The sequence below is a fragment of the Lepus europaeus genome, chromosome 18 (assembly GCF_033115175.1).
Source record: "Lepus europaeus isolate LE1 chromosome 18, mLepTim1.pri, whole genome shotgun sequence".
Classification (NCBI taxonomy): Eukaryota; Metazoa; Chordata; class Mammalia; order Lagomorpha; family Leporidae; genus Lepus; species Lepus europaeus.
The window spans coordinates 18,767,670-18,898,354 of record NC_084844.1 but is presented as its reverse complement, the minus strand read 5'-3'; the positions used below and the strand labels follow the sequence as shown (position 1 = coordinate 18,898,354).

The window sequence follows — 130,685 nt, the reverse complement described above, 5'->3', positions numbered from 1 at the left end:
CTTCCCTACCTCCCTCCTTCCCTCCCTTCCTCCCTAGTTTCTCCTTTCCTTTTTCCTTTCGCTTTCTTGCTTTTAAACAGAAAATTTCCTCTAACAGCCCTACCCCTTACATAACCAATTTTTTGGAACCTCAACACAGGATTTAGCACTCTCGCCTGGTGAATTTCGCCTTGTTGGTTTCAACCCAACTTGACAGTCTGTCACCACTGCCTGGGGTCTGTTCCAGCCACCCATTGGGCTGGAGCTCCCCGCCAGCCAGCAGCCGCTGCGGGAAGAGTGGCTTCCCCTGCCCATTCCAGGCACCTGGGCAATGCCAGGCAGCCCAGGGGTGGGAGGGACTCAGGTCTAAATCCTGGTCGCTAAGATTGAGCTCACATTTCTTTTTTGTCTATAAGGACAAATGCCAAATGCTTTGCTGGATCGAGATAAGTTGTCTGGGGCCATCCAAGCGCAATGATGGAGTGGAGGGGATTTGGCTGGTGTTCAACGATCATGGTTTAATCTTTTCTTACAACTAGGCTCCAACCAGGAACCTGTTCCGGAGCTTGCCATGCATGGATGTCAAATTGTCCGTTTCAAAATTTACCACTGAGCCCTTGAGCTAACATCAGACGCTAGTAGCTCCTGTAGGAATCTGTTCTCCAATGGCTTCCCCCAACTTAGCACTTAGCATTTCATTTTTTTAAAAAATATTATTTTATTTATTTGAAAGGCAGAATGATAGGGAGAGAGAGGTGGAGAGAGAGAGAGAGAGAGAGAGAGATCTTCCATCAGTTGGTTCACTTCCCAAGTGGTTGCAATGGCTGGAGCTGGGCCTGGTGGAGCTCCACCTGGGTCTCCCGTGAGTGGCAGGGGTTGGGCAGTCCGTTGCTCCATCCCAGCACTGGAACTGCACCAGGCATAAGCACTGATCGACCACATGAATCAACAGGTCCTGAGAAGGACCCTGTTCACTGCCGCTGGGGCGCCACCTCTCACTCCTCATCCCTTTTCTAACGGAAGGCCCTTCTCCTCGGCCGGGAAGGAGGAACAGCCACAGGGGTCAGGGAGCAAACATGTGCCATGGCCTTCCTGGGCTGAGTGCGGAGCCAGCCTCCCTCTGCCCCGCCTTTTTTTTTTTTTTTTTTTAAAGAGGTATTTATGATTTATTTGAAAGGCAGGGCGGGGGGGAAGGAGAGAGAGAGAATCTTCCATCCACTGGTTCATTTCCTAAATGCCTGCAATGGTTAAGACTGAGTCAGCCTAAATCCAGGAGCTGGGAACTCCATCCGAGTGTCCTGCGTGGGTGGCAGGGATCCAAGCGCTTGAGCCATCGCCCGCTGCCTCCCAGGGCGCGTGCACAGCGGCAGGCCACTGGGACCAGAAGTGAAGCCAGGACTCAAACTCAGGCACTCTGCTACGGGCACAGGTGTTGCAAGCTGTGGCTTGACTGCTGCGCCACACGCCCACGCCTCCACCCCTCCACCCCTCCTTTTAACGCCTTTTGGGTGGGAGGCATGGAGAGCATGGTTTTTCCTAGGTCTCAGGTCATTTTGATGTTTATCTCTCCAACATCATGAAAAAATATTCTGCTTAAAGTTTCCCACGGAGGACCCAGCCTTCCTTCTCTGATGCCTCCCCTAACAGGCACCTCCGTCCCCTCCAGTGGCACCTGCAGGCCCTGCCACTCACTTACTGTCCTGCAACCCCACTGTCTCCTCCCTGACTGCCCAGAGACAGTCAAATGCAGCCTGTGCCCAGACAGGGACCCCTGTGCGCACACTTCCACCAACCCTAGTTCCCTGCCCACTCGTTCCTCTGTCCCCTTCTCCTCCCAGATGTCAAGAAGAAGTGGCTCTCTGGGGACTCTGTCTCTTTATTAGGAAGCAGGAAACGGGGTGGCCCTGCTCCATGGGGAGGGGCAGGGCAGCAGGAGCCCCCCTCCCCCCGAACAGCTCCAGCCCATGGGGGGCGGAGCCAGCAGCAGCAGGAGGACGTTAGCACAGCTGCCCTGTCACTCCTCATCTTCATCTTCTTCCAGAGGCGGCCGATTCCGCTTGAAGAAGCCCACCTGGGGGTGCACAGGGGCCAGTCCGAGCCTCAGTGGGGAGTGCTGCGGACCAGCAGCCGCAAGGCCCCCTGCCTGCCCCAGCACGGAGCACAGACCCCTGCTGGGCTCACAATACGAACTTCCCCCGCTCGGAGCCGGTGCTTGGAGCTTGGTGGGTTCTGGCAGCATTTTTGGTTTTTCTGCCCTGTTTTTTTCTTACACATTGATGTTTGTGTTTCTCTCTGATTCAAGTGCATGGCAACATGTATCTAATCCTTGTGGCCTTCCCGTCTTCCCAGGCAGCAGAGGGGCCGGGAGCAGGTTCTAGAGTGGCCCCTGGGTCTCCGGCCTCACTCAGGGGGGGAAGAACAGAGACACAGGAGGTGCCAGGTTGTGCCGTGTCCTATGTAGCAGTCAGGACCTCCAGAAAGCAGGACTCCTGCCCTGTGGCTCCTCGCAGGGGTGTGTGAGTGTGTGTGTGTGTGTGTGAGCATATGTATGAGGGTGTGTGTATGAGTGTGAGACTGTGAGTGTGTGTGAATGTATGTGTGTGTCTGAAAGTGTGAGTGTGATTATGTGTATCTGAGTCTGTGTGTGTGTGCATGTGTGTGGTGAGTGTGTGTGTGTGTGTGTGTGTGGGAGAGTCTGTGTGGGATCTCAAGGCTGTAGGATTTCAGGTACCTCCCTTCCAGGGGTGTGTGCCCTGGGAGAGCTGCTCTGGAGGACACTGGAATAGTGCCGAGGTGGGCCCCTGGGCCAGATCACCCACGTGGGCCCTGCCCCTCCCTGCCTCCCCGTGTGCCCACCTGGGGCCTCCAGCACTCCCCATGCCTCACCTTCCACATGGCCAGGACCAGGAGGGTAAGCAGCAGGAGGCCGCCCAGGGCGCCAACCAGCACCCACCAGATTGGAACAGGCTTCTCATCCAAGACACGGAGCAGCTGTGTCTGCACCTGCGTGCAAGCCCCGGCTCTCACCAGACCCACACCTGGAGCAGAGCCACCCGCCTGCTGACCAGCCCTCAGCCCCGGGGGGCCCCACTCCCATCCTGGCTGGGCGCTGGCCCAGGAGACACAGTGGGCGCTGCGTCTCCCTCATCCCCCATCCCCACCCTCACCCTCACTCCCACCCCCACCCCCCACTGACCAGAGCTTCCCCGCTGGGCAGGCTGAGCGCGGGCACCGCGTAGGGGAGAGAGGAGACATTGAACCAAGCGTGCGACTGCAGCACAAACTGATCCAGCGGCCTCTGGAGAGGGCGGGGGCGAAAGTCACTCACCCCCCCCCCCCCAACTTGGTGGCAGGAGTCCAAGCCCCTGCCCTCGCGCCACAGGGGAAGCCTCTCCCTTGCTCCCGCCCCCCCACCCCAGCTCGGTGCTCGCCTCCCGGAGGCCCCGCCCCGAGCCCCGCCCACCCGCGTGCTGCCTACCTCGCGGAGGCTGGACAGCCCCAGCAGGGCCAGCACGGTGACCATGGCCCGCTGCCCGCGCGCCATCTCCTGCAGCTCACATCGCACCACGGTGCAGGGCGCCGAGCCACAGCTCTGAGGGGATGCTTCATCAGTCCCGTCCCTCCTGGCCCCTCACCCCCTCGCCCCAAGGAGCCAACACAGGGCAGGCAGGGACCTCGGGCAGCCCCGGCCTCCTGGAGATGGCTGGAGCGAGTGGTTCCTCCCGCAACCCTCAGTACCCGGGGGCTTGGAAACCTCGCTTTGGCCTTTTCCCCCCCTTTTTCTCAATAGAGTGGGAAACTTAAGAAATGCAAGGGTCCCCCAGCCACCAGCGAGGTCCTTTGTGTTCACTTGGCGTGGCCCGCAGAGGCCCACGTCATCGCCCTCCCTCCCCTGCAGAGCCCCGGCGCCCTCTCACTACCAGGACCGGATCCCAAAGCCCCGCGGACGAGGAAGGCTGTGGCTCCGGCAGGTCGGCATGCCTGCGCTCGCGCCGGTGCCCCGGGTGCACGGGAGAGGGGCTGGGAGTGGGCAGCCTCCAGTTCAGCTGGGGAGGCCAAGAAGCAGTCAGTCCCCCTACACACACCAGGTGCCTGGGACCCCGCCCCCAGCTTCCGCTCACCCAGGCGCTCACCTTGAGGGGGTTGGGCGAAGGCTGCGGGGAGCACTGGAGGCCCCCCTGCGGCTCTATGCCCAGGATGTAGAGCAGGTCCGAGGGCCCGGACTGGCCCGGGAGGTGGACGGTCAGGCGGAGACCCCTCACGGTGCCCGGGCCATTGTTGTGGAGCTGGGGTGGTGATGGCCAGGCAGCAGGTGGCTCAGAGCCAGGGCACAGCACCTAGGCCCCTCCCTCCCCAGCTGGGACCCGGCGGGGGCTCCCTACCTCGTAGGTGTGCTCCACTTTGAGGTCCAAGCTGTACTGTTCCTGGTCACCTTCTTCTGCCAGCAGCAGCGAGGCTGGAAAGGAGTTCCTGCAGGTGCCCAAGCCCCCCAGAGGGTGAGTGGTCTCCAGACTGCATCCCCTGGGACACCTAACTGTGCAGCCTTGCCGGCATCTCCCTTGGGCGCCCTCTCTCTTACCCTCGCAGCTCCACTTGAGCAGCAGCGCGGATCGGCACCGCCAGCAGCACAGCCTCGCTGTTGGGGTTCTGGCTGTTCTTGCTGCAGGGGAGGGGTGAGGAGAAGCGGGTCACCCACTCACTGCCCCATGCCTGGGGCGGGCCAGGGAGCGCTGACTGCACCCAGAGCGTGGTGCGCTGAGTCAGCCGGAGAAAGAACTCCTCTAAGGTCCCAGGAGTCAGACGTCAACCTCTGACCCAAGAAAGGAAGGGCGGGCCTGGCCGGAAGGAAGGCGTCTCTGGAAGACCCTTCTGTAGGGAAGGGGCCTGAGGGTCTCTGCACTGGGGCTGGACAGGGGAGGGGGTGGCTAGGTGCGCTCCCCAGAGCCGGGTACCTCCTGATCTGCAGCTGGAGGGATACAGACTCGCCAGCATCCTCCAGGTTCCCCACGCTCACCAGCATCGTGATTCCTATCTGGGAGATGGGGAGGGCCCAAGTCACCGCCCCAAAGCCCGCTCTGGGCAGCCCTGCCCTGAATGCGCTCCCAGTGGCCCCCCTCCCAGCTCGCCCTGTACCCAGGACACACAGCCGCCGGGGGTGTGAGGCCCGGGATTCTAACCCAGGGCTCTCGGACTCCAAAACCTAGCCCTGGACCCGGCTGCGGCCGCGCCCGGGCCGGAAGCCTTACCCGCACCTGCTTCATGGGGTTACCGAGCTCGCACAGCACCACCTTGGTCTCGTTCTCCTTCCTCTGGTTACAGATGAGTCTCTCCAAGCCCTGGGGGGGGGGGGGGGCGGTGCTTAAGCTCCTTTAGAAAGGATGTGTGGGGGGGCACTTGTGTGCCTGGGTGAGCAGGGGCACTGGGGGAGGCCAGGGTGGGATTCTGCTTTGGCGTCACTGTCACACTTTGTTTTTTTAAGTGAATTTTCATTTGGGAAATAATAACCTAAAAATGCATTGCATAGAGACTGACCCCCTTGTTATAAACTACAGCAAAAACCAAAATCAATAGGTGAGGTGCCTTCAAAAAGTTTGTGGGAAAATGGAATGCAAAGGTTACGATTATTTATGCCCAGAAGCATTGGAAACCTGCTGCTAGCTTTTCATACTGCACGTTCTCCATGTGCTTTCTTGCAGTGCCCTTTGTACCTCTGCTAGTGACTGTCAATTTCGGAGGAAAAAGATCGGGCACAGGTTCCAGCTACCATTTGGTTTCTGAGACATTTGGGGGTTTTTCGATAGAGTTCTTGAATTCGTGCCATTAGGGAGTATTCCTCTTCCAAACACCTTGTCTGGCCAAGCACACGGGACATGGGAGCTCTTGCAGTGGGATATGGACAGGGTGGAGGCTCCTGCACGTGCCAGGACCCTGCAGTGCCCTAGGGCTGGGCCTCACCTCCATGGTGCTCACTGCCCGCATGTAGTGGGCCCCCAGGGGCAGGTGCACTGCCAGCTCTGCCTCGTAGGCCCCCTCCCCGTCGTTGGCCGCGACCATCTGCAGCTCCAGCACATTGTCAGCCCCAATCAGGAGAGGGGAGCCCTTCCTGCGGGGGGGGGGGAGGGAGAGGAGTGAAGCCAGGGAGGATGAGAGGCGGCAGGGGGCCGAGAGCCCGGGGAGGGGCAGAGTGGGAGGTCCCCTTACAGGCTGGCCGTGAGGTGAAGCTGGGGCACGCACACGTCATCTTCCCCACACTCCAGGATGATGCGGGTCTAGGGGGGCACATTGAGGGGTGTGGGTAACTGGGCCCCTCTGAGGCTTGGGGGCCACACCAGGGTTAGGAAAACAACAATGGGCTTGGGATTCTTATCAGAGCTTAGGGAATAAGGGACCAGTGCTGTGGCACAGCAGGTGAAGCCACCACTTGGGATGCCGGCACCCCAGATCACAGCGCTGGTTCAAGTCCCCGCTGGTCCACTTCCAATGCAGCTCCCTGCTAATGCCCCGGGGAAGGCAGCAGAAGATGGCCTAAGTGCTTGGTCCCCCCCACCCACATGGGAGACCAGGATGGAGTTCCAGGCTCCTGGCCCACCCTGTTTTCTGTGGCCATTTGGGGGTTGAACCAGTGGATGGAATATCCTTTCTCTCTCTTTCTCTCCCTCTCTCCATCACTCTGCCTTTCAAATAAATAAAGCAAATCTTACAAAAAATATCTGAAGCTGAAAAAGTTTGGAGTTGACCTCAAGGTTTAGGGGATATTGGGATTTTCGCTAGTCTCTCTCTGTATATATCATAAACATAAACATACTCTGCACATACACAAACACTTGAATTATTTGAGAGGCAGAGAGAGAGAGAAACAGGCAGATAGAGCTCCACTGGTTCACTCCCCAAACGCCCACAGCAGCCAGGGCTGGGCCCAGCAAAGCTGAGAATTCAACCTGAGTCTCCCAGGTGGGTGACTTGAGCCACCTTCACTCCCTCCCAGGGTCTGTATTGGCAAAAAGCTGGGATCAGGCACTGGCACTGGGGATTGAGCCCAGGCGCTCGGATATGGGATGCAGGCATCTTAACTGATAAGCCAGATATCGGAGTGACATCAAGGTCTGGGGTACACATCATGATTTGGACACTACCCCAACCCAGGCTTTCTATCAGGGGCCCTGTACCACTCCCACCCGTCCCCACCTGCTCCTGCACATGGGTGTTTCCGTGCAGGACCACGGCAGGGGCCACGCCAGCCTCCTTGGGCTGCAAGGACACGTTGAAGCTGAGCACGATGGGGCTCAGCTTGTCCCGGAAGTCCGCCTCATCCTAGGAGGGAGACAGGAGTCAGGCCATCTTGCTCCCATGCACATCCTGCTGATGACCCCTGGACCCACAGCACCCAGCCCAGTGCCCCAGGTGCACACACCCAGCCCAGCCGAACCCCTGCCTGTGCGTACACGAAGGAAGGCCGTGGTGTTGTGGCAGAGGCGGCTCTGCCTCCCGCCCAGGTCCATGCTCAGGGTGGAGCTCGCCTGCTGAGAGCCCAGCAACAGCACTCGCCGGCCCTGGCGGGGCTTCTGGCGGTCCAGCTGCAGCTCAGCCTGCAGGGCTGCAGGACAAGCAGGCCCGGTCAAGACCGCCTGGCCAGCTGCGGGGGAGCCTGGGCCCTCCTCCCGCCTGCGCCTCCCGAGCCACTCACACAGCCTCTGGGGAATGTTGTGCCCGGTGACCCACACACACATCTGGATGTTGAAGCTGCAAAGACGTGAGTGGGTTCAGGGGCGAGGGCCGGCCCAGGGAACCACAGGTCCCGGCTGCCGCGCGCCCGCGCCTCCTCACCAGCTCACGGGGGTGTTGGTCTGGTGTAGGACACAGTTCTTCACGGCAGGGTTCAGCGAATCTTGCACCAGCAGCTGGACATCAGCCACAACCACCGGCTGGGCTCTAGCGGGACAGAGGGGGGCTTGCCGTTGTGGCCCCTTTGGGGTCAGCTTCCTCCCGCCCCCCGCCCCCAGAGTCAGCGCTCACCTGTACACAACCACCTTGTCGGCCCCATAAGCTCCCACCAGCAGATCTAAACATTGCAAGAGGGGCCGGGATTGGCAGTTAGAGAGGGCATGGGGGCGGCATCTCATCTCCCTTAGGGCTCCGCACACCACCTCCCCTGCCCCGGGAAGTCTGACCTGCTCCCCTCCACCCCAGGCTTCCCAGCCGTACACAGCGGTCAGAGCCCCCAGTGGGGCGGGCGCCAGGTCAGGCCCCGGGCCTCCTGGCTGTCTCTCAGCACTTGCAGCAAAGGCACCTGGGTATCCGTTGTCATCGATGTCTGTGGCACCTCTCAGACAGAAGCCAAAGCCAGAGCCCGCGGGGAAGGGGCTGTCCAGAACCTGGGAGGGATGTGGGTTCAGCCCCTCGCTCTGCCCCAGGTACACCAGCACTTGGCCCTGACCGCTCGGACCCCCGTAGGGTGCGGCCACCGCAACATCTGGAAAGGTAACAGAAAGGCATGGCTGCTTGTTATTCAACCTCCCCCAGGGGCACAGCTTCCTGGGCTCCCTCTCTGGGTCGGCTCCGGAGGACCAAGAGCAGGCTGCCCAGTGTGAGGCCGGAGTTTGCGGTGGGAGAGAGGTTGGTCAGGCAGCACTGTTAGGAAAACAGCATCAGCCTCCACGAACTGCCGAGGAAAAGAGATCAACAAGGTTCCATTTAGTCCTGAACAGGAGGCATTATTCCACTAATTTTAGGTAAAAAGTGTGGGCTCCAGAATATGGAGTAGCTGAAGCTTATTGAATACAGGCCCCCAGCTCCCCCCTGGGGCCCTGCGCTTCCCCCCCGCAGACTCAGGCACACCCCACAGGCTCTCACTCACCTCTGAAAGCGCACCTGTTGTCAGAGCGGCATCTCTGAGAGCTCTTCGTGTCTGACACGAGCGCGTCTTTGATACGTGCCTTGCGCCTGCCTTCCCTTTGCCTCCCGACTTTGTTGACAGCATGTTATGCATGCAGCTCTCTTTGAACTGTCTTCACCGGTTTCTCTGACCTTGCCATAGGCTGAGCCGGCTTGTCCCACTGCCAGCCCTGGGCGAACCCAGCTCGGGGCACCATGAGCCCCTGACCCCAGCGCCCTGGAGGCTGCCCCGCTGTCTGGCCAGGTCCTGCTCACTCCTCCCAGTCTGCTCAGCACCTGTTTCTAGCTTCCTCCATCCTTGCAGCACCTGGCCCTGGGCTTCTCACAGGGGACCGCATCTCTCACTTCTTAAGGGAAGCGGCCCCACCGTGGTGCTGCGAACACGCACCAGCTCCCTTTCTCCCGTTTGTGTTTGACATTGGAACAGGTGTTGCTCTCTTTACCCGGCGCCAGGCTGTGTACCCCCTGCGCATCACAGGACCCTCTTCTGGCTCCGCCCCCTGGCTCCTCTGGCTCCGCCTCCTGGCCCCTCTGGCTCCGCCCATGACTCCTCTGGCTCCACCCCCTGCTCCCCATGGCACATTTTCTCCCATTCAACCCCTTCCATTTTCCTCCACACTTAATTCATCTTTCCTGACTGAAGCTCCTCCTGGCTCCCCCTACCCTCGGGTCAAGCCAAGGCTTTCTGTTGAGGCTGTTAACCCCCCTGCAGCAAGTGGGGGCTCCTCTCTCCTCACCATTGTAGCCATCCCTGTTGAGGTCGCCCAGGGGTGCGATCGCAGAGCCAAACCGCCCGTAGAGCTGCGTGCCGGTCAGCAGGAGGCTGGGTGCGCCCAGCAGGTGGGGGCCTTGCAGCTGCAGGAACAAGTACACGCGCCCCACCTCGGCCAGCTTGCGGTCTGCCTGGCTCGCCATGAACAGGGGAGCGCCCACCAGTAGGTCATGCCTCCTGCGGGCAGAGGGGTGGTCAGCTGGGGCTGGCTAGGGGCAGCTGGGGGCTAGGGCCAAATCTTGCCCACACTGGCTCTCAGCTCCCGGGGCGGTCGTGCCCAAGGCAGGGCTGGCAGAGGTAACTGGGGAACCAACGGGGTAGGGGTGAGGCGTCCCCCTCCTCACCCATCCCCGTTGACGTCAGTGACCGCCACGGAGTGCCCAAAATATGAAGCCATCTGCAAGGAGACAAGGACACCTTCGTTTGTACCTCCCATCCCCCCAGATATTCTGTGGTCTTAGTTTCTTGGCTTCAGCCAGTCCCACCGCGGCCCGGCCCCCACCTGCTCTCCCTGCAGCCGGTGCAGCCTGTAGAAGTGGGAATCCAAAATTTCCACCTGCATGGACAGTGCATGGAGCGCGTCATGTTTGCTCCCCGTGAGAAGGGCAGGAAATGCCTGAGGACTGGGGACACTGATGCCAGTGGTGTGGTGGAGGGCACTCACCGCTCCCATGGTCCAGCTCCAAGTGGGGGCACCGAGGACATACTCTGGGGGAGAGCCAGGCTCAGCGGGTGGGGTCCCTAGAGCCCACTCCCTCCCACCCGCTCCGCGCGCCGCTTCTCCCGGGCTGGGCTCCCAACCCCGCCACTGAGCAGGTGGACTTCTTACCTGTTGTGCTGGGATCCCCGTTGAATTCGCCCACGGCCACCGAGTACCCTGGGGACAAATTAAATCTTAGCAGGAGGGTGCTGGGGGCAAGAGAAGAGGGGACTCAGAGGCCACCCAGTCCGAACCCGGCACTGTGCAGAGCCGTCCAGAGGCGGGGCGCTGTAGGCGCTGCGGAGGCTCCCGAGGGGCAGGATCGGCGGAGGGGGCGGGGGGCGGTGACCCCTGGGGTGCTGGGGCTCCAGATTACCTCGGTAGCCGTCGAAGTACTTTCGGTTGCTGTAGTCGAAGGTGAAGTTCTGATGGGGCACGGTCCACAAGAGGACGCCCGGGCTGTAACTCGAGATGATACTGGCAATTGGAGCCCGGACCAGGAAACCTAGGGCGCGAGGGGCAGGGAGTGTGGGGGCCCAGACGCCAGGGGTCTCGCGGGGCCGTGAGAGGGGCGGAGGCGCACCGACTCGCACGTACCTAAGTAATAATAGCCGCCCGGAGCCCCCAGCACCAGCTCTCCTTCCTGAAAGGGAAGCCCTGGAGGTGAGAAGAGCGCCCGGCTCGTGCACTGCCCCCACCATGCTTTTGCCCCCAACTTGCCTGGGTGATCACGGAGCTGAAGCCCGCTTCGCAGGCGCGTAAGTCTCCTAGGGAAGACGGCTCAGTGAACCCACGGGGGAAGAAGCGAGCCTCGGCGCCTGCAGCACCGCGGGGCAATGCGCAAGCGCGAGGGGGCGGGGACAGGGTAATAAGGAGGCGTGGCTGAAGTCGGAGGGGCGGGACCAGGAGCTGGGCCGACGGTAAGACCAGATTGGAAGCAGGGCTGGCGGAGGTAAGGGGCGGGGCTAAGCAGTCTCGAGTGGGCGGAACCAGATGGAGGGTGGCCCTTACTAAGATACATTTTTTCGTAAACGTGGCTCATGGTGTTGCCACGACAGGGCGAGTACTCCGCGCGCCTCCCGCTAGGCAGATGAGCCACGAAGCAGCCCCCGACCGGCGTCTTCTCGGCCTCCGCTGCCTTTTCCAGGACGTTCCATTGCTGCCAGGGGGCGCAGGCCTGGACAGGGCCACGGGAGAGTGGGGAAGGGTGCGAGGCTCGGGCTGCCCCGTCCCCAGCGCGTCCCCTCCCCGACCGCCCCGTGCCGGTCTCGGGGCGCCCACCACAATGATGTCATTCCAGCTGACGACCGACGCCCCCAGGCCTTGCCGGGCCCTGAAGGTTTGGAAAAGTTGGGAGTTCGTTTTTCGGATCTCGTCGCCTGGAGGGCACACGAAGGGGTGGGGCGTTGAGTTCCATCTGGCCACGAACCTCCCCTTCTCCCTTTCCACCTTTGCGGGGGACTCACTGAGGTTGAAGGACAGTGGGCTGCACTGGCTGCCCTCGGCCTTCCAGGGGCACAGGAACACGCCGCCCGTCTCCTCCTGGCCGCGGCCCAGGGTCAGCGGGGCGCCCACCACGATGGCCACGCTGCGCGGGAAAGCAGGGTGAGCGCGCCGGGGGCCGCGTAGCTGGCGGGCACCGCATCGCTTTCCTACATGGGACCTCACACTTCATTGTGAGGGAGGGAAATCCCGTGCCTAAAGTAACCCAGCGAGTCGGGAGTGAAGCTGGGACTGATCCCACGGTTTGATTTGAACACGGGGTGTTCGGTATCCGTGAGAAAAGTATCGCCTACGCTGTCCGCGTCTCCACCGTCCGACCGCCAACCACCACCAGGGTCTCGCGTGCTCCTGGGAACCAGGTCCCTCCTTGGGAGGGGGTTTGAGTGCTGAGGGAGGCACGCGAAGTGGGGCGGGGATGCGTTGGCGCGGAGGGTCCCGCCGGGGTAGTTTTAACTGAGCTCTGCCACATGTCAATCAGGCAGAACGCCAACCCATGTACTGCACGTATACGGGGCATTTAGCATGGTCCCAGTCCAACACGGAGCAAGTTCATTGTGGAAGAACACTATCTTTTCTTCTGGCACCCAGGATGTGTACTATGTAGTGTCCGTGGGACCACTACTCGTGGAAAGGAGGGGAAAGCAACAGCCACGGGCAGGACCCGCGGTGGAGCTGAGATTCAGACCCAGTGTCAGATGGGGGTCAACACCCCAGGGCTAGGACTCTTCAAAAATCCCGGCTGCTCCACTTCCGATCCAGTTCCCTGCTAACGTGCCTGGGAGGGCAGTGGGGCAATAGTCCAGTCCTTGGGCCCCAGCCACCCACATGAGAGACCAGATGGAGTTCCCAGCTCCTGGCTCAGCCCCAGCCCCAACACTTGCGGCCATTTGGGAAGTGAACCAGCAGATGGAGAATCTCTTTCTGTCTCTCCCTCTCTCTCCTTGTTGGTCTACCTTTCAAGTAAATGTATATCTTTTTCTTTCTTTTTTTTTTCCAAGTAAATATATATTTTTAAAAAGAGTTGAACCAAGAGGGTGGACCCTTACCCCTTGCTCCCCAAACCGTTTTCACTGATCATTGAATGGGGACCACCTCAGGAAGGGGACTTGACTTCCCGGGAAGTGGCTCTCTTCAGTAGAGGAAATCCCCCAAGTGGCTGACACTTGAAGGCCCCATGTCCACTAGGACAAGTAGCCCAGGGTAACACAGGTATAAAAAGGAGGAGCCAGGTAGGCTGGCACTGTGGCATAGTGGGTAAAGCCACTGCCTGCAATGCCAGCATCCCAAATGGGTGTCGGTTTGTCCTGGCTGCTCTACTTCTGATCCAGCTCCCTGCTAATGGCCTGGGAAAAGTATCAGAAGCTGGCCAAAGTGTTTGGGTCCCTGCCACCCACGTGGGAGACCTGGAAGAAGCTCCTGGCTCCTGGCTCAGCCCTGGTCACTGCAGCCACTTTTGGGCAGTGAACCAGTGGATGGAAGATTGTTCTCTCCCCCTCCCTTTCTGTAACTCTTCCAAATAGACAAACAAAAATCTTAAAAAAAGGGGGGGGGGGGGGAGGGCAGGACTCTAACCTTGGTAGTCTGATTCCAAAGCCTGATCAATTCAACCATTAATGATCTATTGCTTCTTTTCAAATTGCTAATAACTGTGATGGGGATAAGAGAAATGGAGCAGAAAAGCAAGGCCGGATAGACACTTTTATAACTGGCAAACCAACTCGGGACATGTGCCCTTTTCTGTATCCCAACAGGACGATCCTCGGGGCAAAGCCAGGCATGCGCTTTTGGCTTCCCTTTGTTTCTGCTGTGGCCTCAACGCCCACCTCCCCACCGGTGTTCCTCCCTCTCACACCTGGGCCAGCTGTCCCCAGCATTCCTGACAAGAGCCCAACCCCAGCAGACGCCAGAAGTCACCTTGTTCAACTGCTCTCATCCACAGGGAACTTGAGAAGTAGTGATGTGCATGTGTGTGGGGTCCTTCTCTCCCCAGCATCGAAATGTCCCCCAGGGCTCACCTTCCATGGCTATCCTTGTAGAAGTCCAGTGAAAACCCAAAGTGGCTGCCATTGGGGCCTGTATAGACGGTGAGCTGCACTGGGTCCAGGTTCAAGGCCCAGGCTGGAGGTCCAGCACCAGGACCCAAGAGCAGCAGGGCCCATTCCAGAAACCAGAAGGCGTGCAGTGGACCCAAGGCTCTGGCCATCTTCCTTCTCCCACAACCTCCTAGGCAGGAATGGGTCAGCTCCTTCGTCTTCCCTCCAGTTCTCACCACAGGAAGTCTTTTCTTATCAAACTGGAACCCAAAGTTAACTTGCTCAACAGTAGGCAAAGGGCTGGCCCTGGACCCGGATGGTGTCTGGCGTTGCCAGGAAGGGGGTGAGGCCATCCTGGGGGTGGAAGCGCATGGCCGAAAGTCACAACTCCTGGCTTTTCCCAGGAGCAGCTGCTCGCCAAGTCCCACCGATCCTGCCTCTCAGCTGTCTCCTGATCCTTCACTCCAGCTCCTCTACCTCCAAGCTAGTCCACGCCATCCTCACGTGGTGCCCGAGAGTCCAGCTATGGACTGACTGTTCCTACAACGCCACAGGTCCACCCCGGCCCGCAGTCCTCCAGCTCCTCCCTCGCCCCATAGAGCTGGCTGCACCGCGGTGGCGCTTTGTAACTCGGCCAGGATGGGGGCAGGAACCCGGAAGCTGCTGCCCCCTGATAAGACCTGAGGTTGCCCTTTTTGGATAAGGCCCTCGCCCATTTCCTCCTCCAGGGCCTTGGGCAGCCTGTCATGCTTATTGGTGCAGAAGCTTCCTCACTCTTCTATCTTGGGCCAAGTCTTTGTGTGGCCACAGCAGTGCAGCCAGTGCTGGTAAAGAGATGGCAAAAGGATCTGGCCTAGCAGGCAAAGCGATGGGCATAGAGTGGTCACCCCAGGGTGTTCTGGCTCACAAGCTCTGAGATTTTTGCACCAGCTATCAGTTGCAGGTGGGTCCTCACCCCTTGCATGATGGAGCTCTCATCCAACCAATCAAAACTTGAGTCTGGTTGGGGTCACTGCCTCTAGGAAGGCTCCCCCAACTCCGCAGACTAGCACCCTGGGCTAATGTCCTCAGGTCTGCTCACTGGACTGTGGAACAGCTCCCTGAGAGCAAGGTTCCTTTCTGCAGCCCCAAGGCCCAGCAGAGAGCCCAGCTGCTGGGCTGAGCGGAGGCGCGCGCTAAGGATGGGAGATGCAAACACAGGGGCAGATGCGTGGAACACAAAGGCAAGGGCATTCCCTGGGCAGGAGGAGTGCCGAGTCTTCCTGGCACTGCAGGTCTTCCCCGAAGTGCACGGAGGGAAGATTCCGGAGGGCCACCAGCGGGAAGAGAGCCCAGCTGCATCCTCCTTTTGGAGTTTCCTGCTCAGCCTCAACTGGTGCCGTACTACCCTGAGCCATTCTGGAGTCACTGAAGCGCCTCCCTTCTCCTACGTCACCATCTCAGCTCAGTTAAAAATATGATCCCTGGGGCCGGTGCTGTGGTGCAGTAGGTTAATCCTCCGCCTGCAGCACCGGCATCCCATATGGGCGCCAGTTCTAGTCCCGGCTGCTCCTCTTCCAATCCAGCTCTCTGCTGTGGCCTGGGAAAGCAGAAGATGGCCCAACTCCTTGGGCCCCTGCACCCGCATGGGAGACTGGGAAGCTCCTGGCTTTGGATCGGCGGAGCTCTGGCCATTGTGGCCATTTGGGGAGTGAAACAACAGAAAGACCTTTCTCTCTGTCTCTACCTCTCACTGTAACTCTACCTCTCGAACAAATAAATCTTTAAAAAAAAAAATTAAAAAAAAAAAAAAAAGTATGATCCCTTAAGGCTAAAAGCTTCTTGGACTTCAGTCTGGGCCTTCTTCGCTGATGAATTCCCAGTGCCAAGTTCATGGTAGACATGTAATACATTTGCTAACAAGCTTGGCCTAGTCCTCTACTTAGTGTCAACTAAGTGGCTACTGTATTACTGGTGTATCCCGTGAAGCCCCATATGAACTGATGTAACTACTTACTCTAAAACACTCAGTAGGTGAGATAAAGATGACCATGAAGGGTTCTCAGCAAACTCAGAACAGAGGGAGTTAAGACGTGCACACACAGAAACACAGCAGAGGGACAGTGAAGCATGCCTTACAGTAGATGCAGGCCGTGAACATCTATCCATGGATCCACCTAACAATCCTATGAAGTGGGTACCATGTTTTGTGTTTACTTTATAAACACAAAAACTGTGGCACAAGAGTTTCAGGTAAATTGCAAAACAAGATTCAAACACAGGCTGTACTTGAACCCACGTTCACGTTCTGTTTTGCCAGACCAAGAAGGAGTCTTAGGCATAGGGAATGACATAGGCGGAGAGCACCAAAAACCCCACAGAGGTAAATTATGAGAACAGTGGCTGATTCAGCACAGGGCCCTTTCAGGCGGAGACAGGGTACAGCAGTGCAAAGGAAGGTTGGGGTCAAAACCCTGGATGTTCTTGAGTGCCACATTCAGGAACTTGATGGGGAATCAGAGAACAAAAGAATCCGTGAGCATCCGTGCTCCAATCTGGAAGACGGCACCGGATGCCCGTGTTCAGTGACTGCAGCTCTCTGGGTTGAAGTTGGTGAGGCTGCACTTGGGACTCGGAGACAAGAAGAGAACGCCAAGATTAGAGGGAGGTGCCAAAGATAATTAGAAACTTCGGTGCCCAGCTGGTTGCTTCCCAACCCAAACTGGGAAACACAGGTGGAGGGGCCCAGATCTGGGACAAGAGAGAAGCTGACTTCCCACCTCAAGTTGGGTTCACCTCCCTTTGAGTGGCAAAGGAGTGCTGACACACAGCTACTAATTTTCACAGTCCAACAGCCAGACCCCTAGAATTCTTCAATGAATTCATAGTTCTGCTAATGTTTCACTCAGCAATTAATGAGCCTCTACGATGTGCACTGGTCATGTGGAGGCTGCAGACATTGTAAATAATTAATGCTTCCTTGCCAAATCCTGAGGCGTAATCCTCAGCTAATATTCTACTTTGTACCTGGCTTCCTTAGACGGATGATCCTAACGTTCACTTTAACTAGACGGATGATCCTAATGTTCAGTATATACTAGACGGATGATCCTAACGTTCACTCTATCCTAGACGGATGACCCCAACATTCACTCTATACTAGACGGGTGATCCTAACGTTCACTCTATACTAGACGGGTGACCCTAACGTTCACTCTATCCTAGACGGGTGACCCTAACGTTCAGTATATATTAGACGGATGACCCTAACGTTCACTATATATTCAACTCTATGTAAGACACCCTAAGGGGTATAAAGCAGCACAAGCAGCAGGCTGAGCGCTCAGAGCTCACAATTTCACTGGCAAGCAGTGAATGCAAAATGAACTACATGGCCTGTGAAGTCCGTAAACGTACGTGGACCACGAAATCAGATCCCGGTCCCTAACGGCCCTCAAGGCTGAAGAGGGACGCTTCCGCGGCTCAAGCTGAGGCGGCTGAGGCCTTGTCAAAGCAAAGCAGCTGCCCCTAACTTCACGCAGCACTGCTGCACAGGCCAGTCTGCCTCTTTCTCGTCACCTTCGGCGCTCTCAGAAAACCACTTTCATTTTCTAACATCTTTTCTTTCCGGGCAGAGACTTTGTTATTTTAGGAAAACAGGCAGATCTGAGCACTCACTGCTAGGTTCACGTTGAATAGCTTCTCTTTAGTGGCAGGGTGAACACAGCTGCACCAGGGTAGAAGAGATACTGCACAACTCCTTGAACAAAGAGAAGAAACTGATTTGTCACTACACGGTAGCTTTCCATGCTAGATTTCCCCCTGTATCTTTTGTAATTTTTTTGATATGGAAGAGTGGGGGTCTTTACCTTCTAACAATTAAGGCACAGGTGCCCAGACACTGCAGTAACATTAAAGGGCTGAGGACAGTAATTAAACCTGGTATACAGAACTACACTCAAAGGGCAAAGGTCAGGTAGATGACTCATGTAATATCACTGCCCTCAAACTAATCCAAAATCCTAAAAATTGAAGCCAGAAATTCCAAACCCATTTAGCACCTACATGCCACATAGTCTACTACAGATTTATATATAAATTTATATATAAAATATATATTTTATATATAATGGGGAACTTATATAATTTATTTATATGTAATGGGGAAAAAAAAGGATCTAGAAGAAAATTCTTATGGGAAAGGCTCCAAGACATCTAGGGATGACAGAAACCTAACTACTGTTACTTCTCCCCAATATACATCTTTCCCCTTTTCTTGGGCAGTCTGAGCTTTCAGAATTGTAATTCCAAACATCTCAAACCAGTTCACAAAAATCCATTCCTTGACCACTTCAAACAAGATGTTATTTGTGGAATGGGCATTTAGCCTAGGGGTTGAGACGTCTGTGTTCCACACTAGAATGTGGGTTTGATTCTGAACTCCTGCTCCTGTGGTTCCCTGCGAATGCAGACTCTGGGAGGCAGCTGTGGTAGCTCAAGTAAGTGGTTTCTGCCACCCATGTGGGAAACCTGGGTTGAGTTCCTGGCTCCTGACTTTAGCCCTGGCCCATCCTGGGGAGTAAACCAGCAAATGGGAGCTGTCTCTGCCCCACACCATAAAAGGTATTCTTAACCCACAGCTCCAACCCCTCCCACCTTGAGTGGATGGGCAACAATCATGACAGACTCTAAGTTTCCACAAATCATTGGTTTATTAGAAAGTTCCTTTCCCTCATTTTACAGCATATATATCTCTATCGTAGGTGATAAAGTTAAATACAATCTGTTATACTTGTAAGTAAGGATAGGTTATTTTGTTTGTTTTTTAAATCACTATTCTCAAAGTTAAAGAAAACTGCCCCCAGGAAGGCAGAGAGGCGGCCAGAGTACGGCTCAATCTACAAGCTAATGGGAAGCAGCATGGAAATGTTAATACTGTATTATTTAAATATTTACATGGGCTAAAAGAAAAGAAAATGAGTCCCTTCACTTCAAACAGATGATTTCATTTTCCCAGTGCTAGTTATCCAAAAAGTGATGCTTCTGAATCATACATGGAGCACCGAACAGGTAGGAGGCAGCGCAGTCCAGAGCCTTGTTTGCTCATAGACTCTAAACTTTTTTTTTTTTTTTTTTTTTTTCAATTTTGGGAATTTGAGAAGAAAGGCAGGAACACAGAGCCTTGGCCCAGGTAAGTCTGTCGCTTGTCCTGTCAGTTGACCCCAAGCCAATTCTAGCCACAGGAATACGTGGGGAAATGCCCAAGAGGGAAGCATCAGCTACACCAGAGGCTACGGGAACTGCCACACAAGCAACTCTGCATCAGCGTTAGTCAGGGCTGAAGTGGGATGGAAGGCAAGAAGAGGGGGTGAGGGGTGAGGGGCTCAGATGGTAATTCCTCTTGTCAAAGTCATGGGAGAAAAGAAGAAAAAAAAAAAAAAAAAAAAGGAAGCTTTACTGCTCAAATTGAGCTAGGCAGAAGGCATGGAACTATGAAGCAAAAGAATCTTAAGTCTCTGTAAATGTGCTCATCTCCCAACAAAGGAGCTCCGCCAGCCCCCAAGCTACTTCAGTTTCTGGCCAACCCAAAAGGCACATGAAAAAAAGTCAGAGGGGGCTAAGTACTAGGAAGGCAAATGGAGCGCCTGAACAAGGTGCCAGGGTAACTTAGGAACCTTCCCAGCCTCACTCAATCTCTTCCTCCTCCTCTGTGGGGTCCGCCTGTCTCTCGATACAGCACGAGGGAGACTGTCCCAACCGAACACCCTCTCACACTCCCAGCTGAATGCTGACCGTCAGTTCAAAATCCCAGGACTGAGGACACCACTTACTTACTAGAAGACTTAACATTTTGCCCTAGCAAAAAGTTTTAGCATTTTTATAGTTCATAACTTCAAAAAATACATGAGCTTGATAAAATATACATGCTTAGTCATTTTTGCATCTAGCAGAAAACAAATACTTTATTTTTGTTTTCATTTTATAACCTTTAAAGTTTCTTAATTCAACTAGGGCAAACATATTTACACAAAGCCACCAGAACAAGGATCACTTAAAGAGCTGAATGTAAAAAATATTATTGCAGTATACTACAAATATGGAACCTTTTTTATATGAGCTACAAAAAGCAGCATTTACGTTTATAGAGTTCAGTGCAATTTTTACATTAAAAATCCTATAAATTAAGAAGGAAACATCAACACAACAGAAGAAAATATACCCTTCAGACACGCGCGCTCCTCTCTCAGGAAGCACACGGGTGACTGTTCCGCACAGCTTCTATTCATGATAGGATCTTCTTTTCTGGGATGTGCAGATGCCTCTTCTGGGATGAGGGACATGAGGACAACAGTGCCCAATGTGTGGCTCTGTTTTGTGGGATGTGGACTGACTGCAGCCTGAGTTGCATCTGGTTCTAGGACAGACTCCCTTTCCACCTCACCTGGGACAACGTGAGGTCTCCAAGGGCCGGTCAAAGACACTGCCTGACGGGGTGGTGCTCTCACCGCCAGAGGGACAGCGTGGTCTTCCTTGTGGCACTGAGAAAGCAAGACCAGATGGACCCATGACAAGTGCTTTGGTGACAACCCACCAGAGAAAAAGGAGGGATAATGTTTTTAAAATTTATAGGAGGGAAGAGTAGAGAATAAAGAGTAGAGGGAGGAGGGGACTGTCTAAACTTGACAGTCTGGAGATGCCGCAGAGGGATGGGTAGCGCTTACGGGTGTTCCCTTGCTTAGAAACACAGGAGAGTGAGGGACAAATAGGAAGGAGGAAAGGAAAAAAATTTCCCTGATAGTAAACTCAAAGCAAACCTCAAATCTAAACCCATCCCTGCAAGCCAAAACTCGATTCTTTGGCTCTCAGACACTGCCCATTCCAGCTTCTACTTGCTGGTATTAATGGCTCAACACCCCCAGAGGAAGATTTACCAATCACCTTCCCTAGCCTTCCCTAGGCTCCCACCCTTCACCTCATGTGCCATGGCTGGGGGGGTGTTGCAGGTCTTGACCTGAGAAGATGGGGTGAAGTAGTGGGTGAAGGTGGAGGGCAGTGGCAGCTGCCGCAGCAGGCCGTGGGGCAAGCAGCGTTGGGTAGAGGGCAGCATGTGGGACAGGGTGGAAGGTGAAGGGCCCAGGATGGATGGCGGAGGCAGGAATGATGTGGATGGGATGGCTAGCGAGAAAGGTAGCAGGGTGGCCAGGGATGATTGAGTGAGTGAGGTGGGACAAGGAAATGGGGGTCAGGTGGGGTTGGGGAATATGATGCACTTGGGCAAGTGGCTGGGGATGCGGGTGGGGGTGAATGCCAATGGCGGCAGCAGCTGCTGCAGCATGATGCTGTAGGATGGCGTGCTGAACAGTCGTGATGGAGGTGGCTGAGGCGGTGGCTGGCTGCTGAATGTGGATCGGCTGCAGGGCTGGTGTGGCCGGGGCCAGGGCCGCTGAGGCGGGAAAGGCCTTCACTTGCTTGGCCAGAAGCTGCTGCTGGATGTGCTGCTGGGCGGCCTGCTGGAGCTTGCTGTACTTCTCCATCTCCTCAGGAGTGAAGGTGATGGGCTGACTCTCCAGGGGGGCCAACGACGCATCCTCAGGCCCGTCTGTTGACTCGATACTAGGTTCCCCGCTGGGAAGGGTGTAACCAGGTAAGTGGTCAAGGTCTGGCGCTATAGGCAGCAAGCTGGATTCCACAGGGCCTGGGTGACTACTGCTATCCAGGGCCTCGAGGGCGTCCCCGTCACTGGGGTCAGGGAGGTAGTTATGGGAAATGGCTGGGTTCCCAGGGTAGCAGTCAGAGTGTGGCGGGGTACCGAGCAGAGCCACAGGGTGATCAGCAGTAGCTTCTTCTGACTTTGGCTCTTCTTGGGGTTGGTCTGATAAGGGACCAGCTGCTTCCTCTGAGGGGAACTGATGCCCAAATGCGGCATCACTATTCCCTGGGGGCCCTTCTTCTGTCTCTGACTGTTCTTGCTCTTCCCCCCTTTCCGAGCCAGCCTCTTCACATTTCTTGTTGGGCTTTCGGTTAGCTGGGAGCTTCCCTATCAGTGGGAGGACAGGCTTACTGCCAAGAGATGGGGGGAGTTTGGGTCCAAAGTAGCCCTGAGGGGGGTCCTTGAGCTTCAGCCCAGCTTTATTAGGGGGGACCGGCACCTCCTCACTCACACTGGGCTTCCTCTCCACTCTCCTTGACTGGATCTTCTCCAGAAGCAGTTTGGCAGTGACAGAATTCTTGTCTTCAGGGCTACAGTCACTTTCTGATCCCCTTCCTGGGTCAGTGTTGCTGTTCTGAGAGGGGGGGCCTGTCCCTTTACTGTCATCTCTGCCATCATCTTTCTTCCCAGGAGCTTCTCCTCGGCCTGATCGGAAATAGTGGGGGGACTGGGAACGGTAGATCTTAGAGCGAATGAAGTCCCGACGCCCAGAACGCCTCTCCTCAGGGCTCTCGTGACCCCACGATCCCTTTCTGGAGCCTGATCTCTGTGAAGGGCTCCTGGTGCTGCGGCTGCGGTCCCGGCTATAGCTCCGGCTCCGCTGCCAGCTATGGGCTGTAGTGCTGCGGCTTCTCCGCTTGCTCCGACTGCGACTACAACTGCTGCTGCGGCTGCGGCCCCGGGATCTCGAGCGCTCCCGGGTATGACTCCGAGACCGGCTTCGGGATTGGCTGCAACTGAGGCTATAGTCATCAGAGGATGAATATTTATGTCGCTTGGACCGGTGCTTGGAGCTGGCATAGTCTGAGTCATCCGAGTCATGGGAGCGCTTGGAGTGCCTTCGTGATCGGTCACTATAGTCACTATAGCTGTCATCAGAGTAACTGCGCTGTCTACTGTAGCAGCTCTGGTCGGAAGAGGCATCTGAGCTACTGGAGTAGGAACGTCGAGAGGAACGGTGTGACGAATGGTGCCGGCCAGATCGGGAGCAGCTGCGGGAATGTTCACTGCCCGAATCCTCCTCCTCTTCCTCCTCCTCACTGTACTGGGACGGAGACTTCTGGTGCAGCCGGTGTGATGAAGCATTATCACTATCCTCATCTCCACTACTGGGTCGGCTCCGATGGCTAGACCGGCTGCTCCGTTTGGGGCCAGCTCTTCGCTGGCAGGATGAAGCTGGAGGTTCACCTTTGTGTTTCCTTCCACCATGATCCTGGGAGCTGCTACCACCTGCACCGTCATCCTTCTTGCCACTGCTCCCTTCTTCAGCCGGGAGGGCTCTCCGCTGGGAATCATCTTGCGCTCGCCGCCGTCTTCTTGGCGGTGCAGGGCTGCCACTCCCAGGGGGTTCTGGTTTGGGTCCTCGCTCAGAATCTGCTGTGGCTGATGACTTATTCTTCTTTCGTTTTCGCTTCTTGCGCTTCTTAGACTTCTCCCCAGACTCTGCCTTAGAGCTTTTCTCTTCTGCATCAGTCTTATGTTTCCGTTTGTGTTTGCTCGATTTTTTGTGCTTCTTTTTCTTTTTGTGTCGGTGAGACTTCCCAGATCGTTCTTTCTTGCTGGGAAGGCTCCTCGCTGTGTCTTCTGGCTCGGACCCATGGCTGCCCCCAGGCTCCTGCTTACTCAGGCTGCTACAGGCAGATCCGGATACAGGTGCATCCATTCTGCCTCCCGAGGAATGCAGCACATTCTCGCACCCTTCCCTGCTTTTATTTGGCTCACCAGGATCCAGACCTTCCAGATGGTCCTTTGAGGAGCCTCCACTATCCTTTGGTTTTTCTGTCCCTTTAGCTCTGGTATCTTTGTTCCGTGAAAGTTTAAAGTCAAAGTACAAAGGGTTACAGCTGTATGAGATGGATGGCTCCGCCTTGGTGAAAATCAGTAGTTCTGACGGCCACTGGAGGGCAGTGCTTTCATCTTTGCTCAACACAGGGAAGAAGGGACCAGTGGGATGCTTGGGCCCCTCCTGGCTTTCCTTCCCTGCTGGGGTGGCCTGAGCGGTTTCTTTAGAAGGGTTAGACTCACATAGTTGGTTCTCTGAAGTCTTCCGACTCTGACTCTCCCCACTCTGCTCACTCATATCACTTCCCGAGGCCATCTTTGCCTCCACTTTGCTCCCGGGCTCTGAGGGGGCAGTTGCACCGACTTCCTTCGGCTGCTCGGAGACTTCGCTAACTGTCTTTTCTGCTCCTTGGCTGGCTGCCACCTTGACGCAGCCTTTAGGCTTGGGAGAACTACTTTTTTTGCTCTCCAGGGAATTCTTTGGGCGTGGACTATTTTCACCTTCCATTTGCTCACTGGCTCTCATAAACAGTAGGAAGGGAAAATTAGGTTTCACTTTGCAGTGTGCTGGGGGGATGTAGTGGTAATACTCTGGCTCTGTAGCCCCGGCTCCTTCTTCCCGCTTCATTTTTTTTAACTTGGATAACGTTGAGGCTAGGGATCCCCCATCCTGAGGCTCTTCATCCTCTTTCTTACCATCAAGATTACTGCTGCCGTCAGAGTCTCCCACCTTCTGCGGCCCTTGGTCAGGACCCTTGTCATCTGCTTTTGCTCCATCTTCAGAGGTCCCTTCCTCTGCGTGGTCCTTGAAAACGGATGCTATTGATTCCAGTTTGACAGGAGCCTTCTTGGCAAAAGAAAATGACACTCCTAATTTTTGCAGTGGGGTCCCCAGATTATTCTTAATGCCAAAGCTGATGCCTTGGGAGGCTAACCCAGGAGCCTGTGCTAGTCCAGTGGTGCTAGTGATTTGCACGGCAGTGAAAGGGCCTCCTTTATCGGTGGAGAATTCAGATCCAGGGCCACAGGCAGCAGTGGTACTAGTGGCACTGTTTGCAGCCGAATCATCCTTATCATCATCTCCTCCTTCTTCATCTACAGCCACTGTGGTGGGTCTGAACATGGGCCCACTTCCAGGTGCACTACATAATGGTTTAGAAAAGTGAAAAACAAAAAAGGTTCATGAGTACATTTCCTATCTCTTAGTTTCTACTATTCATTAGGGTGGTTACTAACGGACAGAACTTTCTTGGTAGAGGCTAGAAAAAGTCTTAATCTGAAAACCTAGCCAGTTATTGTTGTTTCTTCTTAAGCTGCTTAAACTACAAAAAGTAAAGTGTATCTCACAACTCAAACACCTCTTCACCACCATCGGGGGTAGTCTACCTTCAACTCTTTCCATCTGATTTCTTTTTATGTGTTTGAAAGGCAGAGGGACAGAGAGAGACAGACAGAAAGATCTTCCATCCACTGGTTCACACCCCAAATGCCCACAATGGTCAGGGTTGGGCCAAGTTGAAGCCAGGATCCTACAGCTGTATCTGGGTCTTCCAAGTTCTAAGTACTGGGATCCAGGTACTTTAGTGATCATCTACCATCGGCCCTGGATGTCCAGTAGCAGGAAGCTGGAATGGAAGTGGAACAGTGAGGATTCATATCTGGCCCTCCAATATGGGATACAGGTGTCCCAAGCAGTGGCTTAACCCACTGATTCCCATCCCCTAATTTCATTTCTTACTTTATCATCCTATCCAGCAGTATGCTATCAAAGTAAGGCTTTCCATCTGTTCACAGAGGTTATATTTCATTCAGCTAGAGAAAAAAATTAAATTTCCCATGTGCTTTCAAATTTCTTTTTTAAAAAAATAAGCTGTTTTTTAATAAGCTGTTTTAAATGTCAAAACCTCTCTGTGCTACTCTATGGCAACCTGTGGTCAGTATGTCTGTCTTAGAAACTAAAAGTCTGGGCTAGCGCCGGTGCTCACTAGGCTAATCCTCTGCCTTACGGCGCCGGCACACCGGGTTCTAGTCCCGGTTGCCCCCTTCCAGGCCAGCTCTCTGCTGTGGCCAGGGAGTGCAGTGGAGGATGGCCCAAGTCCTTGGGCCCTGCACCCCATGGGAGACCAGGATAAGCACCTGGCTCCTGCCATCGGATCAGCGTGGTGCGCCGGCCGCAGCGCGCCTACTGCGGCGGCCATTGGAGGGTAAACCAACGGCAAAAGGAAGACCTTTCTCACTGTCCACTCTGCCTGTCCAAAAAAAAAAAAAAAAAAGAAAGAAATTAAAAGTCTGGGCTGGCATTGCGGGTAATGGGTAAACCTATTGCCTGCAATGCTAGCATCCTATATGGGTGCAGGTTTGAGACCTGGCTGCTCCACTTCCAATCTAGCTCCTTGCTAATGTGCCTGGAAAAGCAGTAGAAGATGGCCCAAGTACTTGGGCCCCTACAACTCATATGGGAAACCCAGATGGAGTTCTAGGCTCCTGACTTCAGCCTGGCCCAGTCCTGGCTGTTGCAGTCATTTGGGGAGTGAACCAGTAGGCGGAAGATTTCTTTCTCTGTCTCTCCTTCTCTCTCTGTAATTCTGTCTTTCAAATAAGGAAATAAATAAGGGACCGGCTCTGTGGCACAGCAGGTTGAAGCCGCAGCCTGCAGCACTGGCATCCCATAGAGGCTCTGGTTTGAGTCCCGGCTGCTCCACTTCTGATATAGCTCCCTTCTAATGCACCTGGGAAAGCAGTGGAGGATGGTTCAAGTTCAAGTCCTTGGATTCTGCACCCACAAAGGAGACCTGAAGGAGGCTCCTGGCTTCTGGCTTCAGACTGGCTCAGCTCCAGCCATAGTAGCCATTTGGGAAGCGAACCAGTAGATAGAAGACCTCTCTCTCTGTCTCTATCTCTCTCTGTAATTCTGTCTTTCAAATAAACAAAATAGGCCGGCGCCGTGGCTTAACAGGCTAATCTTCCGCCTTGCGGCGCCGGCACACTGGGTTCTAGTCCTGGTTGGGGCGCCGGATTCTATCCCGGTTGCCCCTCTTCCAGGCCAGCTCTCTGCTATGGCCCGGGAAGGCAGTGGAGGATGGCCCAAGTCCTTTGGCCCTGCACCTGCATGGGAGACCAGGAGAAGCACCTGGCTCCTGGCTTCGGTCAGCGAGATGCGCCGGCTGCAGCAGCCATTGGAGGGTGAACCAACGGCAAAAAGGAAGAAGACCTTTCTCTCTGTCTCTCTTCTCTCTCACTATCCACTCTGCCTGTCCAAACAAACAAACAAACAAACAAAATAAATCTTCACAAAAAACCCTATTTATAAAAAAAAAAAGCTACTTGATTAGCTCAGTTAAAAAAAAAAAGAAATAAAATAAATAATATTAAAGAAAGTAAAGAAAAATTGCCTATCTTATCTGAAATATTTAGTGTGTGGACTATATTTAATGTGTGGACTATACAAGTTATCTATCTGAATGAAGCTCTTGTTATCTGAACCCAACCTACCAGCTGTCCTCAACTCAGGGACCAAACATGTTCAGATAATATGGTATCTCTTGGTATTGGAATTGCTGCCATTGGAAGGTAGGAACCTAATAGATCTGAATAGCAAGACATACCTACATTGCTTTATAAAGTATACCTGACAGCAAAAACTCAAAGGAAATTTCAAAATCTTTTTTTTAAAAAATTTATTTAATTAATTAATTTTTTTATTTTTTGACAGGCAGAGTGGATAGTGAGAGAGAGGGAGACAGAGAGAAAGGTCTTCCTTTGCCGTTGGTTCACCCTCCAATGGCTGCTGCAGCTGGTGTGTTGCGGCCAGCGCACCGCGCTGATCCGAAGGCAGGAGCCAGGTGCTTCTCCTGGTCTCCCATGGGGTGCATGGCCCAAGGACTCGGTCCATCCTCCACTGCACTCCCTGGCCAAGGCAGAGAGCTGGCCTGGAAGAGGGGCAACCGGGACAGAATCCGGCGCCCCGACCGGGACTAGAACCCGGTGTGCCAGTGCCGCAAGGCAGAAGATTAGCCTGTTGAGCCATGGCGCCGGCCCGAAATTTCAAAATCTTAAACCCTTCAAATAGAATTAAAAAAAGGGGGGGGGGGAGTATTTATTCTGAACTTTTGCTCAGTCTTTGCCATGTTACTTCAATAGCATTTACCATGGGGTCATGCCTTCCTTCTAGGATAAAGGAATAACTGATGGTGGATCAAAAATCTTTTCGTCTCCTGTGATTACTTGGTCATCTTTAAACTGTTCACATACAAAACTGAGAACAAGAGTCATTTCTTGTATTAAAAAAATGTATTAAAATATGTCCTAAACTAGAAAGTGGGCTGGTGTACATATTTTGAGAAAACAACCTTGTAGTATGGCCAGGAGGAATGAGCTGACTATATAGAAGGTTGCCGGGGCCAGCACTGTGGCCAAATATTGGGTCTCCAGACTCTAATAACTGCTGAGAAATTCAGCCCTAGGTGGGGTAAATTCCACCTAAAGCTAAATATTAGTGAAAAAATTGATAATAAATGAAAACCATGATGGAGCATTAAAAAGAACATTCAAGAAACCAGCATGAAAATAAATGGAATGCTGTAGATTTTCAAGTATTTAATATTAACTATATAATACTTAAAAGGCAGTTATAACACCTGAAGCTGTGCTTCAGTACCTTTACGTTATAAATGCTGGGGTTGGTGCTGTGGCATAGTGGGAAAAGCCACTGCCTGCAGTGCTGGCACTCCATATGGGTGCCGGTTCGAGTACCAGCTGTTCCACTTCCGATCCAGCTCTCTGCTATTGCCTGGGAAAGCAATAGAAGATGGCTCAAGTCCATGGGCCCCTGCACCCACCTGGGAAGACGTGGAGGAAGCTCCTGGCTCCTGGCTTCAGACTGGCGCAGCTCTAGCCATTGCGGCCAACTGGGGAGTGAACCAGCAGATGGAAGACCTCTCTCTCTCTCTCTGCCTCTCCTTCTCTCTCTGTGTAACTCTGACTTTCAAATAATTTTTTTTTTTTTGAAGTAGAATGCTTTGCTTTTCTATATAAAATGAATGTTGGAGAATGGGAATACCAGTAATAGTAGTCTCACTTACTGATATATTGAGGCAACCTTGACAGGCTAGACACACTTTTAAGCACTTCTGATGTAATAACTGAATCATTCCCCACAACTGTAAGAAGTAAATTATCATTCCCATCTTACAGAGAAGGAAGCAGAGCAACTGACAGCTAAGACACAACTTAACAAAATTACAGACTGTAAAGAGGGTCTGGCTTCAAAAGTGCATACATTTAATCACTATATTAGGGGTCGACCCTGTGACTTAGTGGGCAAAGCCACCACCTGCAGTCCTAGCATCCCATATGGGCGGCAGTTTGAGTCCTGGCTGTTCCACTTCCGATCCAGCTCTCTGCTATGGCCTGGGAAAGCAGTAGAAGATGACCCAAGTGCTTGGGCTCCTGCACCCACATGGGAGAACTAAAGGGAGCTCCTGGCTCTTAGGTTTTGTAATGGTCCAGCTCTAGCTGTTGTGGCCATTCAGGGAGTGAACCACAGGATGGAAGACACCTCTCTCTCTCTCTCTTGATGGAAGACATCTCTCTCTCTCTCTCTCTGCCTCTGCCTCTCTGTAACTTTGCCTTTCAAATAAATAAATAAATCTTAAAAAAAAATCACTATATTAGACTGCAAGTATAGATATGCTTTTCGTTTAAAAGAAAAATTTATTAAAAATATTAAGGCTTTGCTGGTGCCGTGGCTCAATAGGCTAATCCTCCGCCTGCGGTGCCGGCACCCCGGGTTCTAGTCCTGGTCGGGGAGCCGGATTCTGTCCCGGTTGCTCCTCTTCCAGTCCAGCTCTCTGCTGTGGCCCGGGAGTGCAGTGGAGGATGGCCCAAGTGCTTGGGCCCTGCACCCACATGGGAGACCAGGAAAAGCACCTGGCTCCTGGCTTTGGATCAGTGCAGTGTGCCGGCCGCAGCGCACCGTCCACAGCGGCCATTGGGGGGTGAACCAATGGAAAAGGAAGACCTCTCTCTCTCTCTCTCTCTCTTTCTCTCTCCCACTGTCCACTCTGTCTGTCAAAAATAAATAAATGAACAAAAATTTTAAAAAATATTAAGGCTTATAATTCTTCTTTTTTTTTTTTTTTTTTTTTTTAAAAGATTTCTTTATTTGAGAGACAGAGTGTTAGAGAGGCAGAGGCAGAGAGAGAAGTCTTCCATCTGCTGGTTCATTCCCCAAATGGCTGCAATGGTCGGATTTGGGCTGATCTAAAGCCAGGAGCCAGGAGCTTCCTCCGGGTCTCCCACATGGGTGCAGAGGCCCAAAGACCTGGGCCATCTTCTACTGCTTTCCCAGGCCACAGCAGAGAGCTCGATCAGAAGTGGAGCAGGGACCGGCACTGTGGCACAGCAGGTAAGGCTGCCGCCTGCAGTGCCGGCATCCAATATAGGTTCAAGTCCCGGCTGTTTTACTTTCAATCCAGCTCTCTGCTATGGCCAGGGAAAGCAGCAGAAGATGGTCCAAGTCCTTGGTCTCCTGCACCCGAGTGGGAGACCCAGAAGAAGCTCTTGTCTTCGGATCAGCTCAGTTCCGGCCATTGCGGCCATTTGGGGAGTGAACCAGCGGATGAAGGACCTCTCTCTCTCTCTCTGCCTTTCCTTCTCTCTCTGTTAAACTCTGACTTTCAAATAAATAGATAAATCTTTTTTTTTTTTTTAAGGAAAAGATTTTATTTATTTATTTGAGAGGTAGAGTTACAGTGTGAGGGAGAGAGAGAGAAAGGTCCTCCATCCGCTGGTTCACTCCCCAAATGGCCGCAATGGCCAGAACTGAGCTGATCCGAAGGCAGGAGCCAGGAGTCTCCCATGCGGGTGCAGGGGCCCAAGCACTTGGGCCATCCTCCACTGCTTTCCCAGGCCACAGCAGAGAGCTGGGTCAGGAGTGGAGCAGCCGAGACTAGAACCAGCACCCACATGGGATGCTGGTGCCACAGGCGGAGGATTAACCCACCGCGCCACAGTGCCGGCTCCAATAGATAAATCTTAAAAAAAAAAAAAAAAAAAAAGGAAGTGGAGCAGCCGGGACTTGGACCTGCACCCCCTATCGGAAGCTGGCACTGCAGGTGGCGGCTTCAACCACTACGCCACAGCACCGGACCCAAGGCTTATAATTCCTAAATCTTAAATCTGTAACTTTAAGACCTTAAGGATCATATTGATCTGTAAAAGCCTCTAAGAGAAAATACCCTCACCATTCAGCTTGTTTTCTTTGCTCTGCCAGTTCGTGCAGTCTCCGAAGGGCCTTTTCTTGTTTCTTCTCATCCTTGCGGGATCTTGAGGAGACATTTCGGGCAAACTCTCTCTGTTTGAGATCTTTTAATCTCTGGGGTAACAAAAAGAAAGGAAGAGAGGGTGGGTGATTTAGGTTACTTGGGGATCTGAAAGTAAAGACTTTAGAATATTTATCCTCTACCAATGGTTATTGTACTAGTGGACACATTTCTACATTCTCTTACAGAAACTGAAAACACAATGGCTGATTACTTTGGGTAACACTTGGGAGTATCTGCATTTCTAATTAGGACAGCTGCTTTATTAGGCAAAATAAAATGATTTCAGAAGCAACAAGCAAATCTGAGAACACTAGGAAGAAAGAAAAGGGACTATTTAATCACCTGCACTTCCAAGATGCAAAACTAGACAAACAGACCATGAGATAAACTGTAATAACACAGGCCAAAGAGAACAGAAAGGGGTTAAGCTAGTACAGAAAATCACCCAACTGAAACATCTTAAAAAGCAATGTACAGCTTACATGGGGAGGTTATCTGAATCAGATCAAATAGAAAACATACTCTCATTTCACCATAAAAGAGGTGTTCTTTTTCAGCATGAACAGAAGTTTCCTGTAACTGTTAAACAAACCCAACAGAGGCCTTCCAATGTCTGACCACTTTCATTTGGTCAGTCTGCTGAAATCAGAGAGTAATATGTTTAGTTTCTCACTCATTAATGGCCCTGAGTGCTAGATTACAATGCCGAGGATGAGAGGGGAGAATAGAGACAAGCTGAAGATGTTATTTAAAATTCAGGTAACAGAATGGGTCTTTTATTCTTAGAAGTTACTGTGTAATTTTCTTAAAACAAAAGAAATAACAACGAAAAAAGAAAAATGCCATGACACACTGGTGACCAAGTCCAGACTTATCTATCTGTGGTGAAGACAGAAATAAAATTTTCAACACACCAGATAATATAAAAAGCAAATAAAACAAAACATATATATTAGCCTATGATTTCACAACAGCATTGGGAAAAGGAATTTGACCCAATATAAAGTGGACATTGCTTTGTGGAAAGGCATGGCGTTCAACAGACAGAGGAATTTTCTTACCTAGTATTTATGAACTGCATTTTGAATCTCTTTGAACTGGGAGGGGGGAAGGGTGGAAAGACACACACACAAAAAGATATACAGCTAAAGACACTAGTAGAAAAACTCACTCTTGTGATCTGGGCTCCCAAATTAGAAGGATTTGCTTTCAATACATCAGCTGAAAATGTCACATCACAAAGGAAAAAAAAGTAAAAAATAAAACAAGAGTGGAAGAGAAAAAAAAAATAAAGCAAGCATTACTACACAAGCTCTCTTAGTGAATCTGTAAACTGTTTTACTGAACAATCAGAGACAAAGCCATCAACTCTAAAAGGGCTGGGAGAAGGGAAGCACCTGTACAACACATACATGTGTACATACACACAGACCGACATGTAACCCCACCTGGATAAACGGAACTATCTATACAGCTTCCAGAAAAAAGGCAGCAAACTGTGGAAAAAGACTACTGCTATCTAAAAGCAGGTTTTGTTTAACATTTACCTTTGTTTTGGGGAAGTTCACGAAACCAACAGCTGGCAAAACTGTTATTGAGGCTAGCAGTCCAAAACTAAACATTTTTATGAAACCACTTCAAGATGGAGGACTAACTATTTTAAGTAAAATAGGAATTTCAATTTCCTCCTGAGGGGAATGGGGCAGACAGTCCTATTGTATGATTATTCTAGACTACAAACCTAGTTTTTTCTTCCCCAAATACTTAACAGGCTCTCTGGCCAAGATTTAAATATACTGTGTGTTTTTCTCTATTTGCCATCTTCTCCCTAGCCACTTGGTAAGCCTGGAAAAGTCCCCTATGCCCAGAAATTTCCTCTCCTCTTACAAATATTTCATCACTTTTATGAGGCATTACTCAAACTATAGGACACTGTCCAAAAGAGCAATTGTTTTATTCCAGTCTGGAGTCTCTAGGTAGTCAAAGCAGCCACTTGATACATCCCTGAAGCTGAAGGACTAGGACTATATCCACAACATCCTGAAGATATTCAAACTGCTACCTCAGGTATACAGTTGGAGGTAGGGACAAAGAAAATGAGATGATGTCAAAAAACAAACAAACAAAAAAAACTACTGCCTCTTCACAGGCCCAGCAAACCAATCTTGGTATTCTATAAGGTATAGCAAGCATTCCCATATACCTTTACAAAATTTCTAATCAAATCTGTGGTCTCAAAAGTAGAACGGGGAATCCCAGAATTCTAACTTTACCCTTACAGACAGGACTCAGCAAACTCTCCCAAATCCAATATGAGTATCTAAGGTCTCTCCAACGAAGACATTCTGAAGACAAAAATGGCAAGACATGGTCAAGGTTCCTACTTTCCTTCACCTAGAATGGATGCCGAAATCCAAGTCTCTCCTTTTTACTTAAGGTCAAACTAATTTCCCTTCACAAAGTTCTTGCTGACCTTCGTAAGAACATGAGATTGTTGTTTGTGAACTGTCATAACAGGGTCTTAGCTCTCACCTAGCAATCACTGTATTTTGCTCTGACTACAGTTATTCTAGACTTTTAGAAATCTGATGTGAGTTTTTTTTTAAAGTCAGAAAAACTTTCCAAGTCATTTCACCTTTCTCAATTCCAGTTCCCAGATTAGAAAAAATGGGGCTACCTATCAAATTTTTGAGATTAAATGTCAAAATAAACATCAAGCACCTAGTAACTCCTAGAAGTTCAATCTTTGGAATCATTCATGCAGTGTATGCAACAGTACAGAGTAAGTCTACAGCAGGGATCAGGTAAATGTTCAGTGAACAATTTGGTTTCAACACTGGATCCTTGATTTTTCCCAAAACAATTTTTTCTATCAATTTAGGAAAGGTAGATATAGAAATATATTCAAGTTATATAATTGGTCTTCCTAGTTATTGCTCTCAGTTGTCTCATGGCTTTGAAAATCTTAAAAAAAAACAAAAAAAAACAAAAAAAACCCACAAATTTTAAAGCTCTTACTTCTGTAGGGAATTGGGTCAAATAGCAAGAATGATGCTGATCACAAACTTCTAGATTTCCCACTAAAAAGGTTCAAGTCTTGGCTACTCTGCTTCCAATTCAGTTTTTTCTTAATGCACCTGGGAGGCAGCAAATAATAGCCCTGCCACCCATGTGAGACCCATATGGAGTGCCAGGCTTCTGGCTTCGGCCTGGACCAGACCTTCCCGTTGCAGACATTTGGGGAATGAACCAGAGGATGGAAGTTTGCTGTCTCTGTTGCTTTGCCTTTAAATAAATAAACTGGAGTAAAGAAGGGCTACTAGGCCTGGCTCACTTGACACTGAATGTTCATGTGAAATTTTTTGTATTTGTACTTCTCTCTTATATTCTAAAGAGGCACACAACTTTAAGATAATATCGTCAAGGGACAACAGAGGAGCAACATGTCTGTCAGAAAAGAGAGTTCACATAAACAGACTGAAAAATTATATGTGTTATCAACACACAAACTCCTGCCAAAGGCTGAGCAAATTCCATACCATACAAAAAACTCAAGTTAGACTCTAATTTGGGACACGGTCTAATCTGAATGGATATAATTAGTAATTTAAGTTGACTCAAAAGCTATGGTTATTACCTTATCTCTGAAAATTATAGTATGCTTTCTGAAGAGCTAATTAGCTTATTTTATTGAACTACTTGAAGCCCATTAACAAAAAAATACATCACATAACATGTTAGTTAAAACATATTTTGATTCAAGGAAAGGAGATTGAATCTCACTCAAAATGAAAGGACTTTAAGACTTTTCCTAAAACTTCACTAGCATTCCCTCCCCACACAAAAACCCTCAAATTTGTAATCTCGCACAGAAGGGAAAGACAATTTCCAATTGATCCTCTGTCACATGGTGGCTGGGATTTCCATTAAACTTCCCAACAGACCAGTATAGAGTGAAGACGTGAGCAAAGAATCCAGTACCTAAAAATACCCACCAATGTTAACTGAGGCTCTTTGGGTTAAAACCACTTCAAAAGGAAGCTTCAAATGGAAGATGTTCTTAAAACACGGCTTAAACTGCAGTAGGCTGGCAGAAAAATGCCTTAAACACCAGCTTCTGCTTACTAATTCTGAACTAACTAAGCCAGGAAAATGAGAAATCTGATAAATCTAATGTGAGTAATAAATCTGCAGAATATAGGTACCAGTTCAAAATCCAGCTGCTCCTTTTCTGATCCAGCTCCCTGCTAACATACCTTGGAAATCCACAGAAGATGGCTCAAGTGCTTAGACCCCTGTACCTGTGTGGGAGACCTGGAAGAAGCTCCAGGCTTGGCCTGGCACAGCCTTGGCCATTGCAGCTATTTGGCGAGTGGACCAGCAGATGGAAGATCACTCTGTCTTTCCCTTTCTCTGTAACTCTGCCTTTCAAATAAATCTTTAAAAAATAGCCTCTTTCTATAGTGGTTAATTTAAAAAAAAAAGATTTATTTAAAAAAAAAAAAAAGAGTTACAGAGAGAGAGCAATTGACCTTCCATTTACTGGTTCACTCCCCAAATACCTCAACAGCTAAGAGCCTCATCTGGTTCTCTCACATGGGTGCAGGACCCCAAGCACTTGGGCTATCTTCTGATGCTTTCCCAGGCACATTAATAGAAAGTTGGATCAGAAGTGGAACAGTCCGGATTCGAACCAGTGCCCATATAGGATGCCAGTGTTGCATGCAGCAGCTTAACCTGCTGCGCCACAGCACCAGCCCCAATGTGGTTACAATTTTTAAAATAGCTATTGCTCAGTCAATAGCAAGAAGCAGCACTGTTTCTGCTAAATTGTGTTTGAGCTGGGAATGAAAGAGACAGTATCTTTATATTTATGCAGTTTTCTCTAAAAATAACAAAGAAATAAGTGTCTGAGTCTAGTAAAAACATTTTTATCTTTTGGTGCCACCCTTCTTTTTTTCTATCAAAACAAAATTCGAGAGGCCAGCATTGTGGCACAGTAGGTTAAGCTGCTGCATGCAACACTGGCATCTCAATCCATCTTCCTGCAAATGAGCATGGGAAGGCAGCAGACGGCCTAGGAGTAGGCCCTTGCCACCCAAGTGGGAGATTCTGAGAGTTCTGGCTCCTAGCTTCAGCCTGACAAGGTCTTGGCTGTTGTAGCTATCCTCCTCACCTCCTCACCGACACTGCCTTTCAAATAAATAAGTACACAAATAATACATCTTTATACACAAAAACAACAGAACTTGCTATCATGAATTTACATTTGGTTAAATATACTTTAGGAATAAGTCTGATTATCTTTCTCAAATATTTTAAATTTTTATTTCAATTTTAAGAATAAATCCATGTGAAAGGAATTTCAGGCTTCTGAAAGCAGGCAGAGTTTAAAGCAAAGTATTACTGATTGCCACTAAAACTTTTGGTCTATATTCACTGAGCTCTGAAAACAGGATTTTGTCTCTTTAAAGCATGAGTCAAAATATTATACATAGTTTCTTTCTCTGACCAGAGAGCAAGCCTATTCTACCAGAACAGTGCCTGACAGTTTTCCCTTAACTAACTCTGTTGTCTGGCACAAAAGATGCTCAGTTAACATTTATCAAATTAGTCTCATCTTTAAAGTGAATTTTCAGGCAAAGAAGCACACTCACACACACACTCATGCATTATCTGTTGGTTATGAACAGAGGTGGGAAACAGAGTGAGTTAGGACAGTAAGCTGCTTGCATCCTGACCTCTTTTCCTGGCTAAGCATAATCGGGCCTCCTTCCAATCATTTCCTCTTATGTCATCAACAATCCTGCATATCAAAAATCCACAGCTGCTTCTCCCCACAGCTTTTTGCCACCTTCTGACAATACAGCATAATATGGGCCTCCTCCCTTTCCCAAATGAGGGAATCATGGTGTGGTTGTTGCCTCGTCAGGGCCCCAAGATTCCAGTCTCAGCAGCTGATGGTTTCGAACCATCCAGGACACCCAAGACATTACCATGCGGTGAGGGAAAAGACCGGGAGAGAACAGAAAGCTCAGTGACAAACTAGCCATGGAAGGACTCTCGGTAATGGCCAAGAAATTCGCGTTTCCTAGACAGTAGATGCAAATTCTTTGTTTTTGGCACATGTGTATCAGTAAGCAATGAAAATTCATTTCATTCATTAACAGAGAAAACCAAATGTCTGGTAACATAGCAAATTAAACACTAATGTCAATTATAGTGAAAAAATGAGAAAAATAAAAGTTTTTTTTTTTGGGGGGGTCAGAGTACTATTGTTAGTCACTTATGACAATACTTACCATTTATGCCTAATTATTCTGCAGCATAACTATTTTATCACTAGATAATCAAATTAATTTGTCATAAAATTATGTCATGTAATACTGATTTTGCTAAGCTCAGGGATTCCACAAAAAGCCTTAGAGATATGGTATATTCTTTAATATTATTAGATATGACTGCTTTAAGGTATTTTTGTACATTTATGTGTATGTTATTAAAACACACACACACATACACACATATACGTAGCATATATTTTCTCTACAATCACTACCATGAAGATTTGGGCTTCTTTTATTTAGCATATTTTCAAGGTTCACACATGTTACATATACCGGTAAATCATTCCTTTTTATTGTCAAATATATTCCATTTTATGGATATGCCTATTTTATCCATTTACCAACTGATACACACTTGAGTTGTTTCTACTTTTTGGCAATTATGAATAATGCTATGAACATTATTGTACAAGTTTTGTGTAGACATTTGCTTTCGTTTTTTTCAGGTATACGTTAGTCATATGATAACTTTTGTCCTCTATGAAAAATCTGAAGGAATTTAACTGACAAGACCTGCTTGAGCCTAATGCAAATTGAACAGGAGCATCCCAGTTCAGAAGTCTCTTTAACAGCATTGTCACTTACAAACTTACTATCACTTAGGGTACTTTAACCTTTCAGACTACAACAGAACATGTAGCCTGATTCTCAAATTTCCACCTTATTGTATCCCTGTGATGAGCTAACAGTTTACAAAGAGGTGAGCCTTCAGCTTAGCAGTTATGACACCTGCACCCCACACTGGAGTATCTGGGTTCAAAATGTCACCTCTGGCTCCTGACTCCAGCTTCCTACTAATGCAGACCCTGGGAGGCAGTGGTAACTCAAGCAATTGGGTTCCTGCCATCTGCATGTGAGACGTGGAATGAGTTCCTAGCTCCCGGTTTTGGCCTGACCCAGCCCCAGAAGTTGTAGTTATTTGGAGAGTAAACCAGCGATGGGAGCTCTGCCTCTCCCAAATAGACAACTTTTTTTTTTAAAAGCTCATAGAGCTGGCATTGTGGTGTAGTGGGTTAAGCCTTTGCCTGTGATGCCAACATCCCATATGGGCACCAGTTCATGTCCCAGGTAGTCCTCTTCTGATCTAGGTACCTGCTAATGCACCTGGGAAAGCAGAAGATGGCCTGAGTGCTTGGACCCCTGCCACCCATAAGGGAGAGCTGAAAGAAGCTTCTGGCTCCTGGCTTTGGCCTGGCCCAACCCCAACCCCAACCCCAACCCCAAGCCCAGCCATTGTGGCCATATGAAAGATATCTCTGTCTCTCTTTCCTTCTCTATAATTCTTTCAAGTAAACAAATGAATCTAAAAAAAAAAAAAAACAAAAAAAAACCCAAAAACAAAAAAACACACACACAAGGAAAAAAATGCAGAACATGTATGAGGTAGAACCATTTTTATTCCTACTGAGATCTTGTGCCAAGATGAAGAAAGTTAAAAGCACAAATAGGAAAAATCCTGGTTTACCCTTACTCATAAAAGCAGATAAGTTCCTCAAGCAGACATAGATTTTTCCAAGGTTAACTATGTTGTGACTGTTAAGTCTTAGCTATGGAGGTTAGCATTGTGGAGCAGCTGGTTAAGCCAGTGCCTTGGGATGCTGGCATCCTATGAGTGATGGTTTGAATCTTGGCTGCTCTTCTTCTGATCCATCCTTACTAGTGCTCCTAGGAAGGCAACAGAAGATGGCCCAAGTGCTCGGGCCCCTGCCACCCATTTGGGAGACATGGATGAAGCTCCTGGCTCCTGGCTTTGGCCTGGCCCAGCACCAGCTGCTGTTGTCATTTGAGTAGTGAACCAGTGGATGGGAGACCTCTCTCTTTCCCTTTATCTAACTCTGCCTTTCAAATAAATACATTTTCAAAAAAAAAAAGGGGGGGGGGGGATTGTGCTGGATCAGAAGTGGAACAGCCAGGGTTCAAACTGGCACCCATATGGGAAGCCAGCATTGCAGGCAGTGGCTTTACCCGTTACGCTACAATGCCAGTGCTGAAATGTACTGTTTAAGTTGGTATTTTTGAAGCTTTGGTATTTGTAAGTACTTTATGATGTTCCCAACTGGGTTTTACATCTTGCCAATAATCACTTTATGGTTTTCTAAGGATAAACAGTCTATAAACTCCCAAAATAGTACTAATGGAACATCTTCATTAGAATCTCATCTTGGTGGTTTCAATTCTTAGAAATGTCAATTTTGGGGGACTGGCATTGTGGCATAGTGGTTTAAACACCACTTGCAACACCGGCATCCTATATTGGAATGTGGGCTGCTCCACTTCTGATTCAGCTTCCTGCTAAATGCACCTGGGAAAGCAGTGGAAGATGGCCCAATTACTTGGGCCCCTGCCACCAAGATGGAGTTCCAGGTTCCCTGCTTTAGCCTGGACCAGTTCCTGCTATTGTGGCCACCAGCAGATAGAAGATTTCTCTCTCTGCCTTTCAAATAAATAAATCTTAAAAGAAAAAACAAAAAATAAGTTATTTATAAAATTTTTTTTTTTTTTCTTTTTGACAGGCAAAGTGGATAGTGAGAGAGAGAGACAGAGAGAAAGGTCTTCCTTTGCTGTTGGTTCACCCTCCAATGGCCGCCGCAGCCGGCGCATCTCGCTGATCCGAAGCCAGGAGCCAGGTGCTTCTCCTGGTCTCCCATGCGGGTGCAGGGCCCAAGGACTTGGGCCATCCTCCACTGCCTTCCCGGGCCATAGCAGAGAGCTGGCCTGGAAGAGGGGCAACCGGGATAGAATCCGGCACCCCAACCGGGACTAGAACCCGGTGTGCCGGTGCCGCAAGGTGGAGGATTAGCCTGTTAAGCCACGGCGCCGGCCTATAAAAATTTAATCCTAGAGTTACCTTCTGTCATCTTGCCTTTTAACTTACTTATATGTTCTTTCCTTACTAAATTTCAAAGCCACACTTAAAAAGAAATCTCTTAGTAGAGGTCCAATTGATTTTTTGATGTGTATTTGCCCTAGTGCCACATATCTGAAGCATACTGAATACTGTAAACTATCCTAAGAGGCAATTTTAGTAAATAGTAAAACCTCAAGTGGAAAGTGATTACTCCAAACTTTAATGAAGTCCTGGTGAAGTTGAAACAAGATCATTCCTTCCTATCATCAAAGAATTTCTCAGAAGACACTTTAATTCAGAAATGTTTCATTTTTAAGTAATGAGGAAAACTCTAAAACTTCTGTACCTCACTGATATATGTTACTGACTCAAATAATCAACTAAGACAAAGTAATGCCATCAAGAAGCAGCTACAATAGTTAAGACAAAGTTAGCTAAGTCATGTGTTAGTATATTTCTATTCTGTACAATGTAGATGAGAAGTCAGCAGTGGCTGCTATAGACGTCATCTGTTTGAATCCAGCTATTTAATGTTCAGAAGAGGCATGCAGGGGCTGGCACCGGGACGCACTAGGTTCATCCTCCACCTGCGGTGCTGGCATCCCATATGGGCACTGGGTTCTAGTCACAGTGGCTCCTCTTCCAGTCCAGCTCTCTGCTGTGGCCTGGGAAGGTAGTGGAGGATGGCCCAAGTCCTTGGGCCCCTGCACCTGCGTGGGAGACCAGGAGAAGCACCTGGCTCCTGGCTTCGGATTGGCGTAGCTCCAGCTGTTGCAGCCATTTGGGGAGTGAACCAACAGAAGGAAGACCTTTCTCTCTGTCTCTCACTGTCTGTAATTCTACCTGTCAAATAAATAAATAAAATCTTTGAAGAGGCATGTGTGGTGGTGCAGTGGGTTAAGCCACTGCTTAGAATGCCCATATCCCATACCAAGGTGGTTGATTCAAGTGCCAGCTACTCTGCACTTCTGATCCAAATTCTTACTAATGCACCTTGGAGATAGCACCATAATGATCCAAGTACTTGGTCCCTGCCACCAGTGTGGGAGACCTGGATAGAGTTCCTGGTTCCTGGCTTCAGCCTGGCCCAATCCTAGGTGTGGTCTCATTTAGGGAGTGAACCAGCAGATACAAGATCTCTGGATCTCTCTCTTCCCCTCCCTCCTTCTCTCTCTGTCATTCTATCCTTCAAATAAATAAATGAATCTTTATTTAAAGTTCAGACAACTACTACTTTTATTCATCACTGAAATAGACCTTCTATTCAATAAAACTTGTCTTTTTAGAAAATGTAAAAAGTACAGGGGTTTTCAGAATACTAAGGCAATTTTAAAGAAAGAAGAGGCAGGCTAAAAGCATTCTTTCCGCTGAGATATAGATTATTTCAGAAAATTGAGGGAATTTCTGAAGCTATTTTATAGCAGTAAATTTTGATAATCGGATTATACTAGTACAGATGGAAATCGCAAGCAAGTCGGTCCCAACACTACAGTAAGGTGTGAGCTTTTCAATGTGCTACTTTCCTAGTGTTAATCAGAACCCAAGGGAACCTGTGTGGGAAGGGAGGAAAAGTACAGGCCTGGGTTACAAACTCGAATATTTAGAGGTATTTGGCAGGTAATGTAAGTTACAGATTGTTATATGAAAACAGGAAGGAGAGATCACTGCTAATTAGAGAGTGCGCATAGAGACAACAACTACTCAACTGTAGCCAACTGTTTTGATGAAAAGTAGGCCTAGCCAGTGCCTCCGCCTTGCAGCGCCGGCACACTGGGTTCTAGTCCCGGTCGGGGCACCGATCCTGTCCCGGTTGCCCCTCTTCCAGGCCAGCTCTCTGCTGTGGCCAGGGAGTGCAGTGGAGGATGGCCCAAGTGCTTGGCCCTGCACCCCATGGGAGACCAGGAGAAGCACCTGGCTCCTGCCATCGGATCAGCGCAGTGCGCCGGCCGCAGCGCGCCAACTGCGGTGGCCATTGGAGGGTGAACCAACAGCAAAAAGGAAGACCTTTATCTCTCTCTCTCACTGTCCACTCTGCCTGTCAAAAAAAAAAAAAAGAGAGAGAGAGAGAGAAATGTAGGCCTAAAGTAGTCAGATATTTTTTCAAGACAAGCCAAATACAGAATTATGTAATATCTCCCAATTAAAAAAAAAAAGGAAACCAATTGACATTAAAGGGGGAAAATGATGACCTCATGAATACCAGACAAAATGTATCAGAGACACTTTGTGTTAACTCTGGTTTGTGTAACAGAAGGGACCCTTAGTGGCATAAGTAGAAAAAGATAAGACTGGAAAAATCTGGAGAAGGTAAAAAGGTACCAAGAAAGAAAGCAAACAATAAAGACAGAGAAAGAGTTAAAATTAGGCACCAATTCTTAAACGTGGTGCTACAAATTTACTTCTGGGAAAAAGAACATTCTTTGGAGTTTGAATTTTAGGTCCTTTGAAAATCTACAGAAAATAGTTTACATTGCTGTGTCCACGAGCTTTTAAAAATATATGCAAAAAATGAAAAAGGCAAGGAGGTAGGAAGGGAAAAGTTTCAGTTTCAAATTTAACTCCAAAGCCAAAAAGGTAGAAGATGATCAGTGTTAATGTTTATTGAGCACTCAGGCATGTCAGAACGAATTTATACACAAAGAAATCATAGATTGGATTATCTCTTAGGGAATGGAAAGGTTTACTCTTGGAGATTTCAAAATGTGTTAAAATTGATCATTTGAAGACTAGGGTTAAACTACTCAAGAGTCAAAGTGTCTCATTACTTTTTTCATTTTTGAAGATTAAGCTGAGTCTTAATATTTTGCATTAATGACTTCATAAATCTTAGAAAATCTGAGAAAAATTAGTGAATAGGGAGAGGCACATGATACCTCCCCACAAAATCACTATGAATGGGATTGTGTGCGCTTAATAAAGACAGGGTATGCTCAGGATTTCGCCTAAATTAGTAGTTTACCACTAACATAACAGATTATTTCTCTGACAAATTTTAATGGTAAAAATTTGAAAGAAGATGCAAACTAGGGATTGCTAATATAGGGGTGGAAGTACTTACCTATTATCTCAGATTCATAATAATCCTGTGTGCCTTCCTGGAAGACAAGACAGGGTGTCTTTATGACTTTAGCACAAGAATTTGGAAAAATGGATGGTCCATTTGTACGGTAATTTCATGTCCATCAAAGAGGAATGAAAAATATGCCCTACCTCCTACTAGAGCAGGGGTGGGGAATGTCCAGCCTGCAGGCTGTGTAAGACCTGTGAAATCATTTGGTCTGCTCCTTACAGGACAACTGCAGGCTAATTTTTAAGTTAATTTTGTATGGCCTGCAAATGATGTAAATTTATATATCCAATGGCCCTTGGCAGAAAAAAATGTTCCCCACACCTGTGCTAGAGGATATTTAGCTGTGTTGTACCAAGGTCAATTAAGGGTTCCTTAGAATTCAGAGTGCAGAGAACTGAACTATAAAAAATTTAGTAGTGTGCTTTTTTGTTTATATATTAATATAAGTACTGTTTGGAGAGTCTCTTATTTGCATTAAGACAGAAATATGAAGATGAAAAGGCCTACATTTCAAGCAAATGAAAAACTACCAAAAAATAAAAAAAAAATCTGTTCTTTTTCAATACCTATGATGAGCTCTTGATTAAGGTGAAGAAATAAACTCAAATACTTCCATTTAATCAGACCTGCTAAACATTTTCCCCAGACCAGAGATCACAACTATATTCTATATTAGCGGATATATAGCCCATGAGTTCTCCATAAGAAATCCTTAATTTATTTTTATATTGATGGTAATCTACAAAAGTAGTAAGTATATATTCTGGATTCTCTCTAGATGAGCATTTAATCCATGTTTACAGCATAACTGGGCATGTAACATGATAATGATTTGGTTGTACTAAGCGAAGGTCAAATGATATCATAGCTTCATACATATTTGGAAGTTTTCCAGTAGTTCTAATATAACAGGGTTTCTCAACCATCTGGAACCAAGTAAGTCTTTGTTTCTAGAGGCATTCCTTAGCACTGCAGCATGTTTAGCAGCACACCTCGCCTATGTCTACAAGACGCCCACAGCAACACCCTTCTAGTTACGACAACTGAAAATGCCTGCAAACACTGCCAAGTGCCCCTCGGGGCCAAATCTCCCAAGTTTGGAAAACCACTGCAATAGAGAAAAGTAGTGAGAGAAACTGAGTCAACGTAAGATACACAGAATAATAAACACGTCAAATTCAAATGACCCACAGCTGAAACAATTTCTACTTCACTCAGGTTGAGAGCAAGATCACAAAAACTTTCTCATCCATCACACTAACTTAATGCTGTCAATGAGAATGTTATTAGTTCTGTACTTTTGTTCAGATTTAACTTGGATATCTATTTTTCTTTAGTAGAACTTTTCTCCTTAAAAGTTATTTTTCAAGTTTGAGACAGTTTTCCTGGTTTGCTTTTTTCTACTTCAAACTTAATTCAGAGACTTCTCAACGCCTAAAAACATAACCTTTCTGATTTTTTTTTTCTTTTTTTTTGCACAGGCTATCAGATACTTTTTAATGCAAGAAAATTTCAAGAGCCCAAAAAGGGGGTTATGCAGTTAGATGCTAAACATCTTTGTTATTAATTCTCTGAAAAATTATAAATACATTGAAAAACTAGAAAAGTTACTACATAGGTAGTATTCACTGTTGTATTTTTCTTTCTTGAAAGATGACTCTTCGAAGGAATACAGTAATCGTCAATGTCTTATCCATATATACGCCCTTATAAATTTCTCCTTTGAATCAAGTACAGCTGACAATACATTAAAACAATGTCCAAAGGTATGTAATATGTTGAAAAACTGTGTTGAACACAACTTTTTAAGTAGAAGACTCTTACACTGATTAGGTATGGTTAAATGTGGACAAGACTGTCACAAACAGTAACACAATCAGCTCATAAATTTTCTCTATAGTATTAAGGGTAAAACTGGTCAAATCTTGCCTTTTACCTGTGCACTGAAATCTTAGTTGGTTTGGAAGACGAAAGAAAAGTTAAAAAAAAAACAAAAAACAAAACCTTGGTTCAACAAGTCCAGGATACCCTTCCAGCAGTGCTCATAAATTCTGTAAACATACAACTATTTCACTCCCCAAATACCTAGGAAGTTATGCAAATGTAACCCCATAGCAAGAAGACCAAAACCCTTAATAAAAGACAGAATTATCCTACAAATCTGAAGATTCATTTCTCCCTTCTAAAATCTCCCAGAATTATTGCCATCTTCTGTACACCAGTACCTAGGGAGGTACAAGCTGCTTCTCCAACCCAATTAAAACAAAAAGACTGCAAAGAAAGTGTAATTAGTTTCTCAGTTCTTCACCAAGCAGCAAGAGAATTTTCTGTTTGAGAGAGCACCTAATTTTATTTTCCTCCACAAGATTTATCCTCTTTCAAAGCATACTGAATAACGAAATGACTTACTGATAAGAAACAGTAGCCAATAAAGCACAAACTCTTAGAGAAGTTGAAAAGATAACATTCTGGTATAACTCCTCACCATTTAACATGCTTAGGAAAGGGGAGAAATAAAAATAAAACTCCCAGTAATCTTCAGCTAAATTATCAAATTAAATAAAAATTTAGAAATCACTCAAAGCCAAAAACATTATACAAGATTTATGAAACACACAATTCTTTCTACTTGAAAGAGTCAGAGGGAGGTGGCAGGGAGAAAAAAGGCATGTCTATGTCAGGATTTCTGCCACTGGAAAAAATCAAGTGTGTCGGATGACCTCTAATAAAGATTGGCAAACACAAGAAACCACAGAAAGTTCAATAGTTTTCACAACAGATAAAGTATCTTTTTTGTTTGTAGCAAGTAACTACTCCTCACCTGCTTGTGTGCATGGTCATAGGAGTTGATATGGTTGTCAAATTCCTGATGCTTCTGATATTGCTTATCACAGAGTTCACAGTAAAAGTTGGCTCTTAGGTCTTCCAAGGCTTTTGCAATTGCCTTCTCTTTGTCAACATAATCCTGTAAGAATCACAAAACATAAAAAATGAACTTCACAGAATTTAAGGTATTATAAATTAGCCTTCATTACCTGAGAAGAGAATTTTCACAAAATTTAGTGTATGAGAAACAGCCAGACAAAAGACAATTTGGTGGCAATTTGGTGGGTTAATGTGTGTGTAGTTGTACTAACATTAGTTTTATTCAGATTAACAGATGTTTAAGAGTTTAATTTCAGAGCTGGTGTTGTGGGACAAGTTAAATCATAGCTGTGACACCAGCATTCCATGTTGGAGTTCTGGCTGGAGTCCTGGCTGCTCTGCTTCTGATCCAACTTCCTGCTAATGTGCTAGGGAAAGCAGCGGAAGATGGCCCAAGTACCTGGGCCCCTGTTACCCAAGTGGGGGAGACCTGGATGGAGTTCCTGGCTCCTGGCTTCAGTCCACTCGAGCCCCAGCTGTGGAGACCATTTGGAGAGTGAAACAGAAGATAAAGATTTTTCTCTCTCTCTCTGACACTCTGCCTTTCAAATAAATAAAATAAATCTTACAGAAAAAAAAGTTTAATTTCATTTTGTTTTTGGCAATATGGTGGGACATGATACTTAGGCATCTCCTCTTCCTATCCTTGTGTAAAAACCAAACAGATTCAATGTAAAACACAATTTTCACTGCATTGCTAAACCCACTCGAAGACATGTAAATCCTCAAGAGGCACAATGAAAACACCACTTTGAGATGTGAGCAAGGTGAGGAGCTAAACCAGAGATTCCTCATTCAACAGAACATGGAGGTAAGCTGAAGAGATCACAGGATCTCTGCATCTTGGCAGAGGAACTAAAAATCCTCTCAGAAAGCATCTTCAATTTTGTCCCTAAAATTTTTCCAAGATTAAGTCCAACCAAACATGAACTGGAATTAAAATCATCAAACACAAAGGAAATTAATCAATTTCCAGTCATAAGCACCAGATTTATGCCCCAAGATCACAGATATTAGAATAGTCTGCTACAGAATACAGGGTAATTAGGGAGCTGGCATGGTGGCACGGTGGGTTAGGCTGCTGCCTACGATGCCAGCATTCCATATGGGTGCCGTTTTGAGTCCCAGCTGCTCCACTTCCTATCCAGCTCCCTTCTAATGTGCCTGGGAAAGCGGCAGAGAATGGCCCAAGTGCTTGGGCCCCTGCACCCATGTGGGAGACCTGGAAGATGCTCTTAGCTCCAAGCTTTGGCCTGGCCCAGCCTGGGCCATTGTGGCCATTTGGGGAGTGAACTAGCAGACGGAAGACCTCTCTCTCTGTCTCTTACTCTCTGTAACTCTGCCTTTCAAATACAAAAAAAAAAAAAAAAAAAAGAGTAATTAAAGAATATTTAAATATAAAGTAGAATTATAAAAATGAGAAAGCATAAAACACTGTGAAAATAATTAGGCAGGGACCAGTGCTGTGGCGCAGCAGGTTAACACCCTGACCTGAAGCTCTGGCATCCCATATGGGCGCTGGTTCGAGACCCAGCTACTCCACTTCCAATCCAGCTCTCTGCTACGGCCTGGGAAAGCAGTGGAAAATGGCCCAAGTCCTTGGGTCCCGACATCCACATGGGAGACCTGGAGGAAGCTCCTGGCTCCTGGCTTCGGATTGGTGCAGCTCCAGCCGTTACGGCCAATTGGGGAGTGAACCAGGAGATGGAAGACCTCTTTCTCTCTTGCTCTCTCTGCCTCACCTCTCTCAGTGAAACTCTTTCAAATAAATAAATAAAATCTTTAAAAAAATAATTAGGCAGACTACATAGAGAATTTTACAACTGGGAAATGTAAACATTAAATATAAACAAACCAAACAACAGAAAACAAAAAGCCCTAAAACAGATTAGATATAGCTAAAAATATTTGTAGTACAGTAATGAAAATGTTCTGGAATTAGGTCATAGTAATGGTTGCATAGCCTTGTGGGCTATACTAAAAACCTTTGAGTTGGAAGGCTTTAAAGGAGTGAAAATTACGGCCCATGAATTATATCTTGAATAAAAAGATGTAGTAGAGTAGAATACAGATGGAATTACTTAGATTCTAGCACAGAGACAAGGAAACAAGGTTAAGAGCCAGAGAAAAATAAAAACAAACAAACCAGGAGTCATGGAGAATAGAATAATACACATGTAATTGAAATTCCAGAAAAACAGGAGACAGCTAGATGAAAATTTTATCTTGGGCACCAATTTTATTTTGGCACCAGAGGGTTGAGCCAACACTTGGGATGCCTGTATCTCATATCAAGAGTGCCTGAGCCTGGGAAAGCAGCAGAGGATGGCCTAAGTGCTTGGGCCCCTGCACTTGCTTGGAAGACCCAGGAGATGCTCTGGCTCCTGGCTTCAGATAGGTCCAGCTCTGGCAGTTGTGGCCATTTGGGGAGTGAACCAGCGGCCAGAAAACCTTTTAGTCTGTCTCTGTAACTCTACTTCTCAAAACAAACAAACAAACAAAAAAACACTAAAAACACTAAAAAAAAAAAAGATGCCTGGGATTGAATCCTGCCTCTGTTTCCAATCCAACTTCCTGCTCATGCACCTGTGCGGCAAAGGATGCAGGCCTAAGTACTTGAATTTGTGCCACCCACATGGGAAACCTGGTTAGAGGTCCTAGCTCCTGAATTTGGTCTGGCATTGCAGGCATCTTGGGAAGTGAACCAGAGGACAGAAGAGCTGTCTCTCACTGTGTTCTGCCTTTCAAATAATTAAAAATGAAAAAACAAAGTCCACCCTAGCATGAACCTTTTTAAAGAAGTTACTGGAATCAAGGGGAAGGGTATTTGGCCTAGCATTAGCAGTTAAGCCACTAGTTAAGATGTGTCTGTACCACACTGGAGTACCTGTTTCTGACTGCAGAATAACTAATCTTAGTGCCTGCTGCATCTGCAATGTCTTATTTTTTATTATTGATATTGGTTTTATATGTTTTTCTCCTTTTAGTATCACAAATATGTCAAACTACTATTTTTTGTGGGTTTTCAAAAATTTATCTGAGGGGCCAGTGTTGTGGCTTAGCAGGTAAGGCCACTGTATGCAATGCCGGCATCCCATATAGATGACAGTTCGAGTCCCGGCTGCTCCACTTCTGATCCAGCTCCCTGACTGTGTGCCTGAGGAATCAGCAGAGGACCCAAGTGCTTGGGCCCCTGCACCCACGTGGGAGACTGAGAAGAAGCTTTAGGCTGCTGACTTCAGATTGGCCCAGCTCCACCTACTGCGGCCATGAAGGGTGTGAACCAGCGGATGGAAGACTTCTCTGTGTCCCTCCCATTCTCTAACCCTGCTTTTCAAATAAATAAATAAATAAATACATAAACCTCTTAAAAAATTATTCGAAGGCCGGCGCCGTGGCTTAACAGGCTAATCCTCCGCCTTGAGGCACTGGCACACCGGGTTCTAGTCCTGGTCGGGGCGCCGGATTCTATCCCGGTTGCCCCTCTTCCAGGCCAGCTCTCTGCTATGGCCCGGGAAGGCAGTGGAAGATGGCCCAAGTCTTTGGGCCCTGCACCCGCATGGGAGACCAGGAGAAGCACCTGGCTCCTGGCTTCGGATCAGCGCGATGTGCTGGCCGCAGCGGCCATTGGAGGGTGAACCAACGGCAAAAAGGAAGACCTTTCTCTCTGTCTCTCTCTCTCTCACTATCCACTCTGCCTGTCAAAAAAAAAAAAAATTATTTGAAAGGCAGAGATAAAGAAATGGAGACAGAGAGATTTTCCACCTGTTGGCTCATTTCTCCAAATCCCTTTTACAGTCAGGGCTGGACCAGGCCAAAGCCTCGAGCCAAGAACACAATCCAAGTCATCACCAAGACGGGATGCGTATCTCAGGCGTATCTTAACCACTAAATATCTAAATATTTTTGCTGATTTTTTTCTCTGCTTCCTTTATGAATTACTGAGATAACATGTTAAAGTCTCCCAGTGACAGTGGATATATCATTTCTCCTTACAGTTCCATCAGCTTTTGATTTTCATATTTTCAGGTAGTACTGTAAGTACATACAAATTTAATAGTGTTTACAGGGGAAGTGAATGCTAGTGATGCTACATACCTCAATGTTTATTTTATCTCACAAAACTGCAATAGTTTTGTTTAGGTACACCTGGTATGTATTCTTTCACCCCTTTTCTGTAACCTTATGTTTTAGGTAAATTACCAGTACCAGGGCCATCTTTGTTGCCTTTCACACATCAGGTGGTGGCTTAACTACTGCACCACAATGCCAGTTCACCCCCCCCCCTTTTTTTTTTTGACAGGCAGAGTGGATAGTGAGAGAGAGAGAGAGAGACAGAGAGAAAGGTCTTCCTTTTGCCGTTGGTTCACCCTCCAATGGCCGCCGTGGTAGGCGTATCGTGCTGATCTGAAGCCAGGAGCCAGGTGCTTCTCCTGGTCTCCCATGGGGTGCAGGGCCCAAGCACTTGGGCCATCCTCCACTGCCTTCCCGGGCCATAGCAGAGAGCTGGCCTGGAAGAGGGGCAACCGGGACAGAATCCGGCGCCCCGACCGGGTCTAGAACCCAGTGTGCCGGCGCCACAGGCAGAGGATTAGCCTATTGAGCCACGGCGCCAGCCCCCCCCCCCCTTTTTTTTAACCCCACAAAAACTATTTTACATAATGCTTATTTTATGTTTACTTAATAAATACCCATTTTCTATCTTCATCATTTATTCTACTACCTCAAATCTTATTTCTGTGACCACTTTCTTTTTGAAGTAGATCCTTTGTTACTTTCCTAGTGAATTCTTATAACTTTTGTTTGTCTGAAATCACTTTTTTTTGCCTTGTTCTACAGACATTTCAGTTAGTATGCACATTAACTCTAGGCTAGCATATACTTTCTCTGCCTGCATCATTCCACTATATTCTGGCTTCTAGAAGATAGCTTTTGAGAAGTCATTAGTCTGTATTTCTATTACAGAAAATCATGTTCACTAGAGTGCTTTTAAGATCTCTGTGACTTAAGCATCCTCTGTTACAAAAGCATGTGTCTACATGTGGATGTCTTTTTATTTATTTAACCAGTTTGGGATTCTTTGGCTTCTCATATTGTAACATTTTGGTCTCTTTTATAAATGCTAAAAATTCCTAGCCATTAATTCTTCAAATACTGTTTCTGCCCCACCCCTTCCTTTTCTTTCAGTATTTTTTTAAGATTTATTTATTTATTTGAAAGTCAGAGTTACACAGAGAGAGAAGGACAGGCAGAGAGAGAGAGAGATAGAGAAGGACAGACAGACTGGGACCGGGGGAGTCTTCCATCTGCTGGTTCACTCCCTAATTGGCCGCAACCACCAGAGCTGTGCTGATCCGAAGCGAGGAGCCAGGAGCTTCCTCTGGGTCTTTCCACATGGATCTTTGGTCCATCTTCTACTGCTTTCCCAGGCCATAGCAGAGAGCTCAATCAGAAGTGGAGCAGCTGGGACTCAAACTGGCACCCATGTGGGATGCCGGCACTGCTGGTAGTGGCTTTACCCACTATGCCACAGTGCTGGCCCTCTGGTATTTTAATCTTTATTTTAAAACTGTTAACTCTATATTCCAGGTTTCTTAAGTTCCTTTTAATAATTCTATTTGTGGGGCCAGCACTATGGTGCAGTGGGTTAAAGCCCTGGCCTGTAGCACCTGTATCCCACATAGGCACCAGTTCAAGTCCTGGCTGCTCCACTTCCAATCCAGCTCTCTGCTATGCCCTTGGAAAGCAGTGGAAGATGGCCCAAGTCCTTGGGCCCCTGCACCCACGTGGGAGACCCGGAAGAAGCTCCTGTCTCCTGGCTTCGGATCCGCTCAGTTTTGACCATTGTGGTCATTTGGGGAGTAAACCAGCGGTGAAAGACCTCTCTCTCTATATATATGGCTCTACCTTTCTGTAACTCCCTCAAGTGAATAAAATAAATCTTAAAAGAAAAAAGAAAATTCTACTTGTTTTTGTCAAGCATCTGTAACACCCCCAGTCTAAGGTCATTTTAATTCCCACTTTCAGGTTTTTGTAAACTATCCAGGGAATTTGGATCTCAAATCCAAAGTGAGGAGGGCCTTGTGGTTTCAAAGTGCCAAGATATGGGTGAGCATTGTGGTGCAGTGGGTTAAGTTGCAGCTTGGGATGCCCTGTCCTGTATCAGAGTGCCTGGTTTGAGTCCTGGCTACTCCACTTCTGGGATCCATCTTTTTGCTCATGTGCCTAACAGACAGGGCTTCCTGTTGCCTATGTGGGAGACCCAGATGGAGTTCCTGGCTTTCAGCTTTGGCCTGGTCCAGCACTGGCTGTTGTGAGCATTGTATCTCTCTGTCTCTCTCTCTCCCTCAAGTAAATAATTAAACCTAAAATTTATATATATATATATATATATATATATATATATATGTATATGTATATATATATTTATTTTTTTTACAAAAGTAAATAACAGGTCCTGATTTCTAAGACTGACAAAATTGGTTCTTATGGCCTCAGGTTGGTATATAATTTCTTTCCTTTTTATATTTTTAAAATTTGTTTATTTGAGCGGTAGAGTTACAGACAGTAAGACAGAGAGAAAGATCTTCCATCTGCTGATTCACTCTCCAGATGGCCTCAATGGCCAGAGCTGAGCTGATCCGAAGCCAGGAACCAGGAGTTTCCTCTGGGCCTTCCACGAAGGTACAGGGCCAAAGCACTTTGGCCATCCTCCACTGCTTTCTCAGGCCATAGCAGAGCTGGACTGGAAGAGGAGCAGCTGGGACATGAAGCAGTGTCCTTATGGGATGCCAGCAGAGCTGGTGGAGGCTTAGCCTACTATGCCACAGTGCTGGCTCCCTTGTCAACCTTTTTTTGGAAAGCTAACTTACAGCATGTTCTTTAAAACAAAACTGGGGTAGGCATTTCACAAAGTGCTTAAGACGCTGCTTGGGACAGCCACACCCCATATTGGAGTGCCTGGGTTCAAGTCCTGGCCCCACTTCCAATTCCAGCTTCCTGCTAATGTATAATCTGGGAGACAGCAGGTGAAGGCTCAAGTCCTTGAGTCTCTGCCAATCACATGAGAGTCCCAGATTGAGTATCTGGCTCCTGGCTTTAGCCTGGTCCAACCCTACCTAATGCAGGCATTTCAGAAGTGAACCAGCAGATGGAAGATCTCTGTCTCTGTCAAATAAAATGAAAATAAATAAAAATTTCTAAAAAACATTGGAAGAATAAATTCAACTTGATACTTCCATAGGCCAAGATGAACCTGTGCTTTAGAACTGAGTTTAATTAACCATGTACAAAAAAAGATCTTATTTCTATAGTCTTTACAGAGGCAAGATACAGAAAAGTAACAGAAATTGGAAACCTACTACTAACCACCACCAAAAGTTATACTAATTCTATCAACAACAGAGATACTTTTCACCAAAAGTGAGTATATAGCCTCTATACGCTGCACACCCCAAATAAGAGTGGCTCACTGGTACCTTATACTACTACTACTTCTTTTTTTTAATAGAAAGCTTTGTTTAATAAATATAGATTTCATAAATACAGCTTTTGGATTATAGCAGTTAAGTACCTTATACTTCTGTCTCAGCTCCTCTGTGTCTTCCTTCTCTACTTCTAGGACACGGCGTCGTTCAGTAGCATCTTCGGCATAATCAAGCTTGACAAAAATCGATATGGTTAGTCTTCACTCCTAAAGCACCCAAGTTATCTATGAAAAGAGTCATCATACAACTATATTGTTTGGAAACAAAAAAATTTATGATGAATGTTGCTCAGCTACTTCTTGCTTTATTGTCACTCCATGGAGAAAACAGCATACAAAATAATTCATTAATTCTTTCATGCTGGTAGTTTCCTACAGGCACATTTGTTGCTGATAACAGATTTCAATGTTTATTGCCAAAAAATTAATAAATAATAAATGAAGAAAATATTCTAGGCAGTGAAATGCAGGTATCACAGATAAAAGCTGCCCAGAAGGTTTAAGGGCAAAGCTTCCACCCAGCAGATATTCTAAGACTGGAGCAACACTGCCTACTGAAGCAAGCATCAGGATCTTGGTCTAGGTCTGATATCGCCTCGCTATATAACCAAACCAACTGCTTTCTGCCTCAGCTAAAACAGGGACATTACTTACACCCCATGTGTCTCACGGGTAGTAATAAATGAGAATGTGAATACTTAACAGTCCCAAGAAAAATATTCAAACTACATGCAATCTGATAAATATTCCTGCTTCTCACAAATATTCTTACACTGATATCTGAATTTGGAATATCAATCTTTAATATCCCACAAAACGAGTAGATTAATGAGATCAACTTACCTCCATTTCCATGCGACCCATGCCCATGACATCATACTTGACAACGATTGGGATGGGATCTGTCCTCCCTGTAACAGGAACACATCATCACGGTAAGAGGCAAGGCCAGCCCAACAACTCACTTCACATACTGGGCTTGGGTGGTTAGAGATCTTGCCTTGGAGTGCAGAGACCAGAAAGCTACAGTGAACCAAACACAAGCCATTCTCACAGCTTACACTCAAGCCTTACTTTTCTAGTTAAAACCCAACTAACCACATTGTTTAATCTTCAAATTGGGGATAATTCCAGATTACTATGGCAAAGTTAAGTAGTTAAGTAAATGCCAAGCACTTCTAAACAATGTCACCATGAGGTTTATAATTAAAAACTTTTGTTAGTTTCTTTTTTAAAAAATCCCCAATTAACTTCCCACCAAGAATTTACTTTGTTCACTGGTAACCTCCCACACATACTTTTAAAGCTGATAATAAATCTCTCAATTGACATGTTTAAGTAGAAAAACATTTTTAAGCATGATGCAGTAAAACTGCATCATTGTTATATAAAAAATTACAACTCCATGTGTCTAATTTTTTTTGTTGTTTTCAATGGCTGCTTTACAATTAAATGGGATTGTGAAAAATTTAAATAGAAAGCAACAGTTAGATGCCCTTAGGGACAAAGAATACTTTTATTTTTAAACTGGTGCTCTGAGCTCCCATTTTCCCAGAGTGGCTGTGATAGTTGGTAAGCTGTGAAAAGGACTAGTTGCGAAGAAAATTGACTTTAAACTAATTGATCTATGCTGGAGATTTTTTAAATAAATGTATATTTAATCCACTCATAACCAGCCAAACAAAGCAAAATGGGGCAGACAAGCACTTTACTACCACAGCTGTTTTACATCACAACTTGCGCTGTTTATTGTGATGTAAGCCCACTGAAAAGAGGACTTACCTTATCCGTTGTACACCTTTAGTGAAAAAACACAATGTTTACTTCCCTCATCATTTCACTCAGGCTGGTGTAAACAATTGTTTTTGTTGTTGTTGTTGTTATACACACACATATATATTATACCTTTGGGCTAAAAATTGAGTTTTGTCAGGCTAAATCTGAAGTAGTAAAAAAATTTTTTTGAACAAATGTCACAAGCATGACAGGTTTTAGTCCTGTAGAAGAAAGAAACCATTTTCAAAATGACTAGCAACCACTGCATCCATAGTTGCTCTAAATTTGTGGTATTAATTTTTTGTCTTTAAAACATAATGAAAAATTCGTAAGATTACCTACTTATCACCAACGTCTCATTACTTTTTTTAAGCAACGGAGAGATAATTGGGAATTATTATCATAGTTAAAAAAACCTACTTAAGTAAATAAACAATGTCTTATATCAGGAAAAAAAAATCTCGAATACAGCTTTCTTTGAATACTATCAAAGACTGCCTGTAAAACAAAATGAAAATGCATTACTACCTATGCCCAATGGTATAATAAATAAGCAGTGACTGCAATCTTTAGCAAAAGGACCAAATTAAAGACAGGTTATAAAAATGACTTCCTAAGTGCAATTATCACTTTCATAACGTCTCAGTCAGGGATTTACTGGTAAAAAATAAATGGTCCAATGAAAGAATTCAAAGAAACATCAAAGGAATTTATTTTGGCTCTTTTTGGATCTCTCAAAATTTGCATTACAAGAATCAAGAAAGTTTTGGTACAAATTCATTATCTCTGTAAACCCCTGTTTATAAACTCTGCATTAGTACTTTTGCCTTCTAAGGCAGTCAAAGTTTGTTTTAATTTATAAATTGCAGTAGCAAGTGCTAGTGCCCATTACATTGGGGGGGAAATCAAGTTTTTGACAGTATTAGAATTTAATGTTTTAACTGATTTTTTTGGCAGTTCTAACACAAACAGAAACATCCCTTCTTAACATTACCCTTTAATGAACAAGGATCAGACAAGTTGCATAAGGAAAGGAAAGGAAAATGAAAAAGACCAAGCAGAAGGATGAAGGCTACGACAGAGAAAGTAAGCCTAACATATTGGTGCACTGATGACAAAAGGAGTAATTCAGTCTGAAAATAAAAAATTACCACTGCTAAGTTTACCATCACCACAACAAGTCCAGGATCATAATGCTGTAAAAAAGAAACACCATTTGTTAGGCAGAAACCATAAGGGTAGGAAACAGGCCTTCTAGCAGGCAGATGGGATGGGGTAAAGTAACAATTGGGCTTTGTCCCTCCCCCAATTTCAGCTGAGGACAGAGGAAGGACATTTTGTGCCACAGCAGCTGTTTTCATACTGATCTGACCAGGGTGTGAGATTTTTGTGCTGCTACTTGAGAACACGAACAACCTCCTCTTCAATAATGCAGGGAGTGGGGGTGGGTGTCAATCAGTTTAAAGAGAGAACCAGCTCCAACTTTCAATCTCTCATTAACCTATTCATCCTGGTAAATCAGTATTCAGAGCCAAGGTAGGACTTTTCTCAAATCACATCAAAGCCTCAATCCGATCAACTGGACAGTGATTAAGAGTCATTTGCTTCACTAAAAGAGTTCTAGGTAGCTTGGGGAGAGGGCCTTAAGGTTTCTAAAAGAGTAATAATAAGAAAGAGGTCTAGAAAATAACCTTAGAACTTCAGTGCTTGTGGAACTTTGTGCATTTGAGTTGTGTTATAAACGAAGAAAACTCTATGTGGCTCTCCTGAGAATTTTGTTTTCTGTTAATGAAGACGCCCAGGCCTGCTAATGTCTGTCTGTCTGCACACAACAAAGCCAACCTTTGAAGGAGAGCTCCAGATAAACTCCAGAGAGACTGGCATCAAAAGAGCTGTCACATTTACAATTATTCTACTCAAGAGTTAACTCACAGAAAATAAAACAGTCTAACTTCCAAAGCAATCTGAAGGTGACATTACTGTCTGAGCCAAGCAATAATTTCTTAACATTAACGAGACTACACACCAAGGGAAAAATTCCAGTGGGGGAAAGATGTCAAACAATACATAGAAGAAGAAGCTACAACATTAAAAAAAATTATCTTTGTTATGGATGATAAATCTTATCATAAAGAATATCACATAAGGGGCCGGCTTATCACTTATGGACGCTGGTTCGAGTTCCGGCTACTCCACTTCCGATCCAGCTCTCTGCTGTGGCCTGGGAAAGCAGCTGAGGATGGCCCAAGTCCTTGGGCCCCTACACCCACATGGGAGACCCAGAAGAAGCTCCAGGCTCCTAGCTTTGGATCAGCTCAGCTCTCGCCATTGCAGCCATTTGGGGAGTGAACGAGTGATGGAAGACTTCTCTCTTTCTGCCTCTAATTCTGCCTTTCAAATAAATAACCGTAAAAAAAAAACTTATTTATTTGAAAGACAGAGTTACACAGGGAGAAATAGAGACAGAGAGAAAGAGATCTTCCATCTGCTTGTTCACTCCCCAAATGGCCGCAACAGCCAGAGCTAGCCGATCCAAAGCCTGGAGCCTGGAGCTTCTTCTGGGTCTCCCAAGTGGATGCAGCGGTCCAAACACTTGGGCCATCCTCCACTGCTTTCCCAGGCACATTAGCAGGAAACTGGATTGGAAGTGGAGCAGCAGGGATTCGAACTGGCGCCCACACAGGATGCCGGTGCTGGAGGTCAGGACTTTAACTCACTGTGCTTGCCCCTAGTGATGACTTTTCAAACACTTCTTGATTTCCTTTTTAAGGTGGGAAATATATTATTTAAAACCTATTAAATTATTAAGAACATTTTTGTTATTTATTTTCACTCCAAAGGAGGTGCCTTCAACCAGAACACTAAATACTCTCCTTAAAAAAAAAGCCTTCCTCAGCAAAATATAGACAGTATGGCTGTACCTGGGCCAACTGGAGGAGGGAAAGAAAAAAAGAACACATGCCAAAACAAGAATGTTCCAAGGGCCGGCGCTGTGCATACAGGTAGAGCCACTACCTGCAGTGCTAGCATCCCATATGTGCTGGTTCAAGTCCCGGCTACTCCACTTCTGATCCAGCTCTCTACTATGGCCTGGGAAAGCAGTAGAAGATGGTCCAAGTCTTTGGGCCCCTGCATCCACGTAGGAGACCTGGAAGAAGCTCCTGGCTCCTGGCTTCTGCCTGGCACAGCTCTGGCCACTGTGGTCATCCAGGCAGTGAACCAGTGGATGGGATGACCTCTCTCTCTCTCTCTGCCTCTCTGTAACTGTGCCTTTCAAATAAATAAATAAATCTTTAAAAGAATATGCCATATTTGATGGAAAAAACTGATATTCATATTTGTTATTTTTAAAGATTTTTATTTATTTCAAAGGTAGAGCCAGAAAGAGCGAGCGAGAGAGAGATACAGAGAAACAGAGAGAGAGGTCCTCCATTGCTAGTTCACTTCCCAAATGGCTGCAATAGCCAGGGCTGGACCAGGAACTTCTGGGTTTCCTATGTGGGTGCAAGGGCCCAACTACTTGGGCTGTCCTCCGCTGCCTTCTCAGGAACATTAGCAGGGATTTGGATCAGAAGTGGAGCAGCCAGGACTTGAACTGGCATCCATATGAGATGCTGGCATCACAGGTGGCAGCTTAACCCCCTATGCCACCATGCCAGCCCTGATATTCATACTTTCTAAATCAAAGCTTTAAGAGATGTTTTACTAATCAACTGGAATTTTATTGTCTGTATTTTTAAAAGAAAGTTTTGCTTCTACTCTGATGGATATTCCTAAATGCTTATATATTCAGATCTTGCTAAAATGTGAAGACATTGTAACTTGTAACTGAAGAGAGAATAAGGTCAAATATGAAAATCCACTGATTATGTATAACCACCCCCAACTCAGAATGATCATTCCAGAATCAGTTTTGATTTTAAATGTTACAGATGTGCCAACCTACAAAACTGACTCAAAGAACTGGACTGTAGAGAAATATTTTCCCTTTTATTTTAAGAAACACTAAGTGGGTTCAGCATTGTGGCACAGTGGATAGAGCTGCTGCCTGTGATGTAGGCATCCCATATGGGTACTGGTTCAAGTCCTGGCTGCTCCTCTTCTGATCCAACTTCCTGCTAATGGCCTGGGAAAAGCAGTGGAAAACAGCCCAAATACTTGTGCCCCTGCATCCACATGGGAGACTTGAAGAAGCTCCGGGCTCCTGGCAAGTTCCAGCCATTGTGGCCATTCGGGGAGTAAACCAGCAGATGGAAGATATCTCTCTGTAACTCTGCTTCTCCATAAAGAAGAAAGAAAAAAAGAAACATTGTATTTAAAGAGACAAACTCTAGGAATAGAGTAAGTAGGAAGAAAACATTAAAGGACAACCATGACCTGCTGATCAGCAACACTTTGGAAAAGAGAAAACAGGCTGGTGCTGTGGCATAGTGGGTTAAGCCACCCACTTGCACAACCATACAGGCTCCAGTTCAAGCCCCTGTTGCTTCTGATCCAGCTCCCTGCTAATGCATACAGAAAAGCAGTGAAGGATGGCCCAAGTCCTTGGGCCCTGCACCCGTATGGGAGACCAGGAGAAGCACCTGGCTCCTGGCTTCGGATCAGCGAGATGCACTGGCCGCAGCAGCCATTGGAGGGTGAACAAACGGCAAAAAGGAAGACCTTTCTCTCTGTCTCTCTCTCTCTCACTATCCACTCTGCCTGTCAAAAACAAAAAACAAAAACAAAAACAAGATTTCACTTTTGAAATATGTTAGAAATGAAGTTTCGGGGCCGGCACCGTGGCTCACTAGGTTAATCCTCCCCCTGTGGTGCCAACATCCCATATGGTTGCCCCTCTTTCAGTCCAGCTCTCTGCTGTGGCTTGCGATAGCAGTGGAGGATGGCCCAGGTGCTTGGGCCCTGCACCTGCATGGGAGACCTGGAGGAGGCTCGAGGCTCCTGGCTTCCGATCAGTGCAGTTCCGACCACTGCGGCCATTTGGGGAGTGAACCAACGGAAGGAAGACCTTTCTCTCTGTCTGTCTCTCTCACTATCTGTAACTCTACCTGTCAAATAAATAAAAATCTTAAAAAAAAAAAAAAAAAAAGAAATGAAGTTTCTAAAGTGATTACAACACTACAGTGTCAACAGATATAAACCACCATTTATCTCTAGAAGACTCTCCTCTTACAGATTCATTTAACACAAATATTTATTAACTCTTACTACATACCAGGCACTATTAAAGGCACTGGACACACAGCAGTAATTAAAAAAAAAAAAAAAAAAAAAAAAGTGGGAGCAGGCAACTAGCCTAGAGGTTAAAATGTTTGTATCGCACGTGTATCAGTGTGCTTCGGTTCAATTCTTGGTTCCGGCTTGTGACTCCAGCTTTCCACCAATGCAGACCTGGGAGGCAGCTGTGATGACTCAAATAACTGGGTTCCTGCCACCCACATGGGAGAGTTCCTGGTCCCTGGCTGCAACCCAATTTGGCCCCAGGAGTTGCCAACACATCAGGAGTGAACCAGCAAATGGGAACTCTTTTCTGTCTAGTGGTCACACATAAACACTCTCTTTTTTATTTTCGTGTGTGTGTGTGTGTTTCTCGTATTTTGTTTTTTCACACACACACATAAACACTCTCTTGTGCGTCTCTCAAATAAGTAAATATTTATATATTCTTAAAGCCCTATGCCCCATGAATTACCTACAATTAGGCAAAATAATCTCAGTAGCTTGAACTTCTGGCATAAGAGGGGAAAAAAACAGAACATTTGTAGAGCTAATGTATAATCAGTTCAATAAAACTAGTTTAGGTCTTTTGGAAGTGAATTTTGTGACTTTTTGATGACTTTTATATTTGTATTATATTTATATAAATATATTATTTATAAATATTTTATATTTATATAAAAGTCATCAAAAATCACAAAATTCACTTCCAAAAGACCTAAACTAATAAATGCCAAAAATCTGCCGTCGCATTTTAAAAAACTATTTCTTACTTTAAGCAATTCACATATGTCAAAGTCAAGAGTAAGACAAGGGGCTGGCACTGTAGCGTAGTGGGTAAAGCTGTTGCCTGCAGTGCCAGCATCCCATATGGGTGCCGGTTAGAGTCCTGGCTGCTCACTTCCAGTCCAGTTCTCTGCTATAGCCTGAGAAAGCAGCAGAAGATGGCTTAAATCCTTGGGCCCCTGGACCCGCCTGGGAGACCCAGAAGAAGCTTCTGGCTCCTGCCTTCAGCCTGGCGCAGCTCCAGCCCCTGCGGCCATCTGGGGAGTGAACCAGCAAATGGAAGACCTCTCTCTCTTTCTCTGCCTCTGCCTCTTTGTAACTCTGCCTTTCAAATAAATAAGTAAATCTTTAAAAAAAAAAAAAGAAAAGAAAAGAAAAGAAAAAGAGTAAGACAAGAGGGATATATCATATATATATACATATATATTTGATATATCATATCAAATTGAGCTCTGGCTCTTCTTCCAGTTTCAGCTTCCTGCTAACGCACACTCTGAAAGGCAGGAGGTGATTGTTCAAGTACTTGGATCCCTGCCTCCCACATTTGGCAGGCATTTGGGGAGCCAACCAGCAAATGGAAGCATGCTCTCTTTCAAATAAAAAGAAAGTAAATAATTTTTTTAATTAAAAAAAATGATGGCAAAATTAGGAAGGTGAATCTTCTCTGCTTTGCAAAAGCCCTGTCAGTGCATTTAAGTAACATTTCATTTCTTAAAATGACTACATACAACTTTCAGAAATGGTAAAAAATTGTACACCTATTTCCAAACCAAAGCTTTGTTTTTATAAGATTTCTCATGAAAACTGGAGTCTTCAGTGTGATAAAAATGTTTACTTTCGGCATCAGTGAGATAATCTTCTGGGGTGGGCATCTGGTCTAGTAGTTAAGATGTCCATGTCCCACATCACACTGACCGGGTTAAATTCCTGACTCCAGCTTCCTGATAATGCAGATCCTGGGAGGCAGTGGTAATGATCAAGTAAATGGGCTCCTGCCACCCACATGGGAGACCTGGATTGAGTTCTTGGCCCTAGCTTCACCACAGACCTGGCCAGAGCCACTGTGGCTACTTGGGGAGTGAACTAGTAGATAGAAGCTGTTTGTCTTTTTCTTTTTGCCCCCCAAGTGGGGGAAAAAAAAGTTGTGAAGAGGGGGACTAGGAGAAAGTTCTAGGAACCCCCCCTTTTTCTTTTTAAGAAAAAAAAGTATTTAAAATTTTTTCTATTAGATGTAATATATGCTACCTCACAATATATATATACATTCAGGACATTCATTATTCCCTAGAGTTTTGTTTTGTTTTGTTTTTTTTAATAGAGATCTACTTATTTATTTGAAAGGCAGAGTTACAGAGAGGCAGAGGTTGGAGGGGGGAAGGAGAGAGGGAGAGAGATAGAGACAGAGAGAGAGGTCTTCCATCTGCTGGTTCACTCCCCAGATGGCTACAATGGTCAGAACTGTGCCGATCCAAAGCCAGGAGCCAGGAGTCTGAGTCTCGCATGTGGGTGTAAGGGCCTCAAGATGTGGGCCATCTTCTACTGCTTTTCCAGGCCATAGTAGAGAGCTGGATTGGAAGTGGGGCAGCCAGAACTTGAACCGGCACCCATATGGGATGCTGGCACTGCAGGTGGCAGCTTTACCTGCAGCACCGGCCCCTCCCTACAGTTTTTAAGGTAAAAAAAACAACAAAAAAACCACCACTTTTGATTTAAAATATAGTTCAAATTATCCATTACCACAAAAACTAACAAATGAACAATATTCTTGCCATGGCCTATTTAATGACCTATACACCAATCAGGTTAGTTTGGTTTTCAAATATAGACATTTTCTAAGACACCAAAGTTTGTGACCTAAAGGAATCTCCATTTGATACTTTCTGAAGTATGAGAGCTGGCTTTCTAAGACAAACAGTTCGATTTTAATCATATAACCCAATACATTAATAAACAGGGACACAGGTTAGGCAGACACTTTAGCAAAAGTGTTGTAAAATCAGAATGGTAGGCCTGGATGGGAAGGATAGCTTGGCCAGAGGGTGATATGAGCTCTTCAAACCCTTAGAAGAGGTAATGAAGAATATTCATGAATGAAGTACTTTCAGTTAAACAAAGAAAAATTTCCTAATAGAAATCATACTTAGGGGCCAGTGCTGTAGCATAGCAGATAAAGCTGCTGCCTGCAGTACTGGCATCCCATATGGGCGCCGGTTCGAGACCCCACTGCTCTGATCCAGCTCTCTGCTACAGCCTGAGAAAGCAGTAGAAGATGGCCCAAATCCTTGGGTGCCTGTACCCGCGTGGGAAGACCCGGAGGAAGCTCCTGGCTTCAGATCAGCACAGCTCCGGCCGTTGCAGTCAATTGGGGAGTGAATCAGTGGATGGAAGACCTTTCTCTTTACCTCTCCTTCTCTCTCTTTCAAATAAATAAATCTTAAAAAAAAAGGACCTCTTAAAAAAAAGAAATCATACTTATACCCAAAACAAGACTAAGCTGATTCAGATTATACTGACTCACTGAAGGCTATCTTATACTAATCACTATGTTAAGATAAAATCTTTTTTTTTTTTAATTAAAGATTTGTTTATTGCGTGAAAGGCAGAGTAACAGAGAAAAGAGAGACAGAGATAGATTCTTACATCTGCTTGTTTACCTCCCAAGTGGCTGCAATGACCAGGGATGGGTCAGTGAAGCCAGAGGTCAAAACAATTTTTTTAAATGGGAAAATCAAATTAATAAACACAATTTTGGGGTAAAACAGTCTAATGTCATCACTCACTAGTAATCAAGGGGAAAGCAAACATAAACTGAGGAAAAATATTGGAGAAGAATTTATACTTGATATCTAATGACAAAACATTTACAAAAAAACCTGAATTGGGAAGTTGCCAGTTCAATTCAGTCCTCATAATAATGGTGTTTTGCAGGAAATTAGTATAGCTCAGAGTATACAGATGATTAGAAATTCTGAAATCATTTTTCCTCTTTTTAACAAAGATCTCTAGCTGAAAATTAATTGCTGCCTAAACTCAAGTATCTAGTAATGTCAATGCATATACAGGTAGAGAAAAAATTACAGGTGGATTCAAAACTATGTGGATATCTAAAAGAATCCCCCCCAAAAAATGTGCTTATAAAGAGTTGCTACCTGGAACTCAGGATCTGAATAACAGTTCTGTTAATTGGACATATGACATACTACTGTTATATTAATTTCATGACCAAAAAATAAAGGAGTTAGACATTTTTTTCACCTTTTTTTTTTTTTTTTGACAGGCAGAGTTGATAGTGAGAGAGACAGAGAGAAAGGTCTTCCTTTTTTCCATTGGTTCACCCTCCAATGGCTGCCATGGCCGGCGCACCGCGCTGATCCGATGGCAGGAACCAGGTGCTTCTCCTGGTCTCCCATGGGGTGCAGGGCCCAAGCACTTGCGCCATCCTCCACTGCACTCCCTGGCAACAGCAGAGAGCTGGCCTGGAAGAGGGGCAACCGGGACAGAATCCGGTGCCCCGACCGGGACTAGAACCCAGTGTGCCGGCGCCGCAAGGCGGAGGATTAGCCTATTGAGCCATGGCGCTGGTCACATTTCAATTCTGAAGAGAAAATATTTGAGTAGAAAATATTCGAGGGGCTGGTCCTGCAGTGCAGCAGGTAGACCCTCTACCTGCAGTGTCAGCAATCCCATAAGGGCCTGGGACAGCAGTGGAGGATGGCCCAAGTGTTTGGCCCCTGCACCCATGTGGGAGACCCAGAGGAAGCTCCTGGCTACTGGCTTTGGATCGGCCCAACTGTGGCCACTGCAGTCATCTGGGGAAACCAGCATATAGAAGATTCTCTCTCTCTCTTTCAGGTAAATAGAGAAATCTTTAAAAAAAAAAAAAAGACTGAGCTACACAAACTCAGTTTTCCAATGAGAGAATATCTAAAACTTGTGCAACTTTTTACAATTAGAGCTGAATTTCAGCAGCCTGCTCTGCAAAATGAAGACATTATGCCCATTTTCAGGACAGGGACACAGATCAAAATAGATAACAAACAGAAGATGCCGTGTAAACTGTGAGTCCTTATATAAAATACTGTTGAACTCAGACATCTCAAAGCTTCAGAAAATTAAAAAATTAGTGTTTTTATTTCCAATTTTGAAAATAAATACAATATGAAAGTATAGACTAGGAGGTGTGATAAATTCTAATGTTCTTACGTACAATTTGATGGTAATAATATTTACAGATGAAGGAAATTATTTATCTAAGACCAACAAAGTACTATTCAAAGTCCTTCCCATATATCATCACATTAACCAAATCAGTGACTACTGAATTTGAAATGCAGTGTTACACATATATTATATAGAAGCTTGGGGCTGGCACTGTGGTGCAACAGGTTAGGCCACTGTCTGTAGTGCCGGCATCCCATATGGGCACCAATTCAAGTCCTGGCTACTCCACTTCTGATCGAGCTCCCTGTTAATGAACCTAAGAAAGCAGTAGAGAATGGCCCAAGTGCTTAGTCCCCTGCACCTGTGTGGGAGGCCTAGATGAAGCTCCTGGCCCAGCCCTGCCTGTTGCGGACATTTGGGAAGTGAACCAGCAGATAGAAGATCTCTCTCCCTCACTCTTTGGAATTCTGACTTTCATATAAATAAATCTTGAGAAAAAAATCCCCTTTGTTTTTTTTTTTTGGAGTCTCTGCTCAAAGTCCAAACATTGTAAATCATCCCTAGAAATTTTATTTTCCAGTCCTAAATGGTCTATGAATCCACATAGCTTTGAGTATTTGTCTCCTCTTAGTTCTTATTTATCAAATGTTAACAAGTGAATTTCTATATTTTCATCCAATTGGACTATTCCACTTACAAAGAAACCACTAACACCATACACCATATATTTTTCACTTTCAAAAAAGTTCCCCACAGCAGGTATTTGGTGCAGCAGCTAAGTTTCACTTGGGACACCTCCATCCCAAATGTGTGTTTTGTTCAAGTCTCAGCTACGACACTGCTACCAATTCAGCTTTTTGCTAATGAGCAGTCTTGGGAGGAAGCAGGTGATGGCTCAACTACTTGGGTCCCTGTGCCTTTGTGGGAAACTCAGATGGAGTTCTGGGCTCCTGGCTTTGACCAGACCCAGAAGATGAAGACAGTTCTGCCCTGTGTCTCAGTCTTTCTGCCTTTCATATAAAATGAAAGTAAATTTAAAATTTTTTTTAAGTTTCCTGAACACTTCACTTTTTTTTGTCTAAGTAGCCTACTAACCAGTTTCATTTTAATCATGCAAAATACAGAAAGAGAAAGGGAGAGACAAAGAGCTCTCTCACCCATTGATTTACTCCCTACATGGCTGCAGTGCTGAAACCAGGAGCTTCTTCCGGGTCTTCCACGTGGATGCAGGGCCCGTGGACTTGGGCCCATGGACTTGGGCCATCTTCCACTGCTTTCCCAGGCCACAGCAGAGAGCTGGATCGGAAGTGGAGCAGCCAGCAGCTATCCCCGCTACCCCACAACACCCCTCAATGAAAATTCTGCCTTTTTTCTTTTTTTTTTTTGAAAGAACAAACTGTCCACTCTACTGCTACAATGAAGGCAATTTTCTTAGAAGCTTACTTAATTTATAGGGTCCAAAGCAATGTTTTTCTAGCCATGGTTCAGTCCATTTGTATCAGAATATTTTCTGTTATTTATTCAAAAGACAAAAAGAGAGAGTGAGAGTGAGAGTGCAAGAGAGACAGAGAGACAGGCAGACAGAAACCTCCCATCTGCTGGTTAACTCCCCAAAACCGCACAACAGCAAGGACTAGGCCAGGCAGAAGCCAGGAAACCAGAACTCAATCTGGGTCTATCAGATTGTGTGGGCAGCATGGGTACAACTACTTGAACCACTATCTGCTGCCTTCCAGGGTGTGCATAAACAGGAAGCCGGAATCAGGAGTGGAGTCAGACCTCCATCACAGGCACACCAACATGGGATGCAGGTGTCTCAAGCGGCAGAATCTTAACTATATGCCAGATGTTTACCCCTATATTAGAAATTTTAGGGGACGCTTATTCATTTTTAAAATTTATTTATTTATTTGAAAGTCAGAGTTATGGAGGGAGAGAGGGAGGGAGGGAGGGAAAGGGGGGGGGGCAGTGCCGTGGCTCACTTGGTTAATCTTCCCCCTGCAGCGCTGGCATCCCATATGGGCGCCGGTTCTAGTCCTGGTTGCTCCTCTTCCAGTCTAGCTCTCTGCTGTGCCCAGAAGGGCAGTGGAGGATGGCCCAAGTGCTTGGGCCCCTGCACCTGCATGGGAGACCGGGAAGAAGCACCTGGCTCCTGGCTTCAGATCGGCGCAGCGCCAGCCATGGTTGCCATTTGGGGAGTGAACCAACGGAGGGAAGATCTTTCTCTCTGTCTCTCTCTTTCACTAACTCTGTCAAATTAAAAGAGGGAGAGAGGGAGAGAGGGAGAGAGGGAGAGAGAGAGAAAGAAATCTTCCATTTGCTGATTCACTCTCCAAGTGGCCACAAAGGCTGGAGCTGGGCCAGTCTAAAGCCAGGAGCCAGTAGTTTCACCTGGGTCTCCCACATAGGTGCAGGGGCCCAAGTATTTGGGCCATCTTTTGCTGCTTTCCCAGGCATATTAGCATGGAGTTGGATTGGAATTGGAGCAGTCAGGTCTCAAACCAGTGCCATATGGGACACTGATGCTGCAAGTGGCAGCTTCAACACTCTACAACAAAATGGTGGCCCTAGGGGAAGCTGATTTAAACTAAACTACAGTTTTTCTCAGCCTCATCCCAAACATACTGAGTTGTGCTGGTTGGGAATCACATTTTCAATCAGCATCCAAGATGATGCTACTGAGAATCCAAGTATTATGGACAAGGCACTGGAATAAAGACCAGGATACTTGTATGATAAACACAGCTCCTATCCTTAGCAGTTTGACCTCAGATACATCCTTAAGTTTCTCAATCTCTTTGGTTTCATTCTATGTACAGAGAAGAAAATGAGACAGAAAGATAGATGTATATAAAACATGTCACTACATTTATTTTTAAGATTTGTATATATTTATTTAAAAGGCAGAGCAACAGAGAGACAGACAGACAGACATGCACAGACACACAGATCCTCCATTTTCTGGTTTACTCCCCAAATGTTCCCAACAGCCAGGTTTGGGCCAGGCTGAAGCCAGGAGCCAAGAACTACATCCAAGTCTCCCATGTGGGTGGCAGAGAAACAAACACTTGAGCCATCTTCCACTGATTTTCTAGAGCACATGCTATTAAATTTAATTCCCAAAACAGCTTTGAAATATTTTTAAAAATATGCGTACACTGAGTATAATAGCAAAGTCATAATGTTTACCAGCTGCAAAGCTGGAATTTAAACCCAAGTCAAATTTCTTTTTCTTTCTTTTTTTTTTTTTTTTATTTTATTTATTGGGGGCCGGCACCGTGGCATACTAGGTTAATCCTCCACCTGTGGCACCGGCATCCCATATGGGTGCCGGTTCAAGTCCCTGCTGTTCCACTTTCGATTCATCTCCCTGTTAATGGCCTGGGGAGGCAGTAGAAGATGGCCTAAGTCCTTGAGCCCCTGCACCCATGTGCAGCTTCCACCAGAGGAAGCTCTTAGCTCCTGGCTTTGGATTGGCCCAGCTCGGCCACTGCAGCCATCTGGGGATTGAGCAGGCAGATGGAAGACCTCCTTCTGTTTCTCCCTCTGTAACTCTGACTCAAAAAAAATTTTAGAAAAAATTTATTTGAGAGATAGAGAAGGGAGACAGTGAGCTTCCATCTGCAGGTTCATTTTGCAAATGCCTGCAACAGTGAGGCAGAGTTAGTAGTCGGGAGCTATATCTGGGTTTATCACATGGATGGTAGGAACCCAATTTCTTGAGCTATCACCTGGTGCCTCCCAGGATCTACACCTACAGGAAGCTGGAATTGCAAACTGAAGCCAGGAATTGAATTCACGCATGGGATGCAACATCTTTAACTACTAGGTCAAATGCCTGCCCCTAAAACTTCAAATCAAGTCACAAAGCAATAACCTGTAGGTCAAATATTATATTATTTGCTATATATTTTGTTGAATATATGTTTTGTTTATCCTACAGAGTTTAAACTTTGAGCAAACATTTATCAATCAGGGAATTCTATTAAAAAAATCTGGATTTCTGTTTTCCTTTAAAATCAGAAGATCTGACAACAATGGAACTGTATTCCAAAGCACCCATAATGACAATTACTCCTCTCTAACCATGGCACAGCTCACACCATTTCCCACTGACTCACATTCAGTCAGCTTCAACTGTACGTGTTACCATCTGGACTCAAACCCTCCTTCAAGGTCTACATTCTTTGCTCTCTCCACCTGAACTCCTACTGGATTTCTTTTTAACTCCCATTTAGCAGTTTTCTACTTAACATATTTTGAAAGATTTAGTAGGAGCAAAAAAACTGAATGTAAAAGCAATAAACTACATTTAAACACAGGAAAGATACTATTATTTTCTTTTTTAAATTATTTGATACATTACTTTGAATTTTGGTGGTCACTTATTATTTTTTTGAAAGGTAGAGAAGCAGACAGAGATCTCCCATCCACTGCTTAACTCCCTAAATAACCGCAACACAATCCAGGCCTCCCATGTAGGTGGTAGCGACCACGTACTTCAGCCATTACCTATTGCCTCCCAGAATGTACATTAGTAGGAAACTGGAACTGGGAGCAGAGCTGGAACTCAAACCTAAGCATTCTGATTTGGGATATGGGCATTTCAAGTAGTAACTTACTGCCATGCCAAATGCCCACCCCATTCATTCTGAGACAACATAGATTTGGCACATCCTAAGATTCAATAAACATGCAGAATAAAGAATAAGAAAGCAACAGTGGAGAACATGTAAATGCACAGTATTTACTGACCTTTAGGAGTTTATAATCTAACGAGAATAAGAGAGACACAAATAAATAAAAATTATACCAGATAGAATATTAAAAATGCCACAGGAAAGAAATACAAAGTGCAAGAAAAAAATCAGAGAAAATTATAGTCATGAGACAGAAGTCACAACATTCTCTTTTACCCTGGAGACCAATTAGCCTCCTTCAAAATCTGGCCAAGGTTCTTACTACTCAATTGAGCTTCAATTTCTATTGAATTTATTATAACTAATCATTAAGAACATACATGACCACTTCGAGTAAGCTAAGAAAATATATCACATTCATAGCTATCTCCATTTTGTTGGCCACAGTAACTACTGTATCTTATTTGTTGCTCTTTCTTTTTCTTTCTTTTCTTTTCTTTTTAAAGATTTTATTTAGAGGCCAGTGCTGTGGCACAGTGGATAAAGCTGCTACCTGTGGCACCAGTACCCCATATGGGTGCCAGTTTGAGTCCCAGCTGCTCCATTCCCAGTCCAACTCTCTGCTATTGGCCTGGGAAAGCAGTGGAAGATGGCCCAAGTCCTTAGGTCCCTGTATCAATGTGGGAGACTTGGGAGAAGTTCCTGGCTCCTGGCTTCGGATCAGCCCAGCTCCAGCCATTGTGGCCACTTGAGGAGTAAACCAGTGGATGGAAGACACCCCCACCCCGCCTCTCTGTAACTCTGCCTCTCAAGTAAATAAATAAAATCTTTAAAAAAAAGAGAAGAAAAAAGGCCAGCACCGTGGCTTAACAGGCTAATCCTCTGCCTTGTGGCGCCGGCACACCGGGTTCTAGTCCTGGTTGGGGCGCCGGATTCTATCCCGGTTGCCCCTCTTCCAGGCCAGCTCTCTGCTATGGCCCGGGAAGGCAGTGGAGGATGGCCCAAGTCTTTGGGCCCTGCACCCGCTTGGGAGACCAGGAGAAGCACCTGGCTCCTGGCTTCGGATCAGCGAGATGCGCCGGCCGCAGCGGCCATTGGAAGGTGAACCAACGGCAAAAAGGAAGACCTTTCTCTCTGTCTCTCTCTCTCACTATCCACTCTGCCTGTCAAAAAAAAAAAAAAGAGAGAGAGAGAGAAGAAAAAAAAGAGAAAGAAAGGTCTTCATCCGCTGGTTTACTCCCCAAATGGCCGCAACAGGGCAGATTCGAAGCCAGAAGCCAAGAGCTTCTCCCAAGTCTCCCATGTGGATATAGGGACACAAGGACTTGGGCCATCTTCCACTGCTTTCCCAGGCCACATCAGAGAGCTGGATTGGAAAAGGAGCAGCTGAGACTTGAAACAGTGCTCATATGGGATGCCGACGCCATAGGCGGAGGCTTAGCCCATTACATCACAGTGCTGGCCCCTATGTCTTTCAATTCTGCAGTACAGTACTGGTATTTCTCACCACCATTCTCTCTCTCTCCAGGAGATAGAAATGAGCTAGCAACTACAATTTAGGTACATTATAACACACTGGTTAAAAACAATAGGTTTTGGGGACAGGTGTTTGGAATGCCTATATGTCATACAGATTCAAACCTAAGTTCAAGTCCAGGTTCTGCTTCTAATTTCAGCTTCCAACTAATGCTCACCCTGAGAAGCAGCAGATGATGACTCAGTCTCCCAACCAACTGGAGACCTGGATTGAGTTCCTGATTCTTAGTTTCAGCCTCCTGCCTGGAGCTACTGAAGGCTCCTGGGGAGTGAACTAGCAGATGGAACACCCCAACTCCTTGGTCTGTCTGCTCTCTTTCCCCCTCAAATAAATAAATTTTATTTATCTTTTTTAAAGATTTTATTTATTTATTTATTTGACAGGTAGAATTACAGTGAGAGGGAGAGACTGAGAGATAAGTCTTCCTTCTGCTGGTTCACTCCCCAAATGGCATCGACGGCTGGAGCCGGAGCTGCGCGGATCTGAAGCCAGGAGCCAAGGAGCTTCCTCAGGGTCTTCCATGTGGGTGCAGGGGCCCAAGGACTTGGGCCATCTTCTACTGCTTTCCCAGGCCATAGCAGAGAGCTGGATTGGAAGAGGAGCAGCCAGGACTAGAAACGGCGCCAATGTGGGATGCCAGCACTTCAGGTCAGGGCATTAACCCGCTGCGCCACAGTGCCGGCCCCAATAAATTTTTTAAAAAGCACAGGTTTGGGGCTGGTATTGTGGCACAGCAAATAAAGCTGCCACTGCAACATTACCATGCCTTATGGGTGCCAGTATGTGTCCTAGTTGCTCCACTTCCAATCTAGCTCCCTGCTAACACCCTGGGAAAAACAGTGGACAACAGCCCCAGTGTTTGGGTTCCTGCCACCCACGTGGGAAATCCACATGAAGCTCCTGGTTTTGGCCTGGCCCAGCCCTAGCTGTTGCAGACATTTGTGGAGTGAATCAGTGGATGGAAGATCTTTCTCGCTCTCTTGGTAACTCTTTCAAAATAAATCAATCAATCTTTAAAAGGAACAATAAACAAGCACGGGTTTTCAGGGACTGGTGTGATGGTGCAGTGTGTTCAGCCTCTGACTCTGATGCTGGCACCCCATATTAAAGTGCTGTTTTAAGGCCCAGCTGCATGACTTCCGATCCAGCTTCCCACTAATGCACCTAGGAGGGCAGCAAATGCTGGCCTAAGTATTTGGGCCTGTGCCACCCATGTAGAAGACTCAGATACAGTTCCTGGCTTCATCCTGGTCCATATTTCGCTGCTGTGACCATTTGAGGAGTAATCCAGCAGATAGTATATCAATTTCCTTCTCTCTCTCTCTCTCTTTCTCTCTCCCTTTTTCTCTCTCTCTGCTGCTGCTTTCTTTCAAATAAATGAATCTTAAAAAAATAAGTTTAACACTTTTATTCTCTTACTTGCTGTAAGATTTTTGCCAAATTGTTGCTCAGAATATCAATTTTCTCATCTGTAAAATGAAAAGCCTATCTTCTTCAAAGAGTATTTAAATCAGATAGTCCACGTGTATGCGCTGGCTACAACTAATAAATGTTGGCCATTCTAAAAGATTAACACTAACTCCTGTAAGCAGCAGCTTGCTAGCTGGACACGTGAATGGACTGACTACATAGATGCCTCAGAGTTAGTGCTACCATCCTTCATATCTATGCTTTCCTTCCCACTTCTACTGCTATCAAGCCCTTCCAAGGTCTATCTACTCAAGTCCAGGTGCCCTGCTAAATGATTTTTCATCATCATCCTCAGTCATACTTTACCAGACTAGTATTTTACTTCCACCGCAAATGCCTGGCTGACATAATGAGAACAACAGACTGCAAATCAGATTAATTTGGGTCTGGATCTCAGCGTTACCACTAAGACATTTTGGAACCCTAAATCTGTATTTTATCTGTAAAATGAGTTTTAGATTAAATTATCTTTAATTCCTGTTTTTGCTATAAAAAACTTTACTTCTCTGATCAAAAACTGCCTTTGGTTTAAAAAATTAAATTCTAAATTAGAGGAGCTATAAAGGATTCCACATTAAGTATGGTACTTAATGAGCATGAATTCTGAAGCCCACAAGACCAAGATTTGAATTCTAATTTTGTAGTTTACTGGTTGCTTCTCCTTCAGTAATTTATAAAACTAGTTTGTCTATAAAATGGGAATAACAGCAATTATCTCATAAGTTTGTTGTAAGAAGTCAGTAATTTATTAAGTGCTTAGCAAACAGTAAACAGTAAGTAAGGTTTATGCCTCTTCTAACTAATCTCCCATTAGTGACTTTTAGTTATGGTTTTCAAACTATTCTTGAACTCTGGTTTAATTAAAACAACCATGTAGGTTCTACCTGCCCTCTTACATAATGAAGCTTGACATTAAAATTATCTAAGGTTTCTTTTGTTAAAAAAAAAACATGAGTGGCCGGCAGCACCACGGCTCAATAGGCTGATCCTCCACCTGTGGCGCCAGCACCCCGGGTTCTAGTCCTGGTCAGGGCGCCGGATTCTGTCCCGGTCGCTCCTCTTCCAGTCCAGCTCTCTGCTGTGGCCCGGGAGTGCAATGGAGGATAGTCCAGGTCCTTGGGCCCTGCACCCGCATGGGAGACCAGGGGAAGCATCTGGCTCCTGGCTTTGGATTGGTTCGGTGCGCCAGCCGCAGCACGCCGGCCGCAGCGGCCATTAGGGGGTGAACCAACAGAAAAAGGAGGACCTTTCTCTCTGTCTCTGTCTCTCACTGTCCACTCTGCCTGTCAAAAAAAAAAAAAAAAAAGAGCTGTCAAAGTGTGGCACAGTGGTTAAGTCGCCACTGGGATGCTTATATCCTATACTACAGCATCTGGGTTCCAGTCTTGATTCTTCTTCCAATCTCCGCTTCCTACTAATGCTTACTCTGGGATGGACCAAGTAGTTGGGTACCTGCCACCTATAGGGGAGATCTCAAATGAGGTTCAGACTCGTGGCTTTGACATGGCCCAGCCTTGACAATTGTAGGCATTTGGGGGAATGAAACAGCAAATGGAAGCTCTTTGTTACTCTGCCTTTCAAATAAGATGAAAATAAATAAATTTAACAAAAATTGATGAAAAGTGGGCATTGTGGTGCAGCAAGTTAAGCTGCTGCTTGGGATTCTTGCATCTCCTATTGGGAGTGTCTGGTTAGAATCCCAGCTACTCGTAAAAGATGGCCCAAGTCCTTGGGCTCCTGCATCCGCATGGGAAGCTCCTGGCTCCTGGCTTCCGATGGGCACAGCTCTGGCAGTTGCTGCCAATTGGGGATCTCCCGATCTCCCTCCCTCCCTCCCTCCCTCCCTCCCTCCCTCCCTCCCTCCCTCCCTCCCTCTCTCTCTCTCTCCTTCTCTTTCTGTGTGTGTGTATATATAACTCTTTCAAATAAGTAAATAAATCTTAAAAAAAAAAAAAAAATCCCAGCTGTTCCACCTTCCAATCCAGCTTCCTGCTTTTGGACCTGGAAAGCAGTAGAGTACCTGGGTTCCTGCCATCCATGTGGGAGACCCAGACTGAGTTCCCAGCTCCTGATTTTGTCCTGGTCCTGCCCTGGCTGTTGAGAGCATCCAGAGAGTGAACCAGAGGATTCACTCTGTGTCTGTCTCTTTGCCTTTCAAATAAATAATATAAACAAATAAATAATTAGGAAGGTCACAGGCTCTATCTACAGAACCTGTACCTTACTAATATGATTCATAAGTTACTAAAATCATACTTATTGGGGAGAAAAATTTGGCCTAGCAGTTAAGATGCTGCTTGGGACACCAACATCCCATTTCAGAGTGCTTGAGTTTGAGTTCCAGCTCTGCCTCAGGTGCCAGTTTAATGCTAATGCACATCCTGGGAGGTAATGGCTCAGGTGTTTGGGTCACTGCCACTCACATGGGAGACCCAAGAAGGTTTCCTGGTTCCTGGCTTTGCCTTAGGTGTTGCAGGAGTGAACAGTAGATGGGATATTTCTGTCTCTCTCTGCCCTTCAAATAAAAATAAATAAATAAATATATATATACATACATATACATATATATATATATATAAATGCTTTTTAAGATGACAAATGTTATATTGTCATCTTATATAAAGACTTCAGGTCCTGTTTAACCAGCAGGGAACTCAGGCTATTACAGACTAGCTCTGAGTGTAACTAAGCCTATCTGATAATCTACACCTTGTGATTCAGGAGGAGCTATGTATTTTCTATCCTCACCTAATCTGTTTCTATTTTCAGTCTTGGTTTTTCCCTTTGTCTTTTTTTTTTTTTTTTTTTTTGACAGGTAGAGTTATAGACAGTGAGAGAGAGAGAGAGAAACAGAGAGAAAGGTTTTCCTTCTCTTGGTTCACTCCCCAAATGCCCGCTACAGCCGGCGCTGTGCCAATCCGAAGCCAGGGAGCCGGGTCTCCCATGCGGGTGCAGGGCCCAAGCACCTGGGCCATCCTCCACTGCCTTCCCGGGCCACAGCAGAGAGCTGGACTGTAAGAGGAGCAACCAGAACTAGAACTCAAGGCCCATATGGGATGCTGGCGCTGCAGGCGGAGGATTAACCAAGGAAAAAACTAGGAGGGTAGAAGTACTGGTTTCAAATTCAGGCTAATACTTGAATGACAGAGACCCAGAAGCTGTATGAAATTTCTCAAATGGTTTTACTTTATAAAACCAGCATACCAGTTATATATTCATTAAATGAATTAAATGAGACTGCAAAACATCTAGATTCTAGATCACTATCTAGCATATGCTATGGTTTGGATGTGGTATATTACCAAAGAGTTCATGTGTTGGAAGCTTGGTCCTCAGTGTGGCAATGTTGACTGACAGATGGTGGAATCTATTTCTTTAAAAAGATTTAAAATGATTGCAATGTCAGGAGCCTGAGTCTCTCACATGGGTGGCAGGGGCCCAAGTACTTGGGCCATCTTCTGCTGTTTTCCCAGGAGCATTAGCAGAGCAGCCAGGACTTGAACTGGAGCTCATATAGGATGTTAGCATCGTGGGTAGTGGCTTAAACTGCTGCGCCACAATGCTGGGATATAGACTATGACATCCAACACATGACATATTTCTATTCTCTTGCACTGAATGCAAGTCTAATTTTCCTTCAGTCTTAAAATATAGAATAAATATTGTCAGGACTCATCTTAGCAGGCCTTGTTCTACTACATTCACCATCTATCTCCCAACTGTAGTTAGTAGAAAAGGGGTAGGCAGCACACATAAAACCAAAGAAACATTCCCAACCCTTCTCTGCTTTGATCCTGGCTACTCTTAGGTCTAGGCAAGAGAATATGCTTTATTACCAAATAATTATTTTCTGTATTTTTTTAATAATACAAGTACATGGTATTAAATTCAAAATGACTGTAAAATTCAACTGTTTCCCTTTACAGAATCTGCCTTTAAAAGGATTTTTCTCTGCCTGGTGAAGCAAATACAAACCAGTACACAGGATGTACCCTTTGAATGCCTCACATTAGAATGCTGTTTTAGGGGCCTTGTGGCACAGTGGGTTAAGCTGCTACCTGCAATGATGCTGGCTTTCCATATGAGCATCAGTTCAAGTCCCAGTTGCTCCTCTTCTGATCCAGCTCCCTGCTAATGGGCCTGGGAACACAGTGGAAGATGTCCAAATGCTTGGGTCCCTGCCACACAAGTGGTAGATCCAGATGGTTGTTCCAGGCTCCTAGCTTTGGCATGACCCAGCTCAGGCTCTTATGACCATTTGGGGAAAGAACCAGGAGATAGATGATCTTTCTGTGTGTGTCTCTTCCTCTCTCTCTGTAACTGCCTTTCAAATAAATAAATAAATAATTTTTTTTAAATGCTGTTTCAATACTCTATTAAAAAAGTTCTCTCTCAACAAAACATTTTTTTTTAAAGATTTTATTTATTTATTTGAGAGTTAGATTATAGACAGTGAGAGAGAGAGAGAGGTCTTCCATCTACTGGTTCACTCCCAATTAGCCACAATGGACAGAGCTGCACCGATCCGAAGCCAGGAGCCAGGAGCTTCCTCCAGTCTCCCATACAGGTGCAGGGCCCAAGGATTCGAGCCATCTTCTACTGCTTTCCCAGGCCATAGCAGAGAGCTGGATTGGAAGAGGAGCAGTTGGGGCTGGCACTGCGGCTCACTTGGCTAATCCTCCGCCTGCGGCGCCAGCACCCTGGGGTTCTAGTCCTGGTTGGGGTGCCGGATTCTGTTCCGGTTTCTTCTCTTCCAGTCCAGCTCTCTGCTGTGGCCCGGGAGGGAAGTGGAGAATGGTCCATGGCCCAAGTGCTTGGGCCTTGCACCCACATGGGAGACCAGGAGGAAGCACCTGGCTCCTGGCTTCGGATCAGCGCAGTGCACTGGCCATAGCAGCCATTTGAGGGGTGAACCAACGGAAGGAAGACCTTTCTCTCTGTCTCTCTCTCTCTCATTGTCTAACTCTGCCTGTCAAAAAAAAGGAAGAAGAGCAGCCGGGATTAGAACCAGTGACCATATGGGATGCTGGCACTGCAGGCGGAGGATTAACCTACTGCACCACAGCACCGGCCGCAAAACATTTTGCACAATGATTTCTATAATTAAAAAATTATTTTTGAGGTGTGCATTTGGTAGAGATGTTAAATCCCTATTTGGGATGCCCATATCCCATACTAGAGTGCCTCACTCAAGCCCTGTATCTTTCTCCTCCTCCAATTCAATTTCCTTCTAACACACACCCTGGGAGGCAGCAGAAAATGGCTTAAGTACTTGGGTCTCTGCCACTCATATGGGATGGGAGATCTAGAATGAATTCCAGGATCCTGCGATCAGTCTGGCCCAGCCCTGGCTATTGGGGGCACTTGAGGAGTGAATTACTAGACAGAAGATCTGTGTGTGTGTCTTTTAAATAGAATGAAAAGTAAAAAATTTTAAAAAGAGTTGAGAATATTTTCATATTTTTAAAGGGCATCTGTTATATTTCTGTGCCCGGAAAAGGGTATATATTACTTTTCTGTTCTTATTTTTCCTTTCTTATTTAAGCAATAAATCTTTTTCATACTAATAAATATATGAAATTTGTCTTAAGCTTGTAATGATATTAGATATTTTCCCAATTTTTTTTTTTACTTTGTTTATGATGAAATATAGCCAAACTCATCTTTTTATTCATAGCTTCTCAGTTTTGGGTTAAACTGAAAAAAGCTTTCCTTATTCAAAGATTATTTTTAGGGGCTGGTGCTGTGGCATAGCAGGTAAAGCTGCCGCCTGCAGTGCTGGCATCGCATATGGGCGCCAGTTTTGAGTCCCGGCTGCTCCACTTCCGATCCAACTCTCTGCTATGGCCTGGGAAAGCAGTGGAAGATGGCACAAGTGCTTGGACCCCTGCACCCATATGGGAGACCCAGGAGAAGCTCCTGGCTTCGGATCAGCGCAGCTCTGGCTGTTGCAGCCAACTGGGGAGTGAACCAGAGGATGGAAGACCCCTCCCCACCCCGCCTCTCCTTCACTCTGTGTAATTCTGACTTTAAAATAAATAAATAAATCTTTTCAAAAAAAGATTATTTTTAAAAATTCTTTCATTACCTTAATATTTTTTTTTTTTTTTGACAGGCAGAGTGGACAGTGAGAGAGAGACAGAGAGAAAGGTCTTCCTTTTGCCGTTGGTTCACCCTCCAATGGCCGCCGTGGTAGCGCGCTGCGGCCGGCGCACCGCGCTGTTCCGATGGCAGGAGCCAGGTGCTTCTCCTGGTCTCCCCTGGGGTGCAGAGCCCAAACACTTGGGCCATCCTCCACTGCACTCCTTGGCCACAGCAGAGAGCTGGCCTGGAAGAGGGGCAACCGGGACAGGATCGGTGCCCCGACCGGGACTAGAACCCGGTGTGCCGGCGCCGCAAGGCGGAGGATTAGCCTGTTGAGCCACGGCGCCGGCCCTTAATAATTTTATGAATATTTTTACTTGAATCATTTTACATTTAAATCTTTTATTCATCTAGAATCTATTTTGTGGTAACATATGAGATCCACCTTTTTTTCCAATTTTTGTCCAGTTGTCCCAACTGAGTGGCTGAAGCTCTCTTTAGATGCAGAACACTGACTCAGAAGTAGAGAGGATGGCCTGGTAAAGCCACTAACTTAAGTGCCAGCATCCATACAGGTGCCAGTTTAAGTCCTGGCTGATCTACTTCTGATCCAGATCCCTGCTAATATACCTGGGAAAGCAGCAGAAGATGGTCCAAGTTCTTGTGCCCCTGCACCCACACCCATGTGGAAGACCAAGAAGAAGCTCCACGCTCTTGGCTTTGGATCAGCCCAGCTCCGGCCGTTGCAGCCATCTGGGGAGTGAACCAGTGGATGGAAAACCACTCTCTCTCTCTCTCTCTGCCTCTCTGTAACTCTGCCTTTCAAATAAACAAATCTTTTTTAAAAGGAGAAGAGGAGGAGGAAGAGGAGAAAGAGGAGGAGGAGAGGAATAGTGAACACAGAATTAGTGAAGACACCAAAACTAGGGATTATGGGGCTCCAAACCACATATAACATTAAAAGCACAGATCCTAGATCTAATGTCTAATATGTATAAATCATATTAGCTATTGTTGTTAATTCTAGAAAATAGAGTTACAAGCTAGAAACTTCCATATTTATAAATTTTATGATGTTTAGGTTTCTGATTAAGACCAAAAGAAGGCATATCTCTAAAAATCTAAATATGTACTATATGATAGAGGTATTAACAAAGCATTTATAAATATTTTGCGATTTTTTTTTTTTTTTTGACAGGCAGAGTGGACAGTGAGAGAGAGACAGAGAGAAAGGTCTTCCTTTTTGCCGTTGGTTCATCCTCCAATGGCTGCCGCGGTAGGCGCGCTGCGGCCGGCGCACCGCGCTGATCTGATGGCAGGAGCCAGGTGCTTCTCCTGGTCTCCCATGGGCTACAGGGCCCAAGGACTTGGGCCATCCTCCACTGCACTCCCTGGCCACAGCAGAGAGCTGGCCTGGAAGAGGGGCAACCGGGACAGAATCCGGTGCCCCAACCGGGACTAGAACCTGGTGTGCCGGCGCTGCAAGGTGGAGGATTAGCCTGTTAAGCCACGGTGCCGGCCTATTTTGCGATTTTTATAAAGTGACTTTATTAACATCATTTTGTCCCCATAACCACTCTGAGAAAATGGGTAGAGATTTTCATTCCCAATTATTGCTGAAAAAAGTAACTCAGGGATGGTACTTTTCCCTTTACTTAAAGGACAGTGGTGTAAGGACAGTGGTGTAGCACCAAACTTAAATCCTGGTCTTGCATTTCTAAATGTTAACACTCAGCCTTCATACCCTGCACCAAGTATTTTCACACAAAAACAAATGAGAATGTCCTATTCTCAACGCAGCTTCAAGCCACCTGTCAATTAAATGTTCAGAATGTTCACACACTGAAGTCTAAGTGTGCAAATACACACGAGTGTAAAACTGGCCTAACACAGTAGTAAGAAAGCAAGACCTGGGGGCCTGGACAATAAACCTCAACAGAGGCATCATGTCTTGTCTACTCTGTCCATGTCTTCGCTACTTAGAGCCAGTACAACTAGAATATATTAACTCCCTAAATATTTGTTGGTTGCCTAGATATCCTGATAAGATATTCTAGATGGGGTGAAATATGAAATAATATCAGATCCCATTCATTTTATCTAAGGGCTGAACTTTTGGTTATGGCCAAAGAACCAGCTAAACCATCAAACAGTTCTTAGACAACATAACAAAGGAAGTTTGGGCACTATTTCTGGGCTACATCTACTGACTAAACATATTTCATAGCAAAATAAAGATTTAGAGCTACATTCTATTACATTTGAAAGCTGCCAAAAGATTATAAAACAATTTCCAGAATTGAATCCAACCCAACTGCCACACAATACAACTACCATTCCCTGTTGTTTTTCTCTGAATTAAATACATCGTTCTGCCGCTGTGATAGCTATTATTTATAGTATTTCTCACCAACAGAGCTTCCTTTGTGTTGTTTCTCTCAGGTAATACCTTGTTGATGTATTTTTCCTACAGATCTTTTATTTTTAGTAGTAACAATCTGCCACATAAAAAAATCTTTTTTTAAACTGTCAAAATATTTCAATAAACACTAAGGGAGAAAAATATAATAAGAAAATTCAAGAATCCAGTAAACCCAGTTTACAAAGTACCATTTATAATTGGCCACAGATAACTTTATCCAGAGTCAACAGGCCTTATTCTTCAATTTAAGCCATGGCAAGATATCTTACAAAAAATGGCAATCCAAAAACTGGCATTGTAAATGTGCTGTGTGGAACTGAAGTAACCTTCAAATGACTCACACACACATACACACACACACACATACAAGCCTGACACAAGACAGTTTAAATTTCAATGGATGGTTACATGTTAGGTATGTTGAATACTAAACTGCCCCCCTAAAAAGAGAATTAAATGTTACAATAAACTAGTAAATGCAAAGAACCTAGTAAACCTGAGTCTAGAAATTATATGTAGTGACCAATCTATGTAATTCCAAGGAGGCACTATCTTTTTCCCCATAGCAAGAGGTCTATCTTCAGTGGTTAGTTATAGCAAAGGTTTGGTACAGAGGGAGAAAATATGTCATAAATTCTCTCAAAAGACCATAAATGTGGTTATATGCTAGGTGAAATCATGTGGGTATTACAGAAAGAATATGTGAGGTAAATACAACACACTGCCTATACAGTTAAATCTGACACTAGAAAATAAAGAGGCATTTACAAAACAATTAAACTTAGCCCTTACTGTTGAAAACAGTAAGATCCATTCTTTTTGAAGGGTGAGGACATGGCACCAGTCAACCAAAACAGATGGGCTTTCAGGGCCGGTGCTGTGGCATGGCAGGTAAAGCCACCATGGTGCTGGCATCCCACCTAGTAGGGAGTCCCGGCTGCCTCACTTTCAGTCCAGCTCTCTGCTATGGCCTGGGGAAGCAGTGGAAGATAGCCCAACTCCTTGGGCCCCCGTACCTGGCTTTGGATTGGCCCAGCTCCGGCTGTTGCGGCTATCTGGGGAGTGAACCAGTGGATGGAAGACCTCTCTCTCTGCCTTCCTGTAACTCTGCCTTTCAAACAAAAATAAATAAATCTTAAAAAAAAAAAAAAAAAAAAAAAAAAAGGATGGCTTTCTACCAACAATGTGAACATACTTAAAGTGACTGAACTTTGGGTTGGGTATTGTACATACAGGTTAAAGCACTGCTTGCAACACCAGCATCCCATATGGGCACTGGTTCAAGTATTATCTGCTCTACTTCCAATCCAGCTCCCTCCTCATTCGCCTGGGAAAGCAGCGGAGGATGACCCAAATCCTTGGGGACCTGCATCCACATGGAAGACCAGAATGATGCTCCTCGCTCCTGGCTCTGGCCTGGCACAGGCCTAGCCATTGTGGCTATTTGGGGAATGAACCAGTGGATGGAAGATCTCTCTATCCTCCAAACCGCACCCCCAATAACTCTTTCAAATTAAAAAAAAAAAAAAAAACAAAACTACTGAAACTTACACCAAAAAATTGGTTAAGATATGTGTGTTTTTTTAACCACAATTAGAAAGAAAAAAGTTCAAATATGCTTCAAATTTCTCTTATATTTTTGAATACAGATTTATGAATTATTGAGGGCTTATCATATGCTTGTTACCATGGAGATGGAAGTAAAATCTAATTCCTTCTTTCAAGAAACTTAAAATTTAAAGAAATTCTAAAGTCTTCTTAAAAACAACACAGGCCGGCATTGAGGCTCAATAGGCTAATCCTCCACCTGCAGCACCGGCACCCCGGGTTCTAGTTCCGGTCGGGGTGCCGGATTCTGTCCCGGTTGCTCCTCTTCCAGTCCAGCTCTCTGCTGTGGCCAGGGAGTGCAGTGGAGGATGGCCCAAGTCCTTGGGCCCTGCACCCCATGGGAGACCAGGAGAAGCACCTGGCTCCTGTCTTCGGATCAGCGTGGTGCGACAGCCGCAGCACGCCGGCCACAGCGGCCATTAGGGGGTGAACCAACAGAAAAAGGAGGACCTTTCTCTCTGTCTCTGTCTCTCACTGTCCACTCTGCCTGTCAAAAAAAAAACAAAAAACATAATGATAGTAATTTAGGATCATCCAAAGTAGGTGAGCATTCATTTACCTATCTATTTTTAAACACAGACATACACACAAATACTACCCCCCCCCCCTTCTTCTCTCCACAGGTTCTAGTTGTACTTTCAAGTTTCTGATGCTTAACATGAAGCAGTCTGGGATTCACATAAAATGTTTCTACTCTGCTTGCCCAAACAGAGTAATGCTCAACAACGTTTCTAGGCATTGGTGAGCAGAAAGAGAGGTCTGAAACTGGAAGGAAAGATCAAACCCAGTCATTGGACCCTTCTTCTAAGCAATCACCTCCATTCAATTCAACAACACTTAGAAATATGGAAATCACTGGGACAAATGCGATTTTTCAAAAAGTCAGCCTTGTCTCACCAGGTAATGTTTCTGCCATGTTATGATACTGGAAGAAGGCTCGTATCAGGCACTAGTGCCTCACTCTTGGATTTTCCAGCCTCTAGAACCATGAGCTCAATAAACCTCTATTCTTTATTAAATGGGGGGGGGGGGGGAAGACATCTCTATTTCATTCCTGATCACTCTATTTCTTCTAGATTCCTAAAGTGTCTGTGGTCTATGGTCTATACCGTAAGACTGTTCTTAATCATAACACAGTCTTTGCATTGTTTGCAAAGAGTTCTTATACCATGTGGAAAATGGTGGTAATCAAATCTATTTCCCACACACCCCCAAACAGGTTAATGTTTAGTAATAAATACGTAATCAAAATATATTTCTTGAGCATCTCCTATGTGTCATCACTGAATACAATTTGTAGAAAAATTTTAAAAGCAAAGGTTTTAATGACTGCAATATCTTATTTCATGCCCTGTCTTCTTGTTCCTTTAGTAACTTAAGTTAATTTCTACATTCAAATTGTGATAATTCATTTCCACAATTCAAAGACAGTAGCACACCTCTCCCCATAGATTCCTGTATACAATGAGTCCCTCCATGACCAGATGTAGATGCACAATGATTCTCATCATTTTTGAAGTAGCATTCACATCATATCTGCAAAGAAGAAACAGCAGCTCTTGAATCTGAGAACTAAAAAGTGAATGCAGTTGGTTGGTTTCCAACTAGCAGGAACTGAGGAGCAGAAACATTAGTATTTTGTTTTTTATCCAAATAGTTAGAATAGTTAAAATGAATGAATTATAAATGCAATGGAAACTTTAAGCCACAGATTTTCCAGAGCCTGATAGGAACTTGAGAAATGGCCTTTTTGCTTGGAGACCCCTAAGAAACTTCAGCTTTCATTTTTGTTTCATGTGGATTAATTTTTCTCTCAATCACTACATGGATTCTGATGTGAAGAGTGAAAGAGCCAAGGCAATTATTAGCATCAAGGACAATTTGGAAGGACAGAAGTTAAACTATGTTGAATGATTCTCTTTTTATAAGACTGAAGCCACAACACAACATCACCAAACAGCACAAAGAAAGCACACTCTGAATCTAGGCATTCCTTTTACTCTATCCACCCATCACCTCCACCAAAAACTTTCCCATGGTTGAGGCACACAAAGTATGCTTGACCTGAAAGTTTTAATAACACAGCAACTTACTCCTGCAAAGTACTGGCAAATATGAAAGATTGACAGTTAAAATACAGGTATATTAAAAATAGACTATTTTGGGGGTAGGGGAAGATGGGCAAGGGTAGAAAACACCAGACACTTTTTTAAAAAGACAACATATATGTTCAGGTACAAGATCTGCATCAGAAACACTTTCTTTCCGTAAATTTTTGAAACTTACCCTGAAGTGATTTTCCCAATCCCTGGCCCAGCTTCCACCCATGTTTCTGGAGTAAGCGGTGTCCAATATTATCCTGACAGACAGAACAGAGAGACAAACCAAAAATATTCCAATAATATATTCTTCCCTTCCTAGTGACATTTAAACAGGTGATGAGCAAGAGAGAATTCTACATATACGCATGCATAAAGGTGCTAATAATAAGGTAAATGTGCCCAAAAAGGACATTAATGTAAAAAGAAATGCTGGCTAGTACTTTATATGGGAAGAACATATGGGCTAAGGGTCCTTTCTGATGGTGTGCTGGGCAACTTCTGAATATAACATTTAAAAAAGGTAAAAAAGGGGAAAGGGGGAGGGGGAATACATTTATGAAGTTTTAAAACTAACATTAAAAGCATAAAATCAAGGTACTTATACAATCATATCCACCACCTAGACAGCACCATTTCAAGATTTTTTTTTAAGAAAATCTACATTGTATTTAGTTATTCTAGTTATGTGTCAGGCTTTCATGATACAGAGTAAGTTGTAAGTGTAAGACTGGCCCCCACTAGAAATGAAAAAAACAATCAGAGCAAAATCCAGGCTAGTCTTGATTGATTTTTTAATATATATATATATATAATATAAATATTTAACTAGCATGCAGCCAATATTAAACTGAAAAAACAGTGAGGTTAGTAAAACAATAAATTAAATTGATTAAACAGAAAAATAAAATGAGCTCAAGCACAGACTGAGTGATGCATTTCAACATGTAATCTAACAAAAATGCTAAGATGTTAGAATGAAACAGGCCTAGCAATAAGTTAACAGTAAAGAACCATTAGTGCATGTAGGGGAAAAAAACAATACACATAATGTCTCATCTTCCTAGAAGCATAGTGGAAAAGGTATCTCAATGTCAATTATATGAAAAGAAACCAGAAACAACAATTAAGTGTCAGCTTTTATATGAAGCTCAAGATACCAAAACTTTTATAATCTTTTATCCAATTCTTTGCCTTTAATATTGCATATTAAACTGTTTATCATCTACTTCCATAGTCAATGATAAAATGTCCTTTGAAGTAAGAGGAAAGAAAAATATTATGTTACCAATATTTTTTTCTGACAGAAAGTTAGGATATTAAGTTTTCCTAATGCTCTGTAGTTGTTGTTTAAAGGAAATTTGCTTCTACAAGTTTATGGCAGCATACAAACTGGAAAACTGGGCTGAGAACCTGATTATTTCATTGATGGGGTAGGGAGAGACAGGAAAGATCAGAATACTTTTTTTAAAAACAAAAAGTAGATAGAGGAGCCAGCACTGTAGTGCAGCAGATTAAAGCCCTGGCCTGCAGCGCCTGCATCCCATATGGGCGCTGGTTCGAGTCCCAGCTGTTCCATTTCCAATCCAGCTCTCTGTATGGACTGGGAAAGCAGTAGAAGATGGCCCAATGGGGCCAGTGCTGAGGCGAAGCGGGTAAACCCACTGCTTGCAGTGCCGGCATACCCACTGCTTGCAGTGCCGGCATCCCATTGGGTGCCGGTTTGAGTCCCAGCTGCTCTACTTCTGATCCAGCTCTCTGCTATGGCCTAGGAAAGCAGTAGAAGATGGCCCAAGTCTTTGGGCTCCTACACCCACATGGGAGACCTGGAAGAAGCTCCTGGCTCCTGGCTTCAGATTGGCACAGCTCTGGTTGTTGGGGCCATCTGGGGAGTGAACTAGTGGATGGAAGACCTCTCTCTCTCTCTCTGCCTCTCTGTAACTCTGCCTTTCAAATATATAAATAGATCTTTAAAAAAAAAAAAAAAAGAAGAAGAAGATGGCCCAAGTCCTTAGGCCCCGGTACCCACATGGGAGACCAAGATGCTCCTGGCTTTGGATCAGCTCGGCTCTGGCTGTTGTGGTCATTTGGGGAGTGAACCAGCGGATGGAAGACCTCTCTCTGGTGCTACCTTACTCTGCAATTTTGTCTTTCAAATAAATAACATAAATCATTAAAAAAATGTATATAAAGCTGAAGTTGTGGCACAGTGGGTTAAGCCTCCCATGGGCAACGCCAGCATCCTATATGAGTGCTGACTTGAGTCCCAACTATTTTGCTCCGCTTCTAATCTAGTTCCCTTCTAATGCACCTGTGAAAGCCATAGAAGTTGGCCTGAGTGCTTAGGTCCCTGCCACACACCTGGGAGACACAAATGGAGTTCCAGACTCCTGGCTTTGGTCTGGCCCAGCCCCAGCTGTTGTGGCGATTTGGGGAGTGAACTGGCAAATTTAAGATCTCTCTCTAACTCTGCCTTTCAAATAGATAAATCATTATGGTACACAACAGTTCACTAGAAATTATTTCTGCTAAGAACTGGAAAAATTAGAAAACATTACAGTTTATGCAATCACAAGTGATGACCTCTGCATCAGCCATCACAAAAACCGAATCCAACATTGCCACTGCTACTCCTCCCCTGCAGTTGCATTACAAGATCACCCTTACTCAGTACTGTCTTTCTAACTACTTATAAGTAACTTTATTATAAAAAAAGAAAAATCTCGCCGGCGCCGTGGCTCAACAGGCTAATCCTCCGCCTTGCGGCGCCGGCACACCGGGTTCTAGTCCCGGTCGGGGCACCGATCCTGTCCCGGTTGCCCCTCTTCCAGGCCAGCTCTCTGCTGTGGCCAGGGAGTGCAGTGGAGGATGGCCCAAGTGTTTGGGCTCTGCACCCCAGGGGAGACCAGGATAAGCACCTGGCTCCTGCCATCGGAACAGCGCGGTGCGCCGGCCGCAGCGCGCTACCACGGCGGCCATTGGAGGGTGAACCAACGGCAAAAGGAAGACCTTTCTCTCTGTCTCTCTCTCACTGTCCACTCTGCCTGTCAAAAAAAAAAAAAAAAAAATTAAAAAAAAAAAAAGAAAAATCTCAATATAAGTAGTGCTTTTGGAAAACTATGAAAATAAACTTACCTGTGTACAAAATCCATTTTTATAATTCTTTTAACTGATTAACTCTGGAAAGGACAAGGATAGCAGAATGGTCTCTAACAGTATGCATTTGGTAAGCTATTATTTAAGTTCTTAATGAACTAACACTATGATTTAAGTATTAAACAACGCTGACAAAAATTGTTGTGCCACCCCCATTTTTTTTAAGAAAATGCAATCTTTGGCTAAGTGGAGATGAGACATTATGTTAACTGTGTTATATTATGAATGCACTAAAATAAACAGACAGATGAAGCAGTATGCTATTTCCAAAAGCAGTGCAAGTGGAGTGAAAGCATTTCCATACGAACCTGGCTTTAAAAACTGGGCTGTCAAAAGAACAGTTAAATGTAACACAAAGTAAGAAACTGTCCGATCACTAATGGTCGTTTTTTTTTTTTTTTTTTTTTTTTGTCTTGTTTTCAATTCACTGCTTGCAAGTAATGTATTTATTAAAGAGTGAAAGCATTAAGTAAATTCACGAGTCAAGACCAGCTGAGATTCAAGAGCAGCGTGTTGTGACTGACAACAGTGAAAGGAAAAGCAAATGTTAAGGGGAGAGGGAGAAAAAAGAAAAATTTAGGGTTATACACATTAGCACCACTTTTACAAAACCACTCAAGAGGATGGCTGTCACCTTCTCAGAAAAAAAAATCTATCAATACAAAATGGTAGTAGCCTTTCTCTTCTAAATCTTTAGGTTAAAACTATTCTTTAATTAAAGCTGTTTTCCTAAGTATGATGGGGAATGAAATGTTACAGACTATATTAAAATATCTAACATGTCACTCTAAGTCCTTCCAATCATATATAACAAAGGCAACAGTAACAGCAGACATCTCCCAGAACCTCTTCTCACCAACCTCCTGGAGTAAATGAATGCCTGATACAGAAAATCTGGACTTTTCCTATCATTAGACTACCTGCTTTGGGAGTGACTCTATAGAAAGGGTTATATTCAGTATGGACCCCTTTCCTACCCTGCCACCTCCCGTGCAAAATTAAGAAATAAAAACAGGTTTTATAATCACTTGTCAAAAATCAGTTTAAGGGTGATAGGCAACCAAAGCGGGCATATCAGAATGCCTTACAACACAGTGGAACAAAGCAGACTTGTCTACCACTGGAATGATCACCTGCCTGCAGAGAGCAATCCATTCCCCCTGTTTAGGGTTGTGATTTTGCCAGTTCTTCTTCCCATGGATGCTATTTATAACAGTAAGCTGGCACAAGTAATTTACAGTTCAAACAGGGGATGCAGACAGAACAAGGGCAATGAGCACTAAATTCACCTCTGAAATCATTAACTACTAGAAAAAAATTTTAGTCACACTAATAATGACTAAAATCTTTATTTTCAAGTAAAATAAATTATTTGGGTTTAATTACAATCTCACAGAACCAAAAATAAAATTAAAAAAAAATTTTTAAGTCTGATTTACAATGACCAAAGATAGAGCACAGTGGTAGGCTATCTATAATTTAAATATACATGGAAGAATTGCAGTAAAATCTAATTTTAAGTTAACTAATAAGGCAACTGAATTTTGTACAAGGATGGCAAGCAAAAAAGTTTGTTTCCCACATGATTCTTAAAGAGTTCCCACAAACCAGCTAATCTGTTATACTCTGGCAATGGGGCATGTTCTTTGGAAAGGAAATTCTTCAAATTTTGGTTAAACTATAGAGCTGATCTGAAAACCTCAATTTTTTTTCACCCAGATTACCTCAGCTGGCCTTTATTTTTTCTATGTCTAAACTTAAATGTATAGACAAAATGTTACACTTTTAACCTTTGTTCCTCTCTATTATGTGGGAAACAACAATATAAATTTTAAATGGGAAGATCTTTGAAAGAAAGAAATGTTTATTTTAAACAGTACCAATATGCTGAAAACATTCCAGCAATTAAAAATAAAAAACCTTCATTATTAACTGCTTCAGTCATTCCTCAAAATTTTTATTTGTTAATTAAATAACAAGTAGAAAGCTTTCCCAAGGACTTCTCTCTGCCCCATGAATCTGTATACCATTACAGTAACAATGATCAAGTTGGCAATGGCATCAAGTATATTATAGGAGCCTTCCAAAACAGATAAAAATTTACCTCACTGTATGGGGTTTACTCTGTTAAAACAAAAAAACATAGTATCATAAGAGAAAACTGTACTCAAGATTTATCAATAAGTGAATGAATATTAATTCCACACTGATTTTTTTTTAGTTGACAGCCGCATTCAATTTACAACCATTTAGCTAGCCCATTTTCAACAGTGACAAAAATGATGTCTCTTGAGTGGATTGTAAGCTTTGCTGATTGTGTATTAAAGACTCTATAAGCAAGAACCAAATGCTACTAGGTGAACCCATGCAAACAAGTAGTAAAAATTCCCAAAATAAAAAAATCTATAGCTTACTACAGATGACACAATGAAGACTAGAGAGAAAAGCCATATAGTAATGCTACACCATTCAGCTCCAAGAAGCACATTATTTATAGTGCAGTCCACATATGGTCACTGCTAAATGTCAAATCAGCAGTCTTATAGAGTTACAGTTTGGAACTAGTGGAGTCCACAGATCTAAACAGATAGGCAACATGACAAACAACCAATTATACATATACTTCTAAATACCTAGATAAGCAACTAAATATCAGCAACTGGAGTATGAGAACTTACACTAATTTTTTAAACCTACCCTATCAACCTATGAAGACAACTATGAAGACAGAATTTTATTAGTCAGTCAGTACAGCAGAGACCAACTAACAGCTGACAGATAGGTGCACTTCCAAGTGCAACAATAACAACATATTTGGAGTCTGATGCAAGTAGTCTGCCTTCTGTGTAGCTTAATATCATTCATTATCCCATCAGTTTTCTCACCTTCTATGATGAAGGTCATAAAGGACCATATATCCGAAATCACACCAACCAATTCTATAATGCAATCCTAGACAGGCCTATGACTTTACAACAAATTGTGTTTGTTTTCTAAATATTTTGTCTTTATGTGGAGGTCATAATTACAATGGCTGGGACCTAACAATCTCATAAAGCAATAATGACTTTTAAATTTTAAAAGTTTTTTGTAATAAGTATAAAATATCAATCCTTTCTACCTTCTCTTTAATTTAGATAATCAAGCTGTCCAGTAATTCTTTCATAATTTTATTAGAAAGGTGTTTTATTCTTGACCAGAAATTTCACTGAAAGATATCTGGTTGGTTGAAATGAAGAAGGGAAAATAAAATATTATAGAAAATATTAAATATTTTACAAATGCTGGATTTTGATGTGTTTTCAATATTTGCCTATAGAATTGGAAGTACTTGTATCATCTCTCTAACAAACCTAGGTTTCAGAAGTTCACTAAATGCATAATACATTGTTGCATTTTTAAATCTCATTTCTCATCTTGCTGGTTTACATCAATTTTACCCTATCACAAAACAAAAAGACCTTCATCCTATACTCACAATAACCTTTCACACAGGCATGTTCTTGGCCCAAACCTGTGCAGACTTCCATGGTTACCAGCTGCTGCAGATTACCTTTGTTTAAAAAAAAAAAATGACTAGACCTTTAGCTCCTGCAATGATCTGTAGACTCCCAAAGCTGCATATTTCCAGCCACTTTTGAGTTGCATGCTGTAGCAAAACAGTCAGCACCTCTCAGTAGATATTGCTGCAGAGAAAGATTTTGATCCAGCAGACTCTGTGTTAGAAGTAACAACATTTTCCCCTAAGAACAAAACAGCTCAAGAGAGCCAGCCAGCCATATAACCCAATATATACTTATTCTGTATATAAGGGCATTCATTCTGTAAGTGATAGAGAACTTTTGTTGTTTGGGAAGGAAAAGGAGGAGGGAACACTCTGTATATTGTAACAGTTTCTTTTAAAATTTAGATTGTCTTCCCAAATGATTAGATAGCAGAAATAAAATCCCTCCTATCTTGTGTCCTACCTCTGTTTAACTCCTTCTACTATTACCTAAAGTACTACATCACAAGTAACACATATTTATGTGCTTCAGGAATAAATTTTCATTAGAAATATAATCTATTAATGTAACATACATTTCTGAGCATACATGTATTAAAAAGTAAAATTTCCAGTCTGAGTACTATACTATATACTATTTTTAAGTGGAAAAGATAAACTATTTAATAAATAAGGCATATATTCATTGATATTACTCTACAATGTTCAATTAGACTATCTTCTGAAATGGTCTCCCTATGACATATGGTGGGAAAAAATCCTGGACATTTTGAGAGGTACAACATGAGTCTCACATGCCACAGGAATGAGTTTTCTAGAAATATTAAATTGTAGCCTTCAAAGAAGGCTTTAAAAATGTGAAATATCATGTAATTTAGTGTTTTTAAAAAATATTTGTTGAATACAGTGATAATGAATGTTATACTGCAAATTCAGTCTAATTAAATTTCTGTTACTGTCAAATTAGAGTATTCATAGAATTACAGCTAGTTTAAGAATATTATCAACTATGTACCTTATAGAATGTTACTGGGACTTGTTTTTGATGGTTCTCTGTCCTTAAACTTTGACAGCACCTCCCCCCCCCGCAATATTTATATTAAGATAGAAAAAAAACTAAATTATTTTCCAGTACAAGATACTGATCTAGCCTAAAGGTTTCATTTTAAAACTCAGCCTTGGGCTAATTCCCAAGATTATATGGAATAGAGTATAAATTTCAGTGGTTTTTATCTTAGCACAGTGGGCTTGGCATTTTATCCTTATGTCAAAACACAAGACTGGACTTTCACACAACATCAGATGCGAATTCTCCCTCTGCAGCATTATCACATGCGCCATCAGTTACTGCCATGCCTGAGTCTAGCATCATGCCGCACATTAAGACAGAAGGTACTATATGCAGTGTTCACTGGACCAGAAGGACAGAAATAAGAAGGGGAGGTGGGGGAGAAAGAAACCCTAGAGAAGAAATTAAAAAAAGGCAGACCGTGCAATACAAACCAGATCATGGCTGCTTAGCTAATATGGGCCAACTGCTGTGGAAGAAAAATGTCGAACACCCCAAGTTGTGTAAATTTCTGTAAACATCTAAACACACACACAAACACACACAACACCAACCTAATTAGGAACATAAATATATGTTGATCCTTTACTATATTACAGTCTTGAAAATAAAAGCTAAAATTAAAATATCTGTGTTCTCTAAACTGCCTTATTTTCCTGAGGGAAAAGAAGCTAATGTTTCTTAATAGGGGCAGGTGGGTGGTGGCCCTCATTGTGAATGCTATAAAGATTAAGAATTCTTCCTGGAATTTTCGCCATTCAAGTTCTGCTAGTAACTTGCTGAAACCTTTAGTAACTATGTACACTTAAGCACAAATATTAAATGTTGACAATAATGACGTTTTGACATTTTAACAATAGACCATGTTATTTTAAGTAACAGGTTCTTTAAAGTGAAAATAATGTTAAAAATATAGAAGATATTTTAAAAATTAAGAGCCAGGGTAAACAAATCTTAATCTATTGTTTGGTATCTTTAATGTCCCAAACTAAGTAGTATGGACAGAAATAATCAATTTTTGACAAAAACTAGACATTTCTTAAACTACTGAGATCAAGTTTACCTTGTTTCACAATGGTCTGGTAATTAAAACTTATTACTCCTTAACCATTTCTAATGGAACATTTCATATGTGAGTATGTTGCCTAGGAAGGGTGACACTATTAAAGGATCAAAATACATTTTACTCCTTTATTTAATTTACAAAAACATTAACTTTAACTTGCTACCTTTAAGAGACTATCAGGATAGGCCAAAATTATATTTTTTTCATCAAAACTCTGATTTGTTTCTAGATTTTTTGGACTGTTTTCCCAACTTATTAGATTGCATCCCAAACTCTATTTGATTACTATAGAGCATGCAAGAAAACAGCTCTAAACTGCACTATCAATTATTAGTGAGTTTAACTTCATTCACATCAAATGTCACACGAACACTACCTAACTAACTGGCTAAGACACCAAATTAAGCACTGATCATCTTACCGATTCTATAGGCTTGTCAAGTGATGCTTGTTCAATTTCCAAGTGTCCTTCTTCATACTGATCAAAGTGATTACCCTGAAAAAAGAAGGCTACAGTTATTTTTTAAAAGCAATAAATTTCAAAATTATTAATAGCCTCACCACACTAGAAGTTATTTTTACATCACATTCTTTTCACTAGACAAAACTGTACCACAATTCAAGAGTTTTAAAAAATTTATAGAAACCTATTAGAAGTCTAGACCCAGTATTATGAATTCTTTTTCTCCTGACAAGTGTTAAAATTAAGTAAGGGGCTGGCACTCTGGCGCAGTGGGTTAACGCCCTGGCCTGCAGTGCCGGCATCCCATATGGGCGCCGGTTCTAGTCCCAGCTGCTCCTCTTCCGATCCAGCTCTCTGTTATGGCCTGGGAAAGCAGTAGAACATGGCCCAAGTGCTTTGAGCCCCAGCACCCACGTGGGAGACCTGGAAGAAGCTCCTGGCTTTGGATCGGTGCAGCTCCGGCCGTTGTGGCCATCTGTGGAGTGAACCAGAGGATGGAAGACCTCTCTCTCTGTCTCTACCTCTCTCTGTAACTCTTTCAAATAAATAAAATAAATCTTTAAAATATATTGTTAAATAAAACACTGTCAACCATTTCGGACTCAGTGTTTCTTAGACCGATTTTATTAAGACTATAGTATCTTAAAGGCCCATGCTTTCATAAAGAAAAATGTGTTAAATTTTTAATATTAAAAAAAGTCAGAAGAATGCAAGTAAATATTGTAATACTGACTAATGTTGATATCATTACTTTTAAGTAAAACTGCTATAGAATTAAACCAAATCATGAATTGCTACCTCTCAGGTTTGCAAGGAATTAAAAAACAATCTCTACATAGTTTCCAAATGCAATTATTCTTCAGGATGATTTGCCAAAAGAGATAAGCATGCATGGATAACGCCACATTTGATCATGATCAAGAAAGCTGTCACTGCAAGAGGCAAAAGAATTCAACTAACGATATGGGTGTAAATGTTAAGAAATCCTTTCCAACCAACAGTTTGCTCAGCTCTCCCAGCTCTATTAGAAAGAATAACTCATAATTCAACATTAAGTGAAACTATAAACTTTCTGGATCCCTTCTTATTACCAAGTATAAGGCATGAGGATTTGTGAGTACTGCATTTGACCTAAAGAGTAAAGATTTCAGGTTAGCCAAAACCAATTCACTATGTGGGATGATATGACAACTTGAATGTTAAAGTTTTTTTTTGCTTTTTCAAGGTAAAATTAAAATTCTAATTGAATAAATTAAATTTAATGGCAAGCTTCAAGATATAATTTGTACCGTAAAGATTGTATTTCTCTCATGAGACCATGAAGTCCTTAAGAACAAGAACTGAGGTTTGGGACTGGTGTTGAGGTGCAGTGGGTTAGGCTGCAGTTGGCAATGCATATTAGAGCAACAGTTCCATTACTGACTCTTCTACTTTTCTGATCCAGCTCCCTGCTAATGTGCCTGGTAAGCCAGAGGTGATGGCCCAAGTACTTGGGCCCCTGCCACCCATGTGACAGACCAGGCTGGAGTTTCTAGAACTTGGCTTTGGTCTGGCTCAGATATGGCTGTTGTAGCCATTTAAGGAGTGAACCAGCTGATGGAAAATATTCCCTTTCAAATACATAAATATTTTTCAAAAAAAAGAACTGAGACTTATTTATTTCTTACAACTTTAACATTAATGCAGCTAAATACTAGAGAACAATATGATGCTGAAAGTGGGTGGTAATCACAAATAGTTCAGGAGAGGGGTTGGCATGTGGTATAGTGGGTAAAGACACCGGCTTGCAATGCCAGCATCTTGTATGAGTGTTGGTTGGAGTCCCAGCTATTACATTTCTGATCCAGCGTCCTGCTAAAGTGCCTGGGAAAATAGCAGAGGATGGCCCAAGTGCTTGGGCCCCTGCACCCATGTGGGAGACCTAGAAGAACTTCCTGGCTCCTGGCTCCTCTTTCAAATAAATAAAATAAATCTTAAAAAAAAAAAAGAAAAAGAAAAAGAACACCTGAGAAACAGCCGGGCCGTCAAAGGTAGGCATGTCCAAAAAGTCACAAGTATCTGGAAGACATCACATTAAAGAAGCAATATGTGCCACTCTATTGCTACAAGTTCAGGAGAGGGGCCAGCCTGTGGTGTAGGGGTGTAAAGTCACCACCTGTGGCGCTGGCATCCCATATGGGTGCCAGTTCTACCCCGGGTGCTCCACTTCCCATCCAGCTCCCTAATGTGTCTGGGAATGCAGCAGAAGATACTCAAGTCCTCAGGCCCCTGCACCTTTGTAGGAGATTCAGATGAAGCTCCTGGCTTTGGCCTGGCCCAGCCCTGGCTGCTGTGGCCATTTGGGGAGTAAACCAGCAGACAGAAGATCTCTGTCTCTCCCCCTCTGTCTGTAATTCTGATTTTCAAATAAAAAACAAAAGAACAAATAAAATGGCTGAAAGAGTAAAATTTTATGTGTATACTACCACAATAAATGTAATAAAAATAAGATTGTAAAGTCTATCCAAAAGAAGAGTAACAAAAGTCAGAAGTAGGTTTTTTATTTTTTTAGATTTATTTATTTGAAAGAGTTAGAGAGATAGAGAGAGATCTTCCATCCACTGGTTCACTCCCCAAAAAATGGCCGGAACTGGGATGATTAGAAGCCAGGAGCCTGGAGCCTCCTTCAGGTCTCCCACGCAATGCAGGGGCCCAAGGATTTGGGTCATCTTCTACTGCTTCCCAGGCCATAGCAGAGAGCTGGATCCAGAAGAGAAGCAGCTGGGACTCAAACCAGCACCCATATGAGATGCTGGCACTGCAGTCGGCGGTCTTACCCACTATGCCACAGCACTGGCCCCAGGAATAGGTTTTCCAAAAACAAAAACTTTAAAAATTCCTTGTTTTCTTTCTTTTTTCTTTCCTTTTTCTTTTCTTTCTTTCTTTCTTTTTTTTTTTTTTTTTTTTTTTTTGAGAAGCAGAAAGACAAAAGGAGAACGAGGAAGGGAGGATGGGAAAGGGAGAGACAGACATATACAACACTCCCCCATCTGCTGGCTTACTCTTCAAATGCAATGACCTAGCCTAGGATGAGCTGACTCCAGAAGCTGAGAGTCCAAAACTTGATTTGGATCTCCAACATGGGTAGCAGGGGTCCAAGTATTTCAGCCACTTTCTGCTGCTTTCCCAGGTGCATAAGCAGGAAACTAGATTCAAAGCAGAGAACCTGGGACCTGAACTGGCAGATATGGGATGCCAGTGTCACAAATGGCAGCTCAACCTGCTCTGTCACAATGTTAGTGCACTATTTAAAATTTTAACAGCTGGGGAAGGAGTTTGATGCAGTGGCTAAGCTGCATTACGAGGTGTTCAAATCCTACTAAGAGAGTACCTGGGTTCTAGTCCTGGCTATGCTTTTTTGTTTTGTTTTGTTTTTAATATTTATTTATGTGAAAGTCAGAGTGCACAGAGAGAGAGGAGAGGCACAGAGAGAGAAGGCTCTGCTCTTGAATCCAGATTCCTGTTAATGCATGCCCTGCGAGGTAGCTCCAGTAACTGAGTCCCTGCCACTCACACAGGGGCTCTGTACTGAATAGCTCCTGGCTTTCTCCTAGCCCAACCCTGGCTGTTATGGGCATTTGCAGAGCAAACCAGCAGATGGAGGATCTCTCTCTCTTAACATTCTGCCTTTCAGAGAAGTGAAAATAAATATTTAGAAAACAAGATGCCACTTAGGACACCTGTGTCCCACCATTTCGTTCCCAGCAACCCCACTTCTTTTTAAGAATTATTTATTATTTGAAAGTCAGAGTTACACAGAGAGAGGAGAGGCAGAGAGAGAGAGAGAGAGGTCTTCCATCTGATGGTTCACTCCCCAATTGGCTGCAACGGCTGGAGCTGCGGCAATCCGAAGCCAGGAGCCAGGAGCTTCTTCCAGGTCTCCCATGCAGGTGCAGGAGCCCAAGGACTTGGGCCATCTTCCACTGCTTTCCCAAACCATAGCAGAGAGCTAGATTAGAAGTGGAGTAGCCGGGTCTTGAACCCAAGCCCATATGGCATGCCGCACTTCAGGCCAGGGCGTTAACCTGCTGCACCACACGCCGGCCTCACAATTCCACTTCTGATCAAGCTTCCCACTGGCACACCCTGGAAAAATGGCAGATAATTATTCAAGTGGTTGAGTCTCTGCCACCTACGTAGGACACCTGGTTTGGGTTCCTAACTCTTAGCCTCAGCTTGGCCCAGCCCTGGCTGTTGTGGGCACTCTGTGGGTGAACCAGCAGATGAAGGACCTTTGTCTCTCTGCCTTTCCAATAACATGGAAATTAACAACTTTTTTAAAACTGTGAAAAAAAATTTTTAAAAAGGTGTTAATTGTTGGGGCCAGTGCTGTGGCATAAAGGGTGAAGCCACCGCCTGCAGTGCTGGTATCCCATATGGACGCTGGTTGGAGTCCCAGCTGCTCCACTTCCGATCCAGCTCTCTGCTATGGCGTGGGAAAGCAGTGCACCCACGTAGGAGACCCAGAAGAAGCTCCTGGCTCCTGGCTTTGGACAGGCACAGCTCCAGCCGTTGAGGCCAATTACAGAATGAACCAGCAGATGGAAGACCTCTCTTTCTCTCTGCCTCTCCTTCCCTCTCTGTGTAACACTGCATTACAAATAAATGTTTTTTTAAAAAGGTGTTAACTGCAAAGTATTTCTAAATTCCCAATTAACACCCCAATACTTAGATTAATTCAAACCTCACAACACTGCAGAACACTTATATACAGCCAAATCTCTTAATTCTTTTGCCTACAACTCTGTATTCTTTTTTAATTATTTATTTATTTGAAAGGCAGAAAGAGAGAGAGAGAAAGTCTTCCATCGGCTGGTTCATTCCCCAGATGGCAGAGCTGGGCCAATCCAAAGACAAGAGCCTTCTTCTGGGTCTCCCACACGGGTGCAGCAGCCTAAGGCCTTGGGTCATCTTATACTGCTTTCCTAGGCCATAGCAAAGAGCTGGAACTGAAGTACAGCAGCCAGTACATGAACTGGCACCCATATAGGATGCCGGCACTGCAGGTGGTGGTTTTACTGGGTACGCCACAGTGCTGGCCCCATATAGCTCTATATAATTTAATAAAAATAACCATCCTACCAACAACTATGTGCTACTTTAAAAGTATTTAAACCTTTAGAGTATTTAATGCAAGACAACTATAAAAAGTTTTAAGCAAAAAAGAATTACTCCAAAAAGTGTCCCCAATAAAGATAATAAAAGCACACAGAATCTAGAGAATTACCAATTACACAAAAAAGAAAGTGATCATCTATGAAAAGTCATTCCAGTTCATTTTTGCTGCATGAAACATTACTCAAGTTTTCCAAACAGATGTTGAATGATTAGCAAAATCTTTTATAATCTTAGACTTAATGTTGTTTTTAGAAAGTCCACTTCAGGCCGGCGCTGTGACTTAACAGGCTAATCCTCCGCCTTGCGGCGCCGGCACACCAGGTTCTAGTCCCGGTTGGGGTGCCGGATTCTATCCCGGTGGCCCCTCTTCCAGGCCAGCTCTCTGCTATGGCCCGGGAAGGCAGTGGAGGATGGCCCAAGTGCTTGGGCCCTGCACCTCATGGGGAGACCAGGAGAAGTACCTGGCTCCTGGCTTCAGATCAGCGAGATGCGCTAGCTGCAGCGGCCATTGGAGGGTGAACCAACGGCAAAAAGGAAGACCTTTCTCTCTGTCTCTCTCACTATCCACTCTGCCTGTCAAAAAAAAAAAAAGAAAAGTCCACTTCAGATTAAACTGTCAGCAAAAAAGTTCCACATGAGACCCTTAATAAATTTCTAAATACAACTAGCTAAATTTTCATTTTTTTTAAAGATTTATTTATTTATTTGAAAGTCAGAGTTACACACAGAGAGAAGGGGGGGAGAGTGAGAAAGAGAGTGACAGTGAGAGAGAGAGAGAGAGAGAGAGAGAGAAAGAGGTGCCTCCTATCCATTGGTTCACTCCCCAGTTGGCCTCAACGGCTGGAGCTGTGCCTATGTGAAGCCAGGAGCCACGAGTCCAGACCCTAGCAGAGAGCTACGTCACAGTGCCAGCCCCTAGCTACATTTTCAAATCATTCTGGATGTATCAAACACAATACAACTCAGGATTAACTACAATCTGAGTCCATAAAATGATCCACATATTTATAAATACTTTTTTTGAAAGATTTATTTATTGGGGCCAGTGCTATGGCCTGGGAAAGCAGCAGAAGGTGGCCCAGGTCCTTGGGCCCCTGCACCCACATGGGAGACCCGGAAGAAGCACCTGGCTCCTGGCTTCGGATCAGCTTAGCTCCAGCCTTTGCAGCCGTTTGGGGAGTGAACCAACGGAAGGAAGACCTCTCTCCCCCGCCCCTTTAACTCTACCTCTCAAATAAATAAATAAAAGAAGTGCTTGCGCATGTTCTCTCTCTCTCAAATAAATACATTAAAAATTTTTTAAAATGGATTTCAAATGGGGCTTTTTTGGGGGTGCAAAAAAATAAACTTATCTTTAATTCTATTTTTCTACATACTTTTCAAAATATCATTATATGTGTATTTTTAAAAGACTTATTTATTATTTATTTGAAAGGCAGAATTAGAGAAACAAAGGCAGAAAGAGGTCTTCCATCCACTGGTTCACTCCCCAAATAACCACAATGGCTGGAGCTGGGCCAATCCAAAGCCAGGAGCCAGAGTTTCTTCTGGGTCTTCCACGTGGGTGCAGAGGCCCAAGGACTTGGGCCACCTTCTACTGCTTTCTTAGGTCATAGCAGAGAGCTGGATTAGAAGTGGAACAGCTGGGACTCAAAATGGTGCCCATATAGGATACTGGGGCTACAGGTCAAGGCTTTAACCTACAGGGCCAGCCCCAATACTATTATATCTGGTAGCCATTAGGCTAGCACTCCACTGGTTTCTTCTGAAATGCATTACTGGATAAGATCATTCTAAAGCAATTTTTTTTTCTACAGGAATAATGTTAAATTTCAGATCTAAAGGCTGTTATGTCAAATGAGGAAAATGCCTAACACTACTGCTACAACAAAAATATACAATTTACAGGCCGGCGCCGTGGCTCAACAGGCTAATCCTCCGCCTTGAGGTACCGGCACACCGGGTTCTAGTCCCAGTCAGGGCGCCAGATTCTGTCCCGGTTGCCCCTCTTCCAGGCCAGCTCTCTGCTATGGCCCAGGAGTGCAGTGGAGGATGGCCCAGGTGCTTGGGCCCTGCACCCCATGGGAGACCAGGAGAAGCACCTGGCTCCTGCCTTCGGATCAGCACAGTGTGCCGGCCACAGCGCGCCAGCCGCGGCGGTCATTGGAGGGTGAACCAACGGCAAAGGAAGATCTTTCTCTCTGTCTTTCTCTCTCTCACTGTCCACTCTGCCTGTCAAAAAAATATATATATATATACAATTTACAAGTCAATGTGCTTGCTTTAAAATATCAACATAAAATTAAAATACAGCACTTATAATAAATTGAAATATTATTAAACCAGGTTCAATATTAATATGATAATTATAACACTAATATTAAAATGTCAGAAGAGGAAAACAGAAAAATATGTGAATAAAGTAGGGACTTCAGTTAATGTATCAACATTAGCTCATTAATATGGCAACAAATGTACCATAGTAGGGAAACTGGGTACAGGGTATAAGGTAAATGGGAACTCTGTAGTGCTGTAAAAATGTTTCTGTAAATCTAACACCACCTTAAAACAAAAGAATTAGGTAGAAAAGGTTTTGGAAGGGTTGGTACTACTCCAACACATAAACACACGCACACCTCATATATAGTACAATACTCATACAGTTTTATAAAATATCTTCAGAAATCTTATCCTAACAAGCTTGTAAGATACTCAATGCAGGATCTGCCAATCACTTGCTGAATTTAAGGGAATGTTTATCTTCCTTATTTTACATATTAGAAACCTGATACAGATTAAGTCATAAATTTACAAAATCTGCTTTTTTCTTTTTAAATATTTACTTGCTTATTTGAAAGGGAGAGTTACAGAAAGAGAGGGAGAGAAGAGACAGAGAGAAGTCTTACATCAGCTGGCTCGCTCCCCTAAAAGGTCACAATGGCTAAGACTGGGCCAGGCCAAAGGCAGGAACCAGGAACTCCATCTGGGTCTCCCACAGATGGCAGGGGCCCAAGCACTGGGCCACATTCCACTGCTTTCCCAGGCCCACTAGCAGAGAGCTGGATTGGAAGTGGAGCATACTGGATGCCAGTGTTGCAGGCAGAGGCTTAATTCACCGTGCCATAACACTGATCCCAGGATTCTGATTCTTAATGCCATATTCCCATCACTGTATTACACTATCAAAACCCAATTTTTTTTTTTTTTTTTTTTTGACAGGCAGAGTGGACAGTGAGAGAGAGACAGAGAGAAAGGTCTTCCTTTTGCCGTTGGTTCACCCTCCAATGGCCGCCGCGGTAGGCGCGCTGCGGCCAGTGCACCGCGCTGATCCGATGGCAGGAGCCAGGTGCTTCTCCTGGTCTCCCATGGGGTGCAGGGCCCAAGGACTTGGGCCATCCTCCACTGCACTCCCTGGCCACAGCAGAGAGCTGGCCTGGAAGAGGGGCAACCGGGACAGGATCGGTGCCCCGACCGGGACTAGAACCTGGTGTGCCGGCGCCGCAAGGCGGAGGATTAGCCTAGTGAGCCGCGGCGCCGGCCAAAACCCAATTTTTTTTAAATAACAAAAACTCTATCTCCATAATTTCAAAACAATATTCTCTATAAAAAGCAGAGTTAGTCAAGATCTTCTAGTTATCATAAAAGACAAAGAGTAAGGAACTATTAGAGATGGAGGAGACAAAGGAGAAATAACTAAATGCAATCAATGTAGGATCCTGTAGAGGATCCTAGAACAGAGAAAGGATATTATTGGAAAAACTGAAAAAAAATGCAAAGAACAGGGGGACAAGCATTGTGGCTCAACAGTTTAAGCTGCTGCTTAGGTCACCTGCATCTCATCCTGAGTGCCAATATGAGTCCAGCTCCCTGCCAAAGAACTTGAGAAGGCAGTGAAAAATGACCCAAATATTTTGGCCCATGCTATCCATCAAGGAGACCTGGATAGAGTTCCTGGCTCCTATGGCCAGGCCCAGTCCCAGGTATTGCAGTCATCTGGGGAATGAGCCAGCAGATGGAAGACCTCCCCCTCTCTCCCTCTCTCTGTCACTCTGCCTTTTAAATATATATAAATGGCCACAACAGTCAGAACTGGGCCATGCCAAAGCCAGGATCCATGAACCCCATCCTGGTCTCTCACATGGGTGGCAGGGGCCCAAGTTTTTCAGCCATCTTCCATTGTCTTCCCAGGTACATCAGCCAGAAGTCAGATTAGAAGCAAAGTAGCTGGGACTTGAACCAGCAGTTCAATATGGGATGCTGGCATTGCAAGCAGTGGCTTAACCAATCACCACAATCATGACCCTAAATAAATCTTTAAAAAATAAAAATAAAAAGGTCCATGGTTTAGCTAATAATATCATACCATTGTTAATTTTCTAGTTTTTTTGTTTAAAAAAGATTTATTTATTTGAAAGGCAGAGTTAGAAAGAGATCTTCCATCTACTGGTTCACTCCCCAAATGGCCTCAACAGCCAGGGCCTGGAGCCTGGAACTCCATCCAGGTCTCCCACATGGGTGCAGGGGCCCAAGCACTTGGGCCATCCTTCGCTGCCTTTCCCAGGCCATTAGCAGGGAGTTGGATCAGAAATAGAGCAGCCAGGACACAAACAGGTGTCCATTTGGGATGCCAGCATCACAGGCAGCAGCTTTACCTTCTATACCACAATGCCAGCCCCAAAAAGTTTATTTTTCACTCAGGATCCAGTTGTCCCTTTGAACATTATGCTTTTTAAAAAAACAAAACAAACAACAATAACAACAACAACAACAAAAAAAACACCACACACACACATAAGAAGAGGAGGTAGGAAGGAAAATGTGATTTCAGGTCCTCCAGGACACATGCTATAGTAGTAATAATGTCGGTGGTGGTGGGGATGATAATAAATATTTTATTTCCTGCCTCCCTGCCTCCAGTTCTTAAAAATAAAAATAACTAAAAAATTTATCTGAAAGGTAGGGAAACATACACACACACACACACACATATCTTCTATTAGTTAGTTCAATCCCCAGTGGCCAGGGTTGGGCCAGAGTGAAGCCAGGAGCCTGGAACTCAACCTGGGACTCCCACATAGGTAGCAGGGACCTGAGTGCTTGAGCCATTACTGGCTGCCTCCCTGCAAGATGAGCACTGACAGGAAGTTGGATCAGAAGTGGAACAGCTAGGAAGTGAACCAGATACTCCAGTATGGGACAAGGTATCCCAACTGGCAACTTAAGCACCATGCTAAATGCCTGTCTCCCTGTATTTTTTTTCTTTCATGCTGATAAATCTAGCTTTATTAGAAGCATTCCTTCCCAGTATAGCATCTGATTACCTGAAGGCCTCAACAGGATTTGAAGAGGACTATTTTTTTGCTGCTTCACCTCATTTTCACAATCTCTCTTAGATCTCTCAAATTCCCTTACAGTGAGATGATCACACAGTGCATCATAAAAACCAGGGCACTCTGAGAGTAAAAAGTGGGGCTAACAGCAAGTATTCTTGGACTAAAGGCATAAACCAGAATACACTGTCACCATGGTAAAATTCTTATGTTAGAGTATTCCTACAATTTAGTTTTAATGCTGATTGCTTAGAGTACTTATTCCATTGTCAAAATCAATTCTTCCTTTCTAAATACTATCTACTTAGGGCCGGTGCTATAGCGCAGCGGGTTAATGCCCTGGCCTGAAGTGCCGGCATCCCATATGGGTGCTGGTTCGAGACCCAGCTGCTCTACTTCCAATCCAGCTCTCTGCTATGGCCTGGGAAAGCAGTAGAAGATGGCCCAAGTCCTTGGGCCCCTGCACCCGCGTGGGAGACCTGGAAGAAGCTCCTGGCTCCTGGCTTCAGATCGGCTTAGCTCACGCTCTCTCTCTCTCTCTGCCTCTCCTCTCTCTGTGTAACTCTGACTTTCAAACAAACAAATAAATCTTTAAAAAAAAAAAAAACACATTTACTTTCAGAATTGAAATATAGCTTTTTATTTATACTGACCAGAAACTTAAGTTCAGGGGGCCAGAATTGTGGCAAAGCAGGTAAAGCCACCACCATCCCATACGGGCACTGGTTCCGAGTCTGGGATGCTTCACTTCTGATCCAACTCCCTGCTGATGTGCCTGGGAAAGGCAGTGGAAGATGGCCCAAGTGCTTGGCCCCTGTCACCCATGTGGGAGACAGAAGTTCCTCCCTTCGGCCTGGCCCAGTCCTGGCCTTTGTGGCCATCTGAGGAGTGAACCAGCAGACAGAAGATCTCTGTCTCTACCTCTCTAACTCTTTCAAATAAATAAATAAATTTTTAAACAAAACAAGTTCAGAAGAATCAGACTGGAAGCAGTTTCAGTTTCCAAAAAAAAAGGGGGGGAGGGGGTGACAGGTACTGTAACACAGGAGGTTAAACCACCGCTGCCTGTAGGGCTGGCATCCCACATGGGCGCGCGTTAGAGTCCCAAATGCTGCATTTCCAATCCACCTTCCTGCTAATGTGCCTGGGAAAGCAGCAGAAGATGGCCCAAATCCTTGGGCCCCTGCCACCCACATAGGAGACCCAGTTAGAGCTCTTGGCTCCTGGCTTGAGCCAGCCCAGCCCCAGCTGTTGTGACCGTTTGGGGAGTGAACCAGCAGATGGAAGAGCTCTCTCCTCTCAGTATCTCTGCCTTTCAAATAAATAGATCTTTAAAAAAAAAAAAAAAAGGTTAAAATATTTAAAATGCACATGCACATTCACTCAAGTGATTTTCCCTCAACTGTCTACTCTGTCTCAAAGCTTCAACTCTATCTTGGATGACCTACCCTACAAGTCATTAAAATACACAGCAGCTCTAGTTCCCTTACGGTCATGGATTCTCCTTCCAGACACAGGAGAAATCTGGAAACTTCTCTATTACAAATATAACTGTAGTTATCATTTAAATATAGACAGAGATTGCCCTAAAATTATCTATAGGACCCAGAATCTCAAATAGCAAAACACAATACTGAAATTCTAAAGTCTATTATCTTGCCTCTTCCTATAACTATTAAAATTTAACATAATTTCTTTCTAAAAGTTTTTAATGGAAAATATTACTCAGAGTTGGTGGATCAAACGTTTCTGATAAATAATCAAATAAATTATTAACAAATAGATTACATAAATTTTAAATCCTGTCTAACTTTTCCCATCTAGGCTAGCTCCAAATTAAAGTACTTTTAGACTAAGCCAAACTTAAAGTACTTCTATCATTAGCATGGTATTATACCACTCATACTAGGCCTACCTTTTAATACCTATCTTGGGCTATTAAGCTCCATTTTATAGACACTCCTGTCTTGCTTTTCTCAAGAACTTCACAACTAAAATTTTTTTTTTTTTTTTTTTTTTTTTTTGGACAGGCAGAGTGGATAGTGAGAGAGAGAAACAGAGAGAAAGGTCTTCCTTTTTTGCCGTTGGTTCACCCTCCAATGGCCGCTGCGGCCGGCGCTTCGCGCTGATCCAAAGCCAGGAGCCAGGTGCTTCTCTTGTCTTCCATGCGGGTGCAGGGCCCAAGGACTTGGGCCATCCTCCACTGCCTTCCCGGGCCATAGCAGAGAGCTGGCCTGGAAGAGGGGCAACCGGGATAGAATCCAGCGCCCCAACCGGGACTAGAACCCGGTGTGCCGGCGCCGCAAGGTGGAGGATTAGCCTGTTAAGCCACGGCGCCGGCCATTCACAACTAAAATTTATCTTATGTGCTGTGGGTACCATTATTCCATTAGACTAATATCACTAAGCAGATATAATAACTGTAGCCCTTTCTCACAACTCAAGTAAAATATTTGTTTATAATTAGGAATTTCTAAATTCAAAATGTATAATGATTTCATCTGCCATGGAGTAATACAATATGTTTAGCAGACAGAACCATACAGGATAGCTTCATATTCCATCTAAGAACAAAACCAGTCCTTCCCTGTCACACCAGATAAATAACTGGAAAACTTCATCTCTGACCACTTTTCCCCTTGCTCCAAATATTCTAGTTTTAGCCTAAGCAATGGAACAAAGAAAATGTCCCAGAATGAAAAATTTATACAAAAAGAAATGGATATTTTGGGGTTTACTGGTGTCATTTTACCAGCATACTTATGATTTATTTCAAAATTAGCAAGTAAAGCCGGCACCGCGGCTCACTAGGCTAATCCTCCGCCTTGCGGTGCCGGCACACCGGGTTCTAGTCCCAGTCGGGGCACCGATCCTGTCCCGGTTGCCCCTCTTCCAGGCCAGCTCTCTGCTGTGGCCAGGGAGTGCAGTGGAGGATGGCCCAAGTCCTTGGGCCCTGCACCCCATGGGAGACCCGGAGAAGCACCTGGCTCCTGCCATCGGATCAGCGCGGTGCGCCGGCCGCAGCGCGCTACCGCGGTGGCCATTGGAGGGTGAACCAACGGCAAAAGGAAGACCTTTCTCTCTGTCTCTCTCTCACTGTCCACTCTGCCTGTCAAAAAAAAAAAAAAGCAAGTAAACAGAAACAGCATTGTTGTCAATTCCTCATAAACTCCAATTCTTCACTGTTATTTTCATAATAATAGTCTGATGTACAACAATTTCTAGAGTATTATTATGAAAAATCAAAGCTCTCTGACGTCAGAGAAGCCAGAAATCAAATCCTACTCTACATTTGCTAGCTGTATAACCTTGGGCAAATTACCAAAGCTCTCTCTAGGCTTGTTTCTTCAGCTATAAATCCAAATACACTATAGTTTCACCACAAAGATTGTCAGATTTAAAGTAATACAGAATAATGAATATTAAAACACTGCTTAAGACAGTCAACAACTAGAAGAATAAACTTCACTTCTTAAATAAACTTAATTATGTAAACTGGTAGGAAAGATAGTTGGCTAGAAATCTCAACAAACAGCTAAGAACATGAAAACATACTACACTGGGTCAAGGGTACGAGTATATCACATACTCATCTAAAAATACATGTACACCTGTTCGACAGATCAAATTTTCTGGATAATCTGATTAGGACAAGAAATGACTAGCTCCTTAAAAAACCTCTACACTGAAAATTACTTTTTAAAACTCCCACAGCAAACGGCCGGTGCCGTGGCTCAATAGGCTAGCTAATCCTCTGCCTGTGGTGCCGGCACCCCGGGTTCTAGTCCTGGTTGGGTGCCGGATTCCGTCCCGGTTGCTCCTATTCCAGTCCAGCTCTCTGCTGTGGCCAGGGAGGGAAGTGGAGGATGGCCCATGGCCCAAGTGCTTGGGCACCTGCACCCGCGTGGGGGACCAGGAGGAAGCACCTGGCTCCTGGCTTCAGATTGACGCAGTGCACTGGCCGTAGCGGCCATTTGGGGGGTGAACTAATGGAAGGAAGACCTTTCTCTCTGTCTCTGTCTCACTGTCTAACTCTGCCTGTCCAAAAAAAAAAAAACCAAACAAACAAACAAAACAAAAAAAACCAACTCCCACAGCAATCAACATTTTTCCACAAATGCATGTAAAATACAGCAAACAACTCTTGAGACATTCAAAATGCCAGGGAAATAATGGTTAATAATCCCCCTGGGGGCCGGCACTGTGGCATAGTAGGTTAAGCCTTTGCCTGCAGCACAGGCATCCCATATGGACACAGGTTCAAGTCCCAACTGCTCCACTTCCAATACAGCTCCCTGCAAGCGGCCTGGTGGGAGACCTGGAAAAAGCTCCTAGCTCCTGGCTTTGAATCAGCCCAGCTCTGGCCATTGCAGTCTTTTGGGGAGTGACCCAGTGGATGGAAGACCTCTGTCTCTGTCTCTCCATCTTTCTGTCTGTAACCCTACCTTTCAAGTAAATCTTTATAGTATTTTTTTTTTATTTATTTATTTTGACAGGCAGAGTGGATAGTGAGAGACAGAGAGAAAGGTCTTCCTTTTTGCCGTTGGTTCACCCTCCAATGGCCGCTGCGGCCAGCGCATCTCGCTGATCCGAAGCCAGGAGCCAGGTGCTTCCCCCGGTCTCCCATGTGGGTGCAGGGCCCAAGCACTTGGGTCATCCTCCACTGCCTTCCCGGGCCATAGCAGAGAGCTGGCCTGGAAGAGGGGCCACTGGGATAGAATCCGGCGCCCCAACCAGGACTAGAACCCGGTGTGCCGGCGCCGCAAGGCGGAGGATTAGCCTGTTAAGCCACGGCACCGGCCTCAAATAAATCTTTAAAAAAAAAAAAAAAATCCTCTGGAACCCATAGGGCTGGTGTATTATTTCTTTAACCACTAGCTGATATCATATATGATATAACAGATCCCCATCTATTCAAATGTTTTGAGAAAAATTGTACACTAATCCATAGAAAAGCATACACAAAAGGAAACTTAAATAAAAGGTAATCATTGTAATTATATACAATAAAGTGAGAGCATTACTATTAAGAATACAACATTCATATATGGATGTCCCTCAACTCCCTTTATAGGATATCTCAGAAACTAACTTACAACCTAGATAATCCATAACATAGCAGGGAGTAAAATCCCAAAGTCTGGATATTCTTCTCAGACTCTACGAATCCTCTCCTTCTGTCTTTATTCAACCATTAATTCAAATATTTAAGTAACTTCTTTGTGCCAAATCCTGACTCAGTACTAGAAAAATAAATCAAACATTAAAAGACTGCATTCAAGGAGTTCTAAGTCCAGTGAGTTTAAGACAAATTATAAGAAGGAAGTACTGGGCCATCAAAGAAGGAGGTACCTTTCTCTGAAGGGAGGAGAGAACTTTCACTTTGATTATGGCCTTGTCTAAATAATGGCGGAGTATGTGGACTTAAGAGGCTTCCACAGCCTTGGCTGCTCATGACAAGAGCCTCGGTGATCACTGATGTCATAAATAAAAGTGTCAATTGTTAAATCAACAAGAGTCACTGTGCACTTGTTCCCCATGGAGGACCTTTGTCCTTAATGTGTTGTACTATGAGAATTAATGGTAAAACTAGTCATTGAACAGTACTTTATACTTTGTGTGTCTGTGTGGGTGCAAACTGTTGAAATCTTTACTTAGTATTACTGAGTTGATCTTCTGTATATAAAGATAATTAAAAATGAATCTTAATGAAGAATGGGATGGGAGAGAGAGAATAGAAGGTGGGACGGTTTGAGGGTGGGAGGGAAGATATGGGGGCAAGAACCGCTCTAATCTAAAAGTTGTACTTATGAAATATATATTTAATAAAATCTTTCTATTAAAAAAAAAAAAGAAGGAAATATAAGAGATTAAAGGCTGAGACTGCTCCAAACTACCTGACGGCTAGTACTTTGACTTGCTGACTATGTGACTTTGAGTACATTTTTCACTTTTTTAAAATTTTATTTATTTGAAAGACAAAGTTACAGAGAGAGGTAGAGTCAGAGAGAGAAAGAGAGGTCTTCCACCCGCTGGTTTCACTCCCCAACTGGCTGCAATGGCCAGCGCTGAGCTGATCCAAAGCCAGGAGCTTCTTCTGGGTTTCTGTGTGCAGAGGCCCAAACACTTAGGCCATCCTCTACTGCTTTCCCAGGCCATAGCAGAGAGCTGGATGGGACGTGGAGCAGCAGAGACTCAAATTGGCGCCCATATGGGATGCCAGCACCACAGGCCAGGGCTTTAACCCACTGTGCCATAGCACCGCCCTCCCCCTACATTTTTCATTTGTAAAACAGGCTAAAGAGAGCCTATGCGGGGGCTGGCATTGTGGTACAACCAATCAATGAAGCAATTAACTCTGCTTAGGAAGATGTCAGAGGTGACATCAAATCAAGTTTGAAGGAGTAGGAATTTGCTGGAGAGAAGTGCGTTCTAGACAAGTAAGAGCATATTCAAAAGCAAGAACAATGAAAGAGCCCATCATGTCCAGGTAACAACAGAAACCACATGATGGCAGGACAATGAGAAAAGAGATACACAACAGCTATTACAATGGTACCAGATGGTTAAGTTATATAAGCCAAGTTACTAGACCTTACACTTGAGACATCAAGAACTACAGAGAAAGTCATATTTTAGGAGAGATCAAGGTTCAAATACCAATTTACTAAATATATGTTCTCAACTTCTCTGAGCCTCAGCTTTTTCATCTACAAAATAAAGTATTACCACTACCCAGTTTGGAAGATTACTTGGATTAAATATCTTCAAAATGTCTTGGCACTAGGGCTGAAGTTTAATATGTACTGAAACAGCAGCTGATATTATACTCACCACTACAGTCAATTTTCTTTTAAAAAATTTTTATTTATTTACCTATTTAGTTGAAAGTCAGTTACAGAAAGCGATAGACAGAGACAGAGAAATTGTCCATCTGCTGGTTCCCCAGATGGCCACAACAGCCAGGTCCAGACCAAGCAAAAGCCAGGAACCAGGAGCTTCATCTCAGTCTCCAACATGGGTGGCAGGGGCCCAAACACTTGGATCATCTTTCACTGCTTTTTCCAGGCCATAGCAGAGAGCTGGATTGGAAGTGGAGCAGCCGGGACTCAAACTGGTGCCCAAATGGGATGCCAGCACTGCAGGCAAAGACTTTAACCCACTGCACCACAGCACTGGCCCCAGCCTAAGTTTCTTCATTTATAAACTAAGGTTACTACCTATTCTATTTGCCTCATTGAATTACTAGAGGAATCAGAAAATACGTGGCCAGAGTTGTGGCACAAGTTAAGCTGCTGCTTGTGACACTGGCATCCCATAAAAGAGTGCCAGTTCAAGCTTCTTGCTCATGTGTGCAGAAGGCAGTGGAAGATGACCTAAGTACCGGGGTCCCTGCCACCTAACATGGGAGACAAGGATGGAGTTCCTAGCTTTGGCTTGGTCTGGCTCTGATTGTTGTAGCCATTTGTGGAGTGAAGCAGTGGACAGAAGACCTTTCTCTCTCTTTCCTCCACCTCCCCTCACTCTGCCTTTCAAATTAATTTGAAAAATTAAGGAACGAAAGAATGAAAGAGCACTTATTAAGCCATGATGGTATATAAACTAAACATCCTCATGCCTCAGTTCCTTAACTTCTTTGCCTATGATGATCTTGTCCTCCCTTCTACCTTAGCTTTTCATTTTCATGGTCATTAACAATAATTTTAACCTTTCCTTGACTTCTGAATGTCCTCCCACTCTTTCCCTTTGCAAGAATGCAATTCCCCCACCTTCAAAATCCAGCTTATATTATACACTAACTTCATAAAGGCATGCACAATCATTACTCTGAGGGTTCTTCTTTTCCTTAGAGATTTGCATTTATTGACTACAATGCTCATCTTATAATCATTGCTGGTCTTATGAGTAATAAACTAAATATTATTATTTTTTTTTTGTTATATCTCCATTTAGAACAAAAGCTCCTTGGGGAGGAAAAATAAACTTTTTTTTTTTATTTGACAGGTAGAGTTATAGACAGTGAGAGAGAGAGAGACAGAGAGAAAGGTCTTCCTTCCATTGGTTCAGTCCCCAAACGGCTGCCACAGCCAGCACTGTGCCAATCCGAAGCCAGGAGCCAAGTGCCTCTTCCTGGTCTCCCATGCAGATGCAGGGGCCCAAGCACTCGGGCCATCCTCCACTGCCCTCCCGGGCCACAGCAGAGAACTGGACTGGAAGAGGAGCAGCAGGGACTAGAACCCAGCACCCATATAGGATGCCAGCACCGCAGGCGGAGGATTAACCAAGTGAGCCACGACGCCGGCCCCGGAAAAATAAACTCAACCAACTCCACCCCCAGCCCAGACATACATACTTTTTTTTTTTTCTTGGGGGGGGGGGGTAGCATTTATTTATTTATTTGAGAGGTAGAGTTACAGAGAGGGAGAGACAGAGAGGTCCTCCATCCACTGGTTCACTTCCCAAATGGCTGCAATGGCCAGAGCTGAGCTGAGCTGGTTCAAAGCTAAGAGCCAGGAGCCTCTTCCAGGTCTCCCACACAGGTGCAGGGTCCCAAGCACTTGAGCCATCTGCTACTGCTTTCCCAGACCATAAGCAGAGGGCTGGATCAGAAAGAGGAGCAGCCAGGACATGAACTAGTACCCATATGGGATGCCAGCGCCACAGACAGAGGCTCAGCCTACTATACCACAGCACTTTCCACAATGTACATACTTCTTAGTCCAATTTCTATTCAAATAACATCTTATTTAATGAAGTTTCCAAAATTTAGTCTATATTCTACAAACTATTCTCAAGGTGAATATAATCCTGGGGTATGTCTTATACATATGACACCCTAAAGCAATATTAAACCAATTAAAATTTCAATAATCTTCCCTTTAAGATATTTTATAATTTTACTCATAACTTTATTTACAGCAACAAGAGAAATTATTATTTTTTTAAAGATTTTATTTATTTTATTTGAGAGGCAGAGCCACAGACAATGAGAGGGAGAGACAAAGAGAAAGGTCCTCCCTCCGTTGGTTCACTCTCCAAATGGCCGCAATGGCTGGAGCTGCGCCGATCCGAAGCCAGGAGCTAGGCGCCTCCTCCGGGTCTTCCACATGGGTGCAGGAGCCCAAGGACCTGGGCCATCCTCCATTGTCCTCCCAGGCCACAGCAGAGAGCTGACCAGAAGTGGAGCAGCTGGGATTAGAACTGGCGCCCACATGGGATGCTGGTGACCACATGGAATGCCGGCGCCACAGGTGGAGGATTAACCCACCACACCACAGCACCAGCCCCAACAAGGGAAATTATTAACACTAAAGCATATAATCCACAAGCATCAGTTTTAGTTGCTTCTTTAGTAAAGACCTAGAATACCGACTTAACTCCTTGATTCTTTTCAGCACTGTCTTAAAAAAGGATGAAAAGCTAAGCTTCTCTTCCTTCATTAACTCTGGAAAAATAATGTTATACGAACAATAAGATAGCTATTTACTTTTCCAAAAATCGTTATTAAAATGTGAGAAAACATGATCTATAACTTATTTTGTTAGAACTTTAAACCTGTTAAGCCAGGGAGGGTGCTATGGTGCAACAGGTTAAAGCCCCAGTTTGCAGCACTGGCATCCCATATGGGTGCCAGTTCGAGTCCCGGCTATCCCTCTTCAGATTCAGCTCTCTGCTAATGCGCCTGGGAAAACAGTGGAAGATGTCCCAAGTCCTTTGGCCCTGTACTTGCCTCCCGGCTCCAGATTGGCCCAGCTCCAGCCATTTTGACCATGTAGGGAGTGAACCAACAGATGGAAGACCCCTCCCTCTCTCTCTCTCTCTCTCTCTCTACTTCTAACTCTTTCAAATAAGAATAAAATAAATCTTAAAAACAAAAACAAACAAAATAATCTGGCAAGCCATTTCACATTTCAATTCTATAAAATGCTAAGATAGGGGCTGGCACTGTGCCGCAGTGAGTTAAACCACTGTCTGCAGTGCCGACATACCATGTGGTTGCAGGCTGAAGTCTCAGCTGTCTACTTCTTCATTTTTTTTTTTTTTAATGATTTATTTGAAAGTCAGAGTTACAGAGAGGCAGAGACAGAGAGAGAGAAACAGACAGAGAGGTCTTCCATCCACTGGTTCACTCCCTAGATGGCCACAACGGCCAGAGCTGCGCCAATCCGAAACTAGGAACCAAAAGCTCCCACGGTACAGGGGACCAAGGACTTAGGGGCCATCTTCCACTGCGTTCCCAGGCCATAGCAGAGAACTGGATTGGAAGTGGAGCAGCCGGGACTCAAACCAGCACCCATATGAGATGCCAACACTGCAGGCGGTAGCTTTACCCACTAAGCCACAGTATCGCTCTACTTCTGATTCCTGCTCTACTTCTGATCCAGCTCCCTGCTAATGAACCTAGAAAAAGCAGCATAAGATGGCCCAAGTGCTTGGGCCCCTGCATTCCTGTGGGAAACCCAGATGAAGCTCTTGACTTTGGTTAGGCCATTTGAGGAGTGAACCAGGGAACAGAAGACCTCTGTGTGTGTGTGTCTGTCTGCCTTTCTTTCTCTAATCCTGACTTTCAAATAAATAAATCATAAAAAATGATAAGACGAACTGGAATTCTACTTTGAAATCAATGAACTGCCAAAGAGTGGCAAGGATGACAACAAATAATTGAACCTTCATCAGGTGAGACCAAAGGCAATATTACAAAGATATTTTTTGGTTGTTTGAGTGACACACAGTGGAGGATTCATCTGAAGACAGTCATGAAAAATAATAAAAAAAATAACAGGAAACTCTGGTTTTGTTCCATAACGACTTTAATTCCTTACTATCTATAACACTTACTAAAACACTGTGTAATACCAACCTATTAACCTATGTACAATGCCAGAGAATTTTAGCTACTTTTCTTCCATACATTCTTAAACCAGGCATACTACACATATTTGTTTGAATCCCAAATAAATCACTTAGTATAAGCATGACAATCCAGTCTGTTCCTTCTTTCAGCCTGGGCATATTTAACTTTTTGGGTTTGAGGAATACAATATGCATTAAGCACATTGGTTAACTTCCATAGTTAAATGGACAATTCCCCTTTTATAAGTGGAAACTCATTACCACATCTTCTGCTATTCACTGCAGCATCAGTCAATGCCTTCTTTCAGTATCAGCGTGGTCATCTGTAATTCCTTTTGGTAATCACCATGAATCTGCTTTCCCTTACTACTAAATGGCAATGCTAATATGAAATGAGAATGAATGCCAGAGATACAAGCACAAGTACCAAGCTGTTTCAGGGAGGGATTTGAACAGCATTCAAGAACTGGATATCTACCTCAAACTAGAATCCATTTTCATTAATAAAATACTAGAAACCAATTAAGTCACAAAAACAAAAATGAAACCTCTCTATGGGTTTCAGCTTCATAACTTAAGAACTTCTCATGAACTTGTGCTACTCCTCTTTTGAAAAATAATCCTCTTAACCACATCAAAAAATTATCATGTGCCCAAATAGACAAAAATCACATGGAAATGTACCTCAGCTATGAAGTAATAAATCAAGATAACTAATCATATGTGTTCAAAAAATTTTTTTTGACAGAGAGAGATAGACAGTGAGAGAGAGAGACAGAGAGAAAGGTCTTCCTTCTGTTGGTTCACCCCCCAAAATGGCCACTACGGCCAGAGCTAAGCCAATCAGAAGCCAGGAGCCAGGTGCCTTCTCCTGGTCTCCCATGCGGGTGCAGGCGCCCAAGCACTTGGGCCATCCTCCACTGCCTTCCTGGGCCACAGCAGAGAGCTGGACTGGAAGAGGAGCAACCGGGACTAAAACCCGGTGCCCATATGGGATGCCGGCGCCACAGGCAGAGGATCAACAAAGTGAGCCACAGTGCCGGCCCCCCCAAAAAATTTTTTTAAGTCACAGAGTTGGCGCTTTGGCGTAGCAGGTAAAGCCACTGCCTGCAGTGCCTGCACCCTATATGGGCGCCAGTTCAAGTCCCAGCTGCTCCACTTCCGATCCAGCTCTCTGCTATGGCCTGGGAAAGGAGAGAAGATGGCCCAAGTCCTTAGGACCCTGCATCCTCGTGGAGACCCAGAAGAAGCTCCTGGCTTCAGATCGGATCAGCCCAGCTTTGGCCACTGCAGCCATCTGGGGAGTGAACCAGTGGATGGAAGACTTCTGTCTGTCTGTCTGTTTCTCTCTGTTTCTGCCTCTGCCTCTGTGTAACTTTGCCTTTCAAATAAATAAATCTTAAAAAAAATTTTTAGCTTTAGTTATATAACCAACCATAACGTGATTGAAAGAATTCTTTGCAGTACCCTAATGTAAATTGTGTGACATGTAGAAAAAGGAAAAAATACAAAAGTGATATCTAATTTTCTTTTTTTTTTTAAGACATTTATTTGAATGTCAGAGTTACACAGAGAGAGAAGGAGAAGCAAAGAGAGACAGAAGCGTTCCATCTGCTGATACACTCCCCAACTGGCTACAACTGCCGATCCGAAGCCAGGAGCCAGGAGCTTCTTCTGGGTCTCCCACGTGGGTGCAGGGACCCAAGGACTTAGACCATCTTCTACTGCTTTCCCAGGCCACAGAAGAGTTTTGGATCAGAAGTGGGGCAGCCAGGACTCAAACCGGCACCCCTATGGGATACTGGCATTGCAGGTGGGAGCTTTACCTGTTTCGCCACAGTGCCGGACCCCAGGACATCTAATTTTCTATCATTCTGACTATACTAGAACTAATAATAATTAGCCAAACAGCATATTTGTCCACGTCTCTTTCTTCTTGGCCTCCCATACTCTGAAAACAAATAAAGGGGTGAACCAGTGCATGGGAGTTCTATCTCTTCACCTTTCAAATACATATTTAAAAATGAATGGGATTTAAAAAAAAAAAACAAATATATCATCATATGAAGCAGCCATCTAATTATAATTCTTCCCAATCATCCTCCTATACAACTTTTAAATGTCTTTCTCTATAATGTTATTCCTTCACATGTCCCACATTTGAGAGCTTTTTCCTTAAATACATGCCCTTTGCCCTTCAAGTTACCTCCAGGAAAACCTTCCCTTTGGTCATGGTTTTTTCTGAAGATTTATTTTATTTATCTGAAAGACAGAGTTGCAGAGAGAGAGAGAGGGAGAGACAGGAAGATCTTCCAACTGCTGATTCACTCCTCAGATGGCTGCAATGGCCACGGCTAGGCCAAGGTGAAGCCAGGAACAAGGAGCCAGGAGCTTCATTCCAGTCTCCCTAAGTAAGTTTAGGGGCCCAAGCACTTGGGCCATCTTCTATTGCTTTCCCAGGCACATAAGCGGGGAGATGGATCAGAAGTGAAGCAGCCAGAACTTGAACAGGTGCCCATTTGGGATGCCAGCACTGTAGGCAGCGACTTAACCCACTGCACCTTAGCACCAACCCCTATCATCAGTATCTTGAAATTGGTACGGCCTCAGTTCCAATCCTTTCCATCTATCATACTATGGGAAAGGGACTAGTAAAGATTTTGCATAATGTCTAGTACTCCAAGCAAAGCAGACATTGATTTTCATGGCTTGTGGCATTTCTTCCAGATGGGGGAAAGACATAGAAAACAAAGACACTTGCCATGTGTCATCAATGGCATGCATAAATTAGAATGCCAGCTCTATTAGAGTACAACATAGAACTATACCAATATGCTCTATGATCCAAGTATCTTAAAGGAATGAACTTCATCACTTAACGGTTTCAACTAAGAATTTCTTGAGGGTCACACCTGGTATCAAAACACAAAAAGAATATACTACACAAAATACATGACATGTTTACCGCTATTTATATAAATGATTACTTAATAGATTATAGGAAGTTCTTGTGCAATACACACACACACACATGTATAAATTTTAAAGATTATTTATTTGAAAGGCGGTATGGTAGACAGAGAAAGAGAAAGAGATCTTCCATCCACTTGTTCACTTCCCAAATGCCTGCAATAGCCAGAGCAAAGCCAGGCCAAAATCAGGAGCCAGGAAATCCATCCAGGTCTCCCACGTGGGTGGCAGGAACCCAAGCACTTGGGCTATCATCTACTGCCTCCCAGCCACACCAGCGGGAGGTGGAACAGGAGGCGTAGAGTAGCCAGGACTCACACCAAGCACTCAGATACAGATTTGGGTGTCCCAAACAGTGGCTTAACTCACTTCTGCACAACACCTGCTTCGACTTTTATTATGATCTTTAAAATATTTGTATATTTCATCATCTTATCACAGACTGATTTATTAGTGAAGTTCTTTTTCACTAGAAATCTAATGCAGAGAACATTTAAAACCAGAATCATCAGTCTTCTGCAGCTGCATATACTATAGAACATTTCCTCACTAGCATTCAGCTGCATCACCATTAATAGCTGTACAACCATAAAATGCTAAGCACTGTATCTTAATAGTACCTTATAGGCCGGCACCGCGGCTCAATAAGCTAATCCTCCACCTGTGGTGCCAGCACCCCGGGTTCTAGTCCCGGTCACCGTCTTCCAGTCCAGCTCTCTGCTATGGCCCGGGAAGGCAGTGGAGGACGGCCCAAGTGCTTGGGCCCTGCATCCGCATGGGAGACCAGGAGAAGCACCTGGCTCCTGGCTTCAGATCAGCGCGGTGCGCTGGCCGCAGCGGCCATTGTGGGGTGAACCAATGGAAAAAGAAGACCTTTCTCTCTCTCTCTCTCACTGTTCACTCTGCCTGTCAAAAATAAATAAATAAAAATAAAAATAAATAGTACCTTATAGCTGCACATCACTACACTTTCCTGAATAGAAACCACCAATCTAAAGTATTAAATATATGAGTATCTCAAATTATGTATTTCCCATTAGTTTGTGTAACACTCTAACCTGTAAACAAATAGGTCTTAATCTGGGTTAATGCATATAGAAGTAACGTCTCATTAAGAAATTGAGGTCAAATTCTTAGAGCAGTAGTTGTCTTAAAACATTTTTAAAAATAAGTATATAAACCTAGATTACAAAATTTCCAAATATAAAATACAAGTTAAAAGGCTAGACAAAAGGATGTTTAAACTAGTACAGTTAACAATATATCCTTTATGACACACTGTAACTTATCTCTGTCAGAAACCTCCCTGGAAGCCCTTGGGAGACCAACAAGAAACCTACTGGGACAAAAAAGAACAGGAAAAAAAAATTGTAATTGTATCACCCTTCTAAAAGCTCTCTTCTTCTTTGTGACCTATAGGTTTACCCTGCACATTCGGTGACTCCATTATGACTATATAAAATATGTAACTGCCACAGAGAGAAAAGTCATGAGCATAGGCTCAGAAGTCGAAAAGCCAATCTGAATAAAGGCTCTGCCATACAACAGATGTATATACTTGTCCAAGTTACTCAACTCTCTGTGTCTCAGCTGCCTCAGGGGAAACGGGAATAATAAACCTACTTCACAGGATTATTATGAAGATTAGGAGATAGGGGCAGGTGTTTGGCATAGCAGTTAGGATGCCACTTGGGATCCTCATCCCATATCAAGAGCGCCTGGCTCCACTCCTGATTCTAGCTTCCTCTAAGGTGCACCCGAGGGGGCAGCATGTGATGGCTTAACTAGTTGGGTCTCTGCTCCCCACCCCCATAAGAAACTCAGACTGAGTTTCCAGCTTCTAGCTTTAGCCTGGCTCAGCCCTGTCCCTGCTGTTCCTAGCTTATGGGGATTAAACCAGCAGATTGGAGCTCTGTCTGGTCATCTGTTGGCCTTTCAAATAAAATAAGATAAATATATTTTTAAAGATTATAATACTCATTAAGCCTGTAAATTATTTACCTGTTTATTATTCTAATAAAGTTACCACATTCTTTTAAAAAATCTATGTTTCCGATAATGGTTTCCTACATCTGTAAGTGCTTCAAGCAACATACCACAGCTAAGATTCCAGACACCTCTGAGGGGCTGGTGCTGCAGTGCAGCTGGATCAAACCCTGACCTGCAGCACTGGCACACCATATGGGCACCGGTTTGAGTCCTGGATGTTCTGCTTCCGACCCAGCTCCCTTCTAATGCACCTGGGAAAGCAGTGGAGGATGGCCCAGGTCCTTGGGCCCCTGCACCCACGTGGGAGACCTGGAAAAAGTTCCCGGCTCCTAGCATCAGACTGGCTCAGCTCTGGCCATTGCGGCCATTTGGGGAGTGAACCATCAGATGGAAGACCTTTCTCTCACCTCTCTGTAACTTTCAAATAAATAAATGTTTTTTTAAAAAAAGAAACCCTGGGCCAGCACCATGGCTCAACAGGCTAATCCTCCACCTTGCAGCGCCGGCACCCCGGGTTCTAGTCCTAGTCGGGGCGCCGGATTCTGCCCCAGTTGCCCCTCTTCCAGGCCAGCTCTCTGCTATGGCCCAGGAGTGCAGTGGAGGATGGCCCAAGTGCTTGGGCCCTGCACCCCATGGGGAGACCAGGAGAAGCACCTGGCTCCTGCCTTCGGATCAGCACGGTGCACCGGCCGCAGCATGCCGGCCACGGCGGCCATTGGAGGGTGAACCAACAGCAAAGGAAGACCTTTCTCTCTCTGTCTCTCTCTCACTGTCCACTCTGCCTGTCCAAAAAAAAAGAAAGAAACCCTAAGAGTTTGACTCTTTGAGTCCATCTAAGAAACAACATTCAAAACTCTCCAAAATTTGCACTTGATGGTAAACTGATTAAGAGAGAAATTTTACCAATTTACCAAATTAAAGGCAAAGAAAATGACAGCCATCTAGAACTTACCAGAGAAAACAGAAATTTCCACTGCTGTAAGATCTGTTTAGGGCAGGTGCTGTGGCGTAGCAGATAAAGCCGTCACCTGCAGTGCCAGCATCCCATATGGGCGCCGGTTCGAGTCCCGGCTGCTCCACTTCCGATCCAGCTCTCTGCTATGGCCTGGGAAAGCAGTAGAAGATGGCCCAAGTCCTTGGGCCCCTGCACCCGCGTGGCAGACCCAGAAGAAGCTCCTGGTTCCTGGCTTTGGGTCAGCCCAGTTCTATCTGTTGTGCCCAACTAGGGAGTGAACCAGCGGATGGAAGACCTCTCTCTCTCTCTGCCTCTCCTTCTCTCTGTGTAACTCTGACTTTCAAATAAGTAAATAAAAAAAAAAAAGAATTCAGGTTGTTCACTCTTCAAAAAAAAAATCTGTTTAAAGCAACAGGATTGGGGCCGGCGCTGTGGCATAGTCAGTAAAGCAGCTGCCTGCAGTGCTGGCATCCCATATGGGCGCCAGTTCCAGACCCAGCTGCTCCACTTCCGATCCAGCTCTCTGCTATGGCTAGAGAAAGCAGCAGAAGATGGCTCAAGTCCTTGGGCCCCTGCACCCGCGTGGCAGACCCAGAAGAAGCTCCTGGTTCCTGGCTTTGGGTCAGCCCAGTTCTATCTGTTGTGCCCAACTAGGGAGTGAACCAGCGGATGGAAGACCTCTACCCCTCTTCCTCTCTCTCTCTGCTTCTCCTTCTGTGTGTAACTGTGACTTTCAAGTAAAATGAATAAATCTTTAAAAAAAAAAAAAAAGCAACAGGATCTATCTATTACTAGGAACCTACTGGATTTATTTCTCAAGTTTAGTCAGTGGCTTAACCTTGTTTATCACTTTAAACCTTTTAAAGGAGGCCATTTAATTTTGAATACCTGAACTTGAAAAATGCTTCAGACAGATTATTTCCAGAACTATCCTACTACATTACTTACATTCTCTTTCTAATAATTTTAAATCCAAGGGCATCATTAATGAAAGCCAGACTATTTTTTCTCTATATTGTCATCCAGAAAAACAAATCTTTTAACATACTTTTTAGAAATATTAACAAAATACCTTACAAAAGTTTTTAACATCTTTTAATTGTCTAGAGGGTTTTCATTCCCAGTATCCTATTTACCCAAAATGACAGGACGTCTGAATTTTTAAAATTAACATTTTCCTAGATGAGCCAATACAACAGGAGTTGGTTATTTCAACATAAAACAGAAAATAAAGTTAGATATATGCAGCATCTTGAAAAGACTACCAACCAGTCTGATTTCGGCTTTTCATTGACACCGCTAAAGTATCGGAGCACTGAAATGGTAAAGGATAACTGTCTCGATTTTTTTCAGCATTTACGCCCTTCAATACACAGTTTGCAAAAATCTTTATTCAAGGTCCTATATATCCAGTTTAATAAGCCTGCAACAATTCCGTGGTTGGCGGTCAACTTTTCCTCAAAACTTCATTGTCCATATTGTCTATCTGCAATTGTATTAGGTCACCTTGAAATTCTCCCCTCTGAAACGCATTTAGAGGCTCGTTACCAGTATGTCTTCAAAAATTACCAAGAAGCCTCATGTGTGATGGTGCTTGCCTTGACAGACAGACAGACCCCTCCTCCAGCTTCGGAGGCCCTGCAACAGATGCCTGCACCACGCTGCCCTCGGTACCGTGCCGCAGCTGGCCAGCAGGCACGGGATCACAAGGCTGCTCGACAGCCCCCAGGTCCTTCCTGCTGAGAGAAAGTTCTGGCGTCCCGTGCACAGGCCGGCGCAGCGCTGTCACCCAGCTTCGCCTGTCTAGTCACCAACCCAGCCAGCCCAGGGGGTGCAAAGCTCTCTGAAGCCGAGTCGCTGGGAGAGGAGCCGCAGCGCGAGGAAACTTCAGTTCCGAGGTTCATCCCTGACCCAAATCCCGGGGGCCGGGCAGGATATGCGGTAGTAATGCAGTGGCTTCTTGGAGACCGGGAGTCTCAGCGCCCCAGGACTAGCCAATCCGGGCTCCGTCCCAGGCTCCGACAGGAGCACTCGGGCGGCAATGCGGCTCCACAGCCAGAAGATGAGTTCCTCTAATTTGGCCTCCCCCCACCCCCCAATATCGCTCGCCATCGCAAGGACATTCTTCCAGGCCGACGTCTGCACCGGAAGGAAGAAAAATCACGCTTTGGGCACTAGGTAGCCCACGCTTGGCGAGCCCGTTCTCATTCCGCTTCTTCGAGCGCGGCTTGGCCGGCGCGATGTGGGGTTTCGCGGACATCGGACCAGGGTCCTCTAAGTTACTGCTTTCCGAGCCCAACGAACAGCCTGATAACAACAGCTCCATGCACACCCAGGGCAAGCGCAGTGTGGGACCGGCCAGCAAGGCGTCTGATAACTAAGGTTCGCCTGTCGCACGTGAGGAATGGGGACAACAGACAACAAAAGGGACTCATCCATCAGCGTCAGGGAAGCGGGGAGGACCCCCGGAGCCCTCCGAGGTCCCGGCCGCGGCAACGCTCGCCCCCAAGCCCTCCTCAGCCCTCCCTTCCCCTGGGAGCGTCAGGCCGGGCCGACGCGACCCGGGCACAGCGCCCTGGCTGCGGTGCCGACACCCGAAGCCCGACAGGCCCAAGCCGCGACCCCGGCGGCCCGAGCTTGGTGAGAGATTGCGGGCTGCGAGGAGATGCGGCCTCGCCGCAAGCTCGGAGGCCCCCTGAGAGCAATCAGAGGCCGAACGGCGAGCCGCTTCGCAAGCCGGAGGGGAGCCTGCAAGGCGAGAGGGCCGGGAGCCCGCAGGAAGGAGGTTCCGGGCTCGGCCGGCGCCTTCCCCGGACCGCCGGCGACGCCCGTGTTTACCTGAAAGTCTCGGTCCTCGTTGAAGCGGGAGAAGCGGTCCGCCATTTTGCCGCCTTCACTCCTCTCAGGACGACGCGCTCCGGTTCGCTCCTTCCCTCCGGCGACACCCGCCCCCTCCCTAGCTCCCCGCCTCCTCCCACGCCCACCGGGCGCGCGCAGCCGAGGGAGGGAGCGAGCCGGCGAGAGGGCGCGTCCCGACGCCAGCGCAGGCGCCTTCCAGCCCCGGGGGCGGAACCTTCCCTCGGGTCCCCGGCTCCGCATACGGACCGGAGCGACCCACCCCCGCGGCCGCGCGTGCGCACTCGGGCCCGGGAGCCACAAGCGCTTCCGGAGGCAAAGGTCACAGGGGCCCCCGTGTGGACGAGTCCGGAGGGTTTCTCTGCGCTCGGCGTTCACTTAAGTGTTCACCGTTGTGTCCGCATGGACGTAAAAGTTCATTCTTTACTCATCAAGTGTCAGTCTGAGCTGGTGCTAGCGAGTGCAGGCTTCAGAGCCAGAAGCAGTCTTGGTTCATTCACCCTGAGCTTTACGCGGTTAACGAGACAAGAATGACTTAGATTCTTGTGGGGGAAAGTCAGATAACTAGTAAAATAATGGTTTAAAATATTAACGGATTAAAAAAAAAAAGCAAAGAAACTGGCTTCGGTGGTGAGGAGCCGCCGTGACCTGAGCCAGGGCAAGCGGCTGGCAGCCCTGGGGCCGAGGGAGCTGTAGACCCAGGGCCTCGTGACTGCACAGAGCTGTATTTTTCCTTTTTCCAGTAATCCGCGGAGAGAAGTTTGTCTCAGGGGACCGACGCCGTTCTGACTCTACCAAAGCTCCCTGGGCTTCGGTTCCCTTTTTATAAAATAAGGAAATTGAATTTCTAATCTCTACTGCTGCTACCCAGCGCTGACTGTGTGTGGGCCAAGAAATCAGATTTTTTCCATCCTGCTACCTTCCTGAGGACCTCACCCAGCCCTCCTGCACTTTTAGCCAAAGTACATAAAACGCAGAGGAAGGGTGGCAAGACTCAGCCGCAGTTTTTCGAGGAGTTGACAGAAGTCGTGCGATGGGAGAATGGCCTGAACCCTAAGCTTTTGGAGGAAGGGTGTGTGTCCTCCACCCCCCCCCCCTTGCCCTCTTGCCTCGCCTAACCCCCAGCCGAGGCAGAATACAGTGAGGAGACAGACACCCGGAATTCAAACAGTTGTAAAAAGACTGTAGGGTAAATGTAGCAGGTGGACACCGCCCATTTACTTCCTCGCCCTCCCAAAACCTCGTTACAGGGACGGGAAAGGAATGAGCGGGGACAGCATAAACGAGAGAGAGTTGTCGGCAGTGTTCTGGAGGCTGGAGAGCATGGCTAAGTGGAAGCGGCTTGAACAGAGTGGAGAAGACTACGTCAGGGAGTGGAGAAGCCAGGAGAGAAGTCAACACTGAAGTGCGCCAGAAAGGCCCAGGAATGAGAAGCCCCTGGCACCAGTGACAATGAGAGTGCTGCTGGGGGCTGATAGCAGCACTGGTTCCAAGGCAGCTTAGGGAGACATTGGATTCGAGATCCCTTTTCCCTCTCGAGGAAATTGGAGGTGTTCGCTCTGGAAAGCTGGGGCCGGAGGGTCTCTGGACCGTAGCATCCGTGACACAGAGATGCCATGCTGAAAATGGGAGGACTTGGTTAAAGCCGACGTTCTGGTCTCCCCGCAGGAGACTACAGGAACATTTTCTGGGAAACTGAGGAAGAAAAACAATGTCTCTCCAACATAGAGGTCATGTTCCTCCCCAGATTTCCCACACAGCAGTCCATCATTCAGGAAGCCCCATCCACACGGAGCTTCCGTTCCGTGGCTTTTTATGTGTGAGTGGACAGCCAAGGATTCCCAGACATGTGAAGGGGACCCAAAACAGGAAAAGCAGAGACACTGCTCCCCACCCCAACCCCCACAAAAAGAAATCTAGCACCATCAGAGATTGAAAGGAGCAGAAGAAACCACCAGAGACTGATGGTCACTGTCCACCGAGGTCTTACAAGCGGCTAGGGAGCACGGCAGACAGCGTGGGATGCCCAGAGGGAACGTTGAGAAGTCACCAATGGGCTTGGCGGCTGGTGCTTAAGATTCAAGTCCCAGCTACTCCACTTCTCATCCAGATCCCTGCTACGGTGCCTGGGAAGGCAGCCAAAGATGGCCCAAGTGCTTGGGCCCCCTGTCACCCACATGGGAGACCAGGGTGGAGTTCCTGGCTTCTGGATTCACCCTGGCCCTGCACTGGCTGTTTGGGAAGTGAACCGGCAGATGAAGGATCTCTCTCTCTCTCTCTCTGTCTTTCGAATAAATAATAATAAATTTAAACGGCCTCCAAGAAAACAGTAAAAAGCCATCAGTTTCTCTTGAATTATTGCAGCAGCTACCAAGTAACCTTCAATATTGGCTGCCTACCCAGTATATAGGAGCTGTGGTGGGTTCAGCGTTTGACACGGCAGTTAAGACTTGGGCCGCTTAGATACCCACATCCCATATCAGAGTACCTGGATGCAAGTCCCAGCTGCGCTTCTAATTCCAGCTTCCCGCCAAAGCACCCCCTGAGACAGCAAATGGTCGGGTCCCAGACACCTACATGGGAGACCCAAATTGAGTTCCAGGCTCCAGTCTTGACTTCAGCCTGACCTAGCTCTGGCTCTTGGTGGAGAGTGAAAATGTCTTTCTCAGGGCCAGTGGTGTGGCACAGCAGGTTAAGCCATGCCGGCAGTGCCAGCATCCCATATGGGTGCCAGTTCGAGACCCAGCTGCTCCACTTCCAATCCAGCTCCCTGCTAATGCACCTGGGCAAGCAGCGGAAGATGGCCCCAGGTCCTTGGACCCCTGCCACCGACATGGGAGATGCAAAAGAAAATCTCTTTCTCTCTCTCTCTGCTTTTCAAATACATAAACACATTTTTAAGAAAGGTTAAAGGTCAGCCAGCCCACACTGGGCCCCTGTTCTGTTCTCTAGCTTCCCCTGTAATTCACGATACAAAGTTCCCTTTCCTCGCAAGACCTCGTTGTCCTTTCTGGACACGCTAACCTCCTGGCTGCACTTCGATCCCATCGGGCCCGCCCCTGCCTCAGCCTGCTCCACCTATGGAGTTATGTATTTCCTATTATTTTTGCCTATCATTCTTTCCTAGACACGGACGTGGCTTGCCCCCTCACCCTCCGATCTTTATCAGATACTGCTTTCTCAGACACGTCTTCCCTGATCGTCCTGTTTCCGATGACAGAGGCCTGTGTCCTGAGCGCTGTCGCCTCTTTTCCTGCTTTTATTGCTCTCTATAGTCCTTATCATTTTCTAATATGTATCGCAAACTCTATGAGGGCAGAGATTTTTCTTAGTCTTGTTTGAGTTCCAGATCAGGCAAAGTAATACCCAGGTATTCCCGCATAGGATGTGAGCGTCTTCACCTCCAGGCTAAACTCCTGCCCCGGAATTGACATTTTTAGAAGTTTCAGGCCTGTTCTGTAGAACGTCCCGCAGGTGGGTTTGCATCGTTCTTGGTGAGATTTGGGTTGCATATTTTGCAAGAATACTAAGTAGGTGCCACTGTGCCCTCAGCATACCACACGAGGGGACACATGATGCTGGGTGAGGGGTTGTCGGCCACACTGCTCTAACGGACAACACTCTGAGACCACGTGAATACCTCATTTTCCAGCCGCCTTTCACTTGATGATTTTGACCTACGCTGATGATCCTTGCCTGAATTATTTGTTACGCACAATGGTTGCAACATGATCAGTCTTTAATTCTGTCATTTCGTCTGCATGTAGTAGTATATGAATTCCATAAAGCAGAGATCCCCCCTGCCTGCCCCCTTCTTAGGCTATCACCGTGAACTCATGGAGTCTCCTTGTTTCGGAGTCAATCTTATAATCCAATGTTATCATTGTTCATTGTGATGCTTACATGGTTCCACATTTGTGACCAGAGCGAGCAATCGTTAAATATTTTTAAATATTTATTTATCTGAAAGGCAGAATGACACAAAAATAGGGAGACAAACACACACAGAGACACACAGATCTTCCCTTGCTTCCCTCCCCAAAAGGCTGAAACCATGGAGGCTGGTCCAGGAGCCTGAACCTCCATCCTGGTCTCCCACGTGTGTCTTCCACTGCTTTCCCAGGTGGATTAGCAGGGAGCTGGATTGGAGGTGGAGCAGCTGGGACTCAAACTGGTGCTCATACCGGATTCTGGTATCCAAGCAGCAGCTCAACACTGGCCCTTTGTTATAGATTGAAGTTATATTCCCACTGAGCACCACAATTCCCAACTGTTTTTGAAGGCTTACTGCATACCAGGCACCATACTAGTAGCTTTATGTGAAATTTTTTATTGACTGCTCACAGCCGCCCCACGAGGTAAGAACTCTGATTTTCCAAGTGAAGAAACTGAGACGTACATGGCTCAGTAGTGCGTCGGTAAGAAGTGGAGCCCAGACTCCAACTGGGCTGGCCTGGCCCCGCCTTCTCAGCCTCTGCTCCCTGCCATTGTTGGAAAAGTTGGCCCGGTAGGAACTGGCCAAGGCCTAGCAACATGAAGGCTGAAATTAATGGCTGTAGGAGCAGCAGGAGGGCAGAAGGGGAGAAGCCCCCCCCCCTGCCCCCCACCCTGCACCTGCATTGCGTACTCCCACCTCTGAGAACGTGGTGGTAGTGGTGGGAGCAGTGAGTATGGAGGGAGGGCTGGAGCCTGCCATCTCTCGGGAAGGCACGAGTCATTTTCCATTCTTTGTGTATGTGTTGGGGGTGCTTGCTTACCTCTGCAGTCAGACTTCTGTCCCTTTCCCGTCACGGACAGAAAATTGGCGGTGGTGCGGCTAAGCCTTGTTTCCCTCTGGACCCTGCAGCCCCAGCTGTGCCTCTTGGGGACGCTGGAGTACAAAGCCAGGGAGGGGAGCCTTTGATGGTTACCCGAGGGGCCGTCCAGGCCCTGCCCATGGCCCCTTCCTTCTGCTCCAGGAAGAGGACAGAGGAATGAATGCACAGTTACCTTGACCTTCCTCCGATAATCCCAACCATCCTTCCAAAGATGTCACTGTCACTGTGACCACAACCGCTTTGTGGAAGAGAACGTGGAGGCTCAGGCAGGTGGAGTCACGCAGGCAAGGCCACACAGGGAACTGAAGAGCTAGAACCGGAGCTGCGGGCCCTGCCCCGTCCTCTCGTCCTCTCTGAAACCCACGCGAGCCGCTCACATCAGGCATCGCAGTGCTAACCTGCTGTGTGCCCGCACCACTTCCTGCAGTCTCAAACAGCACAAGAAGCTGGTGGCGTGATTATCTCCCTTGGGCAGATAAAGAGCCGAGGCTCAGAGAAGTCAAGGCGTTTGTTTGTGGTCACACAGTGAATAAGGTTCACACGGGGTCTGCCCTTTGCTGCAAAAACAGAGGAAAGAGGAGGGGTGTAACTGTGTGTGAGCTGAGAGGGAATCAAAACCCTGGTGGGAAACGGTCATTGTCGGAGGGAAAGAGAGAAGGCAGTGCTGGCCGTGCCGGCCACTCCCCCGCCCCATGCTAGGACTGGTTCCCGGAGCGCAGTCTTTGGCACGTTCGTTCCTTTATTCAGCAAGTATTTGTCAAGAGCCCGGTGTGAGTGAGCGCTGGGGACGCCGAGGTGAACGTGGCAGGAAAGGCCCTTGTTCTCATCAAGTTTGAGTTCTGGTCCGGGGAGCAGGCGAGGAGACAGACAAGGCGCAGGTAAACACATGAGATCATTTCAGGCTGGAGGTGTTGAGATAACAACGCTGGCTGATGTCACAGAGAGGCGGGGTGAGCCTACTTTAAATTCTGCACTGGAGACCTCAGGACAAGGTGACACCCGAGCTGAGACTGGGTGTTATAAACTGGGGCACGGTGTTCCGGGCAGAGAGACAGCCAGGGCTGGAGATGGGGCAGGGCCCACGGGGCTTTGCACTCAGAAGGGCCCCTAGCTTGGGTTTCATGCTC

The 130,685-nt window shown here is 45.4% G+C and overlaps 2 protein-coding genes across 5 annotated transcripts; both read right to left on the bottom strand.

The window, feature by feature from the left end:
• Nucleotides 1-1,805: 1,805 nt before the first annotated feature.
• ITGA2B (integrin subunit alpha 2b) lies at nucleotides 1,806-14,064 on the bottom strand. Its single transcript, XM_062174840.1, has 30 exons — nucleotides 13,862-14,064; nucleotides 11,810-11,931; nucleotides 11,625-11,722; nucleotides 11,355-11,520; nucleotides 11,060-11,110; nucleotides 10,941-10,982; nucleotides 10,720-10,848; nucleotides 10,473-10,520; nucleotides 10,308-10,351; nucleotides 10,146-10,199; nucleotides 9,988-10,040; nucleotides 9,609-9,820; nucleotides 8,267-8,449; nucleotides 7,993-8,038; nucleotides 7,804-7,908; nucleotides 7,664-7,719; nucleotides 7,422-7,573; nucleotides 7,165-7,290; nucleotides 6,181-6,248; nucleotides 5,935-6,082; nucleotides 5,226-5,315; nucleotides 4,932-5,011; nucleotides 4,559-4,639; nucleotides 4,362-4,449; nucleotides 4,113-4,265; nucleotides 3,900-4,025; nucleotides 3,458-3,571; nucleotides 3,176-3,277; nucleotides 2,866-2,982; nucleotides 1,806-2,050 (listed from the first exon to the last, which is right to left on the bottom strand). The coding sequence occupies exons 1-30, from the start codon at nucleotides 14,047-14,049 to the stop codon at nucleotides 1,994-1,996; spliced, it is 3,099 nt and encodes a 1,032-aa protein (XP_062030824.1). The 5' UTR covers nucleotides 14,050-14,064; the 3' UTR covers nucleotides 1,806-1,993.
• Nucleotides 14,065-20,657: 6,593 nt separating this feature from the next.
• On the bottom strand, nucleotides 20,658-124,833 carry GPATCH8 (G-patch domain containing 8). 4 transcript variants are annotated; one of them, XM_062215624.1, is made up of 9 exons: nucleotides 94,589-94,669; nucleotides 93,536-93,570; nucleotides 88,836-88,853; nucleotides 85,559-85,631; nucleotides 54,415-54,482; nucleotides 53,659-53,745; nucleotides 45,982-46,125; nucleotides 30,815-30,945; nucleotides 20,658-24,712 (listed from the first exon to the last, which is right to left on the bottom strand). In XM_062215624.1, the coding sequence occupies exons 5-9, from the start codon at nucleotides 54,439-54,441 to the stop codon at nucleotides 20,833-20,835; spliced, it is 4,269 nt and encodes a 1,422-aa protein (XP_062071608.1). In that variant the 5' UTR covers nucleotides 54,442-54,482; nucleotides 85,559-85,631; nucleotides 88,836-88,853; nucleotides 93,536-93,570; nucleotides 94,589-94,669; the 3' UTR covers nucleotides 20,658-20,832. The 4 variants fall into 4 exon arrangements, with proteins under 4 accessions (XP_062071608.1, XP_062071609.1, XP_062071606.1 ...); XM_062215625.1 differs by lacking the exon at nucleotides 93,536-93,570 and adding an exon at nucleotides 56,499-56,543; XM_062215622.1 differs by lacking the exons at nucleotides 88,836-88,853; nucleotides 93,536-93,570 and adding an exon at nucleotides 124,724-124,833 and having other exon boundaries at nucleotides 94,589-94,663.
• Nucleotides 124,834-130,685: the final 5,852 nt, after the last annotated feature.

Excerpts from the sequence above, each read along its gene's own strand:
- ITGA2B (XM_062174840.1), bottom strand. The coding sequence starts at position 14,049 with ATGGCCAGAGCCTTGGGTCCACTGCACGCCTTCTGGTTTCTGGAATGG. Across the intron at positions 5,316-5,934 it reads GGGCAGTGAGCACCATGGAG|GGCTTGGAGAGACTCATCTG; the intron begins GTGAGGCCCAGC and ends CCCCCCCCCCAG. Across the intron at positions 4,266-4,361 it reads AAGTGGAGCACACCTACGAG|CTCCACAACAATGGCCCGGG; the intron begins GTAGGGAGCCCC and ends TCACCACCCCAG.
- GPATCH8 (XM_062215622.1), bottom strand. The coding sequence starts at position 124,768 with ATGGCGGACCGCTTCTCCCGCTTCAACGAGGACCGAGACTTTCAG. Across the intron at positions 94,664-124,723 it reads ACGAGGACCGAGACTTTCAG|GGTAATCACTTTGATCAGTA; the intron begins GTAAACACGGGC and ends TTCTTTTTTCAG. Across the intron at positions 54,483-85,558 it reads ATTGGGAAAATCACTTCAGG|GGAGGACAGATCCCATCCCA; the intron begins GTAAGTTTCAAA and ends TTCCTGTTACAG.